Source organism: Oncorhynchus gorbuscha, linkage group LG05 (genome assembly GCF_021184085.1).
Source record: "Oncorhynchus gorbuscha isolate QuinsamMale2020 ecotype Even-year linkage group LG05, OgorEven_v1.0, whole genome shotgun sequence".
Classification (NCBI taxonomy): domain Eukaryota; kingdom Metazoa; phylum Chordata; class Actinopteri; order Salmoniformes; family Salmonidae; genus Oncorhynchus; species Oncorhynchus gorbuscha.
The window spans coordinates 75,766,271-75,910,449 of NC_060177.1; the positions used below are offsets into that span (position 1 = coordinate 75,766,271).

At 42.0% G+C, this 144,179-nt stretch overlaps 3 protein-coding genes and 1 pseudogene across 12 annotated transcripts; all 4 read right to left on the reverse strand.

Annotated features, from left to right (window-relative positions):
• Positions 1 to 11,921: 11,921 nt before the first annotated feature.
• Positions 11,922 to 61,903, reverse strand: LOC124036507 (lysyl oxidase homolog 2B). The gene is made up of 14 exons (XM_046351177.1): positions 61,721 to 61,903; positions 58,503 to 58,904; positions 57,953 to 58,128; positions 35,898 to 36,109; positions 32,988 to 33,204; positions 28,445 to 28,628; positions 25,789 to 25,940; positions 25,451 to 25,618; positions 18,142 to 18,307; positions 17,546 to 17,786; positions 15,977 to 16,092; positions 15,553 to 15,689; positions 13,913 to 14,024; positions 11,922 to 13,198 (listed from the first exon to the last, which is right to left on the reverse strand). The coding sequence occupies exons 2-14, from the start codon at positions 58,861 to 58,863 to the stop codon at positions 13,128 to 13,130; spliced, it is 2,313 nt and encodes a 770-aa protein (XP_046207133.1). The 5' UTR covers positions 58,864 to 58,904; positions 61,721 to 61,903; the 3' UTR covers positions 11,922 to 13,127.
• Positions 61,904 to 63,071: 1,168 nt separating this feature from the next.
• On the reverse strand, positions 63,072 to 77,930 carry LOC124036508 (lysosomal membrane ascorbate-dependent ferrireductase CYB561A3-like). 6 transcript variants are annotated; one of them, XM_046351179.1, is made up of 7 exons: positions 77,761 to 77,930; positions 76,527 to 76,677; positions 71,611 to 71,818; positions 67,368 to 67,576; positions 67,027 to 67,181; positions 64,687 to 64,855; positions 63,072 to 64,365 (listed from the first exon to the last, which is right to left on the reverse strand). In XM_046351179.1, exons 2-7 carry the CDS (start codon positions 76,662 to 76,664, stop codon positions 64,342 to 64,344), a joined length of 903 nt encoding a protein of 300 aa, XP_046207135.1. In that variant the 5' UTR covers positions 76,665 to 76,677; positions 77,761 to 77,930; the 3' UTR covers positions 63,072 to 64,341. The 6 variants fall into 6 exon arrangements, with proteins under 6 accessions (XP_046207135.1, XP_046207134.1, XP_046207137.1 ...); XM_046351178.1 differs by lacking the exon at positions 77,761 to 77,930 and adding an exon at positions 77,523 to 77,752; XM_046351181.1 differs by lacking the exon at positions 76,527 to 76,677.
• An 11,035-nt stretch (positions 77,931 to 88,965) lies between these two features.
• On the reverse strand, positions 88,966 to 109,116 carry LOC124036510 (tumor necrosis factor receptor superfamily member 10B-like). Of its 5 annotated transcripts, none has more exons than XM_046351187.1 (10): positions 108,929 to 109,116; positions 94,297 to 94,459; positions 93,859 to 93,987; positions 93,605 to 93,716; positions 93,353 to 93,444; positions 93,060 to 93,143; positions 92,739 to 92,779; positions 92,287 to 92,553; positions 90,796 to 90,829; positions 88,966 to 90,661 (listed from the first exon to the last, which is right to left on the reverse strand). In XM_046351187.1, exons 1-10 carry the CDS (start codon positions 108,947 to 108,949, stop codon positions 90,369 to 90,371), a joined length of 1,236 nt encoding a protein of 411 aa, XP_046207143.1. In that variant the 5' UTR covers positions 108,950 to 109,116; the 3' UTR covers positions 88,966 to 90,368. The 5 variants fall into 5 exon arrangements, with proteins under 5 accessions (XP_046207143.1, XP_046207142.1, XP_046207141.1 ...); XM_046351186.1 differs by having other exon boundaries at positions 93,060 to 93,146; XM_046351185.1 differs by having other exon boundaries at positions 93,335 to 93,444.
• Positions 109,117 to 119,550: 10,434 nt separating this feature from the next.
• Positions 119,551 to 144,179, reverse strand: part of LOC124036511 — a 262,702-nt pseudogene continuing 238,073 nt past the window's right edge.

Genomic DNA, 144,179 nt, shown 5'->3' on the forward strand with positions numbered 1-144,179 from the left:
TTATTATGGTCAGGGCGTGAGTTAGGTGGGTTGTCTATGTTCGTTTTTCTACGTTGTGTTTTGTATTTGGCCTGGTATGGTTCTCAATTAGAGGCAGATGTCGTTAGTTGTCTCTGATTGAGAATCATACTTAGGTAGCCTTAATTTTGTTTGATATTTAATTTCCATGGTATTATCCAGTACAACACTGACACATTTAAAAATTAAATGTAAATGCTTAAATGACAAATAATTTCTCATGTTTGCCATTTCATTTCCCTGTTGTGATTGCATAAATAGTTATGCAAATAATATATTTTCCCTACTCTGTGTGGTTTAAGACTGTCACTATTCAAATAATCAATTACATTTTTTATATGCCATTTAGTTTCCTAATTTCCTCATTCAACCTGTGTTGATTGTCAATCGAACACTGTGGGTGGCGTTTCGGTAACGTGAGGCAGAAGAGGTTGCCTGTGTTGCTGGCAACAATTACTTTCGGTCGTAGCTGTGTCGATGTGATGCGTTTTTTGGCTGTCCCGGCAACAACAGCCAGTGTGAAACCCCGCAGAAGAAGAAGAAGAACAGAACGTGTTGCAAGGAGTTTGTGGGAGGAGACTATAAAGCTCAGTGGAGGGGACACGGGAGACACTAATAGCTAGTTAATATGGCAAATTGGCTATTATAGGTAGCTAGCTACCGATAGGTTAGATAGCTTGCTATTAGCCTAGGAGCATTCAGACGCAGAACAATGAGCCAGATATTTCACCAGATGTATGAGTGTGAAGCATCCGGTTGGTGTTTCCACTCTACCAAATATGGTGATGAGAGGAAGCCCAGTTGCCGGCAGTGGGAGAATATGGAGCGAGATTAATTTTGGCAGACGTGCTAATTTTCACATAATTTAAACATTTGATATCAATACAGTTTTCTGTTCCCAAAAATAGAATCTGTTACTAACAGAGTGGATTAAGTTTTGTGGATCTTACCCTTTCCAAAGTAAAAAACAATTGCGTTCTTTAGGAGTGCAAGGGCGAATTGAGTTATTGCATATGCTCACTTCACAGAGTAGGCGTTCCCTAATAGAAATATGAAAATACACGATAGAATGCGCCAGTGGGATCTCACTAGCTCGTGCTTGGCTCTGCCACCCTCCTTGCTTGTTCTGCCCACTGTGACAATTTTTTCCCCATTGGAAACGTCAGGCTTTGGTCTATCTTGGTTTGTTATAAAAAATATATATAATTGATAATGATGTGTGTGTATTTACAGTATCAGGGATGGGCATCTTTGATGGGGTTGGGGCCACAAAAAAGTGGACCTCATCATGAGGGGCCGCGGTGGCTCATGGGTCTGCGTACGAGGAGTGACAGCACATACACTGATTTGATTTGGCTTCATTCTCTCCTTGATACATTTCACACCTTCCCAATCCAGACAAAAAGACACATTTAAGTTACACACACGAGGACTCAGAAAATTGTAAAGGAATAACATTAGGAAACAAGAATATCAACCTACAGCGGTCAAATGATTTATAAGTAGAAGCAAGCACCAACAGCTTAATAAAATGTGTGAAACACACGTGAAAACAGAATTATGATAATAATATTGGGAATATACCTATGATTAAAAAAAAGAGAATGGAATATAATTGGATAAATATCCAAAAAGACGAGTTGAGTTGCAACCACCAATCGTGTGTGGATCGCTATTTCTAAAATCAATATGGACAGTGCCTGGTGCTGAAAGTTAAATTGGCTAATTTACTAACAAGGCTTTGTTGGCACACTAAGAAATAAAAGGTAGGCTTACCAGTTTGACAGATGCAATTATGCCTTCCTAAAATATAGTTGCTCCCCTTTTTGCCCTCAAAACACTCTCAATTCGTCGGGGCATGAACAATACAAGGTGTCGAAAGCGTTCCACAGGGATACTGGCACATGTTGACCCCAATGCTTCCCACAGTTCTATCATGTTGGCTGGATGTCCTTTGGGTGGTTGACCATTCTTGATACACACGAGAAACAATTGAGCGTGAAAAACCCAGCAACGTTGCAGTTGACACACACCGGTGTGTGTGTCACAATTCTCATTTGCAGTTGAGAATTCATTTTATTTTCGTCACAATTCATGGTGTCACAACAAGGAAATGAAATGGCAAACATAAGAAATGTATGTGTTGTACTAGATAGTACCATGGAAATGACATTTTTGGGCATTTCAATTTGAATTTTGTCACAAATGCATACCCATTTAGGGAAAGGAACTGCAAAAATGCTATTGATTTATCATTTAACCATTACAATTTAAGATTGAATTATGTCACTCATAGGCATCCATAAGGTTTAAGACACAGTCATGCCACACAGGATGTGTACAACAGATTCCATATGGGCAATTGTACGGGTTATAGAGGGATGCTGAGACTCAGATTCTTCACTTTAAAATGTTTGTCAAAGAAAAAAACAATGTTTGCAAAGTTAACCATTTACATTTTCTTTAAAAAACACATTACTTGAAGAACAGTGCAGATGAAAATGGTGCCATCACTCTGTTACCAAACTTTGCATCTGCACTGTTCCTCAAGTAAATGTTTTTTGTACTATTTTCTGTGGAAATTCTTAAAAGTAGTCATTGTGCATAGAATTGCCCATATGCCTGTCCTCATAGTCTTTCTGCACTGCGTACCAAATTACTCTGTTGCAATCGAATACCATCAAAAACTGCTCAATGGGAGAAATCTAAAAGTATCTGTGAGTAGTGAGATTGCGTGAGAGAAATTTCTGTAATCTAATGATGGATAGAAACATGTGGCATGTTATTGAATTGAAATATGGCTGGTCTTGCTTTCCAAGACTGACATTATATTTTTCCTCGTTCACCTCATGATGTAACTAAATCTAGAAAATCTTTGAGACCATGTCATTGCTCCAGAGCAATTTGTATTTACTATCCTGCTGTGCAGTTCCCATCTTACTCTGTTTTATATTGGTGGAATCATATGACAGTATTACGGCCATTCTGAGAGCACAGTGTTTTTGTCCCAAGATTTTCAAGAGCACTAAAAATCATGTCTTGAATCTATTTATCTCACTCAAGCACATCTTTAAGGCTTGTGTAAGTTATTGCATATCACAGAGAACATAATTTTTCCATTGAGATCCCAACCCATTTTCATCAACAAGTGTCATGTTGTGAAACGGTTTACTAACTCATAATGACAACATCTCAACGGAGTGTTTTTCAACACTCAGTCAGGCCTAACCCAAACTGTGTCTGTGAATGTTCTGCCTGTAGAGAGAGACATCGTTTTTAATTCAGACCCCTTTACTTTTTACACATTTTGTTACACACAGGAAACAGGCACTGTACGCCATTTAGCAGACACTTTAATCCATACGTATGGGTGGCTCTGGGAATTTAACCCACAATCCTGGCGTTTCAAGCACCATGCCCTACCAACTGAGCCATACAAGACCACATAGCCCTATTTGTTCATCGGGTGCTGGTGCAGACCTGGTCCTGGTGGAACAAAGTGCACACACAGATTATTATTTTCATTAGAAATTCCTGCCAGGCACCTCTGTACATACACATGTCTTTGTAAAGGAATGTAAACTGCTCTTTTATAAGTAGCTGTTGAGAGGGGTGTCCGTTGGACCGTTGCCATGTTCAAAGAAAGTATAAACCACTCTTAGCAAAGGGAATGTGTTCGTGCTGTTTCAGTCATACATTCTTTTATGCCCACTGGACAGTGTTGCAACAGTGTCGTCCCGCTGCTCTGCTGCATGCTCGTTCCTGCTTCTCTAGCAGAGCAGAAGGCCCTCAGTGGACCTGCCGTGGAATTTCACCGTTCGGGGGGGAAGTGTGTGATGAACGGTCCTCTGGCGTAATTGCTCCAGACCGCAGTGTAGGAAAACAGACCTTGAGCAGTTAATGGATTGAAACATGTGTAATTAACAGACGACCGTGCCGTGTCTATTTCCCCATGCTGCCTCCCCTGTTCCACCACAGTATTGTCTAGGAAAAAGACCAATGCCCTGGGTGGTTTCCTGGTGTCAACCTGCCAAAATGCTGATCGCTTTAGAAACCTGTCAGATGTGAATATGGTAAAATAAAGATACATGTAATGAAATACTTGATAGTTGAGGAGTTTTCTCAGAACAGCTTTAAAATAACCGAATGGCTTTGATATAACCAACATTTATTTGTCCCTTTTGCACCCCAGTATCCCTACTTGCACATCATCATCTGCACATCTATCACTCGAGTGTTAATGCTAAATTGTAATTATTTCACCTCTATGGCCTATTTATTGCCTTTACCTCCCTACTATTCTACATTTGCACACACTGTACATAGATTTTTTCTATTGTATTATTGACTGTACGTTTGGTTATGTGTAATTCTGTGTTGTTGTTTTTGTTGCACTGCTTTACTTTATCTTGACCAGGTCACATAAAATAAAATAAATTGTATAATAGAGTCAGTTAATAAATAGTGGTTGAGCACAGTGATGTGTGAGGTGTAGTTGTGTGATGCTGATGTCAATAGTGTGTGATTAGAGCGATAGAGATGAGAGTAGCTAGCTAACTGACATTTGTTTGACATATCCCCAAAAAGACAGAAAAGTTTCACTACCTGCTGTTTAGGGGGCCTTTTTTCACTGAAATTTTCTTACATTTAGCAGATCCCAAGCTGTCTGGACTAGAGCCCTGAGGAGGCCGGGGCTGGTTTCATCTGGTTCTGTCACAGCATCCCCTGGTCTTGGGTGGGTGGGTCCACCTCCACACCTCCAGACTGAGGACCACCTGAACCTTCAGCCGGCTGAACCTCATACTAGCCCTCCTGGCTCCCATTCTGACTACTGTGTCTCTACAATCTCCCCTGTACTCTTCTCCCTTGTACTGTTCTATACTCCACTTTACTAACTCAGCTACAGTAAATTATGCTGGGGACATTATAAGTTTGTTTTACTCACTGCTTTAGCACACTCTGCTAACCCTGATGTCCTTGCCGTGTCTGAATCCTGGCTCAGGAAGGCCACCAAAAATTCAGAGATTTCCATACCCAACTATAACATCTTCCGTCAAGATAGAACTGCTAAAGGGGGAGGAGTTGCAGTCTACTGCAGAGATAGCCTGCAAAGTAATGTCATACTTTCCAGGTCCATACCCAAACAGTTCGAACTACTAATTCTGAAAATCACTCTCTCCAGAAATAAGTCTCTCACTGTTGCCGCCTGCTACCGACCCCCCTCAGCTCCCAGCTGTGCCCTGGACACCATTTGTGAATTGATTGCCCCCCATCTAGCTTCAGAGTTTGTTCTGCTAGGTGACCTAAACTGGGATATGCTTAACACCCCGGCAGTCCTACAATCTAAGCTAGATGCCCTCAATCTCACATAAATCATCAAGGAACCCAGCAGGTACAACCCTAACTCCGTAAGCAAGGGCACCCTCATAGACGTCATCCTGACCAACTGGCCCTCCAAATACACCTCCGCTGTCTTCAACCAGGATCTCAGCGACCACCCCTCATCACTGTCAAACGCTCCCTAAAACACTTCTGTGAGCAGGCCTTTCTAATCGACCTGGCCCGGGTATCCTGGAAGGACATTGACCTCATCCCGTCAGTTGAGGATGCCTGGTCATTCTTTAAGAGTAACTTCCTCACCATTTTAGATAAGCATGCTCCGTTCAAAAAATGCAGAACTAAGAACAGATACAGCCCTTGGTTCACTCCAGACCTGACTGCCCTCGACCAGCACAAAAACATCCTGTGGCGGACTGCAATAGCATCGAACAGTCCCCGCGATATGCAACTGTTCAGGGAAGTCAGGAACCAATACACGCAGTCAGTCAGGAAAGCTAAGGCCAGCTTCTTCAGGCAGAAGTTTGCATCCTGTAGCTCCAACTCCAAAAAGTTCTGGGACACTGTGAAGTCCATGGAGAACAAGAGCACCTCCTCCCAGCTGCCCACTGCACTGAGGCTAGGGAACACGGTCACCACCGACAAATCCATGATTATCGAAAACTTCAACAAGCATTTCTCAACGGCTGGCCATGCCTTCCGCCTGGCTACTCCTACCTCGGCCAACAGCCCCGGCCCCCCCGCAGCTCCTCGCCCAAGCCTCCCCAGGTTCTCCTTTACCCAAATCCAGATAGCAGATGTTCTGAAAGAGCTGCAAAACCTTGACCCGTATAAATCAGCTGGGCTTGACAATCTGGACCCTCTATTTCTGAAACTATCCGCCGCCATTGTCGCAACCCCTATTACCAGCCTGTTCAACCTCTCTTTCATATCGTCTGAGATCCCCAAGGACTGGAAAGCTGCCGCAGTCATCCCCCTCTTCAAAGGGGGTGACACCCTGGACCCAAACTGTTACAGACCTATATCCATCCTGCCCTGCCTATCTAAGGTCTTCGAAAGCCAAGTCAACAAACAAGTGACTGACCATCTCGAAACCCACCGTACCTTCTCCGCTATGCAATCTGGTTTCCGAGCCGGTCACGGGTGCACCTCAGCCACACTCAAGGTACTAAACGACATCATAACCACCATCGATAAAAGACAGTACTGTGCAGCCGTCTTCATCGACCTTGCCAAGGCTTTCGACTCTGTCAATCACCATATTCTTATCGGCAGACTCAGTAGCCTCGGTTTTTCGGATGACTGCCTTGCCTGGTTCACCAATTACTTTGCAGACAGAGTTCAGTGTGTCAAATCGGAGGGCATGTTGTCCGGTCCGCTGGCAGTCTCTATGGGGGTGCCACAGGGTTCAGTTCTCGGGCCGACTCTTTTCTCTGTATATATCAATGATGTTGCTCTTGCTGCGGGCGATTCCCTGATCCACCTCTACGCAGACGACACCATTGTATACACTTTCGGCCCGTCATTGGACACTGTGCTATCTAACCTCCAATCGAGCTTCAATGCCATACAACACTCCTTCCGTGGCCTCCAACTGCTCTTAAACGCTAGTAAAACCAAATGCATGCTTTTCAACCGATCGCTGCCTGCACCCGCATGCCCGACTAGCATCACCACACTGGATGGCTCCGACCTTGAATATGTGGACACCTATAAGTACCTAGGTGTCTGGCTAGACTGCAAACTCTCCTTCCAGACCCATATCAAACATCTCCAATCGAAAATCAAATCAAGAATCGGCTTTCTATTCCGCAACAAAGCCTCCTTTACTCACGCTGCCAAGCTTACCCTAGTAAAACTGACTATCCTACCGATCCTCGACTTCGGCGACGTCATCTGCAAAATTGCTTCCAACACTCTACTCAGCAAACTGGATGCAGTTTATCACAGTGCCATCCGTTTTGTCACTAAAGCACCTTATACTACCCACCACTGCGACTTGTATGCTCTAGTCGGCTGGCCCTCGCTACATATTCATCGCCAGACCCACTGGCTTCAGGTCATCTACAAGGCCATGCTAGGCAAAGCTCCGCCTTATCTCAGCTCACTGGTCACGATGGCAACACCCATCCGTAGCACGCGCTCCAGCAGGTGTATCTCATTTATCATCCCTAAAGCCAACACCTCATTCGGCCGCCTTTCGTTCCAGTACTCTGCTGCCTGTGACTGGAACGAATTGCAAAAATCGCTGAAGTTGGAGACTTTTATCTCCCTCACCAACTTCAAACATCAGCTAGCTGAGCAGCTAACCGATCGCTGCAGCTGTACATAATCTATTGGTAAATAGCACACCCATTTTCACCTACCTCATCCCCACAGTTTTTATTTATTTACTTTTATGCTCTTTTGCACACCAATATCTCTACCTGAACATGATCATTTATCACTCCAGTGTTAATCTGCAATATTGTAATTATTCGCCTACCTCCTCATGCCTTTTGCACACATTGTATATAGACTCCCCTTTTTTCTCTGTGTTATTGACTTGTTAATTGTTTACTCCATGTGTAACTCTGTGTTGTCTGTTCACACTGCTATGCTTTATCTTGGCCAGGTCGCAGTTGCAAATGAGAATCTGTTCTCAACTAGCCTACCTGGTTAAATAAAGGTGAAATAAAAAATAAATAAATAAATAAAATAAATACAGAACAACATTTAAATCCCATCGTAAAGTGAGAGAAAATGGGATTTGACAATTAGGATGTTTCTATAATGCATCCCCTTACTCCTACTTCTCTAGTTTTAAACTCAGTTTCCTATCATGTACATTATGCTGGGGCCGTAGTACAGAACAAAATCTTAAATTATGTCCTAAAGTGAAATAAGATAAGCTAGAATATGACAGTTAGGAAAGTTATATGTCCCCTGACTCCTAATCCTCTAAAAGGTATTTTCTCTCTCTGTATTCATGCATTCTACTTGCATGTTGCGTCAATGCTCAGATGGTTATTTTGTCAAATGTACCTGTGCCATGCATAGTGTTTGTTTTGTGTCTGCTGTTCAGTTTACCATGCATTCATTGACTTGTGTGTATGTGTGTGGGTAGGCTATGTATGCACATTTGATTCCCTCAGCGTTAGGCTCAGAAGTGTTGTCTCCAATGCCTGTAGTTGCTGTGCAGATTGCCTCAGTCAGTTCAGTGGGTTCAGGGCAGGTGCATATTAGCATCACAGGTGGCTGGTGGCACCTTCATTGGGGAGGATGGGCTCATAGTAATGGCTGGAACAGAATTAATAGCATGGTATCAAGCCTGGTTTCCATGTGTTTGATACAATTCCATTCACTCCATTCTAGCCATTATTATGAGGCACCCTCCCCTCACCAGCCTCCTGTGCTTAGCATACTATCCTAGCAGCCATCTTATTTAGATTATCCTAATTTGTGCTCACTTTACTCTGTAAACTTGACAGCAAGCAAGTTAAAAACCTAAGATGATTGTTAACATCTCCAACTTCTTGATTTCTTTGTTCTTGTATTGATCGAGTGTATGAAAGATGGACATTAGATTGATAATATTTTTGCTAATGATATAGAGATGCAATCACCATATGACAGTTGAATATAACATTGCTCAGTGGAACTACATCCATAGCGATTCCTATAGAATGTCAAATGCTGAGGTTATTTAGACTGAAATCTCAACGTTTCCCTGTTAGTGCTATATTATTGATAATCTAACACTACAAATTCTTTAACTATAGATTTTAAGGAATGTTTTGAGGGTAGGTAATAATGAAAGATATAACTAAGTCATTCACATCAACCATCCTCATTTATTGCAAATATAATTTAATTGTATTCTTAAAATGACGATGTTGACCAACATGAAAATGTATTTAAACTGTCCTTTTTAACTTTACTGTTTAGTTTGATAATTTAGTATACCTTTTATGTTCTTTAAAAAAAGTTGAAATGCATACTGTTTCTTAACTTGTGAATTGCATCACAATAAATCAAACGTGTACATCTTCTATACCTGGATGCTGCCAAAAATTAATCTGGATTTTTTTCCCTTAACCGGACACAGACTGTAATCTGTAATAGAAATGTTATCTGTAAATTGACATCATGTCGTTAAATAGATTTTGGGATAGAATATTGGTCTGAGATCAGCCCTCCTCTTCATCCATACACTAATAACATAGATGGACTAAAACTGGTTCCACACAGACTGTGTGCGTACAGATGTCTGGTCAGAGTGTAATTTAGAGAGGAAAAGTTGCAACCTAGGGTTGGAAAAACATCAGGACTTTCCAGATAGCTGTTTTCAGTTCCAGGCAATATTTTCTCTTGTCAACAAGAGTTATAGAAGAGCACCAGCACTAATAAATCTCACTGAATATAGTAGTATTTCTCTCTGTTAAACTAAACATTCACAGAAAAGTCATTCTGGGTATAACTAAGGAAGTGGAGAGAGATTTCTAGTAAGATTTTAAAAAGGGACACAGCTACGGCTCTGGTCAAAAGTAGTGCACTACATAGGGAATAGGGTGCAATTTGGCACGCAAACACAGAACCTTCCCATGAGCTCTGTCGTAACTCTTGACTAAGAGAAATAAGAGCCCATCACCTGTTCTGGTTCCCTGTCCTCTCCCAAGTTGAACCATATCCCCTCTAGTTTTAGCTCGCACATCCTCTATTCAGCCATGCCTCAAACATAATTCGATCTCCCTTCAACCTTTAATCACGTGAATGCAGCTCTTTGTTACCTCATAGAGTAGAAGGAGATTTTCTCTTGGCCAAGCATGTCTAGTCAAACGAATGTCTGTCGTTAGCCACTCAGTCTCAAGTTGCCCGTGACATTCTCCTCCTGGTGGCACAGCATAGTAGGTGGTCATCCCTCCCCGGCCACAAAACAAGACCCTCAGCCGTGTGAGGAGTGTGGTTAGTCTGTGTGTCTTGTTGGACATGTGTGTGTCTGTGTGGACTACAGTATATCAGAGGAATGGGTGGTCTTGGTAGTTGGAAGGGGATTAGACAAACACTTGGATACTAAAAACTAAAACAGTCAGAGGGTGATAGGTGTGGAGTTTATGGTCCTGGATGAATCACATCTTCCATGATAGTAGGCTATGCATGGCTGGGGCTAAATTCAGTATCTATATCTGCGTCCCAAATGGCACCCTATTCCCTTTTTATATAGGGAACAGGGTGCCATTTGGGGCACAAACCTATGCTTGAGACCTGGAGCATTTGTCTTAACTGTGAAGCAGCTTGTCAGGTTTTCTTAACAGCCCTGTTCCTGGGGGTGCTGGAGATAAACCTTACTAGACCTGAGTAATGCAGGGCTGCTTACATTTGCACAGGAGACAGTCCTAACGGAGTAATGAGGCCTGGATTTACTCCGACCAATGTCAACGGGACGTCCATCTCTCTCTAATTTTCCCTGAAAGCAGTCACCCAGTGAACAGCTCCAAACGGAATGCATACCATGCTCCTACAAAGCTTGTCATTTGGAGTAGCTTGCTGCAGAAAGTCCAGAACTTTTGTAGTACGTCAAACCCGTTCTGTCATTTGCTTTATGGACTATGACCTCTTTATGTGTGGCACAATGCACACATAACTCTAACAAATGGCAAGGAAGCATAAATGAAAGAGTTAAACTAGTTGTGAGAATGTTGCTGATGCCACACTAAAACAAATTCACTCCTGTTGAAGTAATTCAGAATTCAGATGTTAAGGACATCCCTTTGTCATACTGTAGAAATGATAGGAAAGTCAACAGAGCAGTGAAGAACAAACTGTAATGACTATAAATGACCAGAGGGTGGAGATCATATATCATTGAGAATGATAGAGGCCTCTGGTGGCCAGAAGGCCACATTAGTCCTCTCTATCTCTGTATATAGCAAACTGTAGTAGACTACTGCTTTACCGTACACTGCCAAATCACTACCCTAAAGTAAAACAACCAGAAGATGGCAGCAAATTCAAGGGCTGAGGAAATCAAGCACAGCGTGTGATCATGAGGATGGTGGCATAAGGCATAATTTATATCTGGGTGGCAGATAGCAGTTAAGAGTGCTGAGCCAGTAACGGAAAGGTAACTGGTTCGAATCCCTGAGCCGACTAGGTAAAAAGAATTGTCTGTGCCCTTGAGCAAAGCACTTAACCCGCATTGCTCCTGTAAATTGCTCTGGATAACAACATCTGCTAAATTACCAAATATCTGAATATCCAACCAACAACTTAGATTTGTTTGCTTTAATATAGTTATCAAACAAAGGACATTATGGATTTTTACACTCCATTCAAGTATACAGTTAGCATAACATACTGTAGCCATTCAGCTGTCACTGTACTGTACCCTCATAAAACAGAGGATGACAGTTTGGTAGCACCATTATTTTTTTAAAGTACAATAAAATAATGAGACACACATTATTGTACAAAAAAAACTGAAAGGAAAAAGGGAAAAAATGTCATTAAAATCCCTGACTTTTACAACAATAAGTTACTAATATGTTTGATGAGATTGTTTGTGAATGTTGAAAAGGAAACATATGCATGAGAAAATAAAAATGACTTTATTTCTCTCAATATAAGGCACTGAGGGACATTAGTTGTATCCCTCCATTTTAACTACCGTACTACCGCCACTACTGTTGTGGTGTGGAATGGACTAATGTCTGCCATTTGGTCACAGTTTTTACATTGGAAAAGGAACTTCTCAGGCACTTGGGACGGGTACTGGGGTTGAATGCAGATGTCAGAATGGGAAACATGACAGAATAACTTAAAGATAGAGCGTGTTGACCATAGAAATCTATACCACAGACTAAAAGACTGGTGAGGGTAACAACCTTGTACTTCAAAATAATGACATCTACATTTCCAAAGAAAAAGAAAAATAGAAGACAGGTGAAATTACTACATCACAGGACATCTGTTTGTTAAACACTTCACAACAACAATGCACTTACTGGCAGTTAGTTATTGGATCCTAATGTATTGCATTGTACTATACTGTGTTCTCAATACTCATCGTCATTAAGCTACTTAGAGAGTAGCCTATATGAGGCCCTTACTTTATAAAGAAAATCTATTATTAGATCATGATCAATGAAGTCTGTAGTATTCCCAAATATGTCTTTGTTCATAGTTCAAGAACGATTTTTGTCAGAGATATTCAACCTCTGCGGAAATTACCTTTGACCTTTGAATGTTCGATCATTTAAAAAAAGAAAAGAAAGTGCAGCAGGATTCACTTTCATTACTGTACATCAGAGAATTTACACAGCACCCAAAAGTAGTGCACTATTTTGGGAATAAGGTGCTATTTGGTCTCATCATCACCTCTAGCGGGGAGCATTGGGAATGTATATTTCATGTCTCTAACCCAGGGGTGTGAGAAACTGCATCAGTCCCTTCTTGATCTCAACCAGAGAGCTGGGAGAGGCTGCCTGCTTTTGGGATAAACTAATGAGTGGGGATTGAATTTGAAATGACAGAAATATACATCAAATTATCTGCCTAGGATCGAGAGGGAATGTCTGAAAGAGGTGGGCAGCGGCCAGTGGGCAGCTTGTCCATATAGCATTCCTACCTAGGAGGGGGATTCTTAACAGCTGTAGTGTTATTGGTGACAAGATAAAAGAGTTCACCCTGGACTGCTGACTGGGGAACAGAGAGGGGGGGGGTCTAGTGGTTGGGGACATTTTGGCAGTTTCTTTGTGGTGGTGATGGTTGCTCTGTTCTTCTCTTCCATCCTTTTACCTGTGGGTCACCTGGTTGTTCAGTAGCCCAGGGAAGGACTCCTCAGTCTCAGTGCTTAACGATCCACCTGAACAGGAAAGGGACAAATGGTCAACATTTAAAAACAGCTCAACGCTTTACACTTTCAAATCAAAGTTTGCCAGACATTTTTTCGATTACTAAAGTAGAGTAATGTCAAGATGAAACCAAGTCCCACGACATCAGTTTAAGGGCAACTCCGCCACTTTTCAACCTCATGAATTATCTCCAGTACCAAACCAGTGTCTAAATATGTGAAAAGGGTGTATTTTTATGATCTGTAGTAAAATTATAAGAAGATTGGTCCTAAACAATGCTTGTCTGTGACATCATAGGGTAGGATTAAAAGTAAGAAAAGCAGTGATTTTCAAAACCTTCATCAAGTTTCTAGCCAGAGGGAGGGTATTTCCTTGCTTCCCAAGTCACCGCGAATCTCATAGTGTTTGAAAATCACTCTTTGTTGTAACTTTTGATGATGTCATCTGGTAGAATGTATTTTTTTCTACAAAACCGTTTTCACATACTATGTAGACACTGGTTTGGTGCTGGAGATAATGAATATGAACTTGGCCTTTAACATCCAGCAACTGTATACACCTCCTGCACAAATGAATGGCTGGATCTATACATCTTAACATTAGTCTACTTGTGAGGTCTGCAAACATCCAACTTTCATTTATGAAAGGGGTTGCGGAACAATGGCAGTAACACAGAATTTCTGAGGTAAAACAGTCACACAAATTGTGGCACATCATTGTCTTACCATTATGACAGCTGTACATCCATATACGGTGGCCGTCGTATCTACATCTACACTTCATTAAGTTGTTGGAGTAGTCGGACTCAGGCACCTCATAGTTAGGGTTAATAAAAACCTGTTGGAGAGAGCAAAATGCTGTGAATCATTATCCAACACAAAGAATGGAAATGAACATTGATAATTATAGTTAGGGTGGTGTAGGTGTCCTGGAATGTGGTTACGGGATTTAGGGAATGTAATACATATGGAAAAGATTCGATACAATACCTCCAATAGAAGTCCAATGTTTTACAAAATATGGCAGCCGATACTGGATAAATGGTCTAGTCCCGCTTCATAACTGGGTTGACGATCTGCTGCTACTCTGTGCTATACTCCACTCAATATTTATTTTTGGCTCAACTACACTGCTTGTAATGACTATATGCCGTCTTCTAATACATGTACCACCTAATAGGATTTTGTTTTATTTTGTGTATGTGTGAGTTAAGTTTTGTTTTGTCCTCTAAATTTGCCATCCCATTCAACCGTACAATGAATGTCAATGTTTGTATTGCTGTCTTTTTTATTTGATTTTTTATTGTAAAATAATAAACATATTATAAAAATTTTAAAAGATAATCATAGTTAGGGTTAGGGTTGTATTTTTTGCTCAGTTGAATGAAAAAAACTCTATATGCATTTTTCATTTGTCCAATAAAATTAATTAATTCACATTATTAGACCTCAATCGATAACATAGGATAATAGTGTAGAGGAATGACCTTGGTTGCGTCCCTAATGGCACTACTTACGGGCCCTGGGATATATAGGGAAGTGAGGTCTGCACAACGCATCACCGGGGGCAAACTACCTGCCCTCCAGGACACCTACACCACCCGATGTCACAGCAAGGCCATAAAGATCATCAAGGACAACAACCACCCGAGCCACTGCCTGTTCACCCCGCTATCATCCAGAAGGCGAGGTAAGTACAGGTGCATCAAAGCTGGAAACGAGAGACTGAAAAACAGCTTCTATCTCAAGGCCATCAGACTGTTAAACAGCCACCGCTAACATTGAGTGGCTGCTGCCAACACACTGACTCAACTACAGCCACTTTAATAATGGGAATTGATGGGAATTGATGTAAAATATATCACAAGCCACTTTAAACAATGCTACTTAATATAATGTTTACATACCCTACATTATTTATCTCATATGTATACGTATATACTGTACTCTATATCATCTACTGCATCTTTATGTAATACATGTATCACTAGCCACTTTAACTATGCCACTTTGTTTACATACTCATCTCATATGTATATACTGTACTCGATACCATCTACTGCATCTTGCCTATGCCGCTCTGTACCATCACTCATTCATATATCTTTATGTACATATTCTTTATCCCTTTACACTTGTGTGTATAAGGTAGTAGTTTTGGAATTGTTAGAGAGATTACTCGTTGGTTATTACTGCATTGTCGGAACTAGAAGCACAAGCATTTCGCTACACTCACATTAACATCTGCTAACAATGTGTATGTGACAAATAACATTTGATTTGATTTGATTTGGAATAGGGTGTCATTTAGGACACACTCCTTCACTGGAAAGACTTTAAGTACCATAAGCAGAAAGGTAATTTACCTGGAATATGTAATCTCCGGGCTTGATGTCTGTGATGTCAATCCACTGGCAGTCAATATCATGTCTGTACGTATCCCAGCAGCCAACAGTGATGCCTTGCTCTCCAAAGTTGGCACACTCGTATCTTTTCTCAATACCTGTCAAGATGACAATAAATCAAAGTTAATCAAAGTACATACAATGGCACAGAATCTTTTGTGAGTGAAAGAGCATGTTGAGCTATTGCTCAGGCTGTATTATATATGTGCTATGCAAGGAGTGAGGAACACTAGGTAGACAAGATAGTATAGGTAGCTAGTCTGTCTGTGTCCCAAATGGAACCCTATTCATTATAGCGTGGACTACTTTTGACCAGGTCCTTATGGACTCTATGTAAAGGATAGAGTGCCATTAGGGACACACATTTATTTATCCAGACTCTTACCCTCTTCACAGTCAGTGTCCTCCAGACAGAAGCTTGCCTTGTGTCCCTCTGCCACCTTGGTGCCGTTGAGGCTGAGCAGGTCATAGTGGGTGAATACCTCCATGCTGTGGTAGTGCCTGGGCACAGTGAGAAAGAGAGAGACACTTCATTTATAAATAGACCTGCCATCTACTGTAGAGTCTATTATATTCTCTCTGAAGCAGATATGTTTTTATACAAGAGCTAGAGACTGTTGAAACATATGGCACTAACGCAGACACTAAGAAACCCAAAATAAACATTTGCTTTCAAAATTGTATATGTTTAGCGATTCAGATTATATGCATAATCCCACAGGCACTGAGGGTTTTATTTGTGTAAAACTGGTGACTGTGTGAAGCTGCCGACATTGCGCAGTTCACCCAATGCCTTGACAGAAAACATCTGAGACGTTTCAGTCCGTGGCCAATTACAGGGCAGCGAACGTATGGAAATGGAAAATGGCTCAAGAACGGAGTTATCTAGTTCAGTAGAACGTTCCCTTAATGTCAGTCTCCTATAAAAAGACAACTAGGTAGTCATGGTGACCGACAACTATGAGGTAAAATACACTCAGTGACCAGTTTATTAGGTACACTACCCAGTTTACGAAAATGAATCGTTCCTACAGACAGGCATTGAGGCCAAGCAAGCAGACAGGCATCGAGGCATTCAGTTACTGTTTGATTAAACGATAGAACGGGCAAAACAAGTGATCTAAGTGACTTTAAGAGTTGTATGATCATTGATGCCAGGCGTGCCGGATCCAGTATCTCAGAAACGGGTGGCCTCCTGGGATTTTCACACACGACAGTGTCTAGGGTTTACAGAGATGCCAGGTGTGCAACAAACAAAAAACATCCAGTCAGCGGCAGTCCTGCGGGAGACAACAGCTCGTTGCACGAGAGAGGTCGAATGAGAATGGCAAGAATCGTGCAAGCTAACAGGCGGGCCACAAACAGAAAAATAACAGCGCACTACAACAGTGGTGTGCAGAACGGCATCACGGAATGCACAACTCGTCAATGCTTGTCACAGATGGGCTATTGCAGCCACACCGGGTTACACTCCTATCAGCTAAAAACAAGAAGCGGCTCAAGTGGGCAAGCGATCACCAACACTGGAAAATTGATGAGTGGAAAAACATTGCCTGGTCTGATGAATCCCAGTTCCTGTTGAGTCAGGATTTGGTGTAAGTAGCATGAGTCCATGGATCCATCCTACCAGGAATCCACGGTATTGGTGTGGGGAATGTTTCCCTGGAACCCTTTAAGTCCCTTGATATCAATTGCGCAAAGAACAATTCCGACAGCTTGTAGAGTCCATGCCCTAAAGAATTGCGTCTGCTCTGGAGGCAAAGGGGGGTCCGACCCGGTACTAGATGGGTGTACCTAATAAACTGTAAACTGAGTATATATCACCATATTAAACAAATAATACAATTCTAGCCTGGATAACATTGCACATAGCCTTGGGCTAACAACATGCTGTGTGAACAAAGCATATCTTTCAATTTCACAAACAAACAGGAAGGGCCATGGAGCAACTTGCCTATGGCAGTCATGCCACACCCAGGAGTGGCGTCCAGCCTTGGGTCTGAAGTCTGACTGTCCGTTGTTGTGGATCTGGGAGGAGAAGCGCAGCAGGCGGCGGTAGGAGTTGGCAGGGGTCTTGCTGGAGGTGGTGGATAGGCAGTTCTCTTCATAAGCACACTGCAGCATGAACATGGGCCTGTCCTCCATATAGGTGGTCTGCTCCACTACCTGGGGGCTCAGGACCAGGTCAGGGGCCGCTGAGGGGGAGAGCAGGGAGGGAAGAGGGAGAGAGAGAGAGTGGTTAAAAATGTGAGCATACTTCATCATTACAATGTTACAGTTATTATAGTTATTATCTTATAAAAAGGCCAAGACTGACAAATACATGTTTTGGTATTCAACCATTATTATCAGCATTCAATGAAAGGCATCTAATACTGGTAGACTACTGAGAGGGAAAGGCAATAGGAGTGCTCTTATGCAGCATGAATGAGGTTTTGGACACACCACATCAAAGGCTAATTATAAAGATAAACAGAAAAGTAGCAAATCTGATGTTGAAGAAAGGTACATATTACTTCACATATTTTGTTAGTGTAACAAGCCCCTTACTCTCTGAGCAGGAGACTCCGGCGGCGTTGCGTCCTCCTCCTTTAGGACAGGTGAGGTGAGCTCCGTGGTGCAGGCAGTGGGATAGGGACATCTCCGTGCCAGAACATCTCACCCCACTCATCACCACAGGGTCAGCACTAACCTCTCCAGGCCAGTACCACGTCTCCTAAAGGACAGGGACACAACATGACAGAGGTCAGGCATGCTTTTTATCAGACAGAGAATTAACGGAACTTGTCCTAGGTTATGTGTTTGTTATGCAATTGTATTATTACATGTTATCAGTGCTTTCAGAAAGTATTCAGACCCCTTGACCTTTTCCACATGTTACATTACAGCCTAACTCTAAAATTGATTAAATGAAATGTTTTTTCTTATCAATCTACACACTTAATGAAAGCGAAAAACAGGTTTTTGGACATTTTTGCAAATGTATAAAAAACAGAAATACCTTATTTACATAAGCATTCAGACCCTTTGCTGTGAGACTCAAAATTGAGCTCAGGTGCATCCTGTTTCCATTGATCATCCTTGATATGTTTCTACAACTTGATTGGAGTCCACCTGTGGTAAATCCAATTGATTGGCCATGATTTGGAAAGGCACACACCTGTCCCACAGTTGACAGTGCATGTCAGAGCAAAAACCAAGACATGAGGTCGAAGGAATTCTCAGTAGACAGGATCGTGTAGAGAAAAATGGGAAGGGTACCAAAACATTTCTGCAGTATTGAAGGTCCCCAAGAACACAGTGGCCTCTATAAAATGGAAGAAGTTTGTAATCACCAAGAATCTTCCTAGAACTAACCGACCGTCCAAACTGAAAAATTGCAGGAGAATGTCCTTTGTCACAGAGGTGACCAAAAACCTGATGGTCACCCTGACAGAGCTCCAGAGTTCCCCTGTGGAGATGGGAGAACCTTCCAGAAGGACAACTATCTCTGCAGCACTCCACCAATCAGGCCTTTATGGTAGAGTGGCCAGACAGAAGCCACTCCTCAGTAAAAGGCACATGACAGCCCACTTGGAGTTTGTCAAAAGGCACCCAAAGGACTCTCAGACCATGAAGATGAACGGAGCAAAGTACAGAGAGATCCTTGATGAAAACCTGCTCCAGAGTGCTAAGGACCTCAGACTGTGGTGTTTTACCTTCCAACAGGACAACAATCCTAAGCACACAGCGAAGACAAAGCAGGAGTGGCTTCGGGACAAGTCTCTGAATGTCCCAGCCAGAGCTCGGACTAGAACCAGATCGAACATCTCTGGAGAGACCTGAAAAAAGTTGGGCAGTGACGCTCCCCATCCAACCTGATAAAGCTTGAGAGGATCTGCATAGAAGAATGGGAGAAACTCCAAATACAGGTGTGCCAAGCTTGTAGCGTCATACCCAAGAAGTCTCACAGCTGTAATCGCTGCCAAAGGTGCTTCGATAAGGGGGTCTGAAAATGTATGTAAATGTGATATTTAATTCATTACATTTTTTTTATATACATTTGCAAACATTTCTAAAAACCTGTTTTTTCTTTGTCATTATGGGATAGTGTGTAGATTGATGTGGGGGGGAAACACAATTTAATCCATTTTAGAATAAGGCTGTAACGTAACAAAATGTGGAAAAGGGGAAGGGGTATGAATATTTTCAGAATGCACTGTATAATGGTGTTAGAACAATATACTGGTAGGATTCAAATTCACAATGGATTCAAGGTAGCAACAAATAAGCAAAACTATTTTTCTACTAACCACAAGAGGGGGCAGCCTGTTCATTATCTCTCTGGCTGTATTTAGTAGTGTCACTATTACTTTATTTTGTCCCTCAGACAGAGGCGTCATGCCCATCGGGGGCACAGATGTGCTGTTATAATATTTATATATATATATAATATAATAATAATATATGCCATTTAGCAGACGCTTTTATCCAAAGCGACTTACAGTCATGTGTGCATACATTCTACGTATGGGTGGTCCCGGGGATCGAACCCACTACCCTGGCGTTACAAGCGCCATGCTCTACCAACTGAGCTACAGAAATATATATATATATATATATATATAAATAAAAATACTGAGTGTACTAAAACTGAAGGGTACCTGCTCCTTCCATGACTGACCAGGTGAAAGTTATGATCCCTTATACACTGAACAAAAAATATACACGCAACATGTTTTGGTCCCATGTTTCATGAGCTGAAATGAAAATCCCAGAAAATGTTCATATGCACAAGAGGCGTATTTCTCTCAAATTGTGTGCACAAATTAGTTTACATTCCGGTTAGTGAGCATTTCTCCTTTGCCAAGATAATCCATCCACCTGACAGGTGTGGCATATCAAGAAGCTGATTAAACAGCATGATAATTACACAGGTGCACCTTGTACTGGGGACAATAAAAGGCCCCAGCACAAATGTGCAGTTTTGTCACACAACACAATGCGACAGTCTCAAGTTGAGGGAGTGTGCAATTGGCATGTTGACTGCAGGAATGTCCGCCAGAGCTGTTGCCAGATAATTGAATGTTAATTTCTCTACCATAAGCCACCTCCAATGTTGTTTCAGAGAATTTGATAGTACGTCCAATCGACTTCACAACTGCAGACCCACGTGTTTGGCGTCGTGTGGGTGAGCTATTTGCGAAGAGTGCCCCGTGGTGGTGGTGTGGTTATGGTATGGGCAGGCATAAACTATGGACAACGAACACAATTGCCTTTTAGTGATGGTAATTTGAATGCACAGAGATACTATGACGAGATCCTGAGGCCCATTGTGAGGTCCATATTTCTAAAGGTATCTCTGACCAACAGACACATATCTGTATTTCCAGTCATGTGAAATCAATAGATCAGGGTCTAATGAATGTATTTAAATTGACTGAATTCCCTTACATGAACTGTAACTCAGTCAAATATTTGAAATTGCTGCATGTTGCATTTATATCATTGTTCAGTTTATACAGTACTAGTCAAAAGTTTAGACACCACTACTCATTCAATGGTTTTGCTTTATTTTTTACTATTTTCTAGATTATAGAATAACAGTGAAGACATCAAAACTATGAAATAACACATCTGGAATCATGAAGTAACCAAAAAAGTGTTAAACAAATCAAAATATATTTTATATTTTGATTCTTCAAAGTTTCCACTCTTGGCATTCTCTCAGCCAGCTTCACCTGGAATGCTTTTCCAACAGTCTTGAAGGAGTTCCCACATATGCTGAGCACTTGTTGGCTGCTTTTACTTCACTCTGCAGTCCAACTCATCCCAAACCATCTCAATTGGGTTGAGTTCGGGTGATTGGGGAGGCAGCAGCACTCCATCACTCTCCTTCATGGTCAAATAGCCCTTACACATCCTGGAGGTGGGCTTTGGGCCATTGTCCTGTTGAAAAACAAATGACGGGGCATCCTACGTGGCACAGTGGTCTAAGGTACTGCATTGCAGTTGCTAGCTGTGCCACTAGAGATCCTGATTTGAGTCCGGGCTCTGTCGCAGCACATTTGGCCCAGCGTTGTTCGGGTTAGGGGAGGGTTTGGCCGGCAGGGATGTCCTTGTCCAATCGCCCTCTAGCAACTCCTGTGGCGGGCCAGGCGCATGCACTCTGACACAGGCGCCAGGTTTACAGTGTTTCCTTCGACACATTGGTGTGGTTGGCTTCCGGGTTAAGCAGGCATTGTGTCAAGAAGCTGTGCGGCTTGGTTGGGTCGTGTTTCGGAGGACGCATGGCTCTCGACCTTCGCCTCTCCCGAGTCCGTACGAGACAGGAATGTAACTACCAATTGGATACCACAAAATTGGGGAGAAAAGGGGTCAAAAAAATAATTTCAAAAATAGAAAAACAAATGATAGTCCACTAAACGCAAACTGGATTGGATGGCATAACCCTAACCCTAACCCACTACAAAATGCTGTGATAGCCATGCTGGTTAAGTGTACCTTGAATTCTAAATAAATCACAGACAGTGTCACCAGCAAAGCAGCCCCACACCATCACAACTCCTCCTCTGCGCTTCACGGTTGGAACCACACATGCAGATGTCATCTGTTCACCTACTCTGAGTCTCACAAAGACGTAGCGGTTGAAACCAAAAATCGCAGATCTGGACTCATCAGGCCAAAGGACAGATTTCCAACGGTCTAATGTCCATTGCTCGTGTTTCTTGGCCCAAGAAAGTCTCTTCTTATTAGTCACCTTTGGTAGTGTTTTCTTTACAGAAATTATACCATGTCTCCTCTGAACAGTGTATGTTGAAATGTGTCTGTTACTTGAGACATTTATTTGGGCTGCAATCTGAGATGCAGCAGAGGTAACTCTGGGTATTCCTTTCCTGTGACGGTCCTCATGAGAGCCAGTTTCATCATAGCACTTGATGGTTTTTGCGACTGCACCTGAAGAAACTTTCAAAGTTCTTGAAATGTTCTATATTGACTGACCTTCATGTCTTAAGGTAATGATGGACGTGTTGTTTCTCTTCACATATTTGAGCTGTTCTTGCCATAATATGGACTTGGTCTTTTACTTTGTCACAACACAACTGATTGGCTCAAATGCATTAAGAAGTTAAGAAATCCCACAAATTAACTTTTAACAAGGCACACCTGTTAATTGAAATGCATTCCAGGTGACTAATTCATTAGCTGGTTGAGAGAATACCAAGAGTGTGCAAAGCTGTCATCAAGGCAAATGGTGGCTACATTAGTCTTCACTATTATTCTACAATGTAGAAAATAGTGAAAATAAAGAAAAACCCTGGGATGAGTAGGTGTGTCCAAACTGTTGACTAGTACTGTATATATAGGAGGTTAGCATCCCGGAGTCAGCTCTTCACTGTTGATGTTGAGATTGGTGTTTTGCAGGTACTATTTAATGAAGCTGCCAGTTGAGGACTTGTGAGGTGTCTGTTTTTCACCGGGGCCTCCCACTCTTTCTATTTCTGGTTAGAGTTCTGTGAAGGGAGTAGTACACAGTGTTGTACAAGATCTTCAGTTTCTTGGCAATTTCTCGCATGGAATAGCTTTAATTTCTCAGAACAAGAATAGACTGATGAGTTTCAGAAGAAAAAGAAAAGTCTTTGTTTCTGGCCATTTTTAGCCTGTACTCAAATCCACAAATGCTGATGCTCCAGATACTCAACTAGTCTAAAGAAGGCCAGTTTTATTGCTTCTTTAATCAGATCAACAGTTTTCAGCTGTGCTATCATAATTGCAAAAGGGTTTTCTAATGATCAATTAGCCTTTTAAATTATAAACTTGGATTAGCTAACACAACGTGCCATTGAAACACAGGAGTGATGGTTGCTGATAATGGGCCCCTGTAGATATTCCATAAAATAATCTGCCGTTTCCAGCTACAATAGTAATTTACAACATTAACAATGTCTACACTGTATTTCTGATCTATTTGATGTTATTTTAATGGACAAAATGTTTTGCCTTTCTTTCAAAAACAATAACATTTCTAAGTGACCCCAAACTTTTGAACGGTAGTGAATATATTAAAATATTTTGTTGATGTTGTTTCTGTGTAATACTACTAGCAACCTAGCCATTTTATGAATTTGGCTTTAGCTAGCCCAGTTAGGTTCCCAATGAGGTAGTAGAGTCACTATCAGCTGTATCACTACTACCTCATAACTAGCTACCAAGAAGCCATTTCAGACTATCATCAAGTTAGAGTAGCTAGCTTGTCTAATTATCTTAGCTGACATGGTTGGTAGACTTTAGAAAAGCAAGCAATAACTAAATGTACTGAATAAGACTCACATTCCTTTCAATCTTTTTTCCAGAGACATAAAATCATATTTAGTTTCTTTAATAAAAAAATAATCACAAGTCAGGAAGATACAGACAGCTCACAATGTATGCTTAGATATTCAGAAAGATATATATATATATATATATATATATATATATATATATATATATATATGGAATCAAGCATAATGGTTATAGCTCTAAAGTGCAGACTAAAGCTGACGTGCTTTGTGCACCCACATATTATTTGGGTGCATGACACCCCTGCCCTCAGATATCCTTGTAGTGTAGCCATCACAAATATTAAAACAACCTACAGTCTACGAAATAGATAAGCTTTCAATGTATTCATATTAAACTGCTATTCAGTAGTCATTCCTCTGCTTCGAGGTAAACTAGACAGCCTACAATAACATATTGTCCCTACATTGCAATTTCCACTCATAAATCTCTGGTTTGAAAGCAATATAATGTCTACTACTCCAAGGTTTACAGATATTTTCCAAACCAACTATTACTGTTATCAAGCAGTCTTGCAAAATCCATTTGCTCCAACAAATACTCTTCTGTCTGACTGGAAGGTCTCCTTACTGCTTTGCAGGTGGAAACAGTTTACAGAAACAGTTCACAGAAAGAGTTCACAGTCCTAAATCAGTGAGAGTTACTGTATATGTCACCCTTGGCAACTACAGACACACACTAACACACTTATATTTACAGCACTGACTGAAGGCCCTAATTTTGGAAAGCTCTAATTTGGGATGGCAATGACGTAAAAAAGACCATGGAAAAGTTTAGACTCACAACAGCCATAAATATTACCTCCTTGGCAATTATAATTTTCAGTACACAGAATTTTTTAAATTCCAAAATCTAATTCCAACCAAACTACTAAAAACACACCTTTCACAGAGTGAAAACCCACACTTCAATATCTTCCCAGTCTGATGTGACTCTGCTCAATGCAGTCGGTACAGTTTGTGAGGTTGGTGGTGTCAATAAAACATCAAGGAGCCAAGGAACATCATTAAAGTATCAATGATTCCTCTAATTATACGAGATTATAACGAACAACACAGGAACATTTTGCACTTAATCAAAGCAGATATTTATTTGAGTCTGTGTGTGGTAGGTGTGATCTTGTGATCTTATTTTGACACACAGATCTGGAACTAGCCCTTCTAAGAACAGTAATCTTATCTACCTTCTGCCCGTAACACTCCAAGATACTTTACCCTTGAATTACCACTTCCACCTCTGTTACGTCATAGTCTGGAATAGGATAGAAACACATAAACCTTTTTTCCCTTAGGGCCCAAACTTTTACTCACTGTAAACAGCAGTCATTGTTTTGCCTGCTTCAACCTGTATGTCTAGATCATACACGTAAGAGAGAGGCCTCCTATTCCATCCATTAATTAAATATGAATGTGTAACTGTACTGTAATGCTGCTGAGAGACCTGCTGCATGTTTGGTCGTCAAAGTCATCAAAGCAGGAATTTGTTCTTAATTGATTTACCTGTATAAATAAAGGTTAAATAAATAAATGATTCTCACCTGGAAGGCATTACTGGCGAAGCCCAGGCCTAGCTGTCTGCATACCACCATGGCCTCCATGGTTCCCCAGCCATCACTGCACACCGTGCCCCACACCAAGGAGCCGTTCCTCTCCACCAACGCCTCCACGCGCCCCTCGTATGGGTTACGCCCCCCACTCAGACGCAGCTGCACAGAGAGAGACACAACACAGGAGAGATCTTTAGCTAATATCACACATGGAGCAATAGGAATACTATAAGATTCTACATCATTATTCATCAACCAATGACTGAGACAAAAAAAGAAGAAGAATGTTTATTGATGATGATTTATGGTTTATCAAGTTGAGCACTCACCCTCTCCTGGAAGCCCATGGCTGGAACGTTACACGTGACGGCTGCATCTTCCTCATGGCTACAGCCCAAAGACTCCTTGTTGAAGAAACACTCTGTGACGGACTTCTCAAACCCAGAGCACTTCACCTCATTCATATGGACTGGGCCCATACCTGGGAAACAGGAACAGAGGAAGAATACTGGTAAGAGCCGGGCCAAGTAGGGTTAGGTTGCATTGACAACACATTTAGCACATTCTGTCTAATTACATTCTTCTGTCTAATACATAATGGAGCATGTTAACAGGGAATAAATGGAACCATAGAAAATCTAAGTCAGAGATTCAGTGTGTCAGTTCACAACCTCTATACATGATGTTTTTTATCTGTGTTCCATGATAGAAGTTCTATCTGTGACTTATTTTCCTGGAATCCTTAGTTACAGGGACAGTGTTCTTTCCTCCTTGACAGTAAATCATGTTGGAAATTATTTTTCCAAAAGGAACAACCAGTCCAGAATTCTTGCTCTTTGCGTCCCAAAAAGGCACCCTATATAGTACACTACTTTTGACCAGATGCAACATAGGGCTCTGGTCAAAAGTAGTGCTTTACGTGGGGGAATAGGGTGCCATTTGAGACAGCCGCTGTCTGCTGTTTCCATGTTCCATAATGTGCCATTATCCTGGAATTTACTACTCCTTTCCAGTCTCACGCCTGGGTGGACTAGCTTGCAGATGAAACAATTAATAGCTGTACCTATTTGGAAAACAGCAGTGTGCAATTCCTTTCAACCCTGTTATAGGGGTATATTATGGGAAACACAGTAACAAAAAAAATATACCATCTACTTCAGCACATCAGACACTTCAGTCTCACTCAAAACAGGTAAATTATTTAAAGTCAGAGTTACTGTAACCTACATGCAGATCTTCTGACTACATAGTTTTGACAAGAAGAGAGTCAGTGATACATATATGGGGGGGGGGGTACATGCCTCAGTTATTGATTAAGCCCTCCATTTGGCTCATAGAGTAAAAGAAGAAACACCATGGTAACCAGTATCCCCGTAGGTAACACTGAGTTAGAGGACATTTTACAGTCACACTGTAATGACTCTCGTGGGTTGAAGAAGGAGACCAAGGTGCAGAGTGGTGGACGTTCATGATTTTTTATCATCTGAACACCGCAACAAAATAACAAAGTAGAAAAAAACGAAAGTGCACAGTTCAGTCAGGCAACAAAACAGATAAACAGAAGATAACTCCCCTCAAAACACAAATGGAAACTCAAAACTATTATATGATCCCCAATCAGAGACAACGATAGACAGCTGCCTCTGATTGGGAACCACACATGGCAAAAACAACAAAGAAATTGAAAACATAGAAACAGAAAACCTAGAATGCCCACCCTAATCACACCCTGACCTAACCAAAAATAGAGAAATAAAAGGCTCTCTAAGGTCAGGGCGTGACACACACACCCACAAACCAGGACTTACAGGAATGCACCCCATAATTAGGGAAACCGGTCAATAAAGTGAAGGTCCTCTTTTGGGCAGGGCCCATGTCCCTCGAGGGGAAGGCGAGGCCTTCCAAACTGATAAGGGGTTGATACATTATGTACTCTTTATATATAGTATTTCTCTCCACTACAGCCTTTCAATTACAGTACTGGAATATTGCAAGTATGGGCTTGCATTGTTCGTCTCTGTCACGACTTCTGCCGAAGTTGGTGCCTCTCCTTGTTTGGGCGGCGTTTGGCGGTCGACGTCACCGGCTTTCTAGCCTCCACCGATCTACATTTGAATTATTTCCCTATTTAACCCTCTGGAGCCATCATGGTTTTGTGCGTGTTTATTGTTGTCACTTGTCTCGTTTATGTGATTCTGGATTTTCGTCCTCCTTGTTGGAAGATTATTTTTGAGTAAAGTTTCTATTATTACTCATCTCTGTGTCCTGCGCCTGACTCCGCCTTACCCACATCACCTAGACTCTGGGCCTTTATTCAGAAAGCGTCAGAGTAGGAATGCTGATCTAGGAACAGGTCCCCCTTTTCCATTTTGAGATCATTATGACAAACTGATCCTAAATCAACGCTTCTACTCTGTGAAGCTTTATGAATATATTACATTTCAATATCCCAGAAAGTTCCGGTCCTCCAGGGGGGTTCCTATTGTTCAAGTCAAGGTGAATTAGTGTGGGGCTTAAAGAGTCCGCAAAGAAGGGATAGTATTACAGACTATGATATCTTTTGGACATGTTCCCTTTGTAACATTTGGTGCGCAGATGTAGCTCTACACTACACAACTTAGCTGTTAATCTTCATTTTTCTTTATATTTCAGGAATTCAAGTGGTTCTCGAGCTTTGTGCAGTTATGCCCATGTTTCTTGATTGACTGTTGATTGATAACGGTGAATCAAACCAAATATTTCTCATACAACTGAGACCAGAAAAACCTCCTTGACCTCAGTCATTCCGATTTTGATTACTTCTGTAATAAGAATTATGTGTATTGTTAATCTATCCAAGGCCTTCTACACAGATGAAATATTCAAATAGTCGACTTCATCTTCAGCCAACTCAACTGCAAGACGGACCAATATGTTGGCCTGCCCATCATGTACTTGTCCAGATGTAGTATTGTTGTTATAAGAAGGACTGATTCTAATCCCTACCCTGTCCAAGCCGACCACCAGACAAGGCCTCCTTGGCACTCCCGAAGCCCAGTTCTCGACACACCACTGTGGCTGACAGCAGGCTCCAGTTATCATCACAGATGGTTCCCCATTCGCCGTTCTTCAGCACCTCCACACGACCTTCCCCTACGATGGCGCCACCTCGCAGACGCACCAACGGTTGCTGCAGGAACAAGAGAGAGATCACTCATAGTAAGGCTGAGTTATTCAAACACTCAAAGCAAGCTATTATGTTGCATTAACTAACAATGAAACATGAAAGACAATAGGTAGGTTTTCAAGACAATAGAAGGTCAGGTTATTATGCCTTATTGGTCCGGTAAGCAGAATTACAGAGTTCAACTTTCTATAAATGAATGACTCTTGAGCCTGAGAAATATATAACTAGAGGGGGCCATCCATAAAGAGTTACAAAACTCTGTTTTTAGTTGGCTCTTTCCAAGATGTTCAGAGAAGCTAGAAGGGTGGAATGAAGACTGTGAGGCTACAGACTGGGTGGCATCACATTTACACAGCAGGTAAATGTTACTCCCATTAATGGTTTTGGCAAATTGGAAGTGTTTAATTTAACAAGGGGATACACGAGTAGCATAACTGTATCTTATTTACATGGATTTGTAATTACAAACAGCAATGCACAGGTGTTTTCATGCAGTTTAGGATTGGCTCTGCTTTGTGGTTTGTGTTCCCATTCCAAAATAGGAAACTATAACATATATTTATTCCCAGTGCAAGAATATTCGAAATAGGTATCTAAAATATAAAAAAATAAAATACCAAAACCATCATAAAATGTGTACATATCCAAAAGCAGTAAGTATTTGGGTAAGTATTTGTTTTACGACTAAATATTTCTTAGGTGAAACTGTGGCACTTGAAGAGGGAAAAAGTTTTTAGAAAAGGGGATTGACACAATCTGAACCCAAGCAAGGACAGGAATGGCATTTTGAAATATACACTACTGTTAAAAAGTTTGGGGTTACTTAGAAATGTTCTTGTTTTTGAAAGAAAAGCACATTTTTTGCCCATTAAAATAACATCAAATTGATCAGAAATACAGTGTAGACATTGTTAATGTCGTAAATGACTATTGTAGCTGAAAACGTCTGTTTTTATATGGAATATCTACATAGGTGTACAGAGGTCCATTATCAGCAACCATCCCTCCTGTGTTCCAATGCCACGTTGTGTTAGCTAATCCAAGTTAATCATTTTAAAAGGCTAACTGATCATTAGAAAACCCTTTTGCAATTATGTTAGCACAGCTGAAAACTGTTGATCTGATTAAAGAAGCAATACAACTTGCCTTCTTTAGACTAGTTGAGTATCTGGAGCATCAGCATTTGTGGGTTCGAGTACAGGCTCAAAATGTCAAGAAACAAAGACTTTTCTTCTGAAACTCATCAGTCTATTCTTGTTCTGAGAAATTAAAGCTATTCCATGTGAGAAATTGCCAAGAAACGGAAGATCTTGTACAACACTGTGTTCTACTCCCTTCACAGAACAGCGCAAACTGACTCTAACTAGAATAGAAAGAGGAGTGGGAGGCCCCGGTGCACAACCGAGCAAGAGGACAAGTACATTAGAGTGTCTAGTTTGAGAAACAGACGCCTCACAATTCCTCAACTGGCAGCTTCATTAAATAGTACCCGCAAAACACCAGTCTCGACGCCAACAGTGAGGAGGCGACTCCGGGATGCTGGCCTTCTAGGCAGAGTTCCTGTGTCAAGTGTCTGTGTTCTTTTGCCCATGTTAATCTTTTGTTTTTATTGGCAAGTCTGAGATATGGCTTTTTCTTTGCAGCTCTGCCTAGATGGCCAGCATCCTGGAGTCGCTTCTTCACTTTTGAAGAGAGCAGGGAGGCAGGCAGGCCTACACTACAGCACTTGCTGTGCAAAATAGAGGTGGGAGAAACGGTGAAATAGAGGAAAGAGAGAGAGGGAGAAGGTAAAATGGTGGGTGGAGAAAGAGGGTGAAATGAGAGAGAGAGAGAGAGAGAGAGAGAGAGAGAGAGAGAGAGAGAGAGAGAGAGAGAGAGAGAGAGAGAGAGAGAGAGAAAGAGAGAGAGAGAGAGAGAGTAAAATGAGAGAGAGAGAGAAATGAGAGAGTGAGTGAGAGAGAGAGAGAGAAAATGAGAGAGAGAGAGAAATGAGAGAGAGAGAGAGAGAGAGAGAGAGAGAGAGAGAGAGAGAGAGAGAGAGAGAGAGAGAGAGAGAGAGAGAGAGAGAGAGAGAGAGAGAGAGAGAGAGAGAAATAGAGAGAGAGAGAGAGAGAGAAATGAGAGTGAGTGAAATGAGAGAGAGAGAGAGAGAGAGAGAGAGAGAGAGAGAGAGAGAGAGAGAGAGAGAGAGAGAGAGAGAGAGAGAGAGAGAGATAAATGAGAGAGAGAGTGAAATGAGAGAGAGAGAGAGAGAGAGAGAGAGAGAGAGAGAGAGAGAGGGAGAGAGCACAGCACAGCACAACCTTGCCATTGAGAAAGGTAGACACAGGAAAACATGGCTCCCTGTAGAGGAAGGGCTGTGCAACCCCTGCACAACAGCACCACTGCACAACAGCAGAACCTGAGACAGAGCTGCATCTCCTGACTAAATGTAAAACATGTAAAACAATTAGTGTGACATTTCCTCAAATTTGAAAGAGAGAGTGTGAAATAGAGGAGGGGGAGAGGGTGAAATAAAGGATTAGATCACAGCCAGAGAAAATATCTGTTAGTGCGGATTCCCACAAGATGTTTTCATGGACGAGCATGAATTATCTACTACCCACAGATCTTGAGTACATGATGAATCACTTATACTAATATTCAAAACATCTGCAGATGGGCTTCACAAAGCATTGAGTGTCAGAGTAACAGTAACGCATCTCAGAAAACCCCATTGTCTATCGATCTCCCACAGGATTCATCAGATCAGAGATAAAATAGCCCACTCAGTTTTACAGTATGAAGTTAAACCCCCACAGCTACAGTACCAGTCAAAAGTTTGGACACACCTACTCATTAAAGGGGTTTTCTTTATTTAAAAAAAAACAATTTTCTACATTGTAGAAAAATAGTAAAGACATCAAAATAACACATATAGAATCATGTAAACAATAGTAACCAAAAAAGTGTTAAACAAATCTAAATATATTTTATATTTTGATTTTTCAAAGTTGCCAACCTTTGCATTGATGACAGCTTTGCACACTCTTGGCATTATCTCAACCAGCTTCACCTGGAATGCTTTTCCAACAGGCTTGAAGGAGTTGCCACATATGCTGAGCACTTGTTGGCTGCTTGTCCTTCATTCTGTGGTCCAACTCATGTCAAACCATCTCAATTGGGTTGCGGCCAGGTGATTGTGGAGGCCAGGTCATCTGATGCAGATCTCCATCAATTAAGTGTGCCTTGAATTTAAAAAAAATAACTAACAGTGTCACCAGAAAAACACCCCCACACTTCCTCCTCCATGCTTCACGGTGGGAACCACAGATGCGGAAATGATCCGTTAACCTACTCTGAGTCTCACAAAGCCATGGCGGTTGGTACCAAAAATCTCAAATGTGGACTCATCAGACCAAAGGACAGATTTCTACCAGTCTAATGTCCATTGCTCGTGTTTCTTGGCCCAAGCAAGCCTCTTCTTATTATTGGTGTCCTTTAGTAGTGGTTTCTTTGCTGCAATTTGACCATGAAGGCCTAATTCACGCAGTCTCCTCTGAACAGTTGATGTTGAGATGTGTCTCTTACTTGAACTCTATGAAGCATTTATTTGGGCTGCAATTTCTGTGGCTGGTAACTCTAATGAACTTATTCTCTGCAGCAGAGGTAACTCTGCGTCTTCCTTTCCTGTGGCTGTCCTCATGAGAGCCAGTTTCATCATAGCGCTTGATGGTTTTGTGACTGCACTTGAAGAAACTTGAACTTGAACTTTTCCATATTGACTGACCATCATGTCTTAAAGTAATTATGGACTGTCGTTTCTCTTTGCTTATTTGAGCTGTTCTTGCTATAATATGGACTTCGTCTTTTACCAAATAGGGTTATCTTCTGTATACCACCCCTACCTTGTCACAACACAACTGATTGGCTCAAATGCATTAAGAAGTTAAGAAATTCCACAAATGAACTTTTACAAGGCACATCTGTTAATTGAAATGCATTCCAGGCAAAGAGTGGCTACTATTTGGTTAACACTCTTTTGGTTACTACATGATTCCATATGTTTTATTTCATAGTTTTGATGTCTTCACTATTATTCTACAATGTAGAAAATAATCAAAAGAAAATAAAACTCTTGAATGAGTAGGTGTGTCCAAACTTTTGACTGGTACTGTATTTTCCCTACCTATGTTTTATTTGCCATAACCAGGCAGTGGCACAACATAAATCAGTCCAATTCCAAAGAGGGTGACAGAATCATAGAAATATAATCACTAGAACATGCATCCCCATTCAAGTCAATAGATCTGGCAATATCTGCTCTATTGATTATATTTATATGGACAGAATGCATTGGTTTAGTGAGTCCATGGTGCCTACCTCCTGCCTGAAGGCCTTTCTGAAGCCAGTCATGGGGGTTGGGGAGAAGGCTCTTCCTGGCACACAGCTGACAACCACAGGTGTGTCCCCTCCACATGTGCTGTTGACCTTCGCTGCCACGGCATGGCCCAGCTTGCAGCTCGATAGGTGCGCCTCATTTCCAGTGCAGTTGACTGAGTAGTCCCAATAATTGGGCTTTCTCCTGCGAGCAAACATCCTGAGAACACAGGGAAAACATATAGTAGTCAAATAATAACACAGTTTAGACAGACATTTCATTCAATATTTACACAAGGCTGCTATCCCGTTTTCCCTAACACCTACTGTACATACAGCATTAACTGTATGTAGTCAACTTGTTGCTAAATACTGCTAAAGACTCATATCTCTCTATCTAACTTTAAGCACCAGCTCACAGATCACTGCACCTGTACATAGCCCATCTATAAATAGCCCTTCCAACTACCTCATCCCCATACTGTTATTATTATTTTTTTGCTCCTTTGCACCCCAGTATCTCTACTTGCACATTCATCTTCTGAACATCTATCACTCCAGTGTTTAATTGCTAAATTGTAATTATTTCGCCACTATGACCTATTTATTGCGTTACCTCCCTTACCTCATTTGCACACACTGTATATAGACTTTTCTATTGTGTTATTGACTGTATGTTTGTTTATTCCATGTGTAACTCTGTGTTGTTGTTTGTGTCACACTGCTTTTCTTTATCTTGGTCAGGTCGCAGTTGTAAATGAGAAATTGTTCTCCACTGGCCTACCTGGTTAAATAAAGGTGAAATCAAATCAAAAATAAAAATAACAGCGCTAGTCCGATAACAAAGGGTTCAGTATTAGGCTACAGGTGTGCCTGTTTAGTCTGGGATGTGAACAACAGGTGATTGAGGTCATCCAGGCATGTTAATTCATTCCTTTACTTTTCAATGGTGAGCCAACCAACGTGTTTAATGAACGTTTATGGCAGCACAGCCTGTCCTTGTCCTGTCTCTTCATCACATGTCTTAGAGGTGTACATGAAATCAGATTAAAGAGGATGGGAGGAGACACACACACAGCATTTGTTTTCCATTTGGAACCTGGATAAAAGAACATTGCGGATCACTGTCCGGAACCCATCCAAAGCCTGCGTTCTAAGCCTCTGAGTCTAGGGGGGGCATACAGAAGTTGTGAGTGAAGGATGGATAAATAGAACTCAGGGGAAAAAAGCATCTTGATCCGTTCAAATGTGTTCAAGCAGCAGCTGTGAAGGTTCAACCAAGTAGAAACTGAACATGGTAGGAGCTGTAAACTCAAAAAATATTACATAAGTCACATTAGGCAATTGGAACAGTGATCTATTGTTACTTTTCATCAGCTTGAAAGTTTGCGCGTGCTACCAAAAATTTGCTTTTGAAATGATTACATACCACAGCACACATAAACCATTGAAAAGCACAGATGACGTCTACTAAATCCTATGCTCTCCAAATAATTTGGAATATGCTAAGCGGGCCAACAGAGGCATTTGAACAGAGACCAAGTTTGGATTATGAAAGAACTGTAGACCTTGGCTGTCTGCCGCCGCCTGGACCAAACGGCAGACTATAAAAACACATTCTGCACGTTTCATAAGTTTCAAGCTGTTGCATGCCGGCAGTCACGTAGATGGAAAGTAGGGTGCTGCTATACTGTGGTTACCTAAGCAGAGGAAACTTCTCTCCCTCTCTACCATGAATGAGACAGTACATTCAAGGATGGCTTCAGAGCTAGAGACAAGGTCCCAAGGTTTGAAGTGATTAATTAACTGCTGGCTATTCCTCTGCAGGTTTCCACGTGCAAATAAGAGTTAGATCCTTCCCCAGCCCAGTCAGTACCGCATTACAACTACTTTAAGGAATGCACCGATCCTGGTTATATACATACGAAGGGGGGAGGGGTTACTTAAGTTCTATGAGAGTGTTTGATGTGAAGCAAAATAAAGAAAGTTTCTGTAGAATTCAGTGTTATTGCTCTGTATTAGGGCAAATATGTTCTGTATGCAATATATAAGTCAAACAGCAAAGATCAAAAAGATTTTCCACCACGGTAGGGTAAGAAGCTCAAAGTTCTGATGAGTTGTCAGTCTGTTGAATAACAGCCTGAACTTTCAGTAGCATAGTGGGGGTCATAGTTTTCACAATGGGAGAACTCTGAGTTGACATCCCTCTCCAGTGTTTAAGAGTCAAGGTGTCTGTGTAATGTGTACCAAGAATGAATCTTGACTGAGATAAGGTATGGGTCTGTCAACGGCTTGTTGCCATGGGCCTGGGAGAGTAACTGTCCATGGTACATCGCCTCCCCAGGCTTAATACATCTGAAGATGAATAAAGGGTGTGTCTGACCAAACCAAACAAGTTTACATAATAAGATTTATGTACAGCAGAGGAGGCTGGTGGGAGGAGCTTTAGGAGGAAGGGCTCATTGTATTGGCTGGAATGGATTAAATGGAAGTCAAGCATGTGGTTTCCATATGTTTAATACGATTCCATTTGTTCCATTCCAGCCATTACAATGAGCCCATCCTCCTATAGCTACTCCTACCAGCCTCCTCTGATGTACAGTAGTGTCCTGTCCAGGGGGTGTACTTGTACATCCAGCTGCCTCACACTACAGAAACAGGAGATAGGGCAGGAGTCTATGTGCCATTCTGGCATGGACAAAGCTTACTTACTTATGTTTACAGTAGTCCTGCTCCATAACACTCCAGTAAAATGGAACCTGCTGCTGCCACTGCCCATCCATAGAGACACATATAGTATTCATTTCTACACTCTCATCCCTTTCATCAAAGAATGGCAGGAGCGCATTGTGGCCTTAATTCCCATAGAGGACCAAGAGGATTCAGTTAAACAAAGACCCATCCCTCACTCACTTGTAGACTCTGGCATTGTACTTCCTCTCTCCGGGGAAACCGAACATGCCACAGATAACTCTGCTGTTGTGCTTCGTCCACTCCGCATCACAGATCTGCTTCCATTTCCCCCCGTCCTTCACCTCCACGTAGCCCTCTGTCACAGGGACACGCTTACGGTATGACGATAGAATGGCCCGGATACGCACATCCTCCACTTGAATGTTTAAACTCTGTGAAGAAAAATGTGGTATGATTCATTTCACATCAATAGGCCAAGTCGTCTCTTCCTCTGCGGTCCTCTATGGTCCTCTCTTCCTCACTGCTCTCTTACTTATTTATCTGGAAAAAATCGCTCCAAATGTGTCTGCATATAGCCATATAATGAATGTAAGGCACTAACCCTCCGGCACCAAACCCACAACATTGCATTCCCTTTTAAAGCCTCTCCAGCTTACCCAAACATTTTTACAATCCTATCACCTAGTGAATCACAGGCCAGACCCAGCTGTGCTACAACTGCTTGGCTTTTGAACAAGGATATCAAAGGAGTGGCCATGGCAACTCATACAACACTTTCTAGTCATGTTTTAAAGGGTGTCACTGGATAGATGCTGGTAGGTGACGAAGATCCAGTTTGGGATCAAAAGTTGGCCTATTAAACACTTTCGGAGCATTATGCAATATTTACTTTTTGATCCTAGTCGTGAAAATCCAGATACTTAATTTACTGTAATATCACAAGAATATTGTTGAACTTGCTGAACCGTCTGTGGTGGAATTGACATGCTGACTTGCCTGGGCTGTTATCTCATCTCCTGAAAGCATTACCTGATCAATACCACATCATTTCAAAGGCAATGAGTCTATCCATCTGTCTACATGTCTGTCTTTGTCAAAAAAAGTCATGTGGAGACCTTCCTCTGTGAAGCCTGATGGGGTTTGAACAAACAGCCTCTCTCCTAAAGACCCAGCCCACATTCCTGTGCTACGTGACAGTGCAGGCCATGGGAGAAGAGAGGAGGCAAGATGAGAACTGGCGGATGGATATTTGCTTGTCTCAGCAGATGGGCTAGTGGATGGGCTGGCTGAGACACATATCAAACCCAGCCCCTGTCCTGTCCTGTCAGACCTGAAGTCAGTGGCTTTGTCTCAAATTGCACCCTATAGCCCATAGGGATCTGAACAAAAAATGGTGCATTATATAGGGATTAGGGTGCCATTTGGGACAGAGACAGTTAGACCTCCAAACGTTCAATAATGAAAAGGAAGGTTTTCCTGAAATGGCATCATACATCAGTCCACAGGATGAAAGTGAACCACAGAGAAACTGTAAATGTTCAGTCTGCTCTTCTTTAACTATTTTTATCCACAGATGATCGCATTAACCAGCGAGTGGAAGGATGAGATCCAGCATGTTGTGCTATCTGGGGGGGGGGTTCAAACCCTGGGACATGATCATTTAGAGAACTGTGGTGATAGTGACCTTGTCTGTATTTAGGATCTCTAGTAGAATACTGTAGTGTACTTTGATTTTAAAAAGTCTGCACAATAAAGATCAAATGAAACTGGTTGTGCTACAGTTGTGTGCTTCTTACATCATAACAGGGTCTTTCAGCAATAATGTTCATCTTATTCTTAATGGTGGAAAAATACCATTCAGAGCAATATCCCCAAAATGTAGACCTGGCTGCAAGCTGGGTCTTTGCAATCAACACACATTATTTTTACTTATCAACTCCTCCAAAACCAGTGGCACAACTTTCACTGGGGACAGGAGGGACATGATTCCCCCCACATTCTGAAATTGCATTTTTGTCTCCCCCAGTTTATTAATCAATGTACTGTGATACAAAAAGTGGCATTGTGTGCTTTAGGATCATTCGGACGCCTCAGAGAGGTTGGGTAGGTTGTTTGGTGGTATCAACCACCTGGATTTAGGACCGTGCGGACACCACAGAGTGTGAGAGCAGAGGCAGCTTTTGTCTGTGTGTGTGTGTTGTGCTTTTTCTCAGAGTTGTAAAAGCAAGCAGAGCAGAAACTGGCTACTCTTTATTTAATTTATGTAGCTGACAAGGTAACTGCTGTTTAACTTTACAGGGGAAGAAAAGTATTTATTCACAATGTTGAATATGTAATGTAACTGACATGAAATGTTAGCTAATGCATTAGCTACATGTTTCATCCCCTCTCAACTGAAGTTCTGTCTGAAGTGAATGAACTAGCTATCTAGCTAGTAGCTACCACAGTCGGTTCAGCTCGAGCCTCTAGTTTTCTGTCAGGTAGCAGAATCTAACAAATCATATTTTATTTGTCACATGCACCGAATACAACAGGTGTATGGAAATGTTTTGTCCTGTTTCAACAGAAGTAAATTAACTTGGCTAGTTTTCGCCAGTTGACGAACCATTAGCGCTAGCCAGAAGTTGGCTAACGTTAGCAAGTTAGTCAGCTAGCTCAATAACTTTAGCTATTCTTTTTGCAACAATTACACTAGTCTAGACCTGAATCAAACGATGAAAACAGTGGCCAAACGATTGAAGACCGATATTCTGACGTTTTTTTGACAGCACAATGTGATTTTGTTTTCAATATAGCAATGTAACATTATTGATTGGTCAGTTTCCATAGATAATTACCTACTTTTCACACTGACATGGTATAAACAACTCTACAGACTTCTCTGTCATGATGCACAGTTGCTACACAACAGTATGCTCATCATGCCTTACCATGATCAAATAGTGACAGGTGTCCCAGCAGGGTTAGCCAGTCAGGGAAGAGCAGTCTACAGAGCTCTGGGGAGTTTTACAGTATGTTATAACAACCAGTGAATGGGTACAAAGTTCCATCTTGAGTTGATGGGTAGGCTACAGTCTGGTATCTGGGAATAATGGTTATTTCAATTATTGAAACATTGATTCTATTCTTGGATAATATAATGTATAAATGTACACCAAGGTAATTATTTGTCATGCCTCTTCTGAGCAGGATCTGATGGTAACTGGGGTCTCAGCAGGGTAATGCAACCGGGTGGGGGGAGGGGGCTATGCGCAGGATGGGGCAATCCATCTTTATTGTTTGCAAGTAAAAAGAGCTCTAGAGTACTTTTAGGCATATGATATGAATTACAGTGCCCCCTGTAATTATTGGGACAATTAAGCATTTGTTCTTCTTTTGGCTCTCTACTCCATAAGTGTGGATTTGAAATCAAGTTTATATGTAGTGTCAGCTTTAATTCATCCATACTAGGTGAACCTTTTGAAATTATAGCACTTTTTGTACATAGACTCCCCCTCCCCATTGGGACACTACCGTCCCACCTGCCCATAAGAAGTCAAAGAAAAAAATAATCAAACACGCTTGGTGTTCGCCAAAAGGCAAGTGGGAGACTGCCCAACATATGGAAGAAGGTACTCTGGTCAGATGAGACTAAAATGTAGCTTTTTGGCTATCAAGGAAACCGCTATGTCTGGCGCAAACCCAACACCTCTCATCACCCTGAGAACATCATCCTCACAGTAAAACATAGTGTTGGCAGCATCATGCTGTGGGAATGTTTTTCATCGGCAGGGGCTGGGAAACTGGTCAGAATTGAAGGAATGATGGATGGCAGTAAATACAGGGAAATTATTGAGGGAAACCTGTTTCAATCTTCCAGCGATTTGAGACTGGTACAGAGGTTCACCTTCCAGCAGGACAATGACCCTAAGCATACTACTAAAACAACACTCAAGGGCTTTAAGGGGAAACATTTAAATGTCTTGGAATGGCCTAGTCAAAGCCCAGACCTCAATCCAATTGAGAATCTGTGGTATGATTTAAAGATTGCTGTACACCAGCGGAACCCATCCAACTTGAAGGAGCAGTTTTTCATTGAAGAATGGGCAATAATCCCAGTGGCTAAATGTGCCAAGATTATAGAGGCATACCTCAAGAGACATCCAGTTGTAATTGCTGCAAAAGGTGGCTCTACAAAGTATTGACATTGGGGGGGTGAATAGTTATGCACGCTCACGTCTTCTGTTTTTTGTCTTATGTCTTGTTTGTTTCACAATAAAATATATATCTTCAAAGTGGTAGGCATGTTGTGTAAATCAAATTATTCAAACCCCCCAAAAAATCAATTTTAATTCCAGGTTGTAAGGCAACAAAATAGGAAAAATGCCAAGGGGGGGTGAATGCTTTCTCAGCTGTAGTTAAACCTAAAAGACTTATACAGAAAGAACCCAGTCAATTATCAAAATATTATTCTGAAAACCCCCCTTTTAATGTGAAAGAGAGGAGTGAACTTGTTTCACCAACTTAAACTCACATGGCAAACCAACCTCCCCATTCCCTCCTTGTCACTTGGCATCCAACCCTTTCTAATTATTGATTTCTTGTTTAGAGTTCAGGACTACACATGCATCGATGCCTAGTTCAAATGACGAGAAAATAAATGCCTGTTGATTGCGACGGTGGTGTGGTAGAAAAGTAGAAACACAGCAGCAGCCGGTGAGATACTTCTAACATGAGTGGCTTGTTTCTATGTACTCTGGGGAAGGGGATTCCAGAAATTGGCAGCAGGGGGAGGAAGGTGCAGAAGATGGAAAAGCCATTAGTGGGATGCATCTTTGAGGAGGTAGAGAGAGAAGCAGAGGAGAGGAAGCTGGTGGGCCCTCTGTCGGTCTCAACTAAGCCCTGAATCACTCTGAGACCACTTCTCCAGAAGGAGACATAGGTACAAGTGGTAAACCGATACCTTCTTATGGAAAACACTGAGGCAGTGGAACAGCATTATGTCATTGTTGCTGTCATCCAGAATCAATTAGGCCATCCATGATGGCTATATATCTATATACTGATGTTTAATTGGAATGTTAATGAGACAGGAATACCTACATGTTTATGTCCATAAAATATAACCTTTCTGCCTCTGACTGCTCCATGAATTCAATGCAGTGCATTTGTAGGCCTACTATTGGTAGGTGAAGAGATTATGTCATTCAGCTAAACAACTTAAAAGAGGTCCCTTGGAATGAGACCGGCGTCAGTGGGTCATTCTTACCCTCCGGGCTTGTATTTGAAGTTGAGCCTGTCAACGTATTGTCTGATGTATAGACCACAGGACTGAAGAATCAGCCATGGTCCAGCTGGAAGGCAAAAATATCCCCACAATGGCTAACATTCATGATTCCCGTATGTGTGAGGTTTATTATGTAGGCTACAATAGTCCATTCCCAGAATCATACACTAGAAAGTGAGTTATGGGCATTAGTTCTAAAATGAACAAATGATGCTACCCTTGAGAAATTAACAAAAATATGTATATAAAAAAAACAACTAAAACCAAGAAGACATTGCAATGAAGCATGACTAAAAATAAATGCATAAGTCATATTTCAAGTGTCCCTTGCACTGACAGTACTCAGGCGCAATACTCTTTATGACGTGGTTGCCAGTTTGGAGCATTTGACAATGGTGTGACTTAGTGTGTCGACTTTAATGAACATACTTCTCATCATCTCAGGCCAGAATGTGACCTCAAGCCTCTACTAGAACACAGTACTAATGCCAGCAATAACAACGCCCACGGAGCCTACAGCATATGGTTCCAATAGAAATCATGAAGTACATTCACTTCTAACAGAAATCCCTATAGATCCTAGTAGTCAAACTGAGTTACATAGAAATTCCAAGTGAGAGAACAAACCAATGGGAAAAAACTGGATGTATCAACAACGTTGTTTTCACCTCATTTAATTAAATACAAATCTATGTGATGACGTTGAATCAATGTGGAAAACTGATTGGATATGCAAAAAGTCGTCATCGTTATTTTTCCACCCAACTTTTAAACTAAATCCATTGTCATTGTCATTTTTTTTGTTGATTTCATATTAAATTCACATAAGTTGACAACTCACTCAACCAAATGTAAATCAAATAAAAATAGTCATTGAACAGGCGTCTGTGCCTAGTGGGAAATAATTTCTCCAACATCACAACAGTATTTTGCTGAAGTTACTTCCTGGCATAAAGTTTGCTAAGATGTTTGTTGATATCATGTTTGCCACAGAGTGACCACTCCCTCCCTGGGCTTGTGTTTCAATATCACATGTGCTGTGCTCACCAGGCCTGCACTGTTTGGGTGCTGATAATTCTTTGAGCCACAACACAAATGGATGATTATCTCTGTCCTGAAACAGTGTTTATAGTGTGGCAGTGAATGATGTTATGTACCTCATGTCTCTATTCCACTTTTTTCAGCTCCTTAGATGCCATTAAAAGAGCCTTTCGACAAAGTGGATACAGATGTTCCACAACACCTTCACAAATCCTGAAAAACTACAGTTTAACTTATTTGTTTATTAAAATAAAGAAGGCTATTATTATTTTTAGTTGAATTTAAGTTTCAGAAAAACTAGTTTAACTTGGCAGAAAATCTCCCTAACTATCATTCTGTGGCATGTATAAATTAGAGACACAGAAGTTCATGGTTTGTGCCAAACTGGCACCAACTCACACAATGACTGTAAAAACCACTTCTGCCGAGGCTTGAAGTTGTTAGAGCAACGCGTTGTTAGAGACTGAGGGCTTTATAATATAATGTGTAGAGGGTAAACGAAACATGCTATTCAGTTGAGTTATAATGTAGGAATGTTGTCCCCTGCAGGGTGTGGACTTTAATCTGCAGTTGTGACATGACCAGAAAACAGTCTATCAGTTATGTGAGAAGTTAATTAAGTTGTTCAAATTAAATCAAATGACTTTTTCAACCCCACATTAATCAAGTTCATGGTGCCTTTCCCATTAGGCTTTACATTGCACTTTATAGAACCCTACTATGATGACAAGGCTAGAGTATAGAGGAGAACATGGATGGTTTGACCTTAAAGCTGGAATGCTTAATGGTGAAGCAGTCACTTCCATTTGCAATATTACAACACAGAAGTTTTCCCCTCTGACATCATTGCACGCATGATAGAAAAGTGCAGAATGTACCATGCTGTGTGACGCTTGGCAACAAAAACAATAACAACTGTGGTGGGGCGGCCAGTGGCGCTATTTCCCTCTACAGCGGATTCTATCTATAGGGGATAGGGGAAAAACTGAGAGGAGGAAGATACAATAAACTATTGCTTTGTGTGTGTGTGTGTGTGTGTGTGTGTGTGTGTGTGTGTGTGTGTGTGTGTGTGTGTGTGTGTGTGTGTGTGTGTGTGTGTGTGTGTGTGTGTGTGTGTGTGTGTGTGTGTGTGTGTGTGTGTGTGTGTGTGTGTGCGCGTGTGCATGCGTGGAGAGAGAAGAGAGAGAGAGAGAGAGAGAGAGAGAGAGAGAGAGAGAGAGAGAGAGAGCAAGAACACCAAGAGAGAGAGAGAGAGATTCTTCCTTATGGGCGTGTTGTCGGGAAAAGAGACAGACAGACAGACAGACAGACAGACAGACAGACAGACAGACAGACAGACAGACAGACAGACAGACAGACAGACAGACAGACAGACAGACAGACAGACAGACAGACAGACAGACAGACAGACAGACAGACAGACAGACAGACAGACAGACAGACAGACAGACAGACAGACAGACAGACAGACAGACAGACAGACAGACAGACAGACAGACAGACAGACAGACAGACTTAAAGACTTAAAGCCAGAGACAAGAGGAGAGACCTGCTCTGGCACAGTACCCCTGCCTCCCCATAGACTCCCAGTTTTGGACATTCCTCCAAAACAAAAGAGTGAAGAAAACTAATGAAGGTACATACATCAAAATGGGCAAGGCTTTGTTTCAAGGTGTGTTATCACATAAATCAACTAACTACAGTAAAGATCTTTTCATCTAAACTTTTTAAAAAGAGCAATGTTCCCCAGTCCTTTATGATAAAGCACCATTAAACCATACTTTACTTTATATCACATTAATAAACCTCAATTAACCACCTTAATGGTGATGTATTTACATGGATGTTTCAACAACAGATGTTCAAAATTGACCCCAGAAATTGGAACCAAAGAATAAACTTGTTTCAAGTTGTGTTCCGTATAATTTCTAAGAGCCCACAGTATGCTGTTTGTTCCTCACCGAGGATGCAGAGAGATGAATAAATCTAAAATATTTCCTCCTGAAATTCTCCTGCAATGGAACACATTGGTGTCTACATAAAGTCTGCATTGATAAAAGCTGCTTACTAGTTAGCCAAGAATGACCTGCATAAACACTGAGGAATGCTCAATGTTGAAAGTTGGTTAGAGCAGAATGTACCCTAATGCATGTGCTTGATCACAGGTCAGACAACCACACAAACCTCACTTCTAAATCATGTCTATACAGCCACCTCTATTTACAAGCTGAAATGATGTGAGAGGATATTACTAAGGATAATAGAGAGGGACAGATGTTGCTCCTGACCTTTTCATGACCTAACTAGGAAAAACTCTGGGCACTAATCTTAAGATGCTCTATGCCAAACAACCTTAAGGACATGACTGAAAAGAATGTGTGTGTGATAAACACATGAGGAACAGAACATTTATATTTATATAATAACAGTCTTAATGGAAAGCACACAGTAACTTCTCAGAAGAGCACTGGATGTCCTTTACGGTTGTTTTAAAGTGCAGATGACTGAGACACAATGCCACTAAAACTGCAATCCATACAAACCCATAAACTGCACGGCCCACAAAGCAAATTCAGTTCACATGCTATGGGTATTTTCCAGAGTTATAATTAAACTTGGTTACTTGAAACAGAAACTTAGAAAGAAGTGCAAGTGTACTAAAAACAAGGCATTCACAGAGGAATCGGACAAAAAATGCCCTAAGAAGCCAAAGGTAGGTGACACATGCATGCAAGCTTCAGGTTTCAACACTCTCCTAAGTCTTTGAAACATTTCCTTTGTGGTTCCTTTGTGGTCGACTGGCCAGCAATTACCCTGAAGTCATCGCAAGTGTCCCACAATGAAAGGGCAACAGTCTCTGAAATGTCTCTAAAATGTAGGCGGAAATGTTCTCACCCCAAGCACCTACTTTGAGTCCCCATACCTCTCATCATCCCCCACCACAGTATCACACTAGTCTGTCGTCATGCCTAACATTAGACAGTGTACGTCCCAAGTGGCACCCTATTCCCTCTATATGACACTACTTTTGATGGGCCCTGATCAAAAGTAGTGCACTATAAAGGCAATAGGGTGCGATTTGGGATAAAAACCAAGTGTAACCTCAAACTGAAGCTGTGAGTCACCACCACCATCAAATGACTGTTTCCAGATGATAAGGTAAAGGGAAGTCTCCATTAAGTCTGTGCCTGCGCTCAAATGGTAGCCTATTCTCTACTCAGTGCACTACTTTTAATCAGAACCCTATGAGCCCTGGTCAAAAATAGTGCACTACATAGGGAATAGGGTTCCATTTGGAACATAACCTATGTGTGTGGAGGGCTTTGCCTCAGCCTGGCTGTGTTTTACATTGCTTCTGTGTGGAGCTAACTCGGCGTGCCCCACATCTCAGTGAATGGAAAAGATGAGCCTGATATTCTCTCAGTGAATATCACAGCTTGAGACATCACAAAGGGCTGAAGGAGGACTCCAGATGTCTGGACCTCTACAGCGCAGCTCTTTGGAGCATTATAATCTCTACCTTTTGTCTTTATAAACCTCACCAGAGGAAGTGAACTGGAGCCATTCTTCCTCATATTGTCCCATTACAGGAATTGAATAGCATTGGAATTTGCAAACTGTGTACGGTCACTTCTCTGAAAAGATAACCAAAGTACTTATTGAGGATGTTCAGCTATGGTGTGGGCCAGGGGCGCAACTTTGGTTTTAGAAGTGTGGGGGCATAATATATAAATATATATATATACAGTACCAGTCAAAAGTTTGGACACCTACTCATTCAACCGTTTTTCTATATTTTTACTATTTTATACATAGTAGAATAATAGTGAAGACATCAAAACTATGAAATAACACATATGGAATCATATAGTAACCAAAAAAAGTCTTAAAAAACAAAAAAGTCTCAAAAAAGTCTTAATTTTGTATTTGAGATTCATCAAAGTAGCCACCCCTTTGCCTTGATGACAGCTTTGCACACTCTTGGCATTCTCTCAACCATCTCCATGAGGTAGACACCTGGATTGCATTTCAATTAACAGATGTGCCTTGTTAAAAGTTCATTTGTAGAATTTCTTTCCTTCTTAATGCGTTTGAGCCAATCAGTTGTCTTGCGACAAAATAGGGGTGGTAAACGGAAGGTAGCCCTATTTGGTAAATGACGAGTCCACATTATGCCAAGAACAGCTCAAATATGCAAAGATTAATGATAGTCCATAATTACTTGAAGTTATGAAGGTCAGTCAATGCGGAACATTTCCAGAACTTTGAAAGTTTCTTCAAGTGCAGTCTCAAGAACCATCCAGCACTATGATGAAACTGGCTCACATGAGGACAACCACAGGAAAGGAAGACCCAGAGTTGCCTCTGATACAGAGGATAAGAGTTAGAGTTACCAGCCTTAGAAATTGGAGCCCAAATAAAAGCTTCACAGAGTTCAAGTAACAGACACATCTCAAGATCGACTGTTCAGAAGAGACTGCGTGAATCAGGCCTTCATGGTTTAATTTCTGCAAAGAAACCAGTACTTAACGACACCAATAATAAGAAGAGACTTGCTTGGGCCAAGAAACACAAGCAACTGACATTAGACCAGTGGAAATCTGTCTTTTTGTCTGATGAGTCCAAATTTGAGATTTTTGCTTCTACCCACAGCGTCTTTGTTAAACGCAGAGTAGGTGAATGGATGATCTCCACATGTGTGGTTCCCACCGTGAAGCATGGAGGAGGAGGTGTGATGGTGCTTTGTTGGTGACACTGTCTGTGATTTATTTACACACTTAACCAGCATTGCTACCACAGAATTCTGCAGCGACATGCCATCCCATCTGGTTTGGACTTAATGGGACGATCATTTGCTTTTCAACTGGACAATGATGCAACACACCTCCAGGCTGTGTAATGGCTATTTGACCAATAAGGAGAGTTTTGGAGTGCTGCATCAGATGACCTGGCCTCCACAATCCCTTGACCTTAATCCAATTGAGATGGTTTGGTATGAGTTGGACAGCAGAGTGAAGGAAAAGCAGCCAACAAGTGCTCAGCATATGTGGGAACTGCTTCAAGACTGTGGGAAAAGCATTCCAGGTGAAGCTGGTTGAGAGAATGTCAAGCGTGTGCAAAGCTGTCATCAAGGCAAAGGGTGGCTACTTTGATGAATCTAAAATGTTAAATATAATTTGACACAATGTAGAAAATAGTAAAAATAGGTGTCCAAACTTTTGACTGGTACTGTGTATATATATATTTTTTTTATCCATTTGGATAAACACTCCAAACAGTCTACCCGACCACTCAGGGGCATCCGCATGGTCCTAAAGCTGCCTCATTTTGTATCACATTCCAATGAAAAATGGGGCAGGGACAAAAGTGCAATTTAAGAATGTCCCCCCTATCCCCCTGTCCCCAGTCCTGGTGGGGCCATACTTGCGGAAACTAGAAAAAATTTAAGTGCACGGTTAAGTTTAGGCATCAGCAAATTAATATCATTGACATAGTGTCACGTGATATAATGCTACATTGTAGCTGATCCCATCAGATAAGCTGGCACACGTTAGGCCTAAATTAACCTCACAAGGTGGCAGTGATTATTTCCTGTAACAAATTCCTCAGCAGTCTATCAAACTTTTTCTCCACAAACCAATGTAATTTCTTAAAACAGGTCACTTCGACCACCAGAGGGATACATGTAAACCTTGGATTTGGAGGTGTCAGTCATCATTGGAGTCAAATAGAGACATGATTTGAGCTGACTCTCCTGGAGAGTGCTGGTCTGCACTAACTCATAAAATTGGAATGTGAACTCTTGAGGGCCTGCAGTGAGTGAGCGGAACACATAACACTCTGCCTTTGGTGGCAATTAGCTGCAGGCTTTTATGCAAAGGAAGGTGTAATCCTGAATGCTGATTGGTTAAAAGTGCATTCCAGCTGGTGTCTATTCCACAAGTTACCAATGGCTAAATCTATGACATTAAAATGCCCTTTTTACACTGTTCCATCTGACTGTGCAATCCACTGTCTCATCAGCCCAGGCAGGGAAGTTATAAACTTGATCTCCATTATAAAATGCACCTAAACATTATCTCGCAATTATTTTAGACTAATATTTAGTTTTCAACAGTGGAGATTAGTATAAACCTTGCTGTCTGTCTGTCCGACATTTGCAACATTGTTTCAATAGTCAAATTCGATCTCCAACTGTCCCAAAGTAATGAACGTGTAGGGTCGGGAGTCGTGACGAAAGAGAGAGGCAGGCAAAGTTTCTCAGCCAGTCGAAATTATGAATCAGCTGGCATCATTTTTATAGATATATACAAAGAAATGTCAATTGATAAAAGGTAAAACTAAAGTCTGGCTAGTTTGCAGTCTTTCCAGCTTCAGTTTGAAGCCAACCTTACTTTGCTACCTGATAACTTTACGTTTTTTAGTTTTAATTACCGTTTATATTTTTGTTTTTTCCCTCAACTTTTTTTTTCATTCAACTTTTTCACTCCGGACGCTTTATCTGGACATGGTTCGTCAGGACCTCCTGAGCCGAAGCTAACTAGTAACATTAACATGATGCCTTCTAATTGCAGTCACTGTAGTCATAATATACAAGTGAACGATCGCCTTACGGTGAGGATAGCTGTGCTTCAAGCCCAGCTTCAGACGCAATCGTTAGACAAATGTAATTTCAGTGTAGGAAAGGATAAAACAGCGTCTGTGCCACCAGTAAGTGCAGATAGTAACGTTAGTATAAATCCCCTGGCACAGTCCCCGCAGCCGGACAACTTTCTCACGGTTTCTGGAGGGAAATGCTGTAGGAATGCTCAACTGGTGTCGCTCATTCAGCCGACAGAAACTTTCAACCGGTTTTCCCCATTAAGCAAGGAGTCGGAATCAGAGGTTGAGCCTTCTCTTGTCTCTACTCCTCCCGTTACGGGGTCTGAGACGCCGAAGCTTCCCACCATTAGCTCTGACAAATTGCAAACTCTAGTCATTGGTGATTCCATTACCCACAGTATTAGAATTAAAACGAATCATCCAGCGATCATACACTGCTTACCAGGGGGCAGGGCTACCGACGTTAAGGCCAATCTGAAGATGGTGCTGGTTAAAGCTAAAACTGGCAAGTGTAGAGAGTATAGAGATATTGTTATCCACGGCGGCAGCAACGATGTTAGGATGAAACAGTCAGAGATCACCAAGCGCAACATAGCTTCAACGTGTAAATCAGCTAGAAAGATGTGTCGGCATCGAGTAATTGTCTCTGGCCCCCTCCCATTCAGGGGGAGTGATGAGCTCTACAGCAGAGTCTCACAACTCAATCGCTGGTTGAAAACTGTTTTCTGCCCCTCCCAAAAGATAGAATTTGTAGATAATTGGCCCTCTTTCTGGGACCCACAAACAGGACCAAGCCTGACCTGCTGAGGAGTGACGGACTCCATCCTAGCTGGAGGGGTGCTCTCATCTTATCTACCAACATAGACAGGGCTCTAACTCCTCTACCTCCACAATGAAATAGGGTGCAGGCCAGGCAGCAGGCTGTTAGCCAGCCTGCCAGCATAGTGGAGTCTGCCACTAGCACAGTCAGTGTAGTCAGCTCAGCTATCCCCATTGAGGCCATGTCTGTGCCTCGACCTAGGTTGGGCAAAACTAAACATGGCGGTGTTCACCTTAGTAATCTCACTAGGATAAAGACCTCCTCCATTCCTGTCATTATTGAAAGAGATCATGATACCTCACATCTCAAAATAGGGCTACTTAATGTTAGATCCCTTACTTCAAAGGCAATTATAGTCAATGAACTAATCACTGATCATAATCTCGTTGTGATTGGCCTGACTGAAACATGGCTTAAGTCTGATGGATTTACTGTGTTAAATGAGGCCTCACCTCCTGGCTACACTATTGACCATATCCCCCCATGCATCCCGCAAAGGCGGAGGTGTTGCTAACATTTACGATAGCAAATTTCAATTTACAAAAAAAAATGACGTTTTCATCTTTCGTGCTTCTAGTCATGAAATCTATGCAGCCTACTCAATCACTTTTTTATAGCTACTGTTTACAGGCCTCCTGGGCCATATACAGCGTTCCTCATTGAGTTCCCTGAATTCCTATTGGACCTCGTAGTCATAGCAGATAATATTCTAATCTTTGGTGACTTTAATATTCACATGGAAAAGTCCACAGACCCACTCCAAAAGGCTTTCGGAGGCATCATCGACTCAGTGGGTTTTGTCCAACATGTCTCTGGACCTACTCACTGTCACAGTCATACTCTGGACCTAGTTTTGTCCCATGGTATAAATGTTGTGGATCTTAATGTTTTTCCTCATAATCCTGGACTATCGGACGACCATTTTATTACGTTTACATTTGCAACAAATAATCTGCTCAGACCCCATCAAGAAACATCAAAAGTTGTGCTATAAATTCACAGACAACACAAACATTCCTTGATGTCCTTCCAGACTCCTCTGTCTACCCAAGGATGCCAAAGGACAAAAATCAGTTAACCACCTAACTGAGGAACTCAATTTAACCTTGCGCAATACCCTAGATGCAGTTGCACCCCTAAAAACTAAAAACATTTCTCATGAGAAACTGTCTCCCTGGTATACAGAAAATACCCGAGCTATGAAGCAAGCTTCCAGAAAATTGGAACGGAAGTCTTCTGAATAGCTTGGAAAGAGAGTACCGTGCAGTATCGAAGAGCCCTTTATGCTGCTCGATTCCCTATTTTTCCAACTTAATTGAGGAAAATAAGAACAATCTGACATTTATTTTTGATACTGTCGCAAAGCTAACTAAAAGCAGCATTCCCCAAGAGAGGATGGCTTTCACTTTAGAAGTGATAAATTCATTAACTTCTTTGAGGAAAAGATCATTATTAGAAAGCAAATTGCGGACTCCTCTTTAAATCTGCATTTTCCTTCAAAGCTCAGTTGTCCTGAGTCTGCACAACTCTGCCAGGACCTAGGATCAAGAGAGACGCTCAAGTGTTTTAGTACTATATCTCTTGACACAATGATGAAAATAATCATGGCCTCTAAACCTTCAAGCTGCATACTGGACCCTATTCCAACTAAACTACTGAAAGAGCTGCTTCCTGTGCTTGGCCCTCCTATGTTGAACATAATAAACGGCTCTCTATCCACCGGATATGTACCAAACTCACTAAAAGTGACAGTAATAAAGCCTCTCTTGAAAAAGCCAAACCTTTACCCAGAAAATATTTTTAAAACTATCGGCCTATATCGAATGTTCCATTCCCCTCAAAATTTTTAGAAAAGGCTGTTGCGCAGCCACTCACTGCCTTCCTGAAGACAAACAATGTATACAAAATGCTTCAGTCTGGTTTTAGAACCCATCATAGCACTGAGACTGCTCTTATGAAGGTGGTAAATGACCTTTTGATGGCATCAGACCGAGGCTCTGCATCTGTCCTCGTGCTCCTAGACCTTAGTGCTGCTTTTGATACCATCAATCACCACATTCTTTTGGGGAGATTGGAAACCCAAATTGGTCTACACTGACAAGTTCTGGCCTGGTTCAGATCTTATCTGTCGGAAAGATATCAGTTTGTCTCTGTGAATGGTTTGTCCTCTGACAAATCAACTGTAAATGTCGGTGTTCCTCAAGGTTCCGTTTTAGGACCACTATTGTTTTCACTATATATTTTACCTCTTGGGGATGTCATTCGAAAACATAATGTAAACTTTCACTGCTATGCGGATGACACACAGCTGTACATTTCAATGAAACATGGTGATATCCCAAAATTGCCCTCGCTAGAAGCATGTGTTTCAGACATAAGGAAGTGGATGGCTGCAAACGTTCTACTTTTAAACTCGGACAAAACAGAGATGCTTGTTCTAGGTCCCAAGAAACAAAGAGATCGTCAGTTGAATCTGACAATTAATAATAATGGTTGTACAGTCATCTCAAATAAAACTGTGAAGGACCTTGGCGTTACTCTGGAACCTGATCTCTCTTTTGAAGAACATATCAAGACTGTTTCAAGGACAGCTTTTTTCAATCTACGTAACATTGCAAAAATCAGAAACTTTCTGTCCAAAAATTATGCAGAAAAATTCATCCATGCTTTTGTCACTTCTAGGTTAGACTACTGCAACGCTTTACTTTCCGGCTACCCGGATAAAGCACTAAATAAACTTCAGTTAGTGCTAAATATGGCTGCTAGAACCCTGACTAGAACCAAAAAAATGTATCATATTACTCTAGTGCTAGCCTCCCTACACTGGCTTCATGTCAAGGCAAGGGCTGATTTCAAGGTTTTACTGCTAACCTACAAAGCATTACATGGGTTTGCTCCTACCTATCTCTCTGATTTGGTCCTGCCGTACATACCTACACGTACGCTACGGTCACAAGACGCAGGCCTCCTAATTGTCCCTAGAATTTCTAAGCAAACATCTGGAGGCAGGGCTTTCTCTTATTGAGCTCCATTTTTATGGAATGGTCTGCCTACCCATGTGAGAGATGCAAACTCGGTCTTAACCTTTAAGTCTTTACTGAAGACTCATCTCTTCAGTGGGTCATATGATTGTGTGTAGTCTGGCCCAGGAGTGTGAAGGTGAACGGAAAGGCTCTGGAGCCACAAACTGCCCTTGCTGTCTCTGCCTGGCTGGTTCCCCTCTTTCCACTGGGATTCTCTACCTCTAACCCTATTACAGGGCCTGAGTCACTGGCTTACTAGGGCTCTTTCATACCGTGCCTAGGAGGGGTGCGCCACTTGAGTGGGTTGAGTCATTGATGTGATCTTCCTGTCTGGGTTGGCGCCCCCCCTTGGGTTGTGCCGTGGCGGAGATCTTTGTGGGCTATACTCGGCCTTGTCTCAGGATGGTAAGTTGGTGGTTGAAGATATCCCTCTAGTGGTGTGGGGGCTGTGCTTTGGCAAAGTGGGTGGGGTTATATCCTTCCTGTTTAGCCCTGTCTGAGGGTGTCATCGGATGGGGCCACAGTGTCTCCTGACCCCTCCTGTCTCAGCCTCCATTATTTATGCTGCAGTAGTTTATGTGTCGGGGGGCTAGGGTTAGTTTGTTATATCTGGAGTACTTCTCCTGTCCTATCCTGTGTCCTGTGTGAATTTAAGTATGCTCTCTCTTTCTCTCTTTCTTTCTCTCTCTTGGAGGACCTGAGCCCTAGAACCATGCCTCAGGACTACCTGACATGATGACTCCTTGCTGTCCCCAGTCAACCTGGCCGTGCTGCTGCTCCAGTTTCAACATCTTGGCCATGTTCTGTTATAATCTCCACCCGGCACAGTCAGAAGAGGACTGGCCACCCCACATAGCCTGGTTCCTCTCTAGGTTTCATCCTAGGTTTTGGCCTTTCTAGGGAGTTTTTCCTAGCCACCGTGCTTCTACACCTGCATTGTTTGCTGTTTGGGGTTTTAGGCTGGGTTTAGGCTGGGTTTCTGTACAGCACTTTGAGATATGAGCTGATGTACGTAGGGCTATATAAATACATTTGATTTGATTTGATTTTGTTAGCTGTGGTGTTGGCTAGATCCACTGAAAAACAGTGTCCTGACAAGAGAGCACATTTCTATGCCAGGTGAAATCGTGCCTCAATATCTCATTGTTATGGATGTATCCAAATAAATGTCACTAGAAAACAGATTAAACAAATGCAGTTACTGTTGTTATTCCGGCTGCACTGTTTGACATGACTGTAAATTAGCCATAGTTGGCTACCTAGCAAGCAAGGGATAAGAACGTTGCCAGACAGATGGCAATGGAACATTTAGAACGAACGACTGGGTCGCGTCCATTGATACAGAACAAAAAGACTGAACAACTGGGTCCCGTCTCTGGCAACCGAACCAATAGAACAAACGACCAGCTGGTTGGGAAGCAAGCCTAGATTTGTTTCAGGACTATATCTTGAGAAAGGATAAAACAGTATGAATAAATTCATAAAAATAAAGTTTTTAATGAAAATATGTCAATAATGATCTAAATATGTTGGTAACTGCAAACCATTACAGACTACAAAAGGAAGCACAGCCGAGAACTGCCCAGTGACACGAGCCTACCGGACGTGTTAAACTACTTCTATGCTCGCTTCGAGGCAAAAAACACTGAAACATGCATGAAAGCACCAGCAGTTCCGGAAGACTGTGTGATCACGTTCTCCGCAGCCGATGTAAGTAAGACCTTTAAACAGGTCAACATTCACAAGGCCGCAGGGCCAGACGGATTACCAGGACGTGTACTGCGAGCATGCGCTGACCAACTAGCAAGTGTCTTCACTAATGTTTTCAACCTCTTCCTGTCCAAGTCTGTAATACCAACATGTATTAAGCAGACCACCATAGTGCCTGTGCCCAAGAACACTAAGGTAACCTGCCTAAATGACTACCGTCCTGTAGCACTCACGTCTGTAACCATGATGTGCTTTGAAAGGCTGGTCATGGCTCACATCAGTACCATCATTCCAGAAACCCTAAACACACTCCAATTTGCATAGCGACCCAACAGATCCACAGATGATGCTATCTGTATTCCACTCCACAATGCCCTTTCCCAACTGGACAGAAGGAACACATATGTGAGAATGCTATTCATTGACTACAGCTCAGCGTTCAACACCATAGTGCCCTCAAATCTCATCAATAAGCTAAGGATCCTGGGACTAAACACCTCCCTCTGCAACTGGATCCTGCACTCCCTGATGGGCCGCCCCATGGTGGTGAGGGTAGGTAACAACACATCCGCCACGCTGATCTTCAACACGTGGGCCCCTTAGGGGTGCGTGCTCAGCTCCCATCCTGTACTCCCTGTTCACTCATGACTGCACGGCCAGGCACGCCTCCAACACCATCATTAAATTTGCAGACGACACAACAGTGGTAGGCATGATCACCGACAACAACGAGACAGCCTCAGAGACCTGGCCGTGTGGTGCCAGGACAACAACCTCTCCCTCAAAGTGATCAAGACAAAGGAGATGATTGTGGACTACAGGAAAAAGAGGACCGAGCACGCCCCCATTCTCATCGACGGGGCTTCTGTGGCGCAGGTTGAGAGCTTCAAGTTCATTGGTGTCCACATCACCAACAAACTAACAAGGTCCAAAGCACACCGTGACAGTCTTGAAGAGGGTAGGACAAAACCTATTCCCCCTCAGGAGACTGAAAAGAGTTGGCATGGGTCCTCAGATCCTCAAAAGGCTCTACAGCTGCACCATTGAGAGCATCCTGACAGGTTGCATCACTGCCTGGTATGGCAACTGCTCTGCCTCTGATGCAAGGCACTACAAAGGGTAGTGCAAACGACCCAGAACATCACTTGGACCAAGCTTCCTGCCATCCAGGACCTCTATACCAGGTGATGTCAGAGGAAGGCCCTGAAAATTGTCAAAGACTCCAGCCACCCTAGTCATAGAATGTTCTCTCTGCTACCACACGTCAAGCGGTACTGGAGCTCCATGTCTAGGTCCAAGAGGCTAAACAACTTCTGCCCCCAAGCAATAAGACTCCTGAAATCTATGCATAGTCACTTTAATTAAGTCTACCTACATGTACATACTACCTCAAATAACAGGTGCACCCGCACATTGACTCTGTTCTGGCAACCCCCTGTATATATTGTTATTTTTGTACTGCTCCTCTTTAATTACTTGTTAGTTTTACCTCTTATTCTTATCCATATTGTTGAAACTGTACTGTCGGTTAAGGACTAGTAAGTAAGCATTTCACGTGACTAATAACATTTGATTTGATTGACCCGTTGTATAAAAGTGATGCCCTCGAAGCCGGTGTTTGGAGGATATATAGGCATATATACAGTTGAAGTCGGAAGTTTACATACACCTTAGCCAAATACATTTAAACTCAGTTTTCATTTCCTGACATTTAATCATAGTAAATGTCCCTGTCTTAGGTCAGTTAGGATCACCACTTTATTTTAAGAATGTGAAATGTCAGAATAATAGTAGAGATAATGATTTATTTCAGCTTTTATTTCTTCCATCACATTCCCAGTGGGTCAGAAGTTTACATACGCTAAATTAGTATTTGGTAGCATTGCCTTTAAATTGTTTAACTTGGGTCAAACGTTTCGGGTAGCCTTCTACAAGCTTCCCAGAATAAGTTGGGTGAATTTTGGCCCATTCCTCCTGACAGAGCTGGTGTAACTGAGTCAGGTTTGTAGGCATCCTTGCTCGCACACGCTTTTTCAGTTCTGCCCAAACATTTTCGATAGGATTGAGGTCAGGGCTTTGTGATGGCCACTCCAATACCTTGACTTTGTTGTCCTTAAGCCATTTTGCCACAATTTGGAAGTATGCTTGTCCATTTGGAAGACCCATTTGCGATCAAGTTTTAGCTTCCTGACTGATGTCTTGAGATGCTACTTCAATATATCCACATAATTTTCTCCCTCGTGATGCCATCTATTTTGTGAAGTGCAGCATTCCCTCCTGCAGCAAAGCACCCCACAACATGATGCTGCCACTCCCATGCTTCACGGTTGGGATGGTGTTCTTCGGCTTGCAAGCCTCTCCCTTTTTCCTCCAAACATAACAGTGGTCATTATGGCCAAACAGTTCTATTTTTGTTTCATCAGACCAGAGGACATTTCTCCAAAAAGTATGATCTTTGTCGCCATGTGCAGTTGCAAACCGTATTCTGGCTTTTTTATGGTGGTTTTCGAGCAGCGGCTTCTTCCTTGCTGAGAGGCCTTTCAGGTTATGTTGATCTAAGGACTCGTTTTACTGTGGATATAGATACTTCTGTACATGTTTCCTCCAGCATCTTCAGAAGGTCCTTTGCTGTTGTTCTGGGATTGATTTGCCCTTTTTGCACCAAAGTACGTTCACCTCTAGGAGACAGAATCTGTCTCCTTCCTGAGCGGTATGACGGCTGCGTCGTCCCATGGTGTTTATACTTGCTTACTATTGTTTGTACAGATGAAAGTGGTACCTTCAGGCATTTGGAAATTGCTCCCGAAGATGAACCAGACTTGAGGAGGTCTACAAATTATTTTTCTGAGGTCTTAGCCTATCAGAGGCTTCTAAAGCCATGACATCATATACTGGAATTTTCCAAGCTGTTTAACGGCACAGTCAACTTAGTGTATGTAAACTTCTGACCCACTGGAATTGTAATACAGTGAATTAGAAGTGAAATAATCTGTCTGTAAACAATTGTTGGAAAAATTGCACAAAGTAGATGTCCTAACCGAATTGCCAAAACTATAGTTTTTTAACAATACATTTTTGGAGTGGTTGAAAAACGACTTTTAATGACTCCAACCTAAGTGTATGTAAACTTCCGACTTCAACTCTAAATAACACCAGTGCCAATTTTTCTTCCAAACACCGGCTTCTCAGGCATTATCACTTAAATAAGACATACCACTATGAGGTGATGAATGAACCCTTTAGGAGCCCAGTAGGTATGAGGTATGAGTTAGTAGATATAATTAGTTAGTTTGTTTCTGGTAGCTCAAGTTTCACTGAAAAATGTATTGTGGGCTTCTGCACTTTACTTTGAAGTCATTATTGGGTTCAAGCTGTGATTTTGGCTGGACACTTTTTTCGAAAGCCACGTGTACTACTTATGTCAAAAGGTGTGTCTGCACTCTGCACAGAACAGCTCAATAATAAAAAGACCAGCTGTGAGGGCCTTCTTGGATGAGGAGTCGAGAGCCAAATGTTCTGGAACATTGCAGTGCAAGAATCTCAGTCAACAACAGTGTCAACCAAAGCCTCTTCAGGGCCATTTCCTGGACACAGATTAAGCCTAGTCCTAGAATTTTGTATTTTTATCACCCAACTTTTAACCTAAATCCAATGATGTCGTGGCATTTTTTGGTTGATTTCACATTGAATTCACGTTAGTTGACAACTTAACCAAATGTAAATCAAAAGTGGGTTTGTAGTGGGTTTGTAGTAGGTTTGTAGTGGGTTGGTAGTAGGTTTGTAGTGGGTTGGTAGTAGGCAGGTTGTTTACCTCCACATTATTGGCCATGGTGTTGATGAATTTAAATCCTGGAATCCTTTTGTCACTGCACACCACGCCCACGTCCTCTGTGTGCTTGCAGTCGGAGACGCCGATCCCGTTGGACATGCACAGTGCCAGGGTCTTCTCTTTCCCAGTGCACTGGACATTGTCAAACCAGATGCGCCCTGAAAAAAAGCAGGATTCTCAACACATTGTAGATACATCAAGACCTCCGTAGGGAGGAATCTTTTTTCACCTGACCAGTGGTAGCTAGCGAGGCCAAACAGCCAAGCAAATTTGGCAAAGTGACTGGACACAGGCAGTAATTCTGCTGCTGAGTTGTACACTCACTCCCTTATCCCTACCGTATCTCCGCTATAGATGTGGATTATTTATTTTGGTGAAAGATGAGTCAGAATGTATTGTAAAAGCTTCACCGGAAAAATTGCTTAACATTGGCCAATAAAACACATCCCTGAAAATAGAGTCAATTATTTCCCCTTTCCCTTATCATTACACACATGCATAATGGGTTGATGTGTAATAGCAGACATTTTACCTTCTCCTTTCCCATATTTAGAGGACGGAGACCAGGAGACAGCCTCCAGGTAGCCCAACTCCCTGCACACCACCTGGGCAGAGTGAATAGAGAAGTCATCATCACAGACCGTGCCCCACTCGCCATCATAGAAAACCTCCACGCGCCCCTCGTTGTGCTTGCGCTTATCCCCCGCCAAACGCAGCTGTATCCTGGGTGTGTCAGGTGGCAGCTCCGGGGCAGTGTACTGCTCCTGCTCTGGCTCTGGGTAGCCCTGTGGATAGCCGTGTGGGTAGCCTAGTTGTTCATACTGGGCCCGACACAGCTTTAACAGGCCCAGCAGGATGGTGAAGCAGTAGGGGAGCGACCACGGGGCCAGCATGGTGGTGTCTGTCAAGTCAGACAGTAGACTGAAGAGGTTATCTGTGGGAGAGTAGAGAGTAGGAAAATAACATTACTCATAAAAATAAAAGAAATCCTTTGGCTACTTTGTCATGTTTTTTTTACTTGGAGACTGGTGGTTGGAATTCAGCTAAAGAAGTACCCTACATTCAAAGTATTACAGTGACACTGATTGAGGCCATTATTAAGTGGAGGAACAGAGTTGTGGCATCATGAGGTATGAAGTCACAGAGAAAAACACTGATTTACAGCATGTCCTGACTCCTGCTCCGAGGTGCCCCTTGGAGCCTTGTGAGTCAGTAACAAAGAGCATTTAAACACACAAATGTACATCTGTAGATCACATAGCCTATCCTTAGACCTGAGCAATAGTGTCTAAATCAAGTTATGGTCTTATAACCAGTATCAATTACATTCAAAGATATGTATGACAGATGGTTTTAATCAAACAGCATAACTCCTTTTAAGACTGCTGAAACATTTCACACAAAGCACTGAGCCAATGAACAATAAAGTGGCTTTCAAATTATGTAAACTAAAGGCTATGTCTGTCTGGAAGTTGAAGCTGGATCTTTCTATTTGCCAGCATCTTTCTTTTTCCCTCGCTGTGACGTGGCAGTTGGTTACACAAGTTACAAAACATAGATGTTACAAAATCAAGCCCAACAGCTGGCATTAAGCCCACCGGGTGTGCATCTCCCCACAACGGCACATAGGCGTCATAACCAGGCTCATGTTTTCTTTAAACCACATGGATAAAGATCCACACATGTGATCTGGAATATAGGATACAGATATAGATATAGAACCGCTATCTTTCTTTAAACTCAATCCTGCTTCAGCACTCTAAGATTAAGATTTAGGGTCTCAAAGTGGAACACAGACAGTACAGAATCACAAAGTAGTTCGCAGAGCAAATATAAGGTAAAGATTCAAAAGTATAAGATGGACCACCCCATGAAATGGTGACCTCTTGGATCAAACAGAAGTCTCCTGGCAACAGCGAATCAAACAAGGTATTCAGGAAGCTCTGGCTCCCTTTGGTCTTAAGTAAAAACCAATATGTCCAGGCGGAGAAACTCAACACATCAGCATCTATCGACAAACTAGAACGCTTCTTTTACTGCTTTTAAAAAAGAAAGACATTAATTCCATGATGAGACATAGAAGAATGGCACACTTGTCTTTTCTATCTCCTCATGTTTCACCGTGAGACAGCTAGACACATAACTACCACTGACTAGGGACAGCAGGGCATCTGGGTCAAAGGGAGGAGGTTCCGAGGTCAATATGTCAGGTCAGAACAAAGAGTTAGAGACTTCCTAATATCTTGCTCAGACCGTTAGACTGTTTAGAACGAACTGGATCATTCTAGATAGAAGAAGTCTGTCTTATCATGCATGGATGGCGATCGAATACTCTATAAATGCATTATACATATGTAGCTCATAGAAAGTGTTACCAAACCATCAACTTGAATAGTTATTTCACGGTTCCTTCTAGGTCAAGACAGTAAAGTAGAATCAAGTCAGAGAACTCCTGGCACATGCCTTTTTTATTTTTTTTATTTTTTTTTACAGGTAACTGCCCAAATAAAGTAAACACCAAAGTGACTTGATTTTTTATTTATTTTACTAGGCAAGTCAGTTAAGAACAAATTCTTATTTTCAATGACGGCCTAGGAACAGTGGGTTAACTGCCTGTTCAGGAGCAGAACGACAGATTTGTACCTTGTCAGCTCGGGATTTGAACTTGCAACCAATAGGCTACCCTGCCGCCCCCCTTGATAAGGTGTTAGGCCACCAGGAGCTGCCAGAACAGCTACAATGCTCCTTGGCATAGATTCTACAAGTATCTGGAACTATTGGAGGGATGCGACACCATTCTTCCATGAGAAATTCCATAATTTGGGGTTTTAATGATGTGGAAAAAGCTGTCTCAGGCGTGTTCAATTGGGTTGAGATCTGATGACTAACACACACACACACACACACTTTAAACCCTCTATGGTCCTTTGAGACCCCTCTTTCAAAGTTACTGAGATATCTTCTTCTAGCCATGGTAGACAAAACAATGGGCAGCAATCTTTATATGTGCCCCTATTAGCATGATAGAACTCAGAAACCACACCTGTGTGGAAGCACCTGCTTTTAATATACTATGTATCCATTTACTCAAGTGTTTCCTTTATTTTAGCAATTACCTGCATATGACAGAGGAGCACATACAGGTAATAATACACAATATAGCCATATAACATTCTCTGCAAACTAATTACATAGCTACTATAGGCTATAGAGACTGAAAGCACGTATCGTCATTGGCAAGAGTGAGAAATCAGCTTGCAATCATGAAGTCCACAAAAGCAAAACACATGTATCTCCTCCTGTAGTCTACTGCATCTAAACTGTAGTTGAAAACACTGTGCACCCTACAGCGCACCCGGCACCAACATATCACAAACCCCACAACTATCCAGACCTGGCATAATTTATATCAGAGATCACACAATGATGACATCGTCCTTGTTTGGGAACCATATAAAACAAACTGCGGTGAATTCCATCTCAGTAACATCCTACATTATTACAGGCAAATAGAAACTTCTATAAGAATTTGGTACAAATAAGACATACCGTTCAAGCAGATCAACATGAAATCAAACTGCATTTGGTTATGTGGTGTGGCATATAAGGATACAGCTTAAACACCTAATTTTACATGACAATCTCAAAGTCCAAATGTCAAACACATTTTTTTCCCGTTAATATCCTTAAATAATTGTTGAATTAACCAATTTTTCAAGTTATTTCCAAATACTTTGAAAAAATTCTCACCACAGATGATTTTTTTTTAAAATCCTCTTGATCCTTTATTGAAACCTATAGATGGCTGTCTAATATCCTGCCCAAGTCCCAAAATCGTCGCTTTACTCCCCAAAGATTGCTATGTGCCTTACGGATGTTTTACCCCGCTAAACTTTCACTCCCACATGCAATTTCAATGCCGCCTTCGACCAAATTACGCCTTGTGCAACTGCCCAGTAACGCCCACTGCTGAAATGACCTCATCGATGGCCCGAGCGCTGAAATTGGAATAGCCTGAATTCCAATGGATTTGGAGCGACACCGGGGACGCGATAGCATCGCAGAAGGGCAGCAAAAAATGATCCTAGGTCAATAGGGTCCGGTGCCTCTCAACAACCATCTTGCTTTTGTGCCACATTGGTAATTTCGGCACACAGAACCAAAAAGCACACCCTTGTCATGAATTGAGTGTATACATGTATGGTAACACTGTGACATTCAGAAAGCAAAGATCCACATACTTGTGATCAAATGTTTATTTTGTAATAATAGTCAGCAAACATGAATACATACAAAATGAAGCTACACCACCATCCCCCCACCCCAATCCCACCCAATAACAGATCCACATACTTTGTGTAACATTTTGCTCTTGTATAGCCTAGCCTACTATATCTAAAAACACACATGTGCTATTGCGCACCACTATCAATTTAGTGTGATATTTGCTCTCTACACTGAATCCTTGATACTGCTGCCACCATGTGAAAAACATATAGCCCAAATTAATATTTTGGAATTTTTATTTAACAAGGTAAATTGACCGAGAACACATTTTCATTTACAGCAACAACCTGGGGAGTAGTTACAGGGGAGAGGAGATGAATGAGCCAATTGTAAACTGGGGATGATTAGGTGACCATGATGGTATGTGGGCCAGATTGGGAATTTAGCCAGGACAACAGGGTTAACACCCCTACTCTTATGATATGTTCCATGGGATCTTTAGTGACCACAGACACCCATTTAACAACCCATCCGAAAGACAGCACCCTACACAGGGCAATGTCCCCAATCACTGCCCTGGGGCATTGGAATATATATATATATATATATATATATATATATATATATTTTCTTTTTACCAAAGGGTGCCTCCTACTGGCCCTCCAACACCACTTCCAGCAGCATCTGGTCTCCTTTCCAGGGACCAACCCTGCTTAGCTTCAGAAACAAGCCAGCAGTGGGATGCAGGGTGGTATGCTGCTGGCCATATAGGCCTAGCTGTAGCTTTCTCTAAGAACACAACATATTGTTTGTGTGGCCAAACACTGAATGGTCAATATAAAGCATTGAAATGAGCATTGAACAGATTCCAAAATCCCAGACTGTAGCTTTAATGATGAGGCCACAGCCTAAATTGCATGCACAACAGGAATGGCAGTCACAAAGAACTGCTGAAATACCGTGTTATCTTTGAGTATATCATACTTTATTCATTATTTTATTCATAAAAAAATAAGGCAGCGATGTAAAATCTACTATTTAATACATTTATAAAACGTATATCTTGATGGGACACATATTATTGCTGACAACACTGTCATGACCAGGGCCAGCACTAGCCTTTTGGGGGCCCTAAGCAAGATTTGCTTGGGGGGAGCTCCACCTCGCAGCCAAAAGATTACCGTAGTCCCATCTTGACAGCGGAGAGAAACATTTTTAAGTTTGAAAGTAAATTTCATGCAATTCTACTAATTTTGCCATGGGACAGAGAGAAACATTTGCAGTTTACCAGCTGATTTTCAGCAATTTTACACATTTTGCCCTGACTTATGCCATGTTAAAGGGACACTTTGGGATTTTGACACCGAGGCCCTTTATCGACTTCCCCAGAGTCAGATGAACTTCTTGACACCGTTTTAATGTCTCTGTGTGCGGCTTGAAGGAAGTTGCTAACTAGCGCTATTGCAATGTCTAACTAGCGTTAGCGCAATGACTGGTGGCCTATTGGTATCTGCTAGCATGCCAGCAGATAGCACAATAACTGGAAGTTTATGGGTAACGCTAGTTAGCATTGGCTTGCGAAACTACCTCTAGCCTGCCTCATACTGGACACAGAACCATAAAAATGGTATCCACACGTTCATCTGACTCTGGAGAAGTAGATAAAGGGTCTCATTGCCGAAATCCCGAAGTATCACTTCAATATGATATCTGAGTGAGAATGACTAACAAAATCCATGTAAGCGCCATGGAGTTCATGGCCCCTTGGCATGTGCCCTGCATGCCGAGTCAGTAATTTGGCCATGATTACTACAATGTTTAGATAGCTGGCTAGACTAACTTACCAATCAAAACAGTTTTAGCTGACATTGGCTAATTCAGTGACTGTCCGTGTCTGATATAAGAGAAAACTGCTGATGCAATAACACATTTTAAAATTGTACCTAGTGTGTTTTCAACAGTAAGTTCAGACCCCCAAGTGGCCAGGGGCCCTTATGCCCAGGGTTGGCCCTGGTCCTAGGACATTCAACATCTCATTATTTGCTTAAGGCAACTTTGGACCCAGCAGGGGAAGATAACATTTGTGGATAGCTTGCGTAGTATGGTTAGCTGAGAGCGGGTTTGAAGTCTCCTCATCTCTTCTATTAGCTGTCGTCTTGAAGCAGTGGCTGCATGTGGAAACATTCAATTTGTTAAAAACACAAAGGAGTTGAATACATCTGTGAATACACTTTCACCTAGTATGAATATGGTATTGAAAAAAAGGGCATTTTCAGATGTCATTCAAATAATGAATTTGTTTTAGACCAAACAGGGTTTATAACCATTTCGCAACAAAAAAATACAAACAGCTATGAAGATAATACAGCTCTATCTGCATACATAGTATGGGACAAATCTGTTCCGATTTTTACACATCATATTCAGTGCTGTACTCGGTCAGGACATCTGACTTGGCAACATTACATCAGAAGGTTTGTTGCACTCACACTGTAGCCCAGGTCTTCACTTCGAGGCTCTGGTCGCTGCCATTTCTGATTGGACAGAATCTTCAGGACGACCAATCCAAAGGCTACAATCAAGACTCCTAACGAGTTGGCGACCAATGCCTCAGGTGGTAGGTTGCCATATGGCATTGTTCCATTGGTGGTTCCTTTCCTGAAGAAAGAATCAACACTTTGTACACCATTTGAATAATATTGTCCAACACAGGTTGATGTCCTTTTTGTCTTTAGCTATATTATGGAAATATGTGTATAAAGAGTACATTGTTTCCTACTCAATAAAAAAATATACATTTTTTTCCCAAATGACAACCTATTCCCTAGTACAATATTTCTCAATCCTGTTCCTTGGGATTCAAAGGGGTGCACATGTTAGTTTTTTCCCTAGCACTAACATACAGTGCCTTTGGAAAGTATTCAGACCCATTGACTTTTTCCACATTGGATAAAATTGTTTTTTCCCCTCATCAACCTGCACACAATACCCCATAACGACAAAGCAAAAACAGGTTTTTAGATTTTTTTGCAATAGTATATATATATATATATATATATATATATATATAAGAAATGCAAATTTCACATTTACATAAGCCTTCAGATTTACTCCAACCCGATTACAGCCTCGCGTCTTCTTTTCTTTGCTACAAGCTTGGTACACCTACATTTGGGGAGTTTCTCCCATTTGTCTCTGCAGATCCTCTCAAGCTCTGTCAGGTTAGATGGGGAGCAACACTGCACAGGTATATTCAGGTCTCTCCAGAGATGTTAGATCTTGTTCAAATCTGGACTCTGGCTGGGCTACTCAAGGACATTCAGAGACTTGCCCTGAAGCCACTCCTGCATTGTCTTGGCTGTGTGCTTAGGGTTGTTGTCCTGTTGGAAGATCAACCCTTTTCCCAGTCTAAGGTCCTGAGTGCTCTGGATCAGGATTTAATCAGGGATCTCTCTGTACATTGCTCTGTTAAACTTTCCCTCAATCCTGACTAGTCTCCCAGTCTCTGAAAAGTATCCCCACAGAATGATGATGCTACCATCATGCTTCACCGTAGGGACGGTGCCAGGTTTCCTCCAGAAGTGAAGCTTGGCATTCAGGCCAAAGAGTTCAATCATGGTTTCATCAGACCAGAGAATCTTGTCTCTCATGGTCTGAGAGTGTTCAGGTGCCTTTTGTCAAAATCCAAGCGGGCTGTCATGTGCCTTTTACTGAGGAGTGGCTTCTGTCTGGCCACTCTACCATAAAGGCCTGATTGGTGGAGTGCTGCCGAGATGGCTGTCCTTCTGGAAGGCTCTCGCATCTCCACAGAGGAACTGTGGAGCTTTGTCAGAGTGACCATCGGGTTATTGGTCACCAACCTGACCAAGGCTCTTCTCCACCGATAGCTCCGTTTGGCCAGCTCAAGGAAGAGTCTTGATGGTTCCAAACTTCTTCCATTTAAGAATGATGGAGGCCACTGTGTTCTTGGGGACCTTCAATGTTGAAGACATTTTTTGGTACCCTTCCCGAGATCTGTGCCTCGACAAAATCCTGTCTTGGAGCTATACGGACACTTCCTTTGACCACATGGCTTGGTTTTTGCTCTAACATGAACTGTCAACTGTGGGTCCTTATATAGACAGGTGAGTGCCTTTCCAAATGATGTCCAATCAATTGAATTTAAAACAGCTGGACTCCAATCAAGTTATAGAAACATCTCAAGGATGATCAATGGAAACAGGATGCACCTAAGCTCAATTTCAAGTCTCATAGCAAAGGGTCTGAATAATTATGTAAATAAAGTATTTCAGTTTTTTAATTTCTAATGCATTTGTAAAACATTCTAAGACCCTGTTTTCTACTTTGTGTGCAGATTGATGAGGAACAAATGTAATTTAATCAATTTTAGAATAAGTCCGTAAGGTAAAAAATGCAGAAAAAGTCAAGGGGTCTGAATACTTTCAGAATGCACTGTACATGATTAAAATCAAAGGCTTGAATGAAATGTTAGCACTTCCAAAAAAATTTGAAACACTGCCCTAGTGTACTGCTTTTCACCTATGAGGCCTAGTCAAAAGTATTGCACAACACTCTTAGAAGAAAAGGAGCTATCTAGAACCTGAAAGGGTTCTTCGGCTGTCCCCATAGCATAACCCTTTTCAGTTCAAGGTAGAACCCTTTTGGATTCCATGTTCATTTCAACAGAGGGTTCTACATGGAACCCAACAGGGTTCTACGTGGAACCAAAAAGGGTTATCCTATGGGGACAACCGAAGAACCCTTTTCGAACCCCTCTGAGAGTGTATAGTGAATAGGGTGCTATTTGAGATGCAGCCAATGTTTCTTACAGTGCAAAGAAGAGCTTCTCGTTGATCCCTGAAATGCAGGATACAATGCTGAGTATCAGTATGCAGCCTCCCATCCACACATGGGCAGGCTTAAGCAGCTTGCGGAATGACATGGGTGAGCAGGGTAGGAGGAAGCCAGCAAGGCCCATCACCCACTGAAAACAAAACATATGTCACCATCTCACAGCCATAGAAAGTGGCATTACGACTTTAACAATCACCATACATGCCAAGTACGACATAATACGTTTAGGCCATTATATGGCATAATATGAGCTGACAATTGTTTTTAAGACAATGCCGTTTTAATTTGTGTGCTGGCAGTGGCAGATATACTAAACCTGAGTGGTGAAGAGTGCTGTAGTGCAAATGCCAATCCAGCTGTGCAAGGAGTAGAGGTTGGGAGTGCTGTTGGTGTGGTGGAAGTCAAACACAGCACAGAGGCCAAGGATGGAGCAGAGCAGGGCCAGGAGCATGACACCAGCATGCAGCAGTTTCCAGGGCAGCTTATTCTGCCCCCATGTGAGGGGAATGCGGTACAGCACCGCTCCTAGAGATAAGACAGGTAAAGACACAAAAATGTAAAAAGGTCACCACTCACTTTACTTGGATATCAGCTGCAATTGAAGCTTTGTTTTAATTGTCTTTCTCTCATGTATTCAGTACACCAAGGCTATTCAACTATATTCTTACAGGGGCCAGATATTTTCCATAAGCGATTATTCTTTGGAAGAACTGTATAAACTGTATAAAAAAGCAACACACAAACACACCAATAAAGCACTTATCTTAAAATTGAATGTTGCTAAAAGTAATTACGAAAGAAGTGGAAGGCGCTCAACCAACTAAGTTGAGGTGCAACCAAAACATTTTCTAATCATTGAAAAGGAAAAGCACAACTAGGGCTGTAGCGGTCACGAATTTCATCAGCCTGTGATTGTCAAGCAAATAACTGTGGGTATCATGGTAATTGACAGTAAATTAACAAACACATTTCACATCTCAGGGCTTCCAAATATAGCCTACAAGTCATTTTTAAAAGTCTAATAAATCCATGTAATATAGCCTACACCTTCACAATAATTCCATTATTTATTTTAGACAGGTCTAAAGACGCATGATTTTAGGTAAATGTAGTCTATTTCAGAAGAAAAGAACAGCATACTCTGAATTGTCCTTATGTTAGGTCCTGATGTGGCTATGCCAAATGGTTGTGGGCTACACTAGTTCATTTAGAAGACAAGACTTCCTTAAAATTCCGTTTCATTACCTTATAGTATGAAGAATACAATTGAACAAAGCTGAATAAAATATAAATATTTTCTCCAAACGATTTGAGGGTGTGCGCACATGCGGCTATTCTGCGTTGAGTGGTTAACAAATATATAGGTACCCCTTATATGCTACATTTAGAGTTATTCATGTAACTTTACTTGTTCTACAAACGTTGGGTATATGTTTAGATGTTTTTATTCATTGTAAAGCTATGATGAGACGCTAATGATGATTTGAAAAATGTAACTTGAAAGGCATAAGCTCATTTTTGCGCAGGCTGTACACACTCCAATAGTCTCTCATTCACAATTTGACAAGCACTTGATAATGCATCGACTTTCATGGCCCCATCCCCTTGCTGACCTTTTACTGTCTCCTAACCAATTGTGCTATTGTGTGTTTTTTCGCGTTATTTGTAACTTATTTTGTACATACTGTTTCTGCCACCTTCTCTTATGACTGAAAAGAGCTTCAAGATATCAGGACAGCGATTACTCACCTCGTACTGGAGGAAGATTTTTTTTAATGAGTCGAATGCGAAGGATTTACTTCAGACACCCAAACAAGGCCCACATCCCCATCATTCGCAGGAGAAAGAGATAGAGATATCGGGACATAGGTTGGGGTGCCTTGGATCCTACGTCAATTGGATAATCTGCCTTTACCATCAGTCCTATTAGCCAACGTACAATCATTGGATAACAAAATAGATGAACTAGGATCACATATACAGTGGCAAGAAAAAGTATGTGAACCCTTTGGAATTTACATTTACATTTAAGTCATTTAGCAGACGCTCTTATCCAGAGTGACTTACAAATTGGTGCATTCACCTTATGACATCCAATCATCTCACTCAGATTTTAGTTGAATTTTGGAGTTAGCTTGTTAGCAAAATACAGTCAGCTCAAATTGTAGACTCGTCAACCGAGATGTTAGCATGTTCCAGAGATTTCTGTAAGTCTTTAGCTGACACTCTAGGATTCTTCTTAACCTCATTGAGCATTGTGCGCTGTGCTCTTGTAGTCATCTTTGCAGGACCGCCTCTCCTTGGGACAGTAGCAACAGGGCTGAAATTTCTCCTGTGGACTGACTTTTAGAGATACTTTTGTAACCCTTTACAGCTTTATGCAAGGCAGCAATTCTTAATATTAGGTCTTCTGGAGTGTCTTTTGTTCGAGGCATGGTTCACATCAGGCAATGCTTCTTGTGAATAGCAAACACAAATTTTGTGAGTCTTTTTTGGGGGGCAGGGCAGCTCTAACCAAAATCTCCAATCTCATCTCATTGATTCGACTCCAGGTTAGTTTACATTTTTACATTTACATTTTTGACTCCTGATTCCAATGAGCTTTTGGAGAAGTCATTAGCCTAGGTGTTCACATACTTTTCCAACCTACACTGTGAATGTTTAAACAATGTATACAATATAGACAAGAAAAATACAATAATTTGTGTGTTATTAGTTTAAGCACACTATGTTTATCTATTGTTGTGACTTAGATGAAGATCAGATCAAATTGTATGTCAAATTTATGCAGACATCCATTATGTTTAGTAAATGTATCGTATAGTGTGTGTGTGTGGCAGGCTTAAAATGACTGCAAAAAACAACATTTGAGAGTGCGCTGACCCTAGTGCTAGAGGGGTTGCACAGCTGGAGGTTGAATGTTTGAAGGGGTACAGGACTATAAAACGTTTGGGAACCACTGGGCTAGGCTACATGAGGTGGCGACTATGATTAGAAAATGTTGGAAAAAAAGGCTTTGTTTCTTATGCCGGGTATCATTCACAAGTGATAATATAGAATTCACTAGTGATAGGCTAATATTGTTACCCATCAGACTATTAATGATTTAATCTTGTCTTTACATACACTAAGTAATATATGTGTGACATTTGTTTTTATTTAGAATGGACCATTATCATGCACCTGTATCAAAAAAAACATGTAATCTAAGCACTTAAATAGCGAATGGAGGATGCTTTTCCAAATGATTTATTTTCATACCAGCCAGGTAAGCTATACTCCTGTTGTAAAGAGAAGCAATGTGCTTAATATTAGGAAAGTTTAGAAATAAATATAGTAGGCCTAGTCTATAGAAAGCTGATGGTGTCCTCGTCTTTTTATTTATGGCCATCACTCTATAGAAATGTTGCGCAACATGAGCTCATGGGCTCTCATGAAGTGTTTGATGGGATTTTGATTACAGGGACAATAGAGTGCTGAGTACCAGACCGTTAGCAAGTTTGGTAATGACCAGCAGCAGCATTAGAGCTTGGAGAAGCCTAATAACCATGTCTAAATGGTCATGTGGAATTTGACTACCTTCATGACTCGTGACCGCCAGTGTGGCGGTAATACGGTCACCGCAACAGCCCTAGGCACAATGCTTGCGCTCACCATTTTTTAAACAACTATTAAAAGTAATTAGGTCATTTTAAAATTATCTGAAAACTATGCATCTCAATAAATAACACAAGGGTGTGTCAAATCAGGTAATGCCAAATTCCAGTCTGAAGGAAGTATGCTTTGAATTCATTTCCCCCAGTCATTAGATGTTTTTCTGTCACGCTCCCTTCTAATGATTCCTTGTGAGCATCAGAGAGGGAAACAGAAGGCACGTATTTGTTCCTGAGAGTCGTATATTTTAGAAATGGGGTCATATTGTGTAGATTAAACTGTTCAAAAGCTTGAGCCAAATTCATATGAAGAAAACATTATCCATATAGGCGCTAGACTGCAAAAAAAATCACATTTTGGCACTGAATATCAGATTTTGGCAAGAATTTTTTTGCAGATCATTTATTAATGTTCAGAATTGATCAAAGGGCCAGTCTAAATGAATAAACAGCCAGGATCTGGCCCGCGGGCCTCCAGTTGAATATCCCTGCAGTACACTGTCAACGTGGTTAAGTTCTTGACATGCCTAAAGACGAGAAGGGAGCAGCGAAGGAAGTTAAGGTGACTTTATTTAGCTTTCTATATGCCGAAACACCAGCACAGAACATCTTCATATCCTACATAACAGTATATATCCAAACATGAATCATTCATTGCGATTGAAATGCTTTCAGTTCTTATTTCCAATTCATGTCTGAGACACATTCATCTGCATTAACAAGGGAATGTGAAACCACTTGATTGTAGTTTCACTACAACTGACTAAGCCACTCACCTACATAACAAACCCCCATACATAACACAAACTATCCAAACCTGAGACAGTCATTGTAATTAAAAAAACATCAAGTTCTCATTTGCCTGCACCAAAGACTGGAAGTAAAAGCACTTCCTGAGCCACTCACCATTGCCGTAGAGCACGACCAGACCTGTGACCATCAGGACAGGGTGCCAGTTAAACTGAAGAGCCGAGCCATCCCAGGCAAAGCCACCACGCCACTGGGAGTTCCAGATGGACACAAACACCACACAGGCGATCCCCAGGCACAGGCACAGCAGGTAGCAGAAGTAAAAAGACACAATGGATCTCATCCTGGTAGAACAATCTGCAAGCTAGTTTGAGAACACAAGAAAAAAATGGAAAGAAAGTTATTTCATGGAATTGCATGGTTACAGAAGTCTGGACATTTTCAAAGTAGGAATAAACCTCCACTCTTGAGAGGTGTGAAGCAGGTCAAATGGACAATAATAAAAGCCTAGGCTATACAGTAAAAACATACGTACAGTTTGTCCTCACTATCTTGTCTCACCGTCAACACAAAATGAGCAAGATAAGACAACTAAAGTGTGATTCAGTTTCTGTTCTACTTCTGTGTCTAGTGGCTTGAAAAATCCCTAAATGGTTTCTGACCAAAATCAGTTGGGTCTAAATACCTTAATGTGGCTACCTACGTATGATGCTGCATTCATAACCAAGTGGGGTGGTGGGAATTACCAGTTGTGAAGTCGTAAATATGAGTTGGAGGCATTCACATGCTTTGAACTCATTGAGAAAAGTCGATTGGCCAATGGCAAAAAAGCTGCGTCAACATTAACTAAGAGTACAGCTATCATGCAAGCAAACAAATTATAGTGTTAAAAAAAACATTAATAGACTGTTATAAATAATGTTTTGTTGTTGCATTTAACAGCCCGAAATACAGTTGAAGGCCATTTTCTTAATATGTGACAGAGTGCTTCCGGTTCCGGTTGGAGCGAGTGGTCGCATCTGCACGTCGCTCCAACGGGTAGTATAACTTTTTCATTATATTTCATTATATCACAACGGTTTGATTTGTCTTATCCTAGCAATTTCTTCTCAGCTAGCTACATAGCCGTCTTTGTATCAAAGATAATTGCGTAATTATCGTATTTCGCCGTCCTAACGTAGTCTTCACTAGCCAGCTAGCTAACGTCCACTGATTAGCTGCACTGGGAAAACTATTACACTCAACTGAACGACTTGATTAGTTTAGTGTTAGCTAGCTACATAGCTGTCTTTGCTGTCTTCGTATCATCGTATCCAAGATAATTGTGTTGTTTAGGTTTAGAGTGTGTAGTCTTAGAGTGATTATCTTAATTTACCGAGGTTAGCTAGCCAGCTATTTGTCGTCCTTAACGTAGGTGACTCTGCTAGCTAGCCAACAGCTAGCCAACGCTAGCAAACGTCTTCTGTATAGAACTCAACTACCCGGTCGCATTCACAGGTTGTATCACATTTTCACTTCATTTCATTACAGTACAACGGTTTGATTTGTTTGATCGTAGCTAGCTACTTAGCTAGCTACATAGCCGTCTTTGTATCAAAGATAATTGTGTAGTCAGAGCGATTTTCTAGGTTCGCTAGCCATCTATTGTCGTTCTTTAACGCAACGTAACGTAAACAACACTGCTAGCTAGCCTGCTAGCCCCGAATAGCAACACTGCAGAAACTATTACAAAACGGAACGACTTGATTAGTGTAGTGTCAACAACGCACCCACTGCCAGCTGGCCTACTTCAGCAGTACTGTATCATTTTAATCATTTTAGTCAATAAGATTCTTGCTACGTAGCTTAACTTTCTGAACATTCGAGACGTGTAGTCCACTTGTCATTCAATCTCCTTTGCATTAGCGTAGCCTCTTCTGTAGCCTGTCAACTATGTGTCTGTTTATCCCTGTTCTCTCCTCTCTGCACAGACCATACAAACGCTCCTCACCGCGTGGCCGCGGCCACCCTACTCTGGTGGTCCCAGCGCGCACGACCCACGTGGAGTTCCAGGTCTCCGGTAGCCTCTGGAACTGCCAATCTGCGGTCAACAAGGCAGAGTTCATCTCAGCCTATGCCTCCCTCCAGTCCCTCGACTTCTTGGCACTGACGGAAACATGGATCACCACAGACAACACTGCTAATCCTACTGATCTCTCTTCGTCCGCCCACGTGTTCTCGCACAAAGCGTCTGGTCAGCGGGGTGGTGGCACCGGGATCCTCATCTCTCCCAAGTGGTCATTCTCTCTTTCTCCCTTACCCATCTGTCTATCGCCTCCTTTGAATTCCATGCTGTCACAGTTACTAGCCCTTTCAAGCTTAACATCCTTATCATTTATCGCCCTCCAGGTTCCTCGGAGAGTTCATCAATGAGCTTGATGCCTTGATAAGCTCCTTTCCTGAGGACGGCTCACCTCTCACAGTTCTGGGCGACTTTAACCTCCCCACGTCTACCTTTGACTCTTTCCTCTCTGCCTCCTTCTTTCCACTCCTCTCCTCTTTTGACCTCACCCTCTCACCTTCCCCCTACTCACAAGGCAGGCAATACGCTCGACCTCATCTTTACTAGATGCTGTTCTTCCACTAACCTCATTGCAACTCCCTCCAAGTCTCCGACCACTGCCTTGTATCCTTTTCCCTCTCGCTCTCATCCAACACCTCCCACACTGCCCCTACTCGGATGGTATCGCGCCGTCCCAACCTTCGCTCTCTCTCCCCCGCTACTCTCTCCTCTTCCATCCTATCATCTCTTCCCTCCGCTCAAACCTTCTCCCACCTATCTCCTGATTCTGCCTCCTCAACCCTCCTCTCCCTCCCTCTCTGCATCCCTTGACTCTCTATGTCCCCTATCCTCCAGGCCGGCTCGGTCCTCCCTCCCGCTCCGTGGCTCGATGACTCATTGCGAGCTCACAGAACAGGGCTCCGGGCAGCCGAGCGGAAATGGAGGAAAACTCGCCTCCCTGCGGACCTGGCATCCTTTCACTCCCTCCTCTCTACATTTTCCTCCTCTGTCTCTGCTGCTAAAGCCACTTTCTACCACGCTAAATTCCAAGCATCTGCCTCTAACCCTAGGAAGCTCTTTGCCACCTTCTCCTCCCTCCTGAATCCTCCGCCCCCTCCCCCCTCCCTCTCTGCAGATGACTTCGTCAACCATTTTGAAAAGAAGGTCGACGACATCCGATCCTCGTTTGCTAAGTCAAACGACACCGCTGGTTCTGCTCACACTGCCCTACCCTGTGCTCTGACCTCTTTCTCCCCTCTCTCTCCAGATGAAATCTCGCGTCTTGTGACGGCCGGCCGCCCAACAACCTGCCCGCTTGACCCTATCCCCTCCTCTCTTCTCCAGACCATTTCCGGAGACCTTCTCCCTTACCTCACCTCGCTCATCAACTCATCCCTGACCGTTGGCTACGTCCCTTCCGTCTTCAAGAGAGCGAGAGTTGCACCCCTTCTGATAAAACCTACACTCGATCCCTCCGATGTCAACAATTACAGACCAGTATCCCTTCTTTCTTTTCTCTCCAAAACTCTTGAACGTGCCGTCCTTGGCCAGCTCTCCCGCTATCTCTCTCTGAATGACCTTCTTGATCCAAATCAGTCAGGTTTCAAGACTAGTCATTCAACTGAGACTGCTCTCCTCTGTATCACGGAGGCGCTCCGCACTGCTAAAGCTAACTCTCTCTCCTCTGCTCTCATCCTTCTAGATCTATCGGCTGCCTTCGATACTGTGAACCATCAGATCCTCCTCTCCACCCTCTCCGAGTTGGGCATCTCCGGCGCGGCCCACGCTTGGATTGCGTCCTACCTGACAGGTCGCTCCTACCAGGTGGCGTGGTGAGAATCTGTCTCCTCACCACGCGCTCTCACCACTGGTGTCCCCCAGGGCTCTGTTCTTGGCCCTCTCCTATTCTCGCTATACACCAAGTCACTTGGCTCTGTCATAACCTCACATGGTCTCTCTTATCATTGCTATGCAGACGACACACAATTAATCTTCTCCTTTCCCCCTTCTGATGACCAGGTGGCGAATCGCATCTCTGCATGTCTGGCAGACATATCAGTGTGGATGACGGATCACCACCTCAAGCTGAACCTCGGCAAGACGGAGCTGCTCTTCCTCCCGGGGAAGGACTGCCCGTTCCATGATCTCGCCATCACGGTTGACAACTCCATTGTGTCCTCCTCCCAGAGCGCCAAGAACCTTGGCGTGATCCTGGACAACACCCTGTCGTTCTCAACTAACATCAAGGCGGTGGCCCGTTCCTGTAGGTTCATGCTCTACAACATCCGCAGAGTACGACCCTGCCTCACACAGGAAGCGGCGCAGGTCCTAATCCAGGCACTTGTCATCTCCCGTCTGGATTACTGCAACTCGCTGTTGGCTGGGCTCCCTGCCTGTGCCATTAAACCCCTTCAACTCATCCAGAACGCCGCAGCCCGTCTGGTGTTCAACCTTCCCAAGTTCTCTCACGTCACCCCGCTCCTCCGTTCTCTCCACTGGCTTCCAGTTGAAGCTCGCATCCGCTACAAGACCATGGTGCTTGCCTACGGAGCTGTGAGGGGAACTGCTGTTCGGCACCTCAGTACCTCCAGGCTCTGATCAGGCCCTACACCCAAACAAGGGCACTGCGTTCATCCACCTCTGGCCTGCTCGCCTCCCTACCACTGAGGAAGTACAGCTCCCGCTCAGCCCAGTCAAAACTGTTCGCTGCCCTGGCCCCCCAATGGTGGAACAAACTCCCTCACGACGCCAGGACAGCGGAGTCAATCACCACCTTCCGGAGACACCTGAAACCCCACTTCTTTAAGGAATACCTAGGATAGGTTAAGTAATCCCTCTCACCCCACCCCCCCTAAGTTTTAGATGCACTATTGTTAAGTGACTGTCCCACTGGATGTATAAGGTGAATGCACCAATTTGTAAGTCGCTCTGGATAAGAGCGTCTGCTAAATGACTTAAATGTAAATGTTAAATGTAATGTGGTAAATACCACCTTCCCACTTGGTTATGAATGCAGCATTAGGCTACTCACAATGGCCCTTGATTTCAGTTCCTTTTTCATTGTGTCAACTGCTAACTCGCTTCCACATTCCATTGTCTCATTCCACTGGCTTAGGGGTAAGCACTCAGATGGGGTTGAACAGGTGTTAGGTGGGGTAGAGTCATGCATGTGGTCAGGTGCCCTAAATGAAAATAGTAATTGTCGCTGAGGTCTATTTTTTTTCCAATCACACACATCCGAACATACTAACATTTTATATTCATCCAATGTCTGCCATGTTTTTGGATGACGTAGATTCTGCTCTCTGTGCATACTGAGTGCTAGTGCGCATGTGAACCGGATGCAACCCAGATATAGACAGTCCATGAACGGACCGAGGTATAATTCATTATCATGAGTAGATTAACTTGAAAACAACGGTCGAACATATTGGACACAATCTCCAGTTCTTATTATATATCAGTGGTTGGCAAACAAACTGAAAAATTGCACACTTTGAACAGGTATAAAGTCAAGGTTGGTGATTTACTGCCACCTGCAGTTATGGAATGTTTCCACATGCATATAATTCATTATCTGATCCATCCTGATGACATCATGTGATCCTTTCTTAACCCATAGGAAATCCCACCCAGTTGATTACAACAAAATGGTGAAAGTCCTCAATGCTGCTGCCCATACTAACACAAGCTTTAGAGCACTAGAGTCCTTCATCTATCTCTATGGCATCACATCCATGATGCTTTGTGGGTAAATTGTGACGACTGACCTATAAATATTAATTAGGCCTTGCTAGTTATTTATGATACAAGGTTATTTGAAAATCAGTTATTCAGCAGTTGCATGCACTGTCGAACAAGCCCAGTTTCTATCCAAAATGGAACCACTTTTGACGAGAGACCGTACTTCCATTGAGTATGGATTATGTCTAAACAAAACTAAGGGCTTTTTAACCCTGGGGATATCAAACAGGTCTCACAAGAAAAATACTAGCTAGCTATGCACCGTCACCCTGAGATTGCCTACCTTAGAATACAGTGAGAATATTGTATGCAACACATCCAGAAGCCACATATGATATAAATCATAGTAAACATATCGGTAAAAAACTAAAAACGGGAAATATTCCATGGAAAAAAAATGTCAAAGACACATGCCACAAACTGAACAAAAATACATTCTAGCTAGCTAACAAAGATGTTGTTGATTGACCCGAGTTCATGAGTACACATAACGTTAGCTATAGTAAGTTTTTAAGTTTTACCTAGCTCTTCCTACTTATCTTAAGATTCTTCCATATCAGCTTAGATTCTTGATAATTAAATACTAACTATAATCATTGCCAAATGTTGTAAAGTTTAGAAATACATTATATTCAATCAGTACAAAAACGGCTGCTGGTGTTTATTACAAGTCACATTTCCTTATTGACCTCGCAAGGCATGATGGGAAATGTATTATAGGCTACAAACGATAAACTGTGTGCCCGAACTGCCATAGTAGCCAACAACAACAGTGCCGTGTTGCATTGAACCTTTCTGTTGAAAATCTCTCTGTTGCTTGTATTATTGTAGTAGAGTTAAAACTGTTATTCCATCAAACTTCGAATTATTAGAATAGTACACAACGCAGAACAGATCAACCAGGTTGAGGGTCATGGCCAAAGCCCACCAACAGGAATATTCCAAGTTCAGACAGAAGGGTGGAGTCAGATCGCTATGTTCGCCACGAACTTTACTTTTGGTCTCTATTTTTAATTGTTGCGCAACTGGTGATGCCTGTTGATGTTAAGTAGGCAGCTACAGTAGCTGAATGATGTTAACATCTTCGGGTTTTATTTCTCTAAATGTATTAAATGTCACCTACTAACACCCTGGTACTACCCGTAGCTCCCGTTCTCCTCAGTCCAAGGCACACAGAGAAACATGTGTTGCAAATGACTCCTTTGTAGAAGTCCATAACGTGAAATAAATAAAACATCCCAAGGTTAATGCTGTAGATATTGTTATAAGGGTGTTTGAGACTATTGCAACACGTAACTTTCAGAGTTTTACTGTTATTAATATAGTTTACAGAGTGCGAAAATTGTTCTAGCATGCCTTTCTGTGATGCAGACGGTTAGCTGAGCTGGTGATGGTGTTGCATTATTTATTTATTTTATTGTTATTTCACCTTTATTTAACCAGGTAAGGCAAGTTGAGAACAAGTTCTCATTTACATTGCGACCTGGCCAAGATAAAGCAAAGCAGTTCGACACGAACAACAACACAGAGTTACACATGGAGTAAAACAAACATACAGTCAATAATACAGTAGAAAAATGAGTCTATATACAATGTGAGCAAATGAGGTGAGATAAGGGAGGTAAAGAAGGCCATGGTGGCGAAGTAAATACAATATAACAAGTAAAAAATAAAAATAAACACTGGAATGGTAGATTTGCAGTGGAAGAATGTGCAACGTAGAGATAGAAATAATGGGGGTGCAAATGAGCAAAATAAATAAATACAGTAGAGGGAGAGGTAGTTGTTTGGGCTAGATTATAGATGGGCTATGTACAGGTGCAGTAATCTGTGAGCTGCTCTGACAGCTGGTGCTTAAAGCTTGTAAGTGTTTCCAGTTTCAGAGATTTTTGCAGTTCGTTCCAGTCATTGGCAGCAGAGAACTGGAAGGCGAGGCGGCCAAAGTAAGAATTGGTTTTGGGGGTGACCAGAGGGATATACCTGCTGGAGCGCGTGCTACAGGTGGGTGCTGCTATGGTGACCAGCGAGGTGAGATAAGGGAGGACTTTACCTAGCATGGTCTTATAGATTACCTGGAGCCAGTGGATTTGGCGACGAGTATGAAGCGAGGGCCAGCCAACGAGAGGGTACAGGTCGCAGTGGTGGGTAGTATATGGGGCTTTGGTGACAGAACGGATGGCACTGTGATAGACTGCATCCAATTTATTGATTAGGGTATTGGAGGCTATTTTGTAAATGACGTTGCCGAAGTCGAGGATCGGTAGGATGGTCAGTTTTACAAGGGTATGTTTGGCAGCATGAGTGAAGGATGCTTTGTTGCGAAATAGGAAGCCAATTCTAGATTTAACTTTGGATTGGAGATGTTTGATATGGGTCTGGAAGGAGAGTTTACAGTCTAACAAGACACCTAAGTATTTGTAGTTGTCCACGTATTCTAAGTCAGAGCCGTCCAGAGTAGTGATGTTGGACAGGCAGGGTAGGTGCAGGTTGCGATCGGTTGAAGAGCATGCATTTAGTTTTACTTGTATTTAAGAGCAATTGTAGGCCACGGAAGGAGAGTTGTATGGCATTGAAGCTTGCCTGGAGTGTTGTTAACACAGTGTCCAAAGAAGGGCCAGAAGTATACAGAATGGTGTCGTCTGCGTAGAGGTGGATCAGAGACTCACCAGTAGCAAGAGCGACCTCATTGATGTATACAGAGAAGAGAGTCGGTCCAAGAATTGAACCCTGTGGCACCCCCATAGAGACTGCCAGAGGTCCGGACAGCAGACCCTCCGATTTGACACACTGAACTCTATCAGAGAAGTAGTTGGTGAACCAGGCGAGGCAATCATTTGAGAAACCAAGGCTGTCGAGTCTGCCGATGAGGATGTGGTGATTGACAGAGTCGAATGGCCAGATCAATGAATACGGCTGCACAGTAATGTTTCTTATCGATGGCGGTTAAGATATCGTTTAGGACCTTGAGCGTGGCTGAGGTGCACCCATGACCAGCTCTGAAACCAGATTGCATAGCAGAGAAGGTATGGTGAGATTCGAAATGGTCGGTAATCTGTTTGTTGACTTGGCTTTCGAAGACCTTAGAAAGGCATGGTAGGATAGATATAGGTCTGTAGCAGTTTGGGTCAAGAGTGTCCCCCCCCTTTGAAGAGGGGATGACCGCAGCTGCTTTCCAATCTTTAGGAATCTCAGAAGACACGGAAGAGAGGTTGAACAGGCTAGTAATAGGGGTGGCAACAATTTCGGCAGATAATTTTAGAAAGAAAGCGTCCAGATTGTCTAGCCCGGCTGATTTGTAGGGGTTCAGATTTTGCAGCTCTATCAGAACATCAGCTGAATGGATTTAGGAGAAGAAGAAATGGGGAAGGCTTGGGCGAGTTGCTGTAGGGGGTGCAGTGCTGTTGACCGGGGTAGGAGTAGCCAGGTGGAAAGCATGGCCAGCCGTAGAAAAATGATTATTGAAATTCTCAATTATGGTGGATTTGTCAGTGGTGACAGTGTTTCCTATCTTCAGTGCAGTGGGAAGCTGGGAGGAGGTGTTCTTATTCTCCATGGACTTTACAGTGTCCCAGAACTTTTTTGAGATAGTGTTGCAGGAAGCAAATTTCTGCTTGAAAAAGCTAGCCTTGGCTTTTCTAACTGCCTGTGTATAATGGTTTCTAGCTTCCCTGAACAGCTGCATATCACGGGGGCTGTTCGATGCTAATGCAGAATGCCATAGAATGTTTTTGTGTTGGTTAAGGGCAGTCAGGTCTGGGGTGAACCAAGGGCTATATCTGTTCCTGGTTCTAAATTTCTTGAATGGGGCATGTTTATTTAAGATGGTTAGGAAGGCATTTAAAAAAAATATCCAGGCATCCTCTACTGACGGGATGAGATCAATATCCTTCCAGGATACCCCGGCCAGGTCGATTAGAAAGGCCTGCTCGCTGAAGTGTTTCAGGGAGCATTTTACAGTGATGAGTGGAGGTCGTTTGACCGCTGACCCATTACGGATGCAGGCAATGAGGCAGTGATCGCTGAGATCTTGGTTGAAGACAGCAGAGGTGTATTTAGAGGGGAAGTTGGTTAGGATGATATCTATGAGGGTGCCCGTGTTTAAGGCTTTGGGGAGGTACCTGGCAGGTTCATTGATAATTTGTGTGAGATTGAGGGCATCAAGTTTAGATTGTAGGATGGCTGGGGTGTTAAGCATGTTCCAGTTTAGGTCACCTAGCAGCACGAGCTCTGAAGATAGATGGGGTGCAATCAGTTCACATATGGTGTCCAGAGCACAGCTGGGGGCAGAGGGTAGTCTATAGCAGGCGGCAACGGTGAGAGATTTGTTTTTAGAGAGGTGGATTTTTAAAAGTAGAAGTTCAAATTGTTTGTGTCCAGACCTGGATAGTAGGACAGAACTCTGCAGGCTATCTTTGCAGTAGATTGCAACACCCGCCCCCTTTGGCAGTTCTATCTTGTCTGAAAATGTTGTAGTTTGGAATTAAAATTTCAGAATTTTTCCTAAGCCAGGATTCAGACACAGCTAGAACATCCGGGTTGGCAGAGTGTGCTAAAGCAGGGAATAGAACAAACTTAGGGAGGAGGCTTCTAATGTTAACATGCATGAAACCAAGGCTATTACAGTTACAGTCGTCAAAAGAGAGCGCCTGGGGAATAGGAGTGGAGATAGGCACTGCAGGGCCTGGATTCACCTCTACATCGCCAGAGGAACATAGGAGGAGTAGAATAAGGGTGCGGCTAAAAGCAATAAGAATTGGTCGTCTAGAACGTCTGGAACAGAGTGTAAAAGGAGGTTTCTGGGGGCGATAAATTAGCACCAAGGTATAATGTACAGACAAAGGTATGGTGGGATGTGAATACAGTGGAGGTAAACCTAGGCATTGAGTGATGAAGAGAGAGATATTGTCTCTAGAAACATCATTGAAACCAGGAGATGTCATTGCATGTGTGGGTGGTGGAACTAATAGGTTGGATAAGGTATAGTGAGAAGGACTAGAGGCTCTACAGTGAAATAAGCCAATAAACACTAACCAGAACAGCAATGGACAAGACATATTGACATTAAGGAGAGGCATGCTTAGTCGAGTGATCAAAAGGGTCCAGTGAGTGGAGAGGTTGGTTGGGGGTCACGGCGATTTAGACAGCTAGCCAGGCCATCGGTAGCATGCTAGCATAGGATGGAGCTCTGTTATTAGCCACCTCTTGCGTTCCGTCAGTAGATTAGTGGCGTTCCGTGTGGTAGAGGGGATTAATCCAAATCACACAACAACAACAAAAATAAAAACAATAGATATAGTTATAGAGGCCCAAGAAGAAAACATAATAATAATAATAAAAATAAATAAATTGTCCGATTGTCTATTCAGATAGCAGCCGGTAAGACAGCTAACGGTTAGCAGGCCGCAGATGGGCGTTCAGGTAACGTCGCGACGGAGGAGCCAGCCGGATAACTCCTTCGGGACAGAGATAGTCGTCGGCAGTCCAGTTGTGAAGCAGATCCCGGTGGGGCTCCTGAGAAGTGGGGACAGAAGAAACGGGAGGGATGGCAGGCAGTAAAACGGGTCCGGATAGGTGACTGCAGCCCAGGTAAAAGTGATTGATGGAACTCAGGAGGTGATTGATACTGGGAAGATGACTACCAGCTGGCTAGCTGTCTAACCTCTGAAGGAATGTGATGTTTGCTCCATGAATCAACGAAAGCCGATAGTCACACGGATATGGCAGCAAGCTAGCTGTGAGATCCAGGTATGAATGTCCAGAGAGCAGTTGAAATCCCAGCATGGACTCAGACATGAGCCAGAGAGAAAAATTGGTCTGGTATGTTCCGAGTTGGTGAGCGTTCTATGCGGATGGCGAGAGCAATCAAAGAGTCCACACTTGAAGGAACCTCCGGGAGAGAATCTCATCTTTAACCACTACAAAACTGGCGATAGATTTTCGAGCTAAAGGATAGTTGATGACCACAAACCGTGGTTAGTTCTCCACGGCATAATTCTGCTCGTGTCTGCCGAGCTGAATACTAACGATTTGCAATTCCAGTAAAGAAGCTAACTGAAGCTTCGGGAAGGAACTCACCACGCAGCATCTAGCTTCTGATTAGCTTCTGGATTAGCGGAAAACAAGGGGAGAAATAGGGACTCTAATCAGGGGAAAAGATAGGAAACAGGTGTGGGAAGACTAAATGATTGATTAGGGGAATAGGAACTTCTGGCTAGAGAGAAGCTCCTGGAAAAAGGGGAAGCTAAAAAAGACCAGCAGGGGGAAAACGAACAGAAGGAAAAGCAAAATGACAAGACAATATAAGACAAAACATGACATTTCTGGCTAGCTTCTTGGAGGATTACAGATTTGAGGTAAATAATACTTTTTTATAAAAATAAATTGGTGAGGCGGGTTGCAGGAGAGTGTTTTGAAGATGAGTTGATGGAAAATAAAAATAAAATGTATGTGAAAAAAAAAGTTGTAAATATATATATATACGGGACACGACAAGACGAGGACAAAAGACGTCTGAACTGCTATGCCATCTTGGATTACACTTCTCCTTATTGCAACCGCTGTGTCAGATTTCAAAAATACTTTGCGGACAAAGCATAATCTGAGTACGGCGCTCAGAGCCCAAACCAACCAAAATAAATATCCGCCATGTTGCGCAGTCAACCTTAGTCAAACATATAATTATAAATATTCACTTACCTTTGATGAGCTTCATCAGAATGCACTCCCAGGAATCGCAGTTCCACATTAAATGTTTGTTTTGTTCGATAATGTTCATAATTTATGTCCAAATAGCTTCTTTTGTTAAGGCGTTTGGTAAACAAATCCAAACGCGCGTTCAGGTCCAGTCAAAAAGTTCCAAAAGTTATATTACAGGTCAAAGAAAATTGTCAAACTAAGTATAGAATCAATCTTTAGGATGTTTTTATCATAAATGTTCAATAATGTTCCAACCGGAGAATTCCATTGTCTTTAGAAAAGCAATGGAACGAGAGATACCTCTCATGTGAACTCGCGTGACTGAGAACGAGGCTGCTGCCAGACCCCTTAGTCAAACAGCTCTCATTTGCTCCCACTTCACAGTAGAAGCCTGAAACAACGTTCTAAAGACGGTAGACATCTAGTGGAAGCCTTAGGAAGTGCAAAATAACCCATATCCCACTGTGTATTCGATAGGGGCTGAGTTAAAAAACTACAAACCTCAGATTTCCCACTCACTGTTTGGATTTTATCTCAGGTTTTTGCCTGCCATATGAGTTCTGTTATGCTCACAGACATCATTCAAGCAGTTTTAGAAACTTCAGAGTGTTTTCTATCCAATACTAATAATACTATGCATATATTAGCAACTGGGACTGAGTATGAGGCAGTTTACTCTGGGCACGCTATTCATCCAAAAGTGAAAATGCTGCCCCCTATCCCAAAGAAGTTAATTAACAGGTGCATGTTTATCAATAATTGGAAGAAGAAATTTCATATATTCATCAAGTGCAGCATCTGGATGCTCCTAATTAATCACATCAGACTACAAATATTTTTATCATCATCCCCATAAGAGTCACAGCAAAATCTTTTTTATGATCTCTTATTAGAACTTTGGCTTTCCTGGATATAGCCACTATATTGTGATCACTGCATCTATTGGATACGGATACAGCTTTAGAACAAAGTTCTACAGCATTAGTAAAAGTGTGATCGATAAATGTGGATGATCTTGTTCCTGTAGTGTTTGTAAACACCCTGGTAGGTTGATTAATAACCTGAACCAGATTACAGGTACTGGTTACAGTAAGAAGAATCTCTTGAGCTCTTGAGACGAAGCTCTTGAGTGGACAGCTTGATGAAAACCAGTCAATATTCAGGTCCCCAAGAAACATCACATACACTATCAAGCATCTCACACATATTATTTACATACTGACTGTTAGCACTTTGTGGCCTATAGCAACACCCCACAAGAAAAGCTTTAGATGTGCCAAGGTAACCTGCAACCACAACACTTCAATAACACTTGAAGTAAGATCTTATCCAAGCATTACAGGGATATGGCTCTGAATATTTTCAGCAACACCTCCCCCATAATCATTTCTGTCTCGTCTATAGATGTTACATCCTTGTATTACTACTGATGTATCATCAAATGAATTATCTAAGTGAGTCTCAGAAATTGATAATTTTAGGAAGGTTATCTGGTGTCAGCACGTTATTGATTTCATTAACCTTATTTCTAAGGCTACATATATTAATATGGGCTATTTTCAGCACTTTCCTGGGAGACTTATCAGAGATAGAAATAATACTGAGAAGAGCAAACAAAACAAGAGAAAAAAATATACATTCAGCAGTCCAGTAATCAATTGGTGTGTGTGTTCTGCGGGGTTGAAGCTACGAACTCTTAGGCTTGGCTCTCTCATCCTTTCCAGGCTTCTGGGAGGGAGGGTAGACAATGAGCCTGTCATAGCGGATGTAAGCAATGTACTCACGTGCTCTGGCTGCTTTCATGGGTGGGATCAGTTCTTTCCTTTTCTGGCACACAGCTTCAGGCCTTCATGGTCGAATTTCTGAAAAGAAACCACTACTAAAGGACACCAATAAGAAGAAGAGACTTGCTTGGGCCAGGAAACACAAGCAAAGAACATTAGACCGGTGGAATGATGGATGGCACTAAATACAGCAAAATTCTTGAGGGAAAACTTTTTCAGTCTTCCAGAGATTTGAGACTGGGACGGAGGTTCATCTTTCAGCATTACAAGCATACTGCTAAAGCAACACTCAAGTGTTTTAAGGGGAAACATTTAAATGTCTTGGAATGGCCGAGTCAAAGCCCAGACCTCAATCCAATTGAGAATCTGTGGTATGACTTAAAGATTTCTGTACACCAGCGGAACCCATCCAACTTGAAGGAAAAGTTTTGCCTTCAAGAATGAGCAAAAATTCCAGTGGCTAGATGTGCCAAGCTTATAGAGACATACCTCAAGAGACTTGCAGCTGTAATTGCTGCAAAACGTGGCTCTACAAAGCATCGACTTTGGAGGGGGGTGAATAGTTATGCACGGTCAAGTTTTCTGGTATTTTTTGTCTTGTTTCTTGTTTCAGAATTAAAAATATTTTGCATCTTCAAAGTGGTAGGCTTGTTGTGTAAATCAAACGATACAAACCGCCCAAAAATGTATTTTAATTCCAGGTTGTAAGGCAACAAAATAGGAAAAATGCAAAGGGGGGTGAATACTTTCGCAAGCCACTGTATCTACTAAACCTAGCCCTATCCCTAGCTCTCAACTTACTCCTTACCCTAGCTCTAACCCTTATTATAAACCTAACCTTACCCACATTTTTACATTAGCCAACAGTTGCTTATCAACAGATAACAGTTTGTTGATATTGATGAACTATCTAGACTATCCAAATAAAGTGTGACCAGACGTCTGAGGATGAGAAGGATCATATTGAACACCGTAGACATACATTAAGTATACAAAACATTATGAACACCTTTCTTTCCTTTACATAGATTGTCCAGGTAAATCTAGGTGAAAGCTATGCTCACTTATTGGTGTAACTTGTTATTAAATCCACTTCAATCAGTGTAGATGAAGGGGAGGAGAGGTTAAAGGAGGATTTCCAAGCCTTGAGACATGGATTGTGTGTGTGCCATTCAGAGGGTGAAAAGGCAAGACAAAATATTTAAGTGCCTTTGTACGGGGTGTGGTAGTTGGTGCCAGGCACACAGTTTTGTGTCAAGAACTGCAACTCTGGGTTTTTCACGTTCAACAGTTTCCTGTGTTTATCAAGAATGATCCATATCAAGAATATGCAACTCAATATTAGGAAGGTGTTCTTAATGTGTTGTACACTCAGTGTAGACGCATCTTAGCTGCCTCCATGTGTGGGGATTGATTCATTGTACAGGTTTAAAGAGATATTCAGATAGAATTCTTGTTCATAATGAAGATAATGTTACAGATTTTTCTTATCTCCAAGCACCTGGAAATGCTATTACTGACTCCGCAACAAATACATTACTGGCTAAGCCAGTATGGAAAAACTGTCGAAGTCAATGATAAACCAATGAGTTTCTTACCAGAAAATACAGATGAAATTGGTAATTCACATAAATATAAAGGTAGAGACCAACAGGTGGAAAATGCAACTCATGAAGAAATTACCAAACCTAATAGTCTCAAATTATTACCGCTCATTACTAACATACGTGAGTAGAATGACACCTTTAAAAGTGCAGAAGAACAGTCACTTTTATTATTTTGTTGGAAAGATGAGGCAAGCTGGGGATTCCAAATAACAAAAGCAGATTAGTATCCAAGAATCTGAAGAAAACCCACCCCTTCTCCCAACATCAAAAATAGACTAATTGGAAAACATTTTAAACAACCATCCGCAAACACAGGAAGTAGTCTCCATGTGTAATGGACTCAGGAGGGTCTAGAGCTGTGGCTTGGCTGACTTGCCCCAGTTCCACAGCTTTGGTTTTGCTCTGTGAGGAGGATGTGCTCTCCTGTTGCCACTGACACATGGGTAGGAATATTCCCTGTAGCTACAGACACACGGGTAGGGTCATTCCCTGTAGCTACAGACACATGTGTAGGGTTATTCCCTTTAGCTAAAGACACATGGGTAGTTTCATTCCCTGTTGCTACAGACACATGGGTAGAATCATTCCCTGTAGCTACAGACACCCGGGTAGGGTCATTCCCTGTAGCTACAGACACATGGGCAGGGTCATTCCCTGTTGCTACAGACACATGGGTAGTTTCATTCCCTGTTGCTAGACACATGGGTAGAATCCTTCCCTGTAGGAAACTGTGTGCCACTGCCACGTGCTGGACTATCACATGTTCTGAGAAGACAACTGCTCTGAGAATAAACATCACTGTTCGAAGACACATCACTCTGCCTATTTCTGTTTTCTCTCCGGGATGGTCTTGCCTCTGCGTTGGTTGTTCCTGAAGCTCACCAATCTCCTGGCATTGCACAATGTAAGGCAGCTGGATGAGCTGCCTGGCGGTGCAGCGGTTTAAGTCAAATTAAGTGTCGTTTGCCATCCTCACACCAAGTACAGGTGCTGAGTCCAGGCTTGCTTCTATTGTTGAGGTGTGGTGGTCTTACCAGTACTTTTTACAGCCGCCGAAGCATCACCCAGGTGGGTGCTGATCTACAGAGGAGTTTTGACTATCGAAAATGACAAGGTGCCCGATGGAGAGCTCCGGGGCCTGTCTGTCAGATGTCTTTACCTCCCTGCCTGGCTGTACAATCTATGATCCCTCCTCTCAAGACAGAAGATAAGAAGTTGAGAAAGGTACTAAAGCTGTGGATGACCATCACCCAAGAACTACCAGATCCTCCTACATTTGTTTTGTGAAATAGTTATTGTTTTCCTTTTTAAAAGCAACTTTGAGATTCAACATGTAATTGAAAGAGCTACCTATACAAAATAAATATATTATTCTGACAATTTATTGATTCAGAGTGACATCAAAGAACATGTCAACAGAACAATCCATGATGTTCTCTCTCTGATGTCAAAAAGCACTCGAGTGATATCCACGTGAAATATTTTAGTACATTTCAGTGATATTTGGTGCTAGTTAGACATATTTAGAAAAGGGCATAACATTTAAATTTTAATAGAATATTTATTTCAAAACTGACACATTTGAGTATTTAGTTGTAAAGAACAGCGACATACATACAATAATAAATATTGACATACATCATGTGTGAAATGTTATATTAAAAATGACACTGGCAAGGCAACTGCACTTTGGATTCAACTCAAGAAAATATTCTGTAAACGGTAACAGAGGACATATGAAGAAAATACTTGAATGTTAGTGAAACTGTCTTGAGGGGCAATCTGTGAAGACAAGAACATAGCTAACAATGTAGAGAGAAGATTGTCTTTTGCAATCATGAGACTAATCTCACTCATTCCATCAACATTAAAAAGGCCATGCTAAATACTACATCACTAAATACAGTGTACAGTACTACAGGCTGGGAATGGCAGCTCATCATTAGACAGCAGAAGACTAGATTATTTCCATAGATAGCGCCACCTAGTGGAAACTACCTGCTCTGATCAACATTGCCCATTTACAAATACCAAATGGTCAATGCCATTTTAAACACTTGGTTACACTGAAACATCCTTCAAATAAATCAAAATCTGTAAAAAATAAAATAAAAACAAGACTCGACATACATTTTTTGCTTAAGGAGCAACTGGAACTTTGGCATTATCATCAGTGTTAAGACAGAACTTTGTAGCAATATCGTGGACAGTGACAGCATTTCATTTCCTGATGAAGTCAAATTGAGATAAAAGTATCAAGGTTCATCATCAATACAAATAAACAACCACAACAACCAATAAAATGCTCTACAAAACCAAAATATAGTTTTAAATCTCATAATTACCTGTATGTTTTGATCATGTGTAAATAGGGGTATTACATTCATTGCCAACTCTTCAAGAGACACCACTGGGAGTACTTTCCAAATGCCACCCTATTTCGATATAGTGCATTGCTTTTGAACAGAGCCCTGGTCAAAAGTAATAGGGATCCATCTGGGAAGCAGCCGTGGTGTTTAAAATACAGTCAGGCCAGTCCATGCCTTGATCAGTGCATTCCATAATGGCCCGATCACTACGTCAGCGTAGACAACATCCGGTGTATATTATCCCGTTCCCCTACAGCAGTGTTTCCCAGCTCCAGTCCTCCAGTAACTCCAAAAGCACAACTTTGGCTGGAGTCCATTACAAACTCACCTGATTCAACTTGTCAACTAATCATCAAGCCCTCAATGAGTTGAATCAGGTGTGCTTGTCCAAGGCTAAAACAGAAATATGTGCCGTTAGGGGTCCTGGAGGACTGAAGTACTCTAAACATCCACCACCAGCTCTAGTAACTAGCCAGTGAATAGCCTAACAGTTCACTGTGTGAAACTGTACAGAGGAAATGACTCAACAGCAAGCCAATAGGCCTGTCACAGCAAGTACCTGGGATCATTTAACGACACACATATGGCTCAGTTCTGACTCATACTGAACATCTCATCCAAGTATTTTTTGTATTTTCCCCATAACTCCGTAGAAGCAGGCATACATTCACAATTAATTTTCTGCATATTCATAATAACGATATTCAATGGCTTTTGAAATAATATTTTCTGCTGATAACCTTTGGCCAAAATAAAGTAACGCTTTGATTAGGTCATTCATGTCAGCGTCCATGCCCACCTTCTCCAACCATACTTTCAACAGTTCATAGACTCGTTCTACAGGATGAAGGTGCTCAGAGCTTTTTATAGCATTGTCAGAGAGTCCGATGTGCCTGAAGAATCTGTTATGGTAGTGAACATCCAGCTCTTCAAAAAGTTCAAAACTTTTCTTCAAGGACTCATCACCTGAAAACAAAAAGGCATGTCAAGACCATGACATCAAAGCCCACCATTCTATAGTGTATTATCATCTTAGGATACATCTTATTTTATGTTATTAACTAGTTTAAAACCATAAAATATAGAGGGTATACTCTCACCATTCAAAGGAACCAGTTTTATGAGGACATTTTCCTAAAATAAATACAAATAAAGAAACATGGTCAGTTATGAATCCTAAAACAGAAGTCTGGCTCCTTAATTAGGCCTGTGCACTAGCTCTGAAGTTAACTCTTAGAGGGTCATGCAGGAGGGTAGGTGAAAGACCTCTACAACAGCTCTGGGCTTCTTGTCTCTGCCCTTAGTCCCTTCCTTGACCCTGCATGTGAATCTATAAATCACATTTACAATGCCTTCAGAAAGTATCGACACCCCTTGACATTTTCTACATTTGGTTGTGTTACAGCCTGAATTGAAAATGGATTAAACTTTGTCACTGGCCAAAACAAAATACTTCCACATTATAGGGTGTTTCAAAACATGTTTTGTGCAAATTAATTTAAAAAAGAAAATCTGAAAGCATTCAACCCCTTTGCAAGCCTAAATAAGTTCAGAAATAAAAATGTGCTCAACTCACATAATAAGTTGCATGGACTTACTCCATGTGCAATCAAAGTGTTTAACATGATTTTTGAATGACTACCTTACCTCTATACCCCACACATACAGCTAATTGTAAGGTCCCTCTGTCGAGCAGTGCATTTCAAACACAGATTCAACCACAAAGACCAGGGAGATTTTCCAATGCTTCGCAAAGGGCACCTATTGCTAGTTAGGTAAAAAAGAAAAGCAAAAAAGCAAACACTGAATGTCCCTTTGAAGATGGTGGAGTTATTCATTACACTTTGGATGGTGTATCAAGACACCCAGTCACTACAAAGATACAGGTGTCCTTCCTAACTCAGCTTGAACTATTTTGAAAATAATAATGTGCAAATATTGGAAAATCCAGGTGTGGAAATATCTTAGAGACTTACAGCTGTAGTCGGACTCAGGGGTGTCTCATGTAAATTAGATATGTCTGTATTTCATTTTTAATAAATTTGCAAACATTTCTAAAAACATGTTTTCACTTTGTCATTATGGGGTATTGTGTGTAGATGGGTGAGAGAGAAAAATGGATTTAATCCATTTAGAATTCAGGCTGTAACACAACAAAATGTGGAATAAGTCAAAGGGTCTGAATACTTTCTGAAGGCACTGTTTGTGCTTGGGCTTGGCCATTAGCAATAGTTCAGCAAATCTTCAAAAACATGTCTAAAAATGCACACTAGAAAAGACTGGTGACCGGCCTAGTAAGTCTTCGTCAAGATGGTGCAAAGGGAGTAGCACTACTTCAAAATGGGACATGGTGGCTAAGCGTCCATTTGACCGTAAGATTCATTATTAAGTGTGTGTACTAATGCTATCATACATCAGACAACTGTGGCTTTCAACAAACAGTAAGTTAATGGAGCAGAGAATAGAAAGTAAGACCAGATCCAGAATAGAATGAGTACTAAATTAACTATAAGGATGGAGTTAGAAAAGAGTTTGGGGGAAGACAGGGGAAGGTAAGTTAGCCTGAGCATGACCAGAGCAGCTGCTCTCACCCCAGCCGAAGAGCCAGGCTGCCTCTTGGCCGAAGGGCTGGGAAGCGGGGAGGATCTGGGGAGGGGGGCTGAGGGTAGTGCAGACAGACTGGACTGGGAGGAGTTGGTGGTGTTGGGGAGACTGTCGCCCAGTCCATTGTCCTCATCCTCTGAGGCTTTGGCACCCACCGCCTGGGTCTGCTCCAGGAACTGATAGAGCTGTGTGTCATCCAGCACAGCATTCTGGTTGTTCTGCCTCTCCTCAATTGACCTGTTATTTTGATCATCCTGCAAAATATGAAAAATTATGTTGTCTAATGAGGTACATTTTTTGCTGTTCTCACAAAATGTGTGTAATTTTATCAGCTCATCTCTCAGTAATTTTATCAGAATTAATCAAATTCGATATGCAGTGCTGATTGAGTGACACTGTGAATGTGAAAATAACATTTGAATGAGACTGACTGACGCACCACCACAACTTTCAGCGTTCCACTGGGATTATTCTGGGTGTCTGGAACAGAGGAAATGTGACTCAGACACGGCACTTTACATCCAGGTACAATATTGACTGTTCTGTTGACAGCCTTAAGACGCAGTGAGCTTCAAAGCTTTGAGGCTGTGTCCTCTGGATGGCACCCCATTCTCTTTATAGTGCACTACTTTTGACCAGGGCATATAGGGCTCTGGCCAAAAGTAGTACACTATATATGGAATAGGGTGCTATTTGGAACACAAACCTGAGCCTTCACTATTGAAAGCAAAGGTATTTATTTTATATAAAATGACCTTACCTGTCCTTTTAAAGAGCTTTCGCCTCATCCAATAGACACCGGCAAGTGCAGCAGTGATACCCAGTACTGCCACCACAATCACAACTACTGTTTCCATAGAGAGAAAATTGTCACAACCACATCCCTCTGCTGTTTTCCAAATTAACAGTTTGCTGTTTGAATCCCAGATTGTCCCTTTATATTCAGAAAGTCAATTATCAAATACATTCAACATTAATAATATTTACAAAAATAATGACACAACAGAGCATGCAGCAAGGTGATGTATGCTGTACCTGGGCCTGGCGTTTTACCTGAGATGGTGCTGGATGTCGGCAGTCTGGTCTCACAGACCGTGTTGGACGTACTGGTGCAGTTCTTCACCCTCACCTCATTGTCTTTACATCTGGGAGAAGAGGAGGGTTTCAACAAAAATACATTTTAAAAATAAAAAGATATGGAATGTGTAAGGTGAACATTCTTAATTTTGTAATGTTTAATGATGATCTAATGGAAGTTAGTTTGTCAAGTATCAGTGAGTATGCTCAAATATTCTATGGACCTACCTTGAGCACTTTTTGCACACCTCGCAGGCTTGGTCAGGGGCACAGAAATACCCTGGTTTACACTGGCACTCTGTGTTCTGAGTGATGGTGCATGTCTTTGTGGTTACCTGATCTGTGACAGGAACACAGAGTTTGGCATGTTGAAGACACAAAGAGCATGGCCTGCATTCATAAAGCATCAGAGAACTCCTGATGTCGGCTCTGTTTTGTCATTCATTTTAAATGGCATAACGCCATCGTCAAATAGAATTTACCTGAGCGACACTTCGTGCACTTTAAGCACTGTGGCAGTCCGTTATCATGCTCTGTGTATGTGTCGAGGTCACAGTCCTCACATGTTCCTTTCTCCAAGGCACCCGTGCAGTACGCTTTGACATATTTACCTGAGGCCATAGAGAAACAACAGTTGTCTACCTGTACATAAAGCAGACACTTGACGGTCAACTGAATATTCATTACTGTAGCCATATAACCGGAGTCATTACAAGGTCAAACTTGCTTCAGTAGTTCCCATTATGGATTTCAGCTTGTGACTAGCTAAGTCCCAAATAGCACCCTATTCCCTATATAGTACACTACTTTAGACCAAGGCCCATAGGGCTCTGGTCGCAGGTAGTGCACTATATAAGGAATAGCATAGGGTACCATTTCGGATGCATACACTGTGGATCTCAAATCTTCATTTGTCTCACCAGCTGGGCAATTCAAACAGCAGATGTTGTCATGTGGGTACTCCAGGTTTTCCCTGCATGAGATGTCCCGCTGTTTCCTGTTCCTGACGCTGCCTCCTGTCTGTGTCAACTCAAGGCCAGATTGAGCTGGTGCCATGGGGTTGAGGGCCCAGATGAGGACAACCTTAGATAAAGATGAACAGCTTGTATTAAAAAAACACAGTCATCCAGTTGTCCCCTTGTTTCCTGTAGACAGCCATAGCATCTAAGCAAAGTATAATCAAAGTGGGTTAGCAAATCTGCATTTTAGAGCTAGTTATTTATTTTCTCACAATATGGCATTATCAAATCTAACTTTTTTTGTCATATGCCCAGGAAACAGTGTAGTCTACACAGTACAATGACATTATTGACTTTACAACAAAACCGGGAATAACTCTAGGTTCCATAATGAGTAACCAGGGAAGGGCAAAATCACAATCCCAGAATATTTTGGAGATCATCCAAACCTTGTTAGCAAAGCAATTTCTTAGATTTTGTACATACAGAGCTCCTTGTTCAAATGACATCATAGTTTGCAACACTTATGCTTAATAACAGGACCAATATTTACATTTACATTTAAGTCATTTAGCAGACGCTCTTATCCAGAGCGACTTACAAATTGGAGCATTCACCTTATGACATCCAGTGGAACAGCCACTTTACAATAGTGCATCTAAATCTTTTAAGGGGGGTGAGAAGGATTACTTTATCCTATCCTAGGTATTCCTTAAAGAGGTGGGAATTCTTACCAGGATTAAATGTCAGGAATTGTGAAAAACTGAGTTTAAATGTAGTTTGCTAAGGTGCATGTGAACTTCAGACTTCAACTCTATTTAGATAGTGAATGCTGCAAGGAGGCATAAGGACTGCAGATATGGCCAGGTCAATAAATGGCAATGTCCGTACTGTGAGATGCCTAAGACAGCGCTACAGGTAGACAGGGCGGACAGCTGATCATCCTCTCAGTGTAACAACACCTGCACAGGATCGGCACATCCGAACATCACAGCTGCGGGAAAGGTACAGGAAGGCAACAACTGCCCTAGTTCCACCCCAGGAATGCGCAATGCCTCCATCAGTGCTCAGACTGTCCGCAATAGACAGAGAGGCTGGAATGAGTGCTTGTAGGATTGTTGTAATGCAGGTCCTCACCAGACATCACTGGCAACAACGTCGCCTATGGGCACAAACCTGCCGTCGCTGGACCAGACAGGACGGGCAAAAAGTGCTCTTCACCGATGAGTCTGGGTTTTGTCTCACCAGGGGTGATGGTCGGATTTGTGTTTATCGTTGAAGGAATGAGCGTTACACCGAGGCCTGTACTCTGGAGCGGGATCGATTTGGAGGTGGAGGGTTCGTCATGGTCTGGGGCGGTGTGTCACAGCATCATCGGACTGAGCTTGTCGTCATTTCAGGCAATCTCAACGCTGTGCATTATAGGGAAGACATCCTCCTCCCTCATGTGGTACCCTTCCTGCAGGCTCATCCTGACATGACCCTCCAGCATGACATACAAATATTTACACATGTTCAGTTTGCTGAAAATAAACGCAGTTGACAGTGAGAAGACGTTTCTTTTTTGCTGAGTTTATATATAGCTGTATACACACATGTACAGTTGAAGTCTGAAGTTTACATACACCTTAGCCAAATACATTTAAACTCAGTTTTTCACAATTCAAAAAATTCCATCTTATTTTAAGAATGTGAAATGTCAGAATAATAGTAGAGAGAATGATTTATTTAAGCTTTTATTTCTTTCATCACATTCCCAGTGGGTCAGATGTTTACATACACTCAATTAGTATTTATAATTTCATTCCTGATCACACCACTGACTCTCTAGCAAAACAAATACAAAGTTCAGCTGCTATGGAAGAGGGGAAGCAATAAATGGGAATTTCCATCAACGGCCATATTGGAGACGGCTCATAAATCTCTCTCACTTAAATATTGAGACATGGTTGACTACTAATATGCCATTTGATGTGATGTGTAGAAAATGAGACATCAGCAAGTTGCCAGTCATTGAGAATATGGTTATTTTAGACTGCATTTAAAAAGCACCCCAATCCTGATCTCTTGCTATTAATTGGGAAAAGATCAGAATTGGGATGCCTCTAAACGCAGCCTCTTACACAGTGAACATGGAAGATATGTTAAACCCTGTCTTTCTTATCCCTGTCACTTCAACTATAAGTGAAGCAAGCCTAATGATTAGTAATTTCTGTAGTTACACAAACATGATTTTGAAACTGTTCCAATGGGTTCAAATTAATCTCCAAGCAGACACATGCTGAATTAATAAGATCACTGAAAAATAATGTTGTCAGTGTAAATATGAGGTAGAAATGTTCTACAGTCTAGGTCTTCATATGGCTGAACTAGGCCTGTGTGTGTACTGTATTTATCAGCTAAAGACAAATAAGGACAGTGTTTGCAATTTCCCCATTAATCCCTTTGGAACTGCCGCTGAGTCACAAGATACATGGGCACACCCAATTTAGTAACCTGTATGTCCAAATATGGCCTTCCTACAAACCTGCTGAACAAATTAAAACCCAAGCACATCCCAGACAAGATGCTACGTGACAGCTAGACAGAATAATAAACTGGATGATTCGAACCCTGAATCCTGATTGGCCGACAGCCGTGGTATATCAGACCGCATACCATGGGTATGACAAAACATGTACATACTTCTCTAATTACGTTGGTAACCAGTTTATAATAGCAATAAGGCACCTCAATGGTTTGTGATGTATGGCCAATATACCACAGCTAAGGGCTATATCCAGGCACTCAGCTTTGCATCGTACGTAAGAACAGCCCTTAGCCGTGTTATATTAGCCATATACAGATGAAGTCGGAAGTTTACATACACTTAGGTTGGAGTCATTAAAACTTGTTTTTCAACCAAACCATACATTTTGTTAACAAACTATAGTTTTGGCAAGTTGATTATGACATCTACTTTGTGCATGACACAATTAATTTTTCCAACAATTGTTTAGAGACAGATTATTTCACTTAATCACAATTCCAGTGAGTCAGAAGTTTACATACACAGCTTGGAAAATTCCAGAAAATTATGTCATGGCTTAAGAAGCTTCTGATAGGCTAATTGACATCATTTGAATCAATTGAAGGTGTACCTGTGGTAGTATTTCAATGCCTAACTTCAAACTCAGTGCCTCTTTGCTTGACATCATGGGAAAATCAAAAGAAATCAGCTAAGACTTCAGAAAAAACATTGTAGACCTCCACAAGCCTGGTTCATCCTTGGGAGCAATTTCCAAATGCCTGAAGGTACCACGTTCATCTGTACAAACAATAGTACGTAAGAATTTAACACCATGGGACCACACAGCCGTCATACCGCTCAGGAAGGAGACGCATTCTGTGTCCTAGAGATGAACGTGCTGTGGTGCAAAAAGTGCAAATCAATCCCAGAACAACAGCAAAGGACCTTGTGAAGATGCTGTAGGAAACAGGTACAAAAGTATCTATAGCCATAGTAAAACGAGTTCTAGTTTGCAACTGCACATGGGGACAAAGATCATACTTTTTGAAGAAATGTCCTCTGGTCTGATGAAACAAAAATAGAACTGTTTGGCCATAATGACCATCGTTATGTTCGGAGGAAAAAGTGGGAGGCTTGCAAGCCGAAGAACACCATCCCAACCATGAAGCATGGGGGTGGCAGCATCATGTTGTGGGGGTGCTTTGCTGCAGGAGGGACTGGTGCACTTCACAACATTGATGGCATCATGAGGAAAGAAAATGATGTGGATATATAGAAGCAACATCTCAAGACATCAGTCAGGAAGTTAAAGCTTGGTTGCAAATGGGTCTTCCAAATGGTCAATTGAGTGTATGTGATGAAAGAAATAAAACTGAAATACATAGTTCTCTCTACTATTATTCTGACATTTCACATTCTTAAATAAAGTGGTGATCCTAACGGACCTAAAACAGGGAATTTTTACTAGGATTAAATGTCAGGAATTGTGAAAAACTGAGTTTAACCTCTTGGGTAGGGGGCAGTATTTTCACATCCAGATGAAAATCGTGCCCAAAGTAAACTGCCTGTTACTCAGACCCAGAAGCTAAGATATGCAGATAATTGTAGATTTGGATAGAAAACACTCTAAAGTTTCTAAAACTGTTAAAATTATGTCTATGAGTATAACATTTACATTTAAGTCATTTAGCAGACATAACAGAACTGATATGACAGGTGAAACCCAGAGGACAACCCCCCCCCCCAACACTGTTTTCAATGGCTGTCACTTTTATTATAAGGCAAAATTCTCCCAGATTGCAGTTCCTAGGGCTTCCACTAGATGTCAGTCTTTAGAAAGAGTGTCATGCTGGTTTTTGGAAAAATGAGCCAGAAATTGTAGTTTTTCTAGGCGGCTCTCATTTTGGCTGTAGTGTTTCCAAGCGAGTGGAAGACAATAACGAGTCTTAAAATTTTGTTTATTTACGTATTAGGGTAACCAAGGTTTGATTATAAACGTTGTTTGACTTGTTTGGAAAAGTTTATTAGTAACGTTTGGGATTAATTTTTTATGCATTTTGATGGAGCGAAACTGGGTGGACTATTGACGGAAGCGCGCCAGCTAAAATGAGTTTTTATGGATATAAAGGACATTATCGAACAAAATGACAATTTGTGATGTATCTGGGACCTTTTGGAGTGCCAACAGAAGATCATCAAAGGTAAGGTATTTATTATAATCGCTATTTCTGACTTGTGGTGCACCTGCATGGTTGAAATATGTTTTTCATGCTTTTGTATGCGGGGCGCTGTCTTCAGATAATCGCATGGTGTGCTTTCGCCGTAAAGATTTTTTTAAATCTGATACAGCGTCTGGATTAACAAGAAGTTGAGCTTTATTTTGATGTATCACACTTTTGATTTTATGAAGGTTAAATATTTATAATTCTGTAGTTTGAATTTTGAGCACTGCAATTTCACCGGTTGGCGGCCAGGTGGGACGGCCCATAAGTTACATGTATTTGGCTAAAGTGTATGTAAACTTCCGACTTCAACTGTATATGAATGTCAGCATGTATTCTTTCTGTATATAATAGCATCCTGTCAGGCTGTATCACCACCCGCAACTGCAGTGGTCTCCAGAGGGTGGTGCGGTCTGCCACGGCCTGTTCACCCCGCTATCATCCAGAAGGCGAGGTCAGTACACGTGCATGAAAGCTGGGACCGAGATACTGAAAAACAACTTCTCTTAAGGCTATCAGACTGTTAAATAGCCATCACTAGCCGGCTTCCACCCGGTTATGCAACCCTGTGACTGCCCTATATACATAGACTTGGATTCACTGGCCACTTTAATAATGGAACACTAGTCACTTTAATAATGTTTACATATTGCTTTACTCATCTCATATGTATATACTGTATTCTATTCTACTGTATGTTAGTCAATACCACTGACATTGCTCGATCTAATATTTATAATTTCCATTATTTTACTTTTAGATTTGTGTATTGTTGTGAATTGTTAGATACTACTGCACTGTTGGAGTTAGGAACACAAGCATTTCACTACACCACCAATAACATCCGCTAAATATGTGCATGTGACCATTAAACTTTGATTTGATGACTCTGCCAGTGTCTTTGTGCAAAGATGAGGGTCGCTAGACTTCAACGTTCATAGTATTGACGTCAGATGGAAGAACAGAGGACACAGATGATTATTGTGTCGTGTGAAACTTTCAGACTTTCTGATGTTGTGGGATTCTCTCTGGTGTTTACAGAACATTGGTGCTGTGAGATTAGGATATCAGGACCTGCTTAGACAAAACAATTGTAGCAGTAGAACAAAGGATTCCAATGTAAGAGAAGAAAATGAGCTGTTATTGACAGAGAGGTTTGGAACAGTCTTTTTTATTGGTTTATTAACTCAATTTACCGCCTGGTGATGGCACCATGGAAGGCCACAACTCCATCCCACCAAAACAGGCTGAAATTTCAGGCAGTCTATTCAAACAGCTCTTAAACTAAAAGGGCATTATCATTTCCACAATATTATTCCAACCTCATATAGTACAGCACACAATATTTGACGGTATGATGGTATTTGACGATATTTTATGTTTTTGGATAATAAAAGTTCTAAATATGCTTTATGAGAAGTTCCTGGGCTTACCTCCGCTGTACCCGCACCCCACCATACCCCCGTCTGCGCATTATGCCCTGAATATATTCTACCATGCCCAGAAACCGGCTCCTCTTATTCTCTGTCCCCAACGCTCTAGGCGACCAGATTTGATAGCCTTCAGCCGCACCCTCATACTACTCCTTCTCTGCTCCGCGGGTGATGTGGAGGTAAACCCAGGCCCTGCATGTCCCCAGGCACCCTCATTTGTTGACTTCTGTGATCAAAAAAGCCTTGGTTTCATGCATGTCAACATCAGAAGCCTCCTCCCTAAGTTTGTTTTACTCACTGCTTTAGCACACTCTGCTAACCCTGATGTCCTTGCCGTGTCTGAATCCTGGCTCAGGAAGGCCACCAAAAATTCAGAGATTTCCATACCCAACTATAACATCTTCCGTCAAGATAGAACTGCCAAAGGGGGAGGAGTTGCAGTCTACTGCAGAGATAGCCGGCAAAATAATGTCATACTTTCCAGGTCCATACCCAAACAGGTCGAACTACTAATTTTGAAAATTACTCTCTCCAGAAATATGTCTCACAGTTGCCGCCTGCTACCGACCCCCCTCAGCTCCCAGCTGTGCCCTGGACACCATTTGTGAATTGATCGCCCCCCATCTAGCTTCAGAGTTTGTTCTGTTAGGTGACCTAAACTGGGATATGCTTAACACCCCGGCAGTCCTACAATCTAAGCTAGATGCCCTCAATCTCACACAAATCATCAAGGAACCCAGCAGGTACAACCCTAACTCCGTAAACAAGGGTACCCTCATAGACGTCATCCTGACCAACTGGCCCTCCAAATACACTTCCGCTGTCTTCAACCAGGATCTCAGCAATCACTGCCTCATTGCCTGTATCCGCCACGGAGCCGCAGTCAAACGACCACCCCTCATCACTGTAAACGCTCCCTAAAAACACTTCTGTGAGCAGGCCTCTCTAATCGACCTGGCCCGGGTATCCTGGAAGGACATTGACCTCATCCCGTCAGTTGAGAATGCCTGGTCATTCTTTAAAAGTAACTTCACCATTTTAGATAAGCATGCTCTGTTAAAAAAAATGCAGAACCAAGAACAGATACAGCCCTTGGTTCACTCCAGACCTGACTGCCCTCGACCAGCACAAAAACATCCTGTGGCGGACTGCAATAGCATCGAATAGTCCCCGCGATATGCAACTGTTCAGGGAAGTCAGGAACCAATACACGCAGTCAGTCAGGAAAGCTAAGGCCAGCTACTTCAGGCAGAAGTTTGCATCCTGAAGCTCCAACTCCAAAAAGTTCTTAGACACTGTGAAGTCCATGGAGAACAAGAGCACCTCCTCCCAGCTGCCCACTGCACTGAGGCTAGGTAACACGGTCAACACCGATAAATCCATGATTATCGAAAACTTCAATAAGCATTTCTCAACGGCTGGCCATGCCTTCCGCCTGGCTACTCCAACCTCGGCCAACAGCTCCCCCCCCCCGCAGCTCCTCGCCCAAGCCTCTCCAGGTTCTCCTTTACCCAAATCCAGATAGCAGATATTCTGAAAGAGCTGCAAAACCTGGACCTGTACAAATCAGCTGGGCTTGACAATCTGGACCCTCTATTTCTGAAACTATCCGCTGCCATTGTCGCAACCCCTATTTACCAGCCTGTTCAACCCCTCTCATATCGTCCGAGATCCCCAAGGATTGGAAAGCTGCCGCAGTCATCCGGGAGACACCTTGGACCCAAACTGTTACAGACCTATATCCATCCTGCCCTGCCTATCTAAGGTCTTCGAAAGCCAAGTCAGCAAACAGGTCACTGACCATCTCGAATCCCACCGTACCTTCTCCGCTGTGCAATCTGGTTTCCGAGCCGGTCACGGGTGCACCTCAGCCACAGTCAAGGTACTAAACGATATCATAACCGCCATCGATAAAAGACAGTACTGTGCAGCCGTCTTCATCGACCTTGCCAAGGCCTTCGACTCTGTCAATCACCATATTCTTATCGGCAGACTCAGTAGCCTCGGTTTTTCGGATGATTGTCTGCAAAGTAATTGGTGAACCAGGCAAGGCAGAGTTCAGTGTGTCAAATCGGAGGGCATGCTGTCCGGTCCTCTGGCAGTCTCTATGGGGGTGCCACAGGGTTCAATTCTCGGGCCGACTCTTTTCTCTGTATATATCAATTATGTTACTCTTGCTGCGGGCGATTCCCTGATCCACCTCTACGCAGACGACACCATTCTATATACTTTCGGCCCGTCATTGGACACTGTGCTATCTAACCTCCAAACGAGCTTCAATGCCATACAACACTCCTTCCGTGGCCTCCAACTGCTCTTAAACGCTAGTAAAACCAAATGCATGCTTTTCAACCGATCGCTGCCTGCACCCGCATGCCCGACTAGCATCACCACCCTGGATGGTTCCGACCTTGAATATGTGGACATCTATAAGTACCTAGGTGTCTGGCTAGACTGCAAACTCTCCTTCCAGACTCATATCAAACATCTTCAATCTAAAATCAAATCAAGAGTCGGCTTTCTATTCCGCAACAAAGCCTCCTTCACTCATGCCGCCAAGCTTACCCTAGTAAAACTGACTATCCTACCGATCCTCGACTTCGGCGATGTCATCTACAAAATGGCTTCCAACACTCTACGTAGCAAACTGGATGCAGTCTATCACAGTGCCATCCGTTTTGTCACTAAAGCACCTTATACCACCCACCACTGCGACTTGTATGCTCTAGTCGGCTGGCCCTCGCTACATATTCGTCGCCAGACCCACTGGCTCCAGGTCATCTACAAGTCCATGCTAGGTAAAGCTCCGCCTTATCTCAGTTCACTGGTCACGATGGCAACACCCATCCGTAGCACGCGCTCCAGCAGGTGTATCTCACTGATCATCCCTAAAGCCAACACCTCATTTGGCCGCCTTTCGTTCCAGTACTCTGCTGCCTGTGACTGGAACGAACTGAAAAAAAAAAAAAACGCTGAAGTTGGAGACTTTTATCTCCCTCACCAACTTCAAACATCAGCTATCTGAGCAGCTAACCGATCGCTGCAGCTGTACATAGTCTATTGGTAAATAGCCCACCCATTTTCACCTACCTCATTCCCATACTGTTTTTATACTGTTTTTATTTATTTACTTTTCTGCTCTTTTGCACACCAATATCTCTACCTGACCATCTGATCATTTATCACTCCAGTGCTAATCTGCAAATTTGTAATTATTTGCCTACCTCATGCCTTTTGCACACATTGTATATAGACTCCCCCTTTTTTCTACTGTGTTATTGACTTGTTAATTGTTTACTCCATGTGTAACTCTGTGTTGTCTGTTCACACTGCTATGCTTTATCTTGGCCAGGTCGCAGTTTCAAATGAGAACTTGTTCTCAACTAGCCTACCTGGTTAAATAAAGGTGAAAAAAAAAGAAATTACCATAGGGTAGCAACACAAATTCTAAGTTATTTCAGATGGGGCTTTCTCCATCTATACTGTTCAATCCAACTCCAAACAAAGATCATTTTCATAATTTTAATCAATTTCTGCACTTTTATTAGAAATGTCCACACTGTGCCACGCAGCATGACATGGGCAAAAAAAAATCTAAGCCCATATAATTGGTGAACTGTTGGAATCACGGAAAATATAGATTATTCTAATTCTATAGTTGGAATATAGTGGGCAGCAACTTGAATATATTGTTGTTTGACATGACAACGAATGAATAAGTCAGTGAGGAATTATTGACAGGGTTGGTCAGTGTTTCCAGGAGACCATAATGAATTAGATGTTACCCTTTCCATGATCCTTGTGGAAGCTATGATCCCTTATTGATGTCACTTTTTGAATCCACTTAAAACCAGTGTAGATGAAGGGGAGGACACAGGTTGAAGAAGGATTTCTAAGGCTTGAGACATTGATTGTGTATGTGTACCATTCAGAGGGTGAATGGGCAAGAAAAAAAATATGTAAGTGTCTTTGAACAGTGTAGTAGGTGCCAGGCGCACCGGTTTGAGTATGTAAAGAACTGCAATGCTGCTGGGTTTTTCACTCTCAACAGTGACCCGTGTGTATCAAGAATGGTACACCACACATGTCCCTGTGAATTGAGGCTGTTCTGAGGGTAACTCAGTATTAAGAAGGTGTGACTCATGTTTGGTATACTCAGTGTATATAAAACACAGGAAATCACGTTTTGACTCCACTGGGGATTTAAGCCATAAGATTTATTTATTTTAAATGTAGTTCTATCCTTGTGATGCAGGCCCACTTCTACATTCATGTTGTGTATTATCTAAAATTCGATCTGGTTGGATCCGAGGAAGAGGAAAGGGGATACCTACTCAGTTGCACAACTGAATGCATTCAAACAAAATACAGCTATTTTTTTCATTTTGCAGTAGCTTCTGCTTTAGCCGCTAATAAAATACAAAAACTATACAGGCCTACTTTTGAGAAGGCACTGAGGCTAATAAACAAGTATTCTTGAGTACAACCTCAACTGATTTAAATCCTTCATAAATGAGTAAATAGGATCAGTGACAAACAATATCATATATTGTAAACATTCTCCTGCCATGAAAGCTTAATAACTTGACCCACATTTGTGATAATAACACATGTGGTAGTGTCAGAGATATACAACCTACAGCACAATATAACAACTGATGCAAACATCTTGAACATTAAACACATTTGCTTGAGTTGTACCCCAGAGGCTGTATACAGTGCATTCGGAAAGTATTCAGATCCCTAAAATGTATTAATTTCAATCTACACAATACCCTATAATGACATAGCAACAACAGGTTTGTAGAAGTTTTAGCAAAATTAAACCCTGGAAATATCACATTTAAATAAGTATCTAGACCCTTTATTCAGTACTTTGTTAGGGCACCTTTGGCAGCAATTACAGTCTCAAGTCTTCTTGGGTATGACGCTACAAGCTTGGCACACCTGTATTTGGGAATTTCTCCCATTCTTTTCTGCAGATCCTCTCAAGCGTTGTCAGGTTGATTGGGGAGCGCCGCTGCACAGCTATTTTCAGGTCTTTCCAGAGATGTTCCATAGGGTTCAAATCCGGGCTCTTGCTGGACCACTCAAGGACATTCAGAGACTTGTCCCGAAACCACTCCTGCGTTGTCTTGGCTCTGTGGTTAGGGTCGTTGTCTTGTTGGAAAGTGAACCGTCGCCCTGGTTGACTCAAATGAAGTTGTAGAAACATCAAGGATGACCAATGGAAACAGGATGCACCTGAGCTCAATTTCAAGTCCCATATCAAAATGTCTCAATATTTATGTAAATAAGATATTTATGTCCTTTATTTTTAATACATCTGGCAAACATTTATCAAAATCTGTTTTCACTTTGTCATTATGGGGTATTGTATGTAGATTGATGAGAAAAAGGATCAAATATGAATGGAGCAAAGTGAAGAGAAAATTTTGATCACAACCTGCTCCAGAGCGGACAACGGCCCTAAGCACACAGCCAAGACAACGGCCCTAAGCACACAGCCAAGACAACGGCCCTAAGCACACAGCCAAGACAACGGCCCTGGGCACACAGCCAAGACAACGGCCCTGGGCACACAGCCAAGACAACGGCCCTAAGCACACAGCCAAGACAACGGCCCTAAGCACACAGCCAAGACAACGACAAGGTGCCAAGACAACGGCCCTAAGCACACAGCCAAGACAACGACCCTGGGCACACAGCCAAGACAACGACCCTGGGCACACAGCCAAGACAAGCCCTGGGCACACAGCCAAGACAACGGTCCAAGACAAGCCCTGCCCAAGACAGCCAGCACACAGCCAAGACCGGTCCAAGAACGAAGGTGATCTAACAAATCTGAGTGCCCCAAGAGGACTTGAACCTGATCTAACATCTCTGAAGAGGCTTGAAAATAGATGTGCAGCGACGCTCCCCATCCAACCTGACAGAGCTTGAGACGATCTGCAGAGAAGAATGGGGAAAAACTCCCCAGGTGTGCCAAGCTTGTAGCGCCATACCCAAGAAGACTTAAGGCTGTAATCGCTACCAAAGGTGCCCCAACAAAGTACTGAATAAAGGGTCTGAATACTTATGTAAATGTGATATTTCTATAAAAAATGTGTAATCAATTAGCAGAAATGTCTAAATACCATTTTTTTGCTTTGTCATTATGGGGTATTGTATGTAGGTTGATGAAGGGAAAATAACAATTTGATCAATTTTAGAAAAAGGCTGTAGTGTAACAAAATGTGGAAAAAGTCAAGGGGTCTGAATACTTTTCAAATGCACTGAACATCAACCTTCTCAGTGGAAGTGCTAATCTAGAAACAGTTTTGCCTTTTAAGATCTTAATGAATAAGATCGCATGGATAGGGGGAGTTCACCATTCCTGCTCTGAGATGCTTGATGACTAGTCTCCCTAGGCCGATGGGAAGTCTGGGATTTCCGTGACTTGATGATAGCTGTGGCCACAGAGCTGGACCTGTGCCACTTTAGTAGGTAATCAGATTCATCACTTTTCACAAGTAGATCATAATGGTTAGTTATTTTACACAGAACACAAGATGACATGTTTCCCCCATAGTAGATATTCTACAACCTTGTTCCCTGTAAAAAGATATCCTTTAATTTCAACTCTAATTAAATGGTATGTTGTTTCCATTTTTCAACAGGTGCACACCTGGGAAATAAAATATAGGCATAGACTACCGTATGGAGCAGCCACCTCATTGTAATATATAACATTTTAAGCATGAAGTACACAAACTGCACAACTTTAAGGGCATATCAGATTAAAAAACCTGTATGAGTATGTACAGCAGTGTTCTAGAATATTGGACCGTCAGCATTTATACTTGTCTAATTCCTGGAGGTGCGTTCAGAAATCTACATTTTCAAAATGCAGATCATTAAAAAAAAAGCTTTAAAACCATTTCATGCGTTTTATATTGCTTGCAATGAAATAAAGCTACTTTCGCTAAAACTATGCATGGTCATCATATTTATCATGTTTATCATAGAAAGAGTGTAGCCAGCTACATTTCCTAATGTTTTGCATGAAGTTAATCTTGCATTTTACCTGAGAAAAGTACTGGAGAAAAGTATACTGAACAAAAATATAAATGCAACATGCAATAATTTCCAAGGTTTTACTGAGTTACAGTTCATATAAGGAAATCAGTCCATTGAAATAAATATATTAGGCCCTAATCTATGGATTTCACATGACTGGGCAGGGGTGCAGCCATGGGTGGGCTTAGGAAGGCATATGTCCACCCACTGGGGAGCCAGGCCAAGCAGAATGAGTTTTTCCCCAAAAATGGCTTTATTACAGACAGAAATACTCCTCATACGATCCCATAGGTGAAGAAGCCAGATGTGCAGGTCCTAGGCTGGCATGGTTACACGTGATATGCGGTTGAGGCCAGTTGAACACACTGCCAAATTCTCTAAAATAACATTATGGTACAGAAATTAACATTAGATTCTCTGGCAACAGCTCTGGTGGACATTCCTACGATGCTCACTAACAGGGATGTAAACAAAATTCTGCAAAACAAATGTAAGAGAAATAAGCTTTTTGTGCATATGAAACATTTCTGAGGTCTTATTTCAGCTCATGAAACCAACACTTTACATGTGGAGTTTATATTCAGTCTGAGCGCTGTCTGCTAATAGAATGCCTGTTTATGTATCCTCATCTAAGTGGAGAAGTGCAACTGAAGCACATAATATGTCTGATGCCAAGCAGAAATGACAATAAGAATTTTAGATCTGCATTTACAAAACGCAGCAAGACATTTCTTAAATATAAAAATCTCTGTGTGAACTGTCGAGACACCTAAATGAATAGCGGAAATGTCTGCCACCTGGATACCTGTTGGTTGGGAGTTGTGGATTCTGGATGTGTGATCCCCGTGTATGGTGGTCACAGAGCCGAGTGCCTGTCACAACTATCGCATCTCAGCGACGATGATTTACTCGATATTTCACAATGGGACGCCGGACTAAGCATGCGGCTCTGAGACCAAAATTCCCAACCAACGCGTCCTCTATTCATTTGAATGTGTTGACAGTTGGAGAAATTGCCTGAGCTGCGCTGAGAATTAAACACTGCTGTGCATATGTGTACACGTTTGGTACTATGATAGGCCCTTCAGTCAAGCAGTAGGCTACACCGGCGCCACACAAAAATGTCACACCTTTATGAGGCCCTTGGCATGTTTACGCGACATTCTTTCTGCCCGACCACATGGCGCATCGATTCTGAAGATTTTTTTTTCATCTTAGAATATATTTGGATCAAAATTAGGGCAACATCGATAGTTTCATTGGCGTGTGAATGGCATCGCTACGTGCAGTGTGTGAACAATGTTCCCAGTCAATTTGATCCCACCGACCGACACAAGTGTCGCGTGAAGAAAAAAAAAGAAGAAACTTACCATCAAATGTATATAGCTCATACTCAAAGGTGGCGTTGAGAGAACCACTATCCGACTATACTCAACGGTGGTGTACACATCCCAGTTGAGAGAACCAGCATCCGATATTATACTTTTTTTTTTCTCGCGGAGCAAAAGTTTAGCCAACTCTCCTCATGAGAGAACTTTCCAGATGACGATTGCGCAGTCTCCGTCACGCCCCTTTAGTCAATAGATTATCTAGGTAAATCCCAATTTAACCTTGTCCTCTATCCTAGACACTGTTTTTGTCTATAGAAATGTCTAAAATGAAGTGTAAATAGGCCTCGATGCCTAATCCTTGTTCCATTATTATTATTATCATCCACAGAATTAAAGGATGCTTTTTTGGGATAACTTGATACATGTTTAATTACAGTATAAATGCAAATATAAAACACAATATGGATTGAGTTATTGAATGTCTTATTCCATATATCATACACGGGAGTTAAAGAGTATATATAAACCATTAAAAATGCGGTTTTAGTTGGGGGAAACCCCACTTTGTAAAATGTATAGAATTACAAGGCACACAACATTATCAATGTGGAAAACGCTCTTTCTGTGTGTGTCAGTTTGACATTATCTTTACAACAGTTGTCTGCTCTGTTGAGATACAGTATCTCTAGTCTCTCACGCAGACACGCCCATATAGTCACAGGAAGGGGAGGGTTAAACGGACTCATTTGCTCAGAAAGAGAGGAATTTCATACTCACATAAGAGTGTTGGGGCTCATGAACAAGTACAACTAACAGTGAACTGTGAAACTACACTAACCTGTTCAACCTCGTCTACTGATATAATTATGTGTGGATGGTTTAGATCAAATTTAAGAAAAATTTTGACCTATTTAGTTCATATATCAAATTCAATATTAATATTTACAATGAAAGTTAAAAATAATAATACAGGATGGATAGGTGCATCAAACGCTCTGCCGCAGGTGTCATACCTATAGTAGCCTATACTGTCTGAATCCAACACAGCCACACATTGTACAGAACATTTTTAGTTTTCAGTTTTCATTTTCAGAACATTGATATTTTTACCTGTTACCTTAGCAACCTGCTCATGGGGTTATTAAATGCTATAACCTGAAACTGACCAGACAGCGGGTCATAAAGCATTTCTTGATGAGCATTAATAGGTCATACTGTATTCTAAAACAGTATATCCATAGTCTATTCCTTTAGAAATGTGCAATCCTTAGAGCAAGAAAGCCATTGTTCATATACAGTGCATTCGAAAGTATTCAGACCCCTTTACTTTTTCCACTTTTGTTACATCACAGCCTTATTCTAAAATTGATTAAATTATTTTTTTACCCTCATCTATCTACACACAATACCCCATAATGACAAAAAAAATGTACTACATTTTTGCAAATATACATATATATATAACAAAACTGAATTACTTCACTTACAGTTGAGGTCGGAAGTTTACATACACCTTAGCCAAATACATTTAAACTCAGTTTCACAATTCCTGACATTTAATCCTAGTAAAAATTCCCTGTCAGTTAGGATCACCACTTTATTATAAGAATGTGAAATGTCAAAATAATAGTAGAGAGGATTATTTATTTCAGCTTTTCTTTCTTTCATCGCATTCCCCGTGGGTCAGAAGTTTACATACACTCAATTAGTATTTGGTAGCATTGCCTTTAAATTGTTTCACTTGGGTCAAACATTTCAGGTAGCCTTCCACAAGCTTCCCACAATACATTGGGTGAATTTTGGCCCATTCCACCTGACAAAGCTGGTGCAATTGAGTCAGGTTTGCAGGCCTCCTTGCGCGCACACGCTTTTTCAGTTCTGTACACAGATTGTCTATAGGATTGAGGTCAGGGCTTTGTAATGGCCACATCAATACCTTGACTTTGTTGTCCTTAAGCCATTTTGCCACAACTTTGGAAGTATGCTTGGGGTCATTGTCCATTTGGAAGACTCACTTGCGACCAAGCTTTAACTTCCTTACCGATGTCATGAAATGTTGCTTCATTATATCCACATAATTTTCTTTCCTCATGATGCCATCTACTTTGTGAAGTGCACCAGTCCCTCCTGCAGCAAAGCACCCCCACAACATGATGCTGCCACCCCCATGCTTCACGGTTGGGATGGTGTCCTTTGGCTTGCAAGCCTCCCCCTTTCTCATCCAAACATAACGATGGTCATTATGGCCAAACATTTCTACTTTTGTTTCATCAGACCAGAAGACATTTCTCCAAAAAGTATGATCTTTGTCCCCATGTGCAGTTGCAAACCGTAGTCTGGCTTTTTTATGGTGGTTTTGGAGCAGTGGCTTCTTCCTTGCTGAGCGGCCTTTCAGGTTATGTTGATATAGGACTCTTTTCACTGTGGATATAGATATTTTGCACCTGTTTCCTCCAGCATGTTCACAAGGTCCTTTGCGGTTCTGGGATTGATTTGTACTTTTCGCACCAAAGTGCGTTCATCTCTAGGAAACAGAACACGTCTCCTTCTTGGGTGGTATGATGGCTGTGTGGTCCCGTGGTGTTTATACTTGCGTACTATTGTTTGTACAGATGAACGTGTTACCTTCAGGCGTTTGGAAAATGCTCCCAAGGATGAACCAGACTTGTGGAGGTCTACAAATTGTTTTTCTGAGGTTTTAGCTGATTTATTTTGATTTACCCATGATGTCAAGCAAAGAGGCACTGAGTTTGAAGGTAGGCCTTGAAATACATCCACAGGTACACCTCCAATTGACTCAAAATATGTCAATTATCAGAAGCTTCTAAAGCCATGACATCATTTTCTGGCACAGTCAACTTAGTGTATGTAAACTCATGACTCGCTGGATTTGTGATACAGTGAATTATAAATCAAATAATCTGTCTGTAAGCAATTGTTGGAAAAATTACTTGTGTCATGCACAAAGTAGATGTCCTAACTGACTTGCCAAAAATATAGTTTGTTAAGTTGGGGATAGGGCTGTCTACTGCCCCCGCTGGAGTAATTGCGTCTGCCCATAGTAAACATAATTTGTTTTTGTCAAAAGTTGCTAATATATGCAAATAAAAAAATATTATTGAATAGAAAACACTCTAAAGCTTCTAAAACCGTTTAAATTATGTCTGTATGTAAAGCAGAACTCTCAGGGAAGTCATTCTCCCAAACTCTCTCTTGTCATCAGAAAAGTTGGCCCAACTTTGACGTCATCGCCTCCACCCTTCCCAAGCACTTACAGGTCTGGGAACAGTCTCTCTGTCTTCAGCGCGATCTCAGCCTTCAATGGGGCTTCTCATTGTGAGAATTGTGCGCTCACAAGAGTTTTGGCGGGCCGAAACCTTTCGATCACGCGAATAAACAGGTCACTTTTATGGCGCTCTGCTCTTTTTTCTCTTCTGTCTTTTTTCCAAGATCGATTATACAATGCATGTGTTTCTGTTCGTCCTCACGATTGCTGTACACCTTTATAACATGTTAAAGCTTGATTATGAACTTAGTTTGATAAGTTTAGTCGACATATAATATGTAAGTCTGACGTTTTGGTGCGCATCCACTTGACTTTTGGCTACATTTCAACCGAAATGTGTCCTGTTTGAGAACCGAAAGACACAGACTGCAAAACTAAACGCTGTTTTTGGTAAGTATAATTCCTTCCAGGTCTTCTGATGGAAGAACAGCAAAGGTAAGGGAATATTTATGTGGTAAATTTGGGTTTGTGTGGATGTCACGCCTTGGTTATTGTATTTTGTGTTTTTGTTATATGTTTGGGTAGGCCAGGGTGTGACATGGGTTTATATGTTGTATTCGTATTGGGGTTTGTATTATTTGGGATCGCGGCTGATTAGGGGTGTTGTTAGGCTTGGCTGCCTGAGGCGATTCTCAATCAGAGGCAGGTGCTTGTCGTTGTCTCTGATTGGGAACCGTATTTAGACAGCCTGACTTTCGCTTTGTATTTCGTGGGTGTTTGTTCCTATCTTTGTGTAGTTGTCACCAGATAGGCTGTAATTAGTTTCACGTTCCGTTCTGTTGTTTTGTAGTTAGTATCAGTTATTTCATGTACCGCGTTCTTTCATTAAAGTCATGAGTAACCTACACGCTGCATTTCGGTCCGACTCTCTTCTTTCAACAGACGAACGCCGTTACAGTGGACTCCAAGATAGAGGAGCCATAATGCTACTTTTTGAGCGCCGACTCATAGTATAGCCTAGTGAACGAAACATGTAACGTTAAAAATAAATGTAACACAGCGATTGCATTCAGAAGAAGTTTATCTAACTATATATATGTAGAACATGCATATTTAGTCAAAGTTTATGATGTGTATTCCTTGTTAGCTGACGTTATCTGCTGGAGCTATCGTCATTTCTCAGGACATTTGAGTAGCATTTTTTGAACGATGTATCATTGTAAACAGAGATTTATGGATATATATAGTATATTATTGAAAAAAACATAAATGTACTGTGTAACATGTTATATTACTGTCATCTGATGAAGATTTCAAAAGGTTAGTGCATTATTTTTCTTTTAATCCTGCGTTTGTTGATTGCATATTTTTTTCAACTTGGCTATGCAAATTAGCTGTGTCTTCGGTGGTGGTTTGACATAAATATGTGCTATGTTTTCGCCGTAAAACATTTTAGAAATCTGACTTGCTGGGTAGATAAACAAGGTGTTTATCTTTCATTTGAGCCATTGGACTTGTTAATGTGTGGAGGTTAAATATTTTTAGGAATATTTTTGCGTTCCATGCGCCACCTTCCAGCTGAATGTGTGGAGGGGGGGGGGGGGGTGTTCCCAAATTGTAACCCTAGTCCCCTTCTGGTTAACAAGAAATGTGTGGAGTTCTTGAAAAACGAGTTTTAAGTGCACGTCAACTTCCTACTTCAACTGTACATACGTGTTCAGACTCTTTACTCAGTACTTTGCTGAAGCACCTTGGCAGCGATTACAGCCTTGAGTCTTCTTGGGTATGACACTACAAGCTTGGCACACCTGTAATTGGGGAGATTTGCCCATTCTTCTCTGCATATCCTCTCAAGCTCTGTCGGGTTGTATGTGGAGCATTGCTTCACAGCTATTTTTAGGTCTCTCCAGAGATGTTCGATGAGCTCAAGTCCGGAACACTCAAGGACATTCCTAGACTTCTCCCGAAGCCACTCCTATGTTGTCTTGGCTGTGTGCTTAGGGTCATTGTCCTGTTGGAAGGTGAACCTTTGCCCCAGTCTCAGGTCCTGAGCGCTCTGGAGCAGATTTTCAACAAGGATCTCTCTGTACTTTGCTCCGTTCATCTTTCCCTCGATCCTGACTAGTATCCCAGTCCCTGCCTCTGAAAATCAGCAGAAAAAGTATGATGCTGCCACCACCATGCTTCCCCGTCGGGATGGTGCCAGTTTTTCCAGACGTGACGCTTGGCACTCAGGCCAATGAGTTCAATCTTGGTTTCATCAAACCAGTGAATCTTATTTCTCATGGTCTGAGAGACTTTTAGGTGCCTTTTGGCAAACTCCAAGCGGACTGTCATGTGCCTTTTACTGAGAAGTGGGTTCCGTCTGACCAATGTACCAGAAGAGCGGCAGGTAGCCTCGTGGTTGGAGCTTTGGACTAGTAACCGAAAGGTTGCAAGATCGAGTCCCCAAGCTGAAAAGGTCAAATCTGTCGTTCTTCCCCTCAACAAGGCAGTTAACCCACTGTTCCTAGGCCGTCATTGAAAGTAAGAATTTGTTCTTAAATGACTTGCCTAGTTAAATAAAGGAAAACATTTTTTTAAAGCCTGATTGGTGGAGCGCTGCAGAGATGGTTGTCCATCTAGAAGTTTCTCCCATCTCAACAGAGGAACGCTGGAGCTCTGTCAGTGACCATCGGGTTCTTGGTCACCTCCCTTACCAAGGCCCTGCTCCGATTGCTCAGTTGGGAGCGGACGGCCAGCTCTAGGAAGAGTCTTGGTGGTTCCAAACTTCTTCCATTTAAGAATGATGGCAGCCACTGTGTTCTTGGGGACATTCAATGCTGCAGAAACATTTTTCGTACCCTTCCCCAGATCTGTGTCTCAACACAATCCTGTCTCGGCACTCTTCGGAAAATTCCTTCAACGTCATGGCTTGGTTTTTGCTCTGACACGCACTGTGGGTCCTTATATAGACAGGTGTGTGCCTTTCCAACTCATCTCCAATCAATTGAATTTACGACAGGTGGACTCCAATCAAGCTGTAGAAACCTGAGTTACATTTTTAGTCTCATAGCAAAGGGTCTGAATACTTATGTAAATACATTTAAAAAAACATGTTTTTAAATAAATGAGCAAAAATGTCTAAAAATCTGTTTTTGCTTTGTCATTATGGGGTATTGTGTATAGCTATACTTTATTACATTTGTTTTGGTACGTTTACCCCTATTTGTTATATCCAATTGGTCGTGAGTCTTTTCCCATCGCTACAACTCCCCTAAAGACTCGGGAGAGGCGAAGATCAAGAGCCATGCTTCCTGCCGAACTGCACTGCTTTTTGACACACCGCTCGCTTAACTCAGAAGACAGTTGCACCAATGTGTCAGAGGAAACACTGTCCAGCTGGTGACCGAAGTCAGCTCGTAGGTGCCCGGCCCGTCGCGATGGGACAAGGAAATCCCAGCCGGCCAAACCCTCCCCTAACCCAGACAGCGCTGGGCCAATTACTTGCCGCTTCAAGGTCACGGCCAGCTGTGACACAGCCCGAGATCAAACCCGGGTCTGTAGTGACACCTCAAGCATCATGATGCCATGTCCTAGACCGCTGCGCCACTCCGGAGGCATGTGTTGATTAACATTTTTAGAAATGTGGAAAAATTCAAGGCGTCCGAGTACTTTCAGAATGCACTGTAGATCTAAGAATCAAAAGACGTGTGGACCGCTCATGACACTCTGCTTAGTTTGCTATAGCATTCTGTGCTTCTTGATAAGGGTGCAGACTCAAGGGAGTGGCAAGGGTCCCTGAGCTGCCCATTTGAAGATAAGTGTGAACTTTGTATTGAAGGTGACTGCTTGGTTTCCTTGGTTTGGAGTGTGCTGGGCCTAGTCTGCCTCTGTAGTAAGCAAACACTTGACTCCAGAAATGACACATTATGTACATAAGAGGAACATACCTAAAGTGTATGTTGAAATGGTCTTGAACTTTGGGACATTCAGTTTGAGACCTCACCTTCCTCAGGGCAAGACTTAGAAACTATTCCCATGATTCTCATTAGAACTGTTCTCTGCAGTGAACTCTCCTGTTTTGCACACTAACTTCCTGTGTACCCAGGATTGAATGGCATGCAGAGAGGGTGGCATGGGCACTTTTTCTGTGCTGGCTTTAAGATATTTAAAGGCTATGAGCAGCCATTGTATTCTTTAGGTTTAGTACATCCAGAGGATAACTGGGGCCAAGCTACTGTAGATTCATGAAGAGACTAGTGGAAGAAGACATCTAAGCCATATTGTACAAGTGAGGAGAAATCAAAAGCATGAGAAACCATTGAGCTCAGAAATATGTAGTCGACCAGCACAACAGTGAAGTAGACCTAGTAGATCATATAACAGTGTATGAAGTATATATTTTGTCAAAGGTGCACAGTAACTCACTCATACTCAAGTTGAGACTTTAGCTGTACATTTATTTCCAAAAGGCTGCATATACATTTGCAAATTCTACTGTACAGAAAACATCCAAAATGTCCATAATTATATAGATACAATATACCACCAAGCTGCCCTGGCAATACCAAACATATGCAGTATGTTTAGCACTAGAAAAGCTCTGCAGCCTATTGAATTATATAATCTTAAATACTGTTTCAACTAATACTTTTTTAAATATATGTTGGCATGGTTTTGCTTTGTTTATTTTTTTTTCAGCCCCATCTGTACTTTACAACATTCACCATTTACAGTAGTTAAACAAGGCACAAGAATAGTGATATGAAGCCAAAGGCCATGCGTGATGTGAGATGGAGCATAGCAACATCCATCCTGATGAAGTCAGTGTGGAGCTATAGCATGCGTCCCAAATGATACTCTATTCCCTTTATAGTGCACTAGTTTTGACCAGAGGCCTATAGGCCTTGGTCAAACATAGTGCACTCCCACTGGGCACAGACGTTCGTTCAAAGTCTAGTTTTAATTTACATTTGGTTGAGTTAACCTGAATTAAACGGAAAAAATAAATTACCATGTCATTGGATTTAGGTTAAAAGTTAGGTGAAAAATACTAAATTCCCTTACATTGATGACTTTTTTCAAATCCGTTCAGACTTCCACATTGATTCATTTTTGGATTCAACCAGTTTTGGCCCAGTGGGCTATAAAGGGAATAGTTACTAACTCAGGGGACATTAAATCAGGGGTCCAACAGTAAACTCTTCAGCCTGTGACACAACAATCGTCATCGTCAGCCTGTGACACCACAATCGCACAATCGCCTTCAGCCTGCGACACCACAATCGCCTTCAGCCTGTGACACCACAATCGCCTTCAGCCTGTGACACCACAAATGCCTTCAGCCTGTGACAACACAAATGCCTTCAGCCTGTGACAACACAATCGCCTTCAGCCTGTGACAACACATCGCCTTCAGCCTGTGACAACACATCGCCTTCAGCCTGTGACAACAAATACCCTTCAGCCCGTGACAACAAATACACTTCAGCCTGTGACAACAATAGTCTTCAGCCTGTGACAACAATAGTCTTCAGCCTGTGACACACAACGCAATAATAATACAGAGTATGTATGTATGGTTCAAAACCCAGTGGCCCACTTAACATTTAAAAACATAACTTCAACATTTAATACCTTAGATATGACTAGGCATGTATGCAATAGGCAACATTAAATAAAATAGTTCAAATGCCATGTTTGGTTGTTATGATGTATTGTATTCCACAGACAAATGTTCTTAATGCAACATTAGCCACTGTTTAGCACTACAACAGCACACCTGTTTCTGGTTTTCCACCACTCTTGCTCACATTAGTACAGGGAATTGAAATTAAATTGCTAACAATTAAGAAAAACAATAATTTTCAAAACGTAAAGCTCACCCACTCACTAATCTATTCTATATCCAGCTGGATTGTATAACGCTCAATTGATTAGGAGAGCATAGCAAATGTGTTATGTAGAAACCAAAAAGCAATGTAGGTTTCATGTACCCACTGGGCACACACTGGTTGAATAAGTGTCGTTTCTACGTCATTTCAATGAAATTACATTGAACCAAAGTGGAATTGACAATGAAATGATGTCTGTGCTCAGTGGGTAGAGTGTGAAATTCAGCTCATCTGATCGTTGCTGTTGAGAGCAACATACAGTAATAATCAATAAGGGCACAGTAGACACAGCTCAAAACTTCAGCCACCGTTTTCCCTCTATAGTGGACTACTTTTGACCAGAGCCCTATAGTAGTGCACTATTACATTACATTACATTTAAGTCATTTAGCAGACGCTCTTATCCAGAGCGACTTACAAGGTAATAGGATTCCATTTTGGATGCATCCTGTTGTATATGAAATTGAATATAACAAACTATGAGCTAACAGCGTCTTAGGCAGTTCAGAGCAGACTGCAACAGGTGTACAATGAACAAGTTGAGCGTTTTGGAAAATGTAACTGTACTGAGACACCTCTGAGCGCCATTTTCTAAAAGTATTTAGATCATTTAAAATCCTTGTTATTATGCTCATTGTAATACAAATGAAAGCATGAGTAACTATAAACAGGCATGATCCAAGCCTGTAGATGATAAATCATATTGATCACATAAAAACAGAAATATGCATCATAAGAATTACATGGAATAAACAACACCATCCTTTGATTTACATGGAATAAACAATACCATCCTTTGATTTACATGGAATAACCAATACCATCTGTTGATTTACATGGAATAACCAATACCATCCTTTGATTTACATGGAATAACCAATACCATCCGTTGATTTACATGGAATAAACAATAACATCCGTTGATTTACATGGAATAAACAATACCATCCTTTGATTTACATGGAATAAACAATAACATCCGTTGATTTACATGGAATAAACAATAACATCCGTTGATTTACATGGAATAAACAATAACATCCTGTGAATTATAGAGTACACGGAATAAACAATAACATCCTGTGAATTATAGAGTACATGGAATAAACAATAACATCCTGTGAATTATAGAGTACATGGAATAAACAATAACATCCTATGAATTATAGAGTACATGGAATAAACAATAACATCCTGTGAATTATAGAGTACATGGAATAAACAATAACATCCTGTGAATTATAGAGTACATAGAATAAACAATAACATCCTGTGAATTATAGAGTACATGGAATAAACAATAACATCCTGTGAATTATAGAGTTCATGGAATAAACAATAACATCCTGTGAATTATAGAGTACATGGAATAAACAATAACATCCTGTGAATTATAGAGTACATGGAATAAACAATAACATCCTGTGAATTATAGAGTACATGGAATAAACAATAACATCCTGTGAATTATAGAGTACATGGAATAAACAATAACATCCTGTGAATTATTGAGTACATGGAATAAACAATAACATCCTGTGAATTATAGAGTACATGGAATAAACAATAACATCCTGTGAATTGTAGAGTACATGGAATAAACAATAACATCCTGTGATTTATAGAGTACATGGAATAAACAATAACATCCTGTGAATTATAGAGTACATGGAATAAACAAATCCATCCTGTGAATTATAGAGTACATGGAATACAATTAAGTACAGAAACACCATCCTGTTATATTTTGTAGTGTGATTTTTTAGCTGGACATCTATTTTAAACGTGTTCAATACAAGTGCCTATTATTCAAACCAGTAATGCCACTGCATTCCTATGGCATTTAAGATATGTCCCAAATGGTACCATATTTACTATAGACCCCTATGGGCCCTCCTTGCTTATACAGTACACCAATATGTTAAATAGGCCTGCTTATTGTACCAGAAAGGCTTCCCATACTATTACACATTCTATCCACATCAGGGTTGGGGTCAATTCTTCAAATTAAATTGTCATTCAATTCTCTTTCCCTGTCAATTCCATTTAATTGAATTCAAATTCCATGTCAGTCTTTGAATTGAGAATTTTTTTCTGAATTCCAATGTTAGGTCAATTCCAATAATTATATTCCTAATTCAATACTATCCACAACATTTCCACAAATTCAAATTAAATTCATTCAGGCTGATCATCAATGTTCCGACAGCCTAACTATACTGGCAATATAGGAATACAGATTGAAATAATTAAAAACCGAATCCTACAGTCCATTTTTATACTATGTGCATTAATTTCCTTAACTGGGAAATGTAAAAATGTTGAATTCCAATTCAATTCAATTACATTTTTACAATTCCAAATCAGTCCAATTCAAATTCAATTCTGTAACTAAGATTTTTTAAATTAAAATTGAATTCAATGTCAATTCTCCACTTCATGAGTGAATTCAAGAATTGAATGGTCTTTTTCAAATTAAATTGGAATTGACCCAAACCCTAATCCACATTCATGTCCTGTGTAGTTGTGAAGTGCTATGCCTCTGTTGGGGGCCTTGTGTGTGTTGGGTAGATCAGCAGCTCTTTGACAGGTGTTAATAATGGTTGAAAGTGGGTGATAAGATGCAGAGATACACATGGCATAGTGCCAGGAAATGACATCATACAGCTCCTCCAGCTTTCTCTTTCTCCTCCAGGGTGGCCAAACCACAACTGTCACACGCATGCATGCACACAAACACACACTGCAGTACTGTGGCCTGACAAAGACATTTCCATCATTGTCAGGGGTTTTCCTTTAAAGATAAAGGATCCAGCCTGAATCATGTTAACAGTACATTGTCCTCACAACCCACCACTGTACCGCCAGGATCTCTTTTACAATGTTACGCTGATACAGAACAAAAATATCTGAACATTACAATAAAATGCATTTTATTAAACTCTGTACTGTTTATACCTGTTTCAGAGTGGTTTCTCCCATTTGAGACATTATTTGGAATTGATGACCAAGTATTCAAATAGAAATGAATACCATATAGCTGTCTTATGGTATAGGTGTGATATGGGATACTTCCCAAATGGAAGAACCCTATTCCCCATTTAGTGCACTACTTTTCACTAGGTTCTATACGGCTCTGGTCAAACGTAATGCACTAGATGGGTATAGGGTGCCATTTGGGACACACTCACTGTAAATGCAGATGCACATGAGGGCAGTATCAAACCCTGGGGACGGTGACAAGCATTTTCATTTTTTGAAGAGCATTGGAGGGTCCTAACAGTGTAGAGGGTCCCCTATATCCTGAACAACAGAATAAGAAAACAAACTCAAATGGTCAGCCTGACTTAAGAATAGCATTAACTAGGAGGAAAAGAAGGGAGGGAATAGAATGGAGAAAGACAAAACAGATGTACAGTACATCATCAGAAAGGGATGGATAAAGTTACAGTACACACAGCAATGACAGATTTAGTTTTTTTCTCAGTGGTAATTTTTGCCTGTCATGTTTTTTGCTCTGTGAACAACAAACTCCCTTCGCACACTGACATCCGATTGACCTTTTAATCCACGACCGAGTCAGCTGTCAGTCGTTATGTGCATATATGGATATGCATTACACTGGGCTTGTTGGGATCTATGTAGGAGGAGACAAGTCAGCTAGTATACTCAGGGACTGAGTTAGCCGTCTCATGATTTGTGAGTTCACCCATTCCACACACTGGGTTGTCTGGGCTTCCTGTTCCAAAATGATGTACCGAGTCTGATTCAGGTTCCTCATGGCTCTGTGCTACAGTGCCTTTGGACTGGATCTTGCCAATTTCCTCCAGAGCACTTGCCAGAGAGTCAAGGTCACCAGTGTCTTGGTGTCGTGCCTCCCACAGGCTCAGTATGACAGCAGAGGGGCTCTGTTGCTTAGCAAAATACAACAGGTTCCTGGGGGAAGGAGAGAAACACATTAGTGGACAAAGTGGAAACAGCGCACTTAGCAAAGTGAACAACACTTTTGTTCATAAAAAAACAGATGTTTATAGATATTTGTCTCCTATGAGATAGAATTCTGTGTTTCACCACAGTGCTGGTTCCTAATATCAGCAGGGAGGGACTGACATTGTGCTGGAAAATGTTTCTCTAAGACTAGACATACTGGACGTGATCAGGGATATCTTGAAATATCTAAGTAAGTCAACTGTAAGGTAGCATTTGTGTGGAAGAAGTGAATTTCGAGTTAGAGCTGAATATGTAGGCATATGACAAATGTACTCTGTAGGCTTATGGGTGGTTTGTGCTAACAGCTTGCAATGTGTCTATTACAGATATCCATTAGATCCAGTGGAGGGCACTATTTCACTACAAAACAAGGGTTTACCCCTCCCTGCGAAAAGCATATCACCCTCTGTGAATGCAGTCATTGATGTGCCATCAGACTCAATTAAAACGAGCTTAACATGATAAGATATAAAATGAGGACAGCTGATCAGGCTCATTTGGAACCACTAAAGTCTCAAATACCTTCTGCTGTTTGTTCAAGCAATCATTGAAACACCCCGTGAGACATGACGGACAGCTGGGCTGCATCTCAAATGGCACACTTCTATTCCCTATTTAGTGCCATAGGGCCATGGTGAAAAGTAGTGCACTACATAGAGAATATGGTGCTATTTGTGATCACAGCCTTGGACACACACCTATCTAGATGGAGTTTCTGGGCTAAAATCTGCCAGTCCTTTCCCTTAGTGTTGGCAGTGTCAAAGGTGGCACAGATCCTCTGGTGGATGGAAAGGGGGATTTTGAAGGCCTTGGGTCCCGTCTGTGAGGTGACGGTGCAGTCTGTCTGCATAAAAAACAGGACTGACTCCTTCTTGCTCTACAAAGGCAAAACAGACAGTTATCAAATATAATTGAATTACATTTGTAGTTAACAAAAGGGCTGTTGGGATATACAGGACCAAGAATAGTCAGCTCACATTGATATATTCTATCTTCCCTCTGTTTTATAAAGAAACACAGGATGCATCACAAATGGCACCCTGTTTCTTATATAGTGCACTAGATTTGATCAGAGGACTATATTGAACAGAGTGCCATTTGAAAGACAACCACTGCAGACCCTGACGACAGACTGTTCAGCCAGCAGAGGACACTGACTTCACTGAGGGTTAATAAAGATTGTATGTATGGATTGTCGGAGAAAAATGTCCTCCACACACGGAGAGCCAGGCTCACCTCTGCCACAGATGTATAGACCTGCAGAATCTGCTCGTGACCTTTGACCTGCTTCACGCTAATCTTGCAGGAGAACTGGGTGGTGGTGGGGCTGTATCTCTCCAGGGAGAAGGCACAGTGCAGGGGCTGCTGGTTGCTGCACCACACTTGGGAAAAGGAAAATTCCTGCATGTCGAGAGAGAGATGGAGTGAGAGAGGAGGAAGGCAGAGGCAAAACAGGATGAGATATCTGGGCTTCTACAGTATTATTTCTCTCCAGAAGATGACTCAGCTCCTATTCTATCTGTCACATGGGAAGGTCTCATATGCATATGCAGACAAAGTAGTGAGGTAAGAGGATGTTTGAGGGGTTTGAAGTCGCGCAGCATTATGCAACAATAGCATTGTGTATGGAAATATGCATTTGTACTGTAGGGAGAGGGGGAGGGACAAATCCCACTTAATTCTGATAATGGAAGTCCGATCGCGAGCTAAGTATTACACACGATATCCGGGAGCGAGGGATCGACGAATGGGAAAATGATTGCCTTTGATGCATAATTAATTTCTGCCGTAGGCACATCGGCAGGGAAACGACCTTGACCTCACGCATGCTCCCTTCTTCCATCTCTGCATAATAAAGTGACCTGTAAACTATTCACAGTAATGTTATGCATCCCAAATGGCACCCTATCCCTGATATAGTGCACTTCCCATAGAGCTCTGGTCAAAAGTAATGCACTTTATAGGGAACAGTGTGCTATATGGGACTCACATATGGTGATAGGGACCCTGGCTAACTGTACAGTAAAACAAATGTAAACAGTCTTTTTGCCTAAAGAGGACTTAACCCCTTGGCTTTGATCATCAGATCCTCCACGATGTGGGATTGATGCAGCAGTTAATGTTGCACTAGGGGAATGATGTACGTGGAGAGGCCAGGTAATTTTTAGCAGTAAAAGCTGTCTTGATGTACTGTATGGTGCAGGCGAGAGCCATTACTCTCCACCTGCTCTATGAAAGGGGGAGGTTCACAGAGGTAGTCTCCCTCCAAAGATCCTCATAAATAAGCCAAGAGGAAGTGTCTGTCTGAGGCACGCCATCCTACTTCCTCGCCCCACTCACAGTTGTTTTTGGGGCAATTATAAAGCCTATTGTAAAAACAAGCACAACCATTTTAAAATGAGCAGTAGTAAGAAGGCAATATTAGCTAATCAAAAGAGAACCATTGCGCTCTCCCAGAAGCTTGGCTGGTGCGTAAATCCACAAATTCAGACAAACTAAGAGGTGCATAAAGCTTACTTCCTTATTCAATGTATAAAAAATTTACTGCATCAGGGATAGCGTACACAGACATTTGCCTTTACAGCCTTCTTCAGTGAGTTGGTAAAATATTCTTGAATTCAAAACAGAATTTGTAAAGAACTACTGATGAGCAGCATTGAATAATTAAGCTTTGAATAATTAACATTGACTAATTACATTGAATAATTAAGCTTTATGCAACATTTTTGAGTGTGAACCAATTACACCTCTTTGTTTGTCTGAAGGCAATATTAGAAAACATATTTACAGAGGAAGTACTGACCTACATTGCTGTCCATTGTTCACACACATATACCAATAAAGGTAAACAATCCCCAGTAAGTCTGGTTGTATCCAAATTGTCAACAATCTGGCAACAAATAACACATGTATCTTTCCATGCTCAGATTTCCAGTAATGTATCTGAAATCATTCAGTGCTCAATCTGTATGTAGTTACAGTCTTAGTTACCTGACACGTGGTAAAGGGTTTAATGTTCCATAGAAACTGTGGGACATCCTGGATGGAGACCTGGAGGCTGAAGGTGTTCCCTCTGAAAGGCAGAATCTTGGGTTCCTCAAGGAGCTGTCCTCCTCTACAGGTCTCTGTGGCCACCACTCCCTGGGGACAGATGGATAGAAAGACAGACAGATCAATGGGACAGTTATCACCACAGTTTACATCCCAGTTCACTGCCAACCAACTGGTTAGTGATTGATTCTTGCTCTGGTGGATCCACAAATCGACTATCGCAAACATTGTCAAAACCTGAGCATTATCCTCAAGTCAAGAGTGTCCTAAAATTACATTAAAGAATATTACAAAAATACAATTCTCATTAGCAGTTATATCAAATGTGGAGCCATACAAGTTTGTAGTTTCAATTGAATCCATTGTTTGAGCATGTATCGGCTAACAGCCGTCCACCAAATTGAATTTGGAGTGATGAAAGAGCTCTTTGATTTGAGGCTGAAGTTATTAATCTGACATCATTGCTCTCAGTTTTCGTGGCTGTTTTTCAGACATTTCAATCACAAAAAAAGTGTGTGTGCGTGCATGTTGTTTTTCACGGTAGGTGTTAAAAACAATCCAACATTGGCAATGTGATCATAAAACATGCTTGAACATTTCTCAAATAATACAAATACAATGACAACAGGGAACCTGCTGGATGAATTACCCTCCATCTACCTTTGTCTTTAAACACAGTTACATCCTGGACATCATTGAACTCAACTCTATGGTTGTCCAGTAGATCACAGAGCTTCCTATTAAAAAAATCATACTCAGTATCCATCCAATCACTTAAGGGCACATCATGGCCATTGTCTGTGACCTTGAGAAACGACACCCCATTCAATGCAGCAACATTTCCCCGTCTTTTAAGATCATCATTGCTTGGACAAATTGTATTCTGTAACTCTGTAATCTACAGATTCTGTATTCCCTATGCAGACTAGATGGTTGTTTCCTAACATCGTATGGCCGCTGAAGCCAGAGTAACAGCTACATTCAGAAGGAAATCTCTCACTGAAATGAGATCCTTAATATTATTATCAGGAGCATCCTATTAATCTAGGTCAAGGATATGACAAGCGATTGACTGTGTCCGTCTATAGCCAGAGTTTGAACAACATGAAGGAGAGTGAGTGTGATTGTAGTCGACAGAGACCCAGGGGACAGAGAGGGCTGGCATCTGCTCGGCAGGCTGCGCAGGGGATGGATTCATAAACCAAATCCAAAAAGCATTTTAAACCCAGCTGCCAGTGACTTCTGCTAAATCACAGGAACACAAGCAGAGTCACTCCTGAGGCCTGTTCTGTTCTATGTCTCAGGGGACGCGAGGAAGTTTAATTCCCTGACGCTAGATGAGAAGATATCGATACACACATTTGCATGCTTTATTGAATTTGAATTTACTCAGAGTCACATACAGTACAATATGACCGAATGATCGGAAGGCTAATGCGTAAATATCAATGTTTGTGGTCCTCTATCCAATACTCCCGGAGCAAAATCACTGTAATCAATACTGAGCTTCATATGATTGCACAGGAGAGCCAACAGCAATCAATGAAAATAACCAACCCCCCACAAACACTCGAAACAATGATAGCACCTGAAAGGCGTGTGGCGTGTCGTCCACACAGTAGACTCGGAGGCTGTAGTCCATGGGTTTGGGCCCCATGCTGCCAAACACTGCTAGCTTCAGCCTCTTCACAGCTGCCTGGGTGAGCGGTTCACCAACAAGGGCATAGGAGCCCGGCTGGTCCAGCAGCAGGTGGCAGCTACTGGAGTCCATCAGGCAATAACAAGATGTTGACTCATCCTCCACTGACATCACTTCCTGGAAACGCAGAACACAACACAGGTCGCTTAGCAAAAGACGATAAGACAATTTAATTTATCATCATCACATTTGATTATACTGAGAATAAGTACTATAATTATGCTCTGTGGGCTGTGTGTCTATTGTATGTGTATTTGTTCTGCATCTTTTATCGTGTTGTGTCATCATGAGACCAATTCAATGTTTGGTTCTAAGTTACATAACCTAAATTAATATAATGTGCTATATAAAGTGCTTTTCAAATGGGAACAATATCTACTTATAAGCAGTCTCTGAAGTATGTGACAATCAGCTAGGAGATGGTAACATCTCAGAACACCAATCAGTCAATATGAACAATACACACATGCTTTATTTATGAACATGACAGCAGTAGGACTAGGTGAGAAACACTTATTTTAAATGACAATTAATAGATTCAATATTTTTCTCCTGGCCAGCCTATAATTAAGCAATAAGGCACGAGGGTATGGCCAATATACCACAGCTAAGGGCTGTTCTTAGGCGTGACGCATCGAGTGCCTGGACACAGCCCTTAGCCGTGGTATATTGGCCATATGCCACAAACCCCCGAGGTGCCTTATTGTTATTATGGCAAGTGGAACCCCTCGACAGCATTCCGCTGAAAAGGCAGAGCGCGAAATTAATTATTTTTAAAAATATGTACCTTTCCTACATTCACAAGCGCAATACACCAAATTAAAGATTAACAAGAAGTTTATCTACCCATCATGTCCGATTGCAAAAAGGCTTTACAGCAAAAGCACAACATATAATTATGTTAGGTCAGAGCCTAGTCACAAAAATACACACAGTGTCACGCCTTGGTCATTTTGTATTTTCATTATATATTTTGTTCAGGCCAGGGTGTGACATGGGGTTATTGTATTGTCTTATTGGGGTTTTTGTAGGCATTGGGATTGTGGTTGATTAGGGGTGTGTCTAGTATAGGCTTGGCTGCCTGAGGCGGTTCTCAATCAGAGTCAGGTGATTCTTGTTGTCTCTGATGGGGAACCGTATTTAGGTAGCCTGGGTTTCACTGTGTATTTCGTGGGTGATTGTTCCTGTCTCTGTGTAGTGATCACCAGATAGGCTGTAATAGGTTTCACGTTCCGTTTGTTGTTTTTTTATTTGTATAGTTATTTCATGTGTCACTTTTTTCATTAAAGTCATGAGTAACCACCACGCTGCATTTCGGTCCGACTCTCTTTCTACAAACGAAGAACGACGTTACACACAGCCATTTTTCAGCTAAAGAGAGGAGTCACAAAAAGCAGAAAAATATCAAATTAATCACTAACCTTTAATGGTCTTCATCAGATGACACTCATAGGACTTCATGTTACACAATACATGTATGTTTTGTTCGATAATGTTCACATTTACATCCAAAAATCTCAGTTTATATTGGCGCGTAAACGTACAGTAATGTTTTGCTTCCGGTGATTTTGCAGAGAGCCACATTAATTTACAGAAATAGTCATCATAAACTTAAATATAAGATACAAGTGTTATGCACAGAATTAGAGATATACTTCTCCTTAATGCAACCACTGTGTCAGATTTCAAAAGAACTTTACAGAAAAAGCAAACCATGCAATAATCGGAGTACAGCGCTCAGACAACAAATCAAGCCATACAGATATAAATGATTCACTTTCCAGTTATAAATATTCACTTTCCTTTGATGATCTTCATCAGAATGCACTCCCAGGAATCCCAGTTCCACAATAAATGTTTGATTTGTTCGATAAAGTCCATCATTTATGTCGAAATACGTCCTTTTGTTAGCGCATTCAGTTCACAAATCCAAACTCACAGGTCCAACCGGATAATTCCTTTGTCTTCAGAAATGCAATGGAACGCAAGCTAACTCTCACGTGAACGAGCGTGACCAGCTCATGCCACTCTGCCAGACCACTGACTCATTCAGCTCCCATTCCCCCCTCCTTCAGAGTGGAAGCATCAAAGAAGGTTCTAAAGACTGTTGACATCTAGTGGAAGCCTTACGAAGTGTAATTTGACCCCATAGACACTGTATATTCGATAGGCAATGAGTTGAAAACTACAAACCTCAGATTTCCCACTTCCTGGTTGGATGTTTCTCAGGTTTTCACCTGTCACATGAGTACTGTTATACTCACAGACACCATTCAAAAAGTTTTGGAAACTTCAGAGTTTTTTCTATCCAAATCTGGGCAGTTTACTCTGGGCACGCTTTTCATCCAAACGTGAAAATGCTGCCCCCTATCCCAAACAGGATAAACTTGTTATCAACGTTATTAGAGCAGTAAAAATACATGTTTTGTCATCCCCGTGGTATACAGTCTGATGTACCACGGCTGTCAGCCAATCAGTATTCAGGGCTAGAAACACCCAGTTTATAACATCAATGATAAACTTGGTAGTTCGAGCCCTGAATAGTGTTGGCTGACAGCCGTGGTATTGAGACCATATTGCGCCATGCCTAAGAACACCCCTTAGCCATGGTGTATTGGCCATATACCACACCTCCTCCTGCCTTATTGCTTAATTATACCCCAGACTACAGTATCCACCCCCCTCCCCTTCTATAAGAATAACAAAAAAAAGAATGCCAATCTGGCAGAAAATTGGAAATATAACAAGCTATGAAATTTACACAAATTAGAAACAATGAAGGACTAACGACTGTATGTTGTTAGTTTGTGTTGTGTTGAACCTCTGGTTGCAGAAAGGAGTAATGAGATGCAAGGCTGAGCTATGGAAAGTAGACGCCTGGCTCATCCTCAGGGTCATTAGCAGAGCAGAACAGACAGAGGGCTAACCGTGTCCTAAATAGCACCCTATTAGCTTTATAGTGCACTACTTTTGAGCAGAGCCCCTGGTCAAAAGTAGTGCACTATGCAGGGTATAGGGTGTCATTTGGGATGTGACCAGAGAGCTATGCTACCCCACAACCCAGATGACTGACCGGAGTTCAAATCATGACTCACAACACATACACTATGTCATTAAATGTCATACAAGGCTTTAACCGGTATTTAATGCCATTACTGTATGCCTTTTCGAGTTATGATGGTCATGAAAACTTTTCATGTCCTTTGGCTTAATTTCTATGAAAGGACTCATTATTTCTAAGAACCTCTAAGGGGTCACCTTGCTTTTTAATACTAAGAGTGAAAAGCGACATAAGTCTAATATTCATTTTAGCATCTACTTCAGGGCTCTCTATTTTCCTTTTGTAGTAGCATCATGAGTATAATAGGGAGAGTATATTAAGGCAGAAAATACTATTAACTTGACCAGTTGATCTAGCAGTGAAAAACAGCATAACTGTGCCACCTCTAAAAAGCCCTTTGCAGGTCAAGCAAACATCGAGCCAAGCACAAACTGAATATTCATTCAGTGTTGTCTGAGAAAACAGTGGATCACTTGAAGAACACGTCAAAGCAGTAAAAATCTTAGCGAGAATAATCTCCAGATTGTCTGCAGGGCCTGAAATCTACAGCAATGCATGTTGCATATCCGAGAAACAGTATAGGCTACATCCCAAATGGCACCCTATTCCCTACATAGTCTGGTCAAAAGTAGTGCACTATGTAGGGAATAGGGTGCTATTTGAGACACCGTTAGAGAAGGGCCAGGGGGAAACATTTAGTATTTATGAACTGACGGGGTCAGGAGGCAGCCCTTAATTGGGACAAAGATCCCTGCCACCGCCTCATTGTATCATTGCCCAGTGTACGCAAGCCAGTGATACATGCAAAGACTGCTACACCTTGTATAATTACCTTACCTAGGGCACACAGCCCACTTCCATTGGCTGTAACAACATTATTTAGGACAGACTGGGTGCAGGGGCCGACTGAGGATAATCTAGTGACTGCTGGTCTTCTAAATAACAAGCACTGTTCTTAGCACTGACACCACATAACAGCCTGGGGCAGAACTGCACTAGTCATTATTCTGACCCCCTCTGTTCAGTCTGCCAAAGCACTGATGTACACTTCTATTAATGCCTGCCTGGACATGCTCTTCATTATTTCATCTTACACTTGTTTTGTAAAAAAAAAAAAACTTAGTGTGAACAAATAATGCAAAGAGCTGGCGCTGGTAGTGCCTGCAGAGCCTCTGGGTTGTGTATTAACAACCCCTTGGGAATGTACAATGACAATATCTGTTAGCACTGTAGAAATGTCTTTCTCAAAAAGACAACACCGTGGAAGTATTAGACATTCCTAAGGTGAACAGTGCATACTGTGAAAAACAACAAGAATGCTGAAATATATATCAACTACTACTAGCAACTTCAAACAAATGCTGTGGAGGGGGGGGGGTGCAAGTATCTCAACAACAGTGCTGAGAAAACCAGAAGGTAACAAACCATTGTCTAACAATTACTGAATAAGCCAGTGAGTGGCAGCCTGATTCACGTGTCTGTTCAGTGAAACATTCCTGAGCAGAGGGAGGTGTCTAGGAGGCAGGGCCGGCAGTCCATGTGTCCCAAATGGCACCCTATTCCCTATACACTGAGTGTTTAACATTTTAAGAACATTTGCTCTTTCCATGACAGCCTGACCAGGTGAATTCAGGTGAAAGCTATGTGCCCTTATTGATGTCACCTGTTAAATCCACTTCAGTGTAGATGAATGGGAGGAGACAGGTTAAAGAATAATTTAAGCCTTGAGACATGGATTGTGTATGTGTACCATTCAGAAGGTGAATGGGCAAGACAAAACTATTTAAGTGCCTTTGAACAGGGTAGTAGGTGTCAGGTGCATTGTTTTGAGTGAGTCAAGAACTGCAATGCTGCTGGGTTTTCCATGCTCAAGAGTTTTCTGTGTGTATCAAGAATGGTTCACCAGCTGGGCCTCCCGAGTGGTGTCGCAGCCGGCAGTGTCCTGGAGACCCATTAGGTAGTGCACAATTGTCCCAGCATCGTCCGGGTTAGGGCAGGGTTTGGCCAGCCGGGATATCCTTGTCCCATTGCGCTCTAGTGACTCCTGTTGCAGGCCTGGCACATGCACGCTGACATAGTTTCCAGTTGTACAATGTTTCCTCCGACACATTGGTGCGGTTAGCTTTCGGGTTAAGCAAGCAGTGTGTCAAGAAGCAGTACGACTTGGCGGGGTCGTGTTTCGGGGGACGCATGCTTCTCGACCTTCGCCTATCCCGAGTTTGTACAGGAGTTGCAGCAATGGGAAAATTGGATACCACGAAATTGGGGAGGAAAAGGGCACTTTTTAAAATGTTTCATCAATAAATAAATAATGGTCAATCACCCAAAGGACATCCAGCCAACTTGACTGTGGGAAGCATTGGAGTCAACATGGGCCAACATCCCTGTGGAAGATTTTTGATATCTTGTAGAGTCCATGCCCCAACCAATTGAGGCTGTTCAGAGGGCACAAGGTGGTGCAACTCAATATTAGGAAGGTGGTCCTAATGTTTTGTCCACTACCGTGCACTACTTTTGACCAGGGCCCATAGTCAAAAGTAGTGCACTAGGTGCCATTTGGAACACAGATGGTGAGTCCAGGTCAGCGGGGGGGGGGGGGGGGGGGGGGGCATTTCCATGTCTCTTCCCCGATTGCCTCACGTCCACACCCATTTCAGCGTGTCCAGAATCCACAGATCGATCCTGCCGATGTCTAACGAGGCCTTTTGCCCTGTCGTTGTCCTGTCTGACAGACACAAGCCGTTTGTCTTCTCTGCTATTACATCCTGCAATTGTCTTTTTTTTCTCCAGCGCTCTCAGTGTTATTCCTCTCAGGCAGGCTGTGCCTGTCAATGAGCTGTGAGGCCACTTTAGATAAATCATCTTATCAAGTCACTGGCGACGTGCTTTGGTGCCATATAGTTTTTACACCTTTCTCACTATTTATCACCAGAGTGCATCTGTCAGGCAATGTTCAATGGTGAATCATGTAACAAAACAGGTTGCAATATGTTCACAATTGGGTTTAGAATGTTCAAATAATGACAAGTGACAGTTGGGATGCAAGTGAGCATCATCTCAATTCTCATTTAGCCCAAAACAATGGCAGATGGGAGTGATCACTACCAAACACATCAGCAAGTGGCCCCTCAATAAAGGGATTAGAGGCCAAGTGTTCTCTCAACATACACTTGGCAACGTCTTGTCCTTTTGTAAACAATTCCGAGGTGCTGCAATGGGCAGCTCTTCCTCACTGTCTGGAGGTGCTGCTGGTACGATTGGATAGAGGGCCACAGTGCAGCTGTTTTCCGTGCATTACAATTTTCCCTAGGTGTTACCATCCCATATTAGTTGGCATGACTGGGCATGATTAAAATTAAGACACTTTGACCAAAATGATGCCATATACACTTTGTAGAACATTTTTACACATGAGAATCAATGTTTTTGACTAATATCGATGCAACATTGGCCATTTTCAACCAGATAATGTTTTTTTATTTGATTTCAGCTGCCCTTTAAAGGCGCTTCTCTTACCTCCCATTTGTTGTCCTGTGTTTTCCTCTTCAGTTGGACGTTCCAGTTGTCAGCATCCACCTCAGCACAGTGAGCTATCGTCATAGCAACAGGCCTGGAGAGATCTATGCCTGGAGGGCCATAGGTGACCTCTGGTCCTAACAGGATCTCAAAGCATTCCTCTGTCTGGACACTGAAACATACACATTGGCATCTGTTAATCCTGAAAATATACTATTCAACTAAATGTAGCTACATAAAGGTAGAATGTATTTGATAAAATGTGGTCAAACATTTAATGGGTTTGTACATGCAACAATTCAAGGTACTACTAAATGGACAACCTATTACACTGAGCAAAAATATGAAACGCAACATGTAAAGTGTTGGTCCCATGTTTGTATTTCTCTCAAATTCTGTGCACAAATGTTTACATTCCTGTTAGTGAGCATTTCTCATTTGCCAAGATAATCCATCCACCTGACAGCTGTGGCATATCAAGAAGCTGATTAAACAGCATGATCATTACACAGTTGCACCTTGTACAGGGGACAATATAAGGCCACTCTAAAATGTGTAGTTTTGTCACACGACACAATGCCACAGATGTCTCAAAGTTTGAAGGAGCGTGTAATTGGCATGCTGACTGCAGGAATGTCCACCAAGGCCGTTGCCAGATAATTTAATGTACATTTCTCTACCATAAGCAGCCTCCAACGTCATTTTAGAGAATTTGGCAGTACTTCCAACCGGACTCACAACCACATGTTAACACAACAGCCCAGGACCAGTTCATCCATGGCCTGCATTCTTACCAGACATGTCTCCCATTGAACATGTTTGGGATGCTCTGGATCAACGTGTACGACAGTGTGTTCCAGTTCCTGTCAATATCCAGCAACTTCGCAAACCCATTGAAGAGGAGTGGGACAACATTCCAAAGGCCAAAAATCAACAGCCTGATCAACTCTTTGCGAAGGAGATGTCGCCCTGCATGTGGCAAATGGTGGTCACACCAGATACTGACTGGTTTTCTGATCCACGCCCCTAACTTTTTAAATGTATCTATGACCAAAATATGCATACCTGTATTCCCAATCATGTGAAATTCATAGATTATGGCCTAATGAATGTACTTCAATTGACAGATTTCCTTATAACAGGCATGGATAACTGGCAGCCGTAAAACTGCTATTTTTTCTCTACGGCCCATGGCAAATGTGCAGAATTACAGGAAGTGAACTTAAAAATGTAAAATGTTTTGTCTTAGCTATCACGGGTGGGGGGTGGTTACACAGACCCACAAGCCACTGCGGCCCCTCATAAGTTCGATTTATTTGTGGCCCCCATCAAAGTTGTCCATCCCTTCCTCATGAACTGCAACTCTGTAAGATTGTTGAAATTGTTGCGTTTATATATATAAAAAAAAAAACATATTTTTAAAACAGAACAAACAGAAATCTCACATTTACATAAGTATTCAGACCCTTCACTCAGTACTTTGTTGAAGCACCTTTGGCAGCGATTACAGCCTTGAGTCTTCTAAGGTATGATGCTACAAGCTTGGCACACCTGTATTCGGGGAGTTTCTCCTATTCTTCTCTGGAGATCATCTCAAGCGCTGTCAGTTTGGATGGGGAGCGTTGCTGCACAGGTATTTTCAGGTCTCTCCAGAGATGTTCAATCGGGTTCAAGTCTGGGCTCTGGCTGGGCCACTCAAGGACATTCAGAGACTTGTCCCGAAGCCACTCCTGCGTTGTCTTGACTGTATGCTTAGGGTTGTTGTCCTCATCTTTGCCTCGACCCTGACTATTCCCTGCCTCTGAAAAACATCCACCCAGCATGCTGCCGCCACCACCATGCTTCACCGTAGGGATGGTGCCAGGTTTCCTCCAGACGTGCCACTGGTATTCAGACCAAAGACTTCAATCTTGGTCTCGTCAGACCAGAGAATCTTGTTTCTCATGGTCTGAGAATCATTAGGTGCCTTTTGGCAAACTCCAAGCAGGCTGTCATGTGCCTTTTACTGAGGAGTGGCTTCTGTCTGGTCGCTCTACCATAAAGGCCTGATTGGTAGTGTCATGCCCTGACCTTAGAGATCCTTTTTATGTCTCTATTTTGGTTTGGTCAGGGTGTGAGTTGGGGTGGGCATTCTATGTTTAGTGTTCTATGTTTTCTATTTCTGTGTGTTTGGCTGGGTGTGGTTCTCAATCAGAGGCAGCTGTCTACCGTTTTCCCACCTGTGTTTTGTGGGTAGTTGTTTTCTGTTTTGTGTCTGCACCAGACAGAACTGTTTCGGTTTCGTTCGTTCTCTTTGTTATTCAGTGTTCAGTTCTATTAATAAATCATGAACACTTACCACTTTGGTCCACTTCTTCAAACAGCCGTTACAGGTGGAGTGCTGAAGAGATCGTTGTCCTTCTGGAAGGTTCTCCCATCTCCACAGAGGAACTCTAGAGCTTTCTCAGAGTGACCGTCGGGTTCTTGGTCACCTCCCTTACCAAGACCCTTCTTCCCCAATTGCTCAGTTTGGCCAGTTTGGAGGCCACAGTGTTTTTGGGTACTTTCAACACTGCAGAATGTTTTTGGTACCATTCCCCACATCTGTGCCTCGACACAAATCCTGTCTCTGAGCTCTACGGACAATTCCTTCGACCTCATAGCTTGGTTTTTGCTCTGACATGCACTGTCAACTGTGGGACCTTATATAGACAGTTGTGGGCCTTTCCAAATCATGTCCAATCAATTTAATTTACCACAGGTGGACTCCAATCAAGTTGTAGAAACATCAAGGATGATCAATGGAGACAGGAGGCATCTGAGCTCAATTCCGTGTCTCATAGGGTCTGAGACACAGAATTGGGTCTGAAGGTCTGAATACTTATGTAAAAAAGGCATTTCTGTTTTTCAAATCACCTATTTTCGCTTTGTTTTATTTTTTAATCAATTGTAGATTAAGGCTGTAACATAAACATCTGGAAATAGTCAAGGGGTCTGTATAATTTCCATAGGCACTGTATTCCCTATATAAAAGAAGGACATACAGTATTTTAGATAATGTACTGTATGATAAAGGCTTGAGTGTGCAGCACTAATAGTCCTATAAAGGGATCCCGCATTGATTTTGCATATTCATCAGCCTCGTGCTTATCATATTGGAGTGATTATCTTTACTATTGATCATCTCTTGTGGTGGTGCTGCATGAAATTAAAGCAATTAATGAGGAAAAACTAATGAGGGTGGTGGACAGTCATGCAAATTCACAAACAGCAGACAGAAACCAAGAGCCGCCTGCAGGTGTTTGATTTTTGGCATCCCTGCTAGATACCCAAGATGTAAAGTCAGAATACAATTTACCTTCAAATACGATGTGTTCATTAAAAAAATGTCTGACAATAAATAGCATCGGAATGTTTTGTTGCCAGGAGGGGTAGCCGGTGTGGCAGCGGTTGGTGGGTGGGCGGGCGGCAGAGGTTTAAAAAGGCCAAGTAAGATCAAGGAAGCGAGATGCCTTCGCAAAGCTCTCTAAGCTCATATCAGTCATGACAGACCAGAGATCTGAGATTTGTCTAGATTTCCCCCCCTAAATAAAAAGTGATTAAGGATATATCCAGATCCTCGAGGGAGCAAGGTGGAAAGTTCACAGCATCAAGATACACCGTGTTACTTTAAACAAATACCCTGAGGCATAAACAATGACAGAAATAACATTGTGGCAGATGACTTTGTGAACTATTTCAGTAGGATTGACACATACTGTAGTGTGGACTGCCAAACAATGGTTAGGATCTTTGATGGTTCACTTTTCACTGTCAATGTACAGTGAGTATTTAAACATTAAGAACACCTGCTCCTTCCATGACATGGACTGACGTCATTTCCTGTCACAACTTGTGGACTTCTTTACATGCTGCTGTGCGTTTTGTTGCTCGCGTTACTTTGCTACCTGCCAACTTTACGGTTTTTACTTTTTAATTACCGTTTTATATTTCAATTTTTTTTCCAAAATGTTTTTCACCCCAGACGCTTTATCTGGACATGGTTCTACAGGACCTTCACCAGCCAAAGCTAAGTAGTAACATTAACATCATACCTTCTAATTGCAGTCGCTGTACTCATAATGTACAGGACAACGATCGCCTTATGGTGAGGATAGCCGAGCTGCAAGCCCAGCTTCACATGCAATCGTTAGGCAAGGGTATTTTAAGTGTAGGAAAGGATGAAACAGTGTCTGTGCCACAAATAATTACAGTTAGTAGTATAAATCCCCTCGCACAGTCCCGGAGTTGTGCAAAAAATCTCCCCCCTGCCAAACCCCCCCCCCTTCTAATTTCCTTAATTTTGTGGCTAGAGGTAAATACTTTCTGTGGCACACATCAGTCAAATACTTTCTATATAACAAACTTCACATCAGAATAGGCAACCTAAATGAATAATACATGTATATGTGTTATATTAAACAGAGGAGGGAGTAAAATGTTGGCAAGCAAGAAACTTTTTTTCCCTTTTATTTAACGAGGCAAGTCAGTTAATAAGAACACATTTTTATTTACAATGATTGCTAGGAACAGTGGGTTAACTGCCTTGTTCAGGGATAGAACAATAGATTTTTACCTTGTCAGCTCGGGGGATTCAATCGAGCAACCTTTCGGTTACTGGCCCAACGCTCTAACCACTAGGTTGCCTGCCGCCCGAACAACCACAGAACAACTAGGGCTGAACTTTTATCCTTACACTTTCAAAAATACTAGTCAAATAAGACATAGGAGAGATGACGAATTTTGGCAAAGAGATTTATTTATAAACTAAAACAAAATATGTATCAGATTTAAGTACGGGCGACATGGCGGCCTCTTGCCGGGGACGACACCGGGCGCCCAGGGGTGCATACAAGCAAGAATAGCCACATACACTTGAAACAAATAGCCAAACCGAAAACTGCATACAAAATTGCTTTCTGCTACTAAGATCAGTGAAATGTAGGCTAAACGGACAAATCTCATATAGCAAGCAAGTCGCAGCAATGAAGAACGCGAAGGGGGGGGAGATTTTCGGCACAACACCGGCCGCCGGACAATCTAATGGCTTCTGGAAGGAAATTCTGTCAGAATGCTCAACCGGTGTCGCTCATTCAGCCGACAGAAACTTTCAACTGGTTCTCCCCATCTGACTTCTCTGGTCTCTCCTCCGTTACGGGGTTTGAGATGCTGAAGCCTCCGACCATTAGCTCTGACAAATTGAAAACCCTAGTCATTGGCGACTCCATTACCTGCAGTATTAGACTTAAAAAGAATCATCCAGCGATCATACACTGTTTACCAGGGGGCAGGGCTACAGACGTTAAGGCTATTCTGAAGATGGTGCTGGCTAAGGCCAAAACTGGCGAGTGTAGAGAGTATAGAGATATTGTTATCCACTTCGGTACCAACGATGTTAGGAAGAAACAGTCAGAGGTCACCAAACGCAACATAGCCTCAGCGTATAAATCAGCTAGAAAGATGTGTCAGCATCGAGTAATTGTCTCTGGCCCCCTCCCAGTTAGGGTAAGTGATGAGCTCTACAACAGTCTCACAACTCAATCGCTGGTTAAACTGTTTTCTGCCCCTCCCAAAAGATAGCATTTGTAGATAATTGGCCCTCTTTCTGGGACTCACCCACAAACAGGCCTACTAAGGAGTGACTGACTCCATCCTAGCTGGAGGGGTGCTCTCATCTTATCTATAAACATAGACAGGGCTCTAACTCCCCTAGCTCCACAATGAGATAGGGTGCAGGCCAGGCAGCAGGCTGTTAGCCAGCCTGCCAGCATAGTGGGGTCTGCCACTAGCACAGTCAGTGTCGTCAGCTCAGCTATCGCCATTGAGACCGTGTCTGTGCCTCGATCTAGGTTGGGCAAAACTAAACATGGAGGTGTTTGCCTTAGCAATCTCACTGGAATAAAGACCTCCTCCCTTCCTGTCATTATTGAAAGAGATTGTGATATTTCTCATCTTAAAATAGGGCTACTTAATGTTAGATCCTTCACTTCCAAGGCAGTTATAGTCAATGAACTAATCACTGATCATAATCTTGACGTGATTGGCCTGACTGAAACATGGCTTAAGCCTGATGAATTTACTGTGTTAAATTAGGCCTCTCCCGCTGGTTACACTAGTGACCATGTCCCTCCCACAAAGCCGGAGGTGTTGCTAACATTTACGATACCAAATTTCAATTTACAAAAAAAAAGACTATGTTTTCGTCTTTTGAGCTTCTAGTCAAGAAATCGATGCAGCCTACTCTATCCCTTTTTATAGCTACTGTTTACAGGCCTCCTGGGCCATATACAGCATTCCTCACTGAGTTCCTACTGGACCATGTAGTCATGGCAGATAATATTCACATTTTTGGTGACTGTAATATTCACATGGAAAAGTCCACAGACCCACTCCAAAAGGCTTTCAGAGCCATCATCGACTCAGTGGGTTTTGTTCAACATGTCTCCGGACCTACTCACTGCCACAGTCATACTCTGGACCTAGCATGTCCCGTGGAATAAATATTGTACATGTACGCTACGGTCACAAAAGGCAGGCCTCCTTATTGTCCCTAGAATTTCTATGCAAACAACTGGAGGCAGGGGTTTCTCCTATAGAGCTCCATTTTTATGGATTTGTCTGCCTATCCATGTGAGAGACGCAGACTCGGTCTCGACCTTTAAGTCTTTATTGAAGATTCATCTCTTCAGTAAGTCCTATTATTGAGTGTAGTCTGGCCCAGGGGTGTGAAGGTGAACAGAAAGGCACCGGAGCAACGAACCACCCTTGTTGTCTCTGCCTGGCCAGTTCTCCTCTCTCCACTGGGATTTCCTGCCTCTAACCCTCTAATTTCCTGCCTCACTGGCTTACTGGTGCTCTTCCATGCTGTCACTAGGAGGGGTGCGTCACTTGAGTGGTTTGAGTCTCTGATGTGATCTTCCTGTCTGGGTTGGTGCACCCCTCGGGTTCGTGCCATGGGAGAGATCTTTGTGGGCTATACTCTGCCTTGTCTCAGGGTAGTAAGTTGGTGGTTGAAGATATCCCTCTAGTGGTGTGCGGGCTGTGCTTTGGCAAAATGGATGGGGTTATATCCTGCCTGGTTGGCCCAGTCTGGGGGTATTGTTGGACAGGGCCACAGTGTCTCCTGTCTCAGCCTCCAGTAATTATGCTGCAACAGTTTTGTCGGGGGCTAGGGTCAGTCTGTTACCTCCGGAGAATTTCTCCTGTCTTATCTGGTGTCCTGTGTGAATTTACGTATTCTCTCTCTCTCTAAATCTGAGCCCTAGGACCATGCCTCAGGACTACCTGGCCTGATGACTCCTTGCTGTCCCCAGTCCACCTGGTCATGCTGCTGCTTCAGTTTCAACTGTTCTGTTCATCGGACGTGCTACCTTGTCCCGGCCCGGACCTGCTGTTTTTGACGCTTTACCGCACCTGCTGCTCGGCTATGAAAAGCCAACTGACATTTACTCCTGAGGTGCTGACCTATTGCACCCTCTACAATCACTGTGATTATTATTATTTGACCCTGCTGGTCATCTATGAATGTTTGAACATCTTGGCCATGTTCCGTTTTCTCCACCCGGCACAGCCAGAAGAGGATTGGCCACACCTCAGAGCCTGGTTCCTCTAGGTTTCCTCCTAAGTTCCTTCCTCTCTGTTTTTCCTAGCCACCATGCTTCTACATCTGCATTGCTTGCTGTTTGGGGTTTTAGGCTGGTGTAAAAAGGGCTTTAAAAATACATTTGATTGACCAGGTGAATTCAGGGGAAACCTTATTGATGTCACTTATTAATTCCACTTCAATCAGTGTAGATGAATGGGAAGAGACAGGTTAAAGAAGGATGGACATGGATTGTGTATGTGTGCCATTCAGAGGGTGAATGGACTAGACAAAAGATTTAAGTGCCTTTTAACTTCTTCGATATAGGGGGCGCTCTTTTAATTTTTGGATAAAAAACATTCCCATTTTAAACAAGATATTTTGTCACGAAAAGATGCTCGACTATGCATATAATTGACAGCTTTGGAAAGAAAACACTGACGTTTCCAAATCTGCAAATATATTATCTGTGAGTGCCACAGAACTGATGCTACAGGCGAAACCAAGATGACATTTCAAACAGGAAATGCCCCAGATTTTGAATGCGCTTTGTTCCAATGTCTCCTTATATGGCTGTGAATGCGCAAGGAATGAGCCTACACTTTCTGTCGTTTCCCCAAGGTGTCTGCAGCATTGTGACGTATTTGTAGGCATATCATTGGAAGATTGACCATAAGAGACTACATTTACCAGGTGCCCCGCTTGGTGTCCTCCGTTGCAATTATTGCATAATCTCCAGCTTCGTGCATTTTACCATTTGCTTCAGAGGAGAAACCAAACTGCCACTAATGACTTATCATCGAATAGATATGTGAACAACACCTTGAGGATTGATTCTAAACAACGTTTGCCATGTTTCTGTCGATATTATGGAGTTCATTTGGAAAAAAGTTTGGTGTTGTAATGACTGAATTTTCGGGGGTTTTTCTTAGCCAAACGTGATGACCAAAACGGAGCGATTTCTCCTACACAAATAATCTTTTTGGAAAAACTGAACATTTGCTATCTAACTGAGAGTCTCCTCATTGAAAACATCCAAAGTTCTTCAAAGGTAAATTATTTTATTTGAATGCTTTTCTTGTTTTTGTGAAAATGTTGCCTGCTGAATGATAGGCTTAATGCTATGCTAGCTATCAATACTCTTACACAAATGCTTGTGTAGCTATGGTTGAAAAGCATATTTTGAAACTCTGAGATGACAGTGTTGTTAACAAAAGGCTAAGCTTGTGAGCCAATATATTTATTTAATTTCATTTCTGATTTTCATGAATAGTTAACGTTGCGTTATGGTAATGAGCTTGAGGCTATAATTACACTCCCGAATACGGGATTGCTCTAGGTTAGTAGGTGTAGGTGACAGGTGCACCGGTTTGTGTCAATAACTGCAACACTGCTGGGTTTTTCCATGCCCAACAGTTTCCTGTGTATCAAGAATGGTCACTCAAAGGATATGTATGAGAAGCATTGGAGTCAGCATGGGCCAGCATCCCTGTGGAACGCATTTTTCACCTTGTATAGTCCATTACCCAACGGATTGAGGCTGTTCTAAGGGCAAAAGAGGCGTGCGTGTGTGTGTGTGTGTGTGTGTGTGTGTGTGTGTGTGTGTGTGTGTGTGTGTGTGTGTGTGTGTGTGTGTGTGTGTGTGTGTGTGTGTGTGTGTGTGTGTGTGTGTGTGTGGGGGGGTGCTACTCAATGTTAGGAAGGTGTTCTTAATGTTTGGTATACTGTGTATATTGTATCCCACTGTATAATGCAGACACCTCTTAGACTTTCCAAACATGTTCAATGAGTCAGGACTTCTATTGATAAAACATTATATTTTTCCTTTTATAATATGTATTTTACTGGCTCGTGTTATTGAACAGCACAATATTCTGAATACCCTACTAGGGAATGCAGTAATAAACAGCAATACATTATATGGTTGCATATTCTGTGCTTATGAGTGCAACCTTCACCTCACACAGTCATCATGTACCTTTTTTTATTCAGACGAGAGCTCACTGCTCACTCTCAATCACCAGCAGCCCTGCATAGATTGGAATGAGCCAGCGATATCTCTGATTATCCTTCAGCCAACAGCGACAAGCTTGATCACATATTCAACAGTAAGAGCAGCTACGCAAGGAGCAGATTACCTGGGTTTTAAGTAGCTGCCTACCACTTATGAGTGAGAAGAGTCCAGCAGTAGCAGCACAAAAAGCAGAAGTATCTCTGCATTCCAAACTGCACCCTGTTCCCTATACAGTACACTACTTTTGACCAGCTCTGGTCAAAAGTAGTGTACTATTTAGGGTGCTATTTGGGGTGCATACCTCTTTTTCAATTCCACTTGTCATCATCATGAAGGGTCCTGTACCCATGTATGGCTCGGCTGCCTCCCTGGCCCTAGATGAGGTCCATTATTCAAAGTGACTGATCACTCTCTCTTCAGGGACTGGGGAGCTGTGCAAAGTGGCATATTGGGCCACAACGCCACAGAGAGAGGAGAGGCTGTGCAGGGCTAAATAAAAGCACACATTAACATGCTCCATTAGCTTCACCTTGATTTGCTTGTAGGCTTCCACCTGCCTGTCCAACTGGGTTTTTGTCCATTTCTTAAGGCGATGCATATTCCTGGGCAGAGAACAGGGACATTCATCAGATTGGTACATAAAGGGGAACACTCTACATGATAGACTACAAGATCAGATTTATGATATTTTTGTACATGCCTTTTAGTGGCTTTAAAATGAATGCTATGTTAACACCATTACCAATGGCTACAGCCAGAGACAGTCAGTGACATCCCACCTGCTGATCAATTGACCATATGACCCGAGGGGGCTTAGGAGAACTTGCACATCTTTCCAGCAGGACAGCCAGAATAAACAGGCATCTGCATCCCAAATGGCACCCTATTCTCTACACTGTATAGTGTAACTATGGGCCCTGGTCAAAAGTAGTGCACTATAAAGGGAATAGGGTGTCATTTGGACAACAGACACAGTCTGTCCCTGTGGGGTGTTGTTGAGGCTGACCAGAAGGTACAGTGGCTGGGCGGAGGAGTTATTTCATCCTCAAGGGGGAGAGATGCATTGCACAGCCCCCGGCCATGACCGTACTCCCACACCACAGCCCCGGCCATGACCATACTCCCACACCACCTAGATGCACTGCACAGCCCCGGCCATAACCGTACTCCCACACCATCTAGATGCACTGCACAGCCCCAGTCATGACCGTAACACCGACACCACAAGGGGAAAACACGTATCATCCAGAACTTCAA

Excerpts from the sequence above, each read along its gene's own strand:
- LOC124036510 (XM_046351184.1), bottom strand. The coding sequence starts at position 108,949 with ATGAGCTATATACATTTGATG. Across the intron at positions 93,445-93,604 it reads GTGTGCAAAAAGTGCTCAAG|ATGTAAAGACAATGAGGTGA; the intron begins GTAGGTCCATAG and ends CTCTTCTCCCAG. Across the intron at positions 92,780-93,059 it reads AAAGCTCTTTAAAAGGACAG|ACACCCAGAATAATCCCAGT; the intron begins GTAAGGTCATTT and ends CCTCTGTTCCAG.
- LOC124036508 (XM_046351178.1), bottom strand. The coding sequence starts at position 77,593 with ATGTTTACTATGATTTATATCATATGTGGCTTCTGGATGTGTTGCATA. Across the intron at positions 76,678-77,522 it reads TATTCTCACTGTATTCTAAG|GGCACCTGACCACATGCATG; the intron begins GTAGGCAATCTC and ends ATTTTCATTTAG. Across the intron at positions 64,366-64,686 it reads GTGAAGACCTGGGCTACAGT|CCACTGCTTCAAGACGACAG; the intron begins GTGAGTGCAACA and ends TTCCACATGCAG.
- LOC124036507 (XM_046351177.1), bottom strand. The coding sequence starts at position 58,863 with ATGCTGGCCCCGTGGTCGCTCCCCTACTGCTTCACCATCCTGCTGGGC. Across the intron at positions 25,619-25,788 it reads CCATGGGCTTCCAGGAGAGG|CTGCGTCTGAGTGGGGGGCG; the intron begins GTGAGTGCTCAA and ends CTCTCTGTGCAG. Across the intron at positions 17,787-18,141 it reads CGGAGTCTCCTGCTCAGAGA|CGGCCCCTGACCTGGTCCTG; the intron begins GTAAGGGGCTTG and ends TCTCCCCCTCAG.